The sequence below is a fragment of the Cupressus sempervirens genome, chromosome 2, assembly GCF_028749045.1.
Source record: "Cupressus sempervirens isolate cs-2001-9-10 chromosome 2, ASM2874904v1, whole genome shotgun sequence".
In the NCBI taxonomy this organism is placed as follows: Eukaryota; Viridiplantae; Streptophyta; class Pinopsida; order Cupressales; family Cupressaceae; genus Cupressus; species Cupressus sempervirens.
Genome location: NC_143119.1, coordinates 644,771,311 through 644,915,489, shown reverse-complemented (window position 1 = coordinate 644,915,489; position 144,179 = coordinate 644,771,311). Strand labels below are relative to the sequence as shown.

The window sequence follows — 144,179 nt, the reverse complement described above, 5'->3', positions numbered from 1 at the left end:
AAATGTGTGTGCTAGAAAATGTGACCTATTAAGAGCATGGGTTTAAAAACAAACATTAGCTAAAAACCTTGAAAGTGCATTAAAGATTCATCAACATGAAAAGAACAAACATTAACTAATGCCTGCTTGGGTTTTGCAACCCTAAGCAACTAACAAACCCAATCTTCCATCCACCTCTACAACTCAACAAAGGCACCCATAAGAGGCCTTTTCGGTGCGTTAAGATGGGGGTATGTTTGGTGTGCTCTCTCAAACACAAAAATAAATGAACCTCTTGAGTATGTGAGTGCAAGTATGAATGCAAATGTGAATGAAAATGCACTTAGATCTTAAGCTATGTGGGATGGAGAACACTTCAAGAAATGGCTATGGAAAAAGCCATTCTTGAAAGTATTCAATATTGAAGCTGATATGCAATAAAGGAAAGTAACTAAGAATGTAAGCTATGGAATGGAAATGCAAATGCATGAAGAAACCTAAATGAACAATGCAAGATGCAAACTAAATCAGCTACTAAATGATTAGTGTGAACCTACAAAATCACTATGAGAACTCAAAACTCAAAATGGCATGGTAACAATGCAAAAATGAGAGATGCAAATGCTTGAGACAAGGTCTCTATTTATAGGCTTGAGGGAGGGCTTGGTGAGGTGGCATCTATGTAGGTGCCACATAAGGTGACATGCAAGCCATGCAAATGGTCAAGAATTCAAAGTTTTCTCACAAATGTGTGAGCAAACTTGAGAAGAAGAGTGGGAGATAAGAGTGTGAAGGCATGCCATCTCACACATGTGTGAGAACACTCTTAGGTTAATGAGGGGGATTAGGGAGATGATTAGGAATGATTAAGTGGGATTAGAGAAAAAGTAGGCTTAAAAGAATGACAATGATGGTTATAGGCTAGGCTCTAGGTTAGGCTTAAGATTAAATTAAATGAAATTTAATTTAATCATGGGTTTAGAGGAATTAATAGGATGTGAGAGTTTCAATAAATTAAATTTATTTAAAAAGGGGGAGACCTGGAGGATCATGTGTTAAATTAATTTAACACATTAAGGCTAGAAGTATTTAAATTAGATTTAAATACTTAAGAGAATGAACTCATTTAATTAATTAATTTAATTAAATAAGTAGAAGAATGTGAGCAATATAATTAATTAATTGCAATGTCACGAGCAATATTAAAATTAATTAATATAGTGTTTAGGGACAATTTTAAGTGTCTACAAAATCTTGCCACATTTCTATGAATCATTATATCCAAGATTACTCAAGAATGAGGTCTCAAATGGTGACTCGTAGCTCTCTATTCATGGAGTGTAGGGGTTTATAATGGAAGCCCTCGGTTTAGACCTAGTTTGCGGTCATGCAAGTACATCATAAAATGAGAGATTCAAAGAGGAAAAGCAAGAGTGCTAGTCTCCATGATCATCAAATATGCATGCAAATGAAAATGGAAGCTATTATATATCATAACAATGCATGAAAGCAAACTATTCTATGAAAGGAAATATAAATCTAATCTAAAATGCAAGTGCAAGAGTAATCTAAATGGATTTCCATGGATGCATGAGAGAAGAAGACAAGAAAAGAGAAGTTGTAATGTCCAAGCTCAAGTGCTCAAGCTCTCCAAAATCACTCTCTAAACCTGTAGCATAACAATAAAATCTCGATCTATCAAAATGAGAAGGAGAGGGTTCCTTATAAAGGAAAGTGTAGAGAGGAATGCATTCTCAAGAGCAATGTGGGATAAATCCCTAAAAAGGAAAGTGAGAGGAAAAATCCCACCTCTTAGAAATATGTGTAAAAATAAAATCTTTATAAGATATTATTTGATTTATTTCCTTTTTTCATCAAAAAGAGAGCTTTAACTGGGGATCTATTTATTTAATTAAAAGGAGATTTTCTTTTAATTAAATAAGATAAGATTATTTAATTAAAATAGATATTTTAATTAAAAAAGATAAAATTATTTAATTAAAAGAGAGATTTTAATTAAATAAGATAAAATTATTTAATTAAAAGAAGATATTTTAATTAAATAAGATAAAATTATTTAATTAAAAGAGAGATTTTAATTAAATAAGATAAAATTATTTGATTAAAAGAGATATTTTCTTTTAATTAAATAAGATGATTTTATTTATTAAAAGAGACATTTTCTTTTTATTTAAATAAGATTATTGATGAAATGATCAAAACTTAGGAAATAATTGAATTAACTACGATTTGTTCAAGAAATTTAATTTGAATTGAAAATATTCTAAGGCATTGATTCAAGAAATTGATAAATTGATATAGTTATTTGATAAATTGAAGAATGGGGGCCCATAGTCTAGGGGACCATTTTAGGGTGCATATACATAGTATTGGACTCAGTGTGAATTCTTTGCACCCAAAAAATTATGGAAATCAAAATTAATGGCCAAGATTCCTTTGATTGTAGAGATGTTTGGGGCGTTTCTACTGAAAAATGTGAATTTTTTTCTTTTTTAAGAATGTACGAGTAATCTAGTCCTATGTAATATCCTTTCAATCTTTAAATGTTTGTCAAATTCATGTCAAAAGAAGGATAAAAGAACCATTGGCAAGGCTTTTAATGACAAAATTCTTTTGAAACCATTTTTTAATGAAATGTTGATTCAAAAGTATTCGAAAACATCATACTAGATTACAAAATTATATAAAAGAGTTACCTAAATTTCTAAAGTTTTTATGATGGTAATAAAGAATTCAGTATTAAACACCTCTATAAAATAAGGGGTTTGAAGCTTCCAACAAGAAAGTTGTATCATATTATAGGACCTCTTCTCAAATGATTTTAAAAGCTTGGAAAAAATGTTGGATCAAATATTAAAATAAGATGATAATAATGGTGAGTTGGTCATTGTTTTTTCCTCAATGGTACCAACCCTGAGTATAACATATAAGAAATCCAATAAAATAGTTTTATTAAGATAAGATGATTAAACCAACACTATATGCAATAGTGAGTCACGTGGGAAATGAGTTGTGTTAGGGATTCTTGTAGTGTTTGCCCCTAGTTTACATTTTTTTTTATTGCTGAACTCTTTTAGGCCAGTTTATGCTTGGTGATTAGTAGCATTATCTTTCAGATTATCAGATTTTTTTTATACTCAGTTGATTTTATGATGAGACTACTTGGTACTAGTTACTTCATGTATGCACGATTATTCCTTGATGATGATTATTACAGTGATTTTAGTTAGTTGATGATGTTAATTAGATGGATTATTATAAGTGTTTTCTTATGGATACTTATCCCATACTGCATGTGTATGGTGTGCATGTATGTTCTCTTTATGTATGACATTTGTGATGTGGTTAAGGAAGGGAGTCATAAAGGCTATTTTTTCTTGTAGGGTATTGTGGTAGCAGCAGTTGTACTCTATACTAATGCTATAGCTACAAGCCACTACAGCAATAGTCGTCAGGGCAGCTGCACATCAGCCTTGATGGCCGATCAGCAGGCCCTAAATGCTGAAAAGAATTACGATTTCCTTTTTTTTAAGTTTGTTTTATAATTTTATTAAAACTTAATTATTATTTTATTAATAATTTTATTAATAAGATTTTTTTTTTTTTTTTTTTTTTTTAAAATAGTTATTTTTAATTAGATATTAATAATTTTAATAATACTTTTGTTAATTATTATTAATTAATAATTAATAATATATTAGTATAGTTATGTTCATAATTATTAGTTAAAATTTAATTAAATGAAGTTTAATTAAATATTATTAGATTAAGTTTAAATTTATTCATTATGTTATTATTTAATGATTTTTTATTATTAAAATAATCATTATTTATTAAATTATTAAAATAATGAATTATTGATTAGGACGTCTACCAGAGGCTTAGGAGTTTTGTGTTTGTGATATTATGATGATTTGATCTTGATCATTTAAACTCAACCATGATAATGTGTTTGTAAGCTTTATGATGAGTTTGGATCTATTGTTCATTATTGCTTTCAGTGTTCTTGTGTGATAACGTGAGGAATGTTATGATATATTTGTCTTGACCTTTGAGTCTTTGATTAGTTATTTTTGGGATACTTTCCAGTTGCTTGTAAATAACTGAAGGGTTATTGTGAATTATCTTTTGATGCTATCCAGTGACTTGTATAGGACTGAGGTGAAATATTATGATTCTTTGATTTGTACTTTTATGAGCTTAAGGTAGGTTATCTATATGTAAGGTCAAAAGTGGCTTGCAATAGAGGTCAAGGCCCAAATTGGTTGCTAAGGCAACCCATTGTAGGTTGTTTAATAAGAAAAAACACTACACTAAATAAGAGTAAAATGAACCTAATAAGAGTCTTTCTATTTCTTCGCTCATGCCTCGAGTGCTAATATAGAATAGGATGGGAGTAGAGAGGGCACTTGGTTGCGACCATGCATCATTAATATGCCTTGTTAGTATGAAAGGATACTAGTACCGCATAGAGTCACTAGGGGGTCAGGGTCAAGTTAGACTACCAGGGTAACTCTAGAGTTGATCTGTGCGATGACATTTACCTGCTTACATAGTAGATTCCCTATGTGTCTTTTTTTGCCTCTGGGTCTAGATGTTGATTTATCTTGGAACCTTTGAGTTAGATAACTTTTAGGGTTTTCTTGGACATAGATATTACTTTTAATTTTGGGATTGATATCTGTTTGAGACTTGAGACTATCTACTCAATGCGGTGGGAGTGGACCTTTTTGGGTTACCATGACATTGAGTGGTAGTGTTTTTTACTCTTACCATTGAGATTTGTCTGTTGATGATGTGGCTGGAGTTCATTGTCTGCATTTCCTTTCATTCTATCTTTGCGTATTATGATGGATGGTTTATCTTTATGATGGATGATTTCACTTATTTTATTGTACTTTGTTCCATGGATCTGAAAGGGATGATGTAATCTATTTTTATAAATGTATATTCTTTTAGCCTTTCACACCCTATGACATGTACAGTGGATGATTGTGCATTCTGAATTTTATTTCCAAATGGCATTTGGAACAAATGTATATTTTTTAAGTGGAATGGAATTGGAGTTTTACTTTCATGTGGATGTGTTATTTATTTGACTTAATATTATTTAAATTTAAATGTGATTCAATGTCTTGGAATCCTTAAGGAATGTAATCTGTTATGTTTGCTTATGTATGATTGTATGTTATTGCTTCTACTACTTTATGATTGATGTGTATATTATTCTTTTTTTTTTTTAAGATTTGGAAAACTTAGTAAAACTTAGGTTAATTCTTTTGGATCCCTTGGTGGGGCATTACATCTGGTATCAAAGCCTGAGTTCTACATTGGGAGCTCTGGGCATATTGGAATGCCATTAGTTGTTAACTAGTTGAATTGAAATAGAACTTAAACTATTAGTTGTATATTTTCAAACTTGAACATTTAGACTTCAAAATTGAAATATACTTAAACCTAAATTAGGCAAAATTAAAAATTGAACTTATACTATTTCAAAACATGTATCTTTTATGTATGCTTTATAGTAGTATGTTTTATGGTTACTATAGCATCTTGTATCTTGAAAATTATTGTAAGATGGTATTTGGAAAGAGATATTTAGTTAGAGTTCGTAGCCTAGGGTGTGGTAGAGGTCATGGATGAGGCAGAAATGTTAGTGCACATGAGTCTGTCCATGAAGGCCCTAATTAAGAAGAGGATAGGGAAGAGCATGTTAGTGAGTATCAGGAAGAGAACCATAGAGAGCAACAAGCCGATCAGAGGAAGTTGAATTGAGGCAAATGATGAAGACCATCATTGATCGCCTACCTCCTCTTCAGGGTGTTGGTTAGGATAGGGCACACTAGGCAAGATATGAGCATAGACCTAGATCTAGAAACCCTCAGAGGGACTATCAGAGATCAATTATAGCTACTCAAATGAAGGACCTTCAGAGGTCCAAGGTCAAACCCTTTAATGGGATGGGTTCAGGTTATGTAGCCAAGCAGTGGCTTATTGCTCTTGATAGGGTTTTTGTTATTCAAGACTTTGACACTAATCTCAAAGAAAGGTTTACTATTACAAACCTGGAACTCTTTAGATTCTCTTTGTGGACTATCAAAGAGAAGAAACTAGGTATAAACATGAACAATGTCACATGGGAGTTATTCATAGAAAACTTTCATGAGCAATTCCTACCAGAGGAATGGAACCAGTAGAGATTAGATGAATTCCACAACCTGAGACAATTCACGATGACTATAGCAGAGTATGAACACAAATTCTATGAGCTCATGACCTATGTGGGAATTGGCGATAACCCAACACAGTTGGCACAGCATTTCATCAAAGGCTTAAACAACTGTCTAGTTGGGGGTGTTAAGGTATTTGAACCTAAAACCCCCAAAGATGTGGTACATCAAGCCATTCTTGTAGAGTAGAGTGTTAACCTAGGACATGGGGGTTTTGTGGGAGCACCTATAGTACCAGGATCGAAGAGTAACCACAACTCAAGTGGGAAAAAGAAACCTCCTTTTCCTAAGGGGAATAAGAACCAACAACAACCTCAGCAAAAATAGCAACAAAAGTGATCATACCCTCAAGCATAGAGTGGTGGTGGTGGTTCTAAATCTAAGAACTATCATAGTGCATAGCACAATAGGTGAAATCAGAGCACTCAGCCTACACAAAGCAACCAATCTTTTGCTAGTAGGGATAGCCACCAGTAGTCGAGTGCACCTCTAGCAAGGAGGGAATCTGGCAGAGGCACAGGATGTTATTCTTGTGGACAATTTGGATACATTGCAGCCCACTACCCACAATGTGCATCTCGATATTCAAGTTCTAGGATAGCAGCATTTGAGCCCATAATTAGAGATGCAAGTAGAGCTCACAGGGTATTTGTGGTGGTGGACCACCATCGGGTAGACCATCAAGAGACATGGTTGAGAGTAAAGGAGCTATCCAAAGTACACCTCTCTCTGTACTATTTGATTCAAGTGCCACAGACTCTTTTATTTCACCATCATTAGTTGCTAAGTGTAAGATAGATGCAGGTAAGAAAGATTTGGGTTGGCAAGAGGAACTAGCCTCAAGTGCTAAGGTTTCCGTAGATTCTCTAGTTCAAAAGTGTGAACTAAGCTTAGGAGGGCTTGTGATGTCAGTTGACCTTTAGATTATTCCTCTTAGCTCTTATGATGTGGTCTTAGGTATGGATTGGCTTGGCTCTCATAGAGCTAGTATAGACTACAAAAAGAAGACCATTGTGTGTCAGAATGATCAAGGGAAGGATGTAGAGATTTTGGGGATACATAGACCTATATCTCTATGGATGATATCTGTTATGAAATTAAAGAAAATCTCTCATAAGGGATGTTAGGTATTTGCTATTATGGTAAGCGAGCTAGAAGAAGAAGACCCTACAGGAAAGACTATAGACCACCCTATTCTACAGGAATATGCAGATTTCTTTCCTAGTGAGATTCTGAGCATGCCCTCGAAGAGAGATATTGATTTTGGCATTGATCTCATTCCAGGAGCAGAGCCTATTTCTAGAGCTCCTTATTGTATGACCACTCAAGAATTGAGTGAGTTATGCCTACAGCTTGAGGACCTTCTAACCAAGGGTAGTATATGACTGAGTGTATCACCATGGGGAGCTTGAGTGCTCTTTGTGAAGAAGAAGAAGGATAGTTCATTGTGTTTATGTATTAGTTATAGATAGCTAAACAAGGTGACAATAAAGAACAAGTATCCTTTACCAAGGATCAATAATTTATTTGATCAGATTAAGGGATCTATAGTGTTCTCCAAAATTGATCTTAAGTCAGGATACCATTAGCTTCACATCTGGCATGTTGATATTCATAAGACTGCCTTCTAAACTCGCTATGGGCACTATGAGTTCACAATAGTCCTATATGGGCTGACGAATGCTCCATCAATTTTCATATGTCTGATTAATGGAGTGTTTCATTCCTATCTTGATAGATTCATATGCGTGTTTCTAGATGACATACTAATATATTCTAGATCTCAGAAGGAGCGTGAGGTACATCTTTGTTTGGTTTTGCAGTGCTTGAGAGATAATTAGCTTTATGCCAACTCAGTGAAGCGTGATTTCTTTCAATCAAAGATATAGTACTTAGGGCACATTATATCAGGTGAAGGTATCTCTGTAGACCCTGCAAAGATTCAAGCCATGGTAGATTGGCCCACACCCACTACCGTGTTAGAAATTTGTAGCTTCATGGGTCTAGCTAGTTATTATTGTAGATTCATCCAAAACTTCTCCAGAATAGCACATCCTATCACTTCCCTTCAGAGGAAAGGAAAGAAGTTTTTATGGAAAAAGAAATGCGAGGAAGTATTTTGAAAGCTCAAGGAGCTTTGACCAGTGCACCTATCTTATCAGTACCTAATCCAGCAGGTGACTTCATGGTGTGTACAGATGCTTCCCTAGAGGGGAATGGAGTAGTATTGATGCAAGATGGACGAGTGATTGCCTATGAATCGTGCAAACTCAAGGATCACAAGCTAAATTATCCTACGCACAATCTTGAGTTAGCCACGGTAGTTTATGCCTTATGAGATGGAGACACTTCTTGCTGAAACATGGATTTGAACTTCATAGTGATCATCACAGTCTATAGTACATATTCACGCAGCCTAATATGAATGCTACGAAAAGGTGTTGGATAGAGTTTCTTTGTGAGTATGACTTCAAGGTGAGGTATATTCAAGGAAAGGAGAATGTGGTAGCTAAAACTTTGAGCCATAGGAGACATGTGACACTATCTATGACTCTTAGTGTGGATTTGAGGAGCTGTATACTTCAGGCACTTCCTACATATATTTGGTATTAGGAGGTGAGCAGAGAGATAGATTCAGGGAGACCATTGGAGGGCAGGTTTTCAGATTATGTTTTAGAGTCAGATGGCCTTTTGCGACATTTAGGAAGGATATATGTACCACTACTTGATGAGATTCGTACATTGATCCTATAAGAGGCTCATCATGCACCTTACTCGACACATCCAGGTCTCAAAAAGATGCATGCAGACTTGCAATGTTTATTCTATTGGATAGGGATGAAGCATGATATCATTGATTTTGTGGCTAGGTGTCTTGAGTGTTAAAGAGTCAAAGTAGAGCACCAGAATCCAACAGGGATTTTATAGCTTAATATCATTCCTTCATGAAAGTGGGATATTATCTCTTTCAATTTCATAGTAGGATTGCCTATGACTACTCATCGACATGACACTATCATGGTCAACGTTGATCGATTGACTAAGGTGGCACATTTTTAATTGATGAGGTCATCCTACACTATAGCTTCTATAGTTAATGTATTCATGCATGATATCATGAGACTACATGGAATTCCCCAGAAGATCATTTTGAATAGGGATCTTGTATTCACTTCTACATTTTGGACATCACTACAGCATGATCTTGGAGAGCAGTTGAACTTCAGCTCAACTTATCACCCAAAGATAGATGGCTAGACTGAGAGAGTGAATCAGGTCCTGGAGGATATGTTGAGGATGTATGTGATGGACAAATAGACTCTTTGGGAGGATTATCTTTACCTAGTGGAGTTTGCTTATAATAAGAGATATCATAGTTCTATTGGTATGGCACCTTTTTAGGCCTTGTATGGTGGTCCTTGTCATACACCTTTGATTTGGGATAGTCTTAAGGATAACATATTTTTGGGTCTTGAGATGCTTCAAGATATGGAGCAACAGGTAGTGTGCATCTATGAGCACGTCTCTATGGCACAGGATAGACATCAAAAGTATGTTGATGGTCATAGGATGGATAAGTAGTTTGCTATGGAAGCAAAAGTTTTCTTGAGAGTGCATCTGCGAAGAGTCCAATCCACTACAGAAAGGGTTTGGAGCTAGCACCTCACTTTATGGGATTGTTTGATATTCTTGAGAGGATAGGTCTAGTTGCCTACTATCTTGCATTGCCACCCAGCCTAGTTCATGTTCATGATGTTTTCCATGTTTTTGTACTTAGGCAATATATTCTTGATGTGGTACATGTTCTTGATTAGATTGCATTATAGGTAGAGGATGGGCAGCTAGCTTTGGAGCCTTGTTCACATTCTGGAGTAGCGAGAGTTAACTCTCAGGGGTCAAACCACAAAGCAGGTAAGGGTCCAATAGGACCCTACTGATGAGTCATCAACTACATGAGGATGCATCTGGTCATATCCCTACTTGTTTATAGGCTTCCAGCAGTAAGCCCAAGTCTGGGGGGTGGATGTAGTGTCTGACCCTAGTTTACATTTTTTTTTTATTGTCAAGTTCTTTTAGGCCATTTTATGCTTGATGATTAGTAGCATTATCTTTCAGATTATCAGATATTGCTTTCATACTCAGTTGATTTTATGATGAGACTACATGGTACTAGTTACTTCATGTATGCATGATTATACCTTGATGATGATGATTATAGTGATTTCAGTTAGTTGATGATGTTAATTAGATGGATTATTATACGTGCTTTCTTATGGATACTTACCCCATATTGCATGTGTATTGTGTGTGTGTGTGTGTATGTTTTCTTTATGTATAATGTTTTTGATGTGGTTAAGGGAGTTGTAGTCACCTACTAGTCGGGATCTACACGATGCACCCCTTCCTACCATTATCTGTTTAGCTTAGAATATATGTGTTTGTACATGTGTGGATTTTATGTAGATTGTAGGTACCAGGTATCGACTTCCCTGAATTGTCAGGATGAGCACACCCTATCACAATATCTCAATGGTAAGAGAGGGGAGATAAATTTTTTAGTCCAAATCCTAACCTTTAAACTAATTGTCCTAGAAAATTAGGACAAGTATTTGAGATGATTACCCTTCTGAATGTGTCGTATGACGTAAATTCATGATTATAACCCTTAAGTTTGATCTTGTATGTGGTATTTTATGATGGGTTTTTGTATTTTGTCTTGTAGGTCTTTGGTGATTTTTCTATTAATTAAGTCAAATTAAAAGATTAATTAATGATTAAAATTAATGGAAAATTATTATGAGATTTTCAATATTTAATTATATTTAATTAATTACAAAATTAATTAAATAAAAGAATTAGATTTAACAAGAAATTTATAGTATAATTTTAGAGCGTAATAATATTTATTTAATTTAATAATAATATATTTAGGAGATCATTTTTAAATAAATATTAAATATTATTATTACTCAAGTTAATAAATATTTTATCAAAAATGGCTTCGAAAATAAATTAAAGAATGAAAGAGAAATTAAATTATTAAAGATATTTTAATTTGCATAAAGTGTGCATGAAGTTTCAAAAAAGTTAATAAAGAGTTAAAGGGTTCTGATCAAGGAGTTCCTTTGAGTGATCTAACAATCAGTGCCCCGAATTTAGGAGAGAACACCATATCAGCAATTGAGGGTTCATTTTCCAGGGACCAGGAATTTTGGAGAAGGAAATTCTCAGAGAGAAGGTTTTGAGAGAAGAGATTTCTCTCACAATCTTCGGGTGTTTGTGAATTAGCATCAGAACCAGGTAGATCCTTGTGTTTTGTTCACCCAATTAATTATGTAATTTAATATTCTTGTCTTCGTCGTGCTTGTTAAATTATTTGTCCAAATTTCATTGGTAATGAATCTTTCAATATTTGTTTTTGAAATTACTGGTATGCATATTGATTTCTTTTGTATGCATGAGGATTAAAATATCAGTAAAACCCTCATTCTATAGATTTTGAAAAATGGTTAATTAAACTGGGAAGGGTTTTGAAAGAAATGAAAATTTTAGAATATGAATTTTGGTTGGTTGGTCGTATTTTTTCTATCAAAGTATTGATAGAACTTTTGTGTATATATATATATATATATATAAAGATTGAATTGAGAGAGGGATTGTTTTATTTATTAGAAAACAATTTTTATATATATGAAAATTTATATTAAAAAAATATTAAATTATAAAAAAATTAAATTAAATATGGTAGGAGGAGAGGCGAGTTTTACCCCACCTCCCCCCCTTATTCCTACTTTCGGCAGCATAAAGGTCATTGTTGCTCACAAGGTACTATGGTAGCAACAACAGTACCCTGTGCTGCTGCTGCAACCGCAGGGCATTGCGGCAGCAGCTATCAGGGTAGCTGTACAGCATCCTTGATGGTCGGCAGCGGGCCCAAAATGCTAAAAAGAATTGTGATTTCCTTTTTTTTAAGTTTTTTTTATAATTTTATTAAAAGTTAATTATTATTTTATTGATAAGATTTTATTAATTATTAATTTAATTAATTAATGAATTTTTAAATAAAGTTATTTTTATTAGTTATTAATAATTTTATTAACAGTTTTGTTAATTATTATTAATTAATAATTAATAATATATTAGTATAGTTATGTTCATAATTATTAGTTAAAATTTAATTAAATGAAGTTTAATTAAATATTATTGGATTAAGGTTAAATTTATTCATTATGTTATTATTTAATGACTTTTTATTATTAAAATAATCATTATTTATTAAAATAATATTTTTTTTAAAATAAATTATTAAATTATTAAAATAATGAATTATTGATTATCTCATAAGATAAGGGTAATTGTACATTTTATTCAAATACAAGAAATGGGTTAAATAGTAAGGGTTAAAGTGTAAATCTTATGTACTCAGAAACTTACTTTAAAACAAAAACTTGACCTTACTGTTAGCTCAAACTATGTGCTTTTAAAATCAAACCAAACTATGAAACTACACTATTATCTATATGTTGTCTATGTTTTGGATTTGGGTTGACTAGAGTGTTGACCACTTTTAGGACATCTACTAAAGGCTTGGGAGTTTTGTGTTTATGATATTGTGATGATTTGATCTTGATCTTTTAAACTCAACCATGGTAATGTGTCTGTATGCTTTATGATGAGTTTGGATCTATTATTCATTATTGCTTTCAGTGTTCTTGTGTGATAACATGAGGAATGGTATGACATATTTGTCTTGATCTTTGAGTCTTTGATCAGTTATTTTTGGGGTACTTTCCAGTTGCTTGTAAAGAACTAAGGGGTTATTGTGAATTATCTTTTGATGCTTTCTAATCACTTGTATAGGACTGAGGTGAAATACTATAATTCTTTGATTTGTACTTTTATGAGCTTAGGTTAAGTTATCTATATGTAAGGTCATGAAGTGGCTTCTAGTGGAGCCCAGGGCCCAGAGTGGTTGCTAGGGTAACCCATTGTAGGTTGTTTAATAAGTGAAAACACTCCACTAAATGAGAGTAAAATCAACGTAATAAGAGTATTTGTATTTCCTCACTCATGCCTTGAGTGCTAGTATAGACTAGGATGGGAGTAGAGAGGATGCTTGGTTACAACCATGCATTGTTAGTATGCCTTGTTAGTACGAAAGGATACTAGTGTCACATAGAGCCACTAGGGGGTCATGGCCAAGTTAGACTACTAGGGTAAATCTAGAGTCAATTAGTATGATGAAACTTACCCACTTACATAGTAGATTCCTTATGTATCTTTGTTTGCCTCTGGGTCTAGAGGTTGATTTATCTTGGAACCTTTGAGTTAGATTACTTTTAGGGTTTTCCTAGACAAAGATATCACTTTTGATTTTGGGATTGATATCTTGTTTGGGACTTGAGACTTTCTCCTCAATGCGGTGGGACTGGACCTTTTTGGGTTACCACGAGGTCAAGTGGTAGTGCTTTTTACTCTTACCATTGAGATTCGTCCGTTGATGTCGTGGCTGGAGTTCCTTATCTACATTTCCTTTCATTCTATGTTTGTGTATTATGATGGATGGTTATATCTTTATGATGGATGATTTCACTTATTGTATTGTACTTTGTTCCATGGATCTGAAAGGGATGATGTATTCTATTTTTATAAATGTATATTCTTTCATCCTTTCATACCTTGTGACATGTATAGTGGATGATTGCGCATTCTAAACTTTATTGTCAAGTGGCATTCAAAAAAAATGTATATTATTTAAGTGGAATGGACTTGGAGTTGTACTTTCATGTGGATTTGTTATTTATTTGACTTAGTATTATTTAAATTTAAATGTGATTCTACGTCTTGGGATCCTTAAGGAATGTAATATGTTATGTTTGCTTATGTATGATTGTATGTTATTGCTTCCACTACTTTACGATTGATGTAGATGTTATTCTTTTAAAATAAAAAAGTTTGGCAAACTTAGTAAAACTTAGGTTAATTCTTTTGGATCCCTTGGCAGGGTGTTACAATTCCTAAGTCTATCTTGTCCTATTGCCAAAGTCTTTTTGTATTTGCCTTTGCCATACCAAATTTGCTACAAGATTTTTTAAGTTATTTAATGGCTCCAACCAACTTTAACCTAGTTGTTGATACTAATGCTAGAGTTTTTGCGACTCAAGCTCATGGTGTCACCATTGAACAAGCATCCTCACAAGTTTGTGCTCAAGGTTTCTCATGAGATATGTTCTCACCTGATGTTGTGCTTCTTATTCGTAATTTTAACAATGCTTGTGATTGACTTGATAAATTTACTTTGATAAGATATTTTGTGGGTCGAATCCCTCCTGAAATCATGTTGTCGGAATGGGTTGCCAAGGCTTGGTCTCCTCAAGACATTCATTTGAGGCTTTTCAAAGCAAAACCAAAGGCTTCTTTTTATTTTGGTTTTCAAACCCCTATCATGTAGAGGCTATTTTGAGAAATGAGTCATGGTTTGTCCACTCTCCCTTATTGGTTTTCTAACATTGGTCTCAAAACTTTATTGTTTTAGATGAAAAAAATTTAAGTGTTCATATGTGCATTGAGTTCCCTAGTCTCCATTTACCTTGTTGAACCTTCATGCAAACCATTGCACAATATCTAGGCAAGGTGATTTCTCTTGAACCCGATCATTTTTTTAACGCCCCCCCTCAAAGAAGGGTTTGAGTTGAGGTTGAATTTTCATGTGACCTCAAAGAAACTATTTATATCTAGGTGGTTAACAACACCTTTTCCCAAAAGGTGTTATATTTAAATCCTCTCAACACCTGTTATCGATGTCAATATGGGAAGCACAAGATTAAAGATTATTTTTTGGTTGTCCCACAAATGGAATCTCCTATGAAGGAACCTAGTTCTCAGCCCATAGTGGCAACTACAAAATATGAATGGACCATTGTGGCTTGCAAAGGAAAGAAAACCTCATCTTCAACTCCAAAGTAGCCTTTTGGGCCACAACACTTGCTCCTCAAACCACCTCTTCTTAGCCAACAGCTAGTTCAAACCCTAGTCAGTAGGGGAAGGTGTCATCTATTTCAAACCCTGGCCAATAAGGGAAAGATAGTTCACTAAATGGCTCAAGACCTCCTTGGGTGCATACTCCACAAGAGGCCTTAGCCATTGGTACCTCCTCTTCTTTGTGTTTCTCTTACAATCCTTTTAGGCATGCTCAGAACATAGATGGTGGAATGCAAGGCCATTGCTCGTGAGGATTGTCTAACCAACTTTAAACTCAACTCATAGTTTTTGTATAATACTATGCCCTTTCTTAGGGATAAGGATGATATGCAAGACATTTTATCATGAATTTTCTTTCTTAGAATGTTCAAGGTCTTATTGACCTCCATAGAAAGTATTTTGTTAGATACACTCATCAAAGACTTGGTAATTTGGATATGCTTTTCCTTCAGGAGGTCAAAATCGCAAGGTTTCTGCTAAATGTGGCTTGCTATGTTATCTGGCCAGATAGTGTTGTTTTTTCTTCTTAGCATGAAGCTACTCGAGATAATTTGGTCATTCTTCTCTCATATCATTGGCATTATATTGTGGTTGATCACAATTTTGAACCCATGCAAAGAGTGATTTGGATTATGTTTTCAATTAACAATCATTCTTTTTGGATTGTTAATATTTATGCTCTCGGTGATGCAATTGAAAGGTCACACTTGTGGCATTCGATTGTGGATTGTTTGCCCACTACAACTTGGGTCATCTATGGGAACTTCAACATGGTAGAAGTAGCTTTAGACAAGATGGAATTTTTCTTTTTTAGTGGATAGGTAGAGAGAATCTTGGTACTATATGCATAATAAATTGGGTTTATTTTATCCCAATACTAATGTGGTTTGGCAGACTTAGTCTAATTTTAGAGCTGGTTTGAATAGGATTTTTTTGAGGCTTGATCATGCTATGATCTTGACACAATTTTTTTTCTCTTTTTCTGAAGATAGAGAATTGCTTGTCACTCCCTTGATTGATTTGATCTTGTCAAACCACTTTCCTATTACTTTTCCTATTTTATTGCAGACAACTCATATGCTGCCTCCCAAAACAAAGTTCTACTTCAATACATCTTTACTTCATCACCAAGCTACATTGGCCCCATATCCAATGTGTGTAGAATTTAAAGCCCCAACCCCATCACTGTTGTGGGTGAATTCAATGGTGGAATGACACCATAGCCCATACTTCAAGGTGCTTACACATTTATGGTAGATAAATTTCTTTGTATGAAAGGATATCCTACACAGCTTTTGTCAAGGATCTTATTGTTGCTATTGATGCTATGACTTTTACTATGTTTTATACAGACATGTAAGTTTGTCTTTCCCAGCTTCAGGATCAAAAGATAATTGTTGACAATTACATTGCCAAATGTGCTCAATTCAAAGCTTGTCTCCATTAGCTTCGAGTTGATGATCAAGCATCCAAAGAAATTTTGCATGCCTTGAGAGCTAGACATACCTTAGTTGGGATCAAGAGGATCAAGGAGGGTCAATTGTTGGAATATTTAAATATGGAAAGAGTACTTATGAGAGGGAGGGGTGAATCATAAGTATCAAACTTTAGCCAATAAAATTTTAACTAAAAGTAGGTTGCATGCATATCAAATAAACATGTAGCAAAACACATGCATCAATAACTCACAACACAGGAATTTTGGTAACCCAGACACCCTCAAGGAATAAGAAGGTATAACTGGGGTGGGGATGATACCTACAAAAATTACTGCAGCAATATTGTTCAACCACTTTTGATGGTTTTCCCTGTTAAAGGCCTGCCCTATTAAAGGCTTTACACTGTGTTAATAGTGACCTAGTTAGAGGATTTGCAAACACTTAACATGAAGTGTCACCTGGTTAAAGGATTTTAATCACCTAATCAAAAGGTTCTTACAAAATAGCTGTAAAGCTAACCTATCACCATAGGATTTTTATTCTAATACAATTGCTAGAGAGTATTAGATGCAATAAACCTGATAAATTACAATCCTTGATTGTTGTATGCAGGCTCCTTTTCTGCCTTCTCCTGATCTTTATCCTTTGTGATCTGATAACTCTTGCTTCTGAAAATAGATTTGCACCCTTGTATGTCCTTCAATATGTCTCATCTCTCTCTATTACAGTGAAATTTTATCTTCCTTATAAAGACTCCAAAGGCTTAGGGTTTTTTTTGGATCTACGATTCATATTGAATCTCAATTTCTCGCTCAATACTTATCTTTTGCTGATTGGTTGCATGCCTTTTGCATTTTTCTTATTGGCTGCATGCAAATTGCATAGGAAAATAAAAGGATTTGATCTTATCATTCAATCCTTCGAGATTTACCTTCTGTCGGCTGCAAAAACTGTTTGTATCATAATTTGTGCAATTCCAAACTTTTATGTTGTTCTACTGAGTTACTCGGCTCCTGAAGTATTTCTGATACTTGGCACATACTATTTCTTGGATAGCTCAGCACTTGAACAAAGAACTGTATCACTCGGCACTTATTATCACTCGGCACCTGTTGTCACTCGGCACTTGTTATATCACTCAGTACATGTTGCACTCAGCACTTGTTATATCACTCGACACCTGTTGTCACTCGGCACTTGTTCTTGATCTTGGTTAAGTGTATTGACACTCAGTTGTCAAATTTATTCTTTAAGCTAAAAATCTCCCCCTTTGACATGAGTGGCAAAAAAACTTAATTAAGATCCATGTGACTCAGTAATTTATCCTTTATTCAAACTTTGCTCCCAAAATTTGCTATCTCCCCCAAAATTTCACAAAATCTGCTGTCTCTGCTATCTCCCCCTATTATTATACTTATCATTTCATTCCTGTACTCAATGCTATCTCCCCCTTTTTGACACTTATGTCAATGGTCTTTACAGTGAAATGCCATACTTGGCCAAAAATGAGTTGTTTACTTCAAGAAGTACCTTCAGAATTGCATCCCAATTTGCTAATGCAACATCCAATGTCTTATGCTGGATGGCAATCTCTGCTGCTAGGTGTACAAGTCCATTAGATGAAGAAAGGTTGGGATCTTTCCTGAGGACTGTCTCTGCATTTATCTGCTCCTTGTGAAGTAACTCCAAATGAGGAGTAATTGATGATTGAATTTGTATCAATTTGGCTTTTGTGGTTGCCTCCTCTGCTGCTAAAATAGCTAGCTCTCTTTGTGTGTGAAGCGATTGGACAAAATGCTTCTCACTCTGAGCTGGATCTGTGGGGAGTTGCATGCTAGAAGTTTTCAGATTGTTTTCCAATCTCAGTATTTTCTGGCTAGTGTCTTGTGTGAATGTGGAAAAATCACACAACTTGTTGTACAGGGAAAAAAGGTTTCCTAGTACAATTTTAACTGTTATAACTTTCTTTGCCAGTTCTTGTGACAGTGCTATATCACTGGATATTTTACTATTTACTTTACCTTGGAACTTCTTTTCTGACCATTCAAGCAATCTGGCATTTGTTTCCTGGTCTTCATTAGTCACCTGGTCAACTATATCAGATAGTTGTTCCATGATTGGTCTTGACTCATCTGGAGATTGTAAGCAAAAAGCTTCTGTGAATATGTCTTTAATTTCATTTAATGTAAGCTTATGCTTGTATTCCTTTCTTAGTGCTTCTTGTCTCCTTCTTTTGTCTAATGCACTCTGAATTTCATTAATCTTTTCTTCAGTAAGAGTGCTAGATTCATAATATGGGATCTTTATTTCTTCGTCAAGCTCAGGAACTCCATAGTGAAGTCTCCTGACTGCCTTTGATGAGCTCAAGCCTGGTGTCCTGATTTGCAACTGTAGTCCATCTGTGCTCGGCTGCTGAAGAGTTTGTGTAGGAGTACCAGATTTTGGTAATGCAACCAATGTTTGTATTGCAGTCTCCTCTTTTTTTTGTGTCTCTTTTTCTTCAGCTTGAATATCCCTTTTATGAATGCTAGGTGGGATTGAACTTGTTGATTGTTCAGATGTTTCTTTTATTTCCCCTGCTGCTATACTCGGCACTTGGAGTATATCAGTGATTATACTTGGTGGAGTTGGTGGTGGAAGGAATAGAATACCAGTAGTTTGTGTGGTCAAAGGTGGCACTTGTACTTTTACCTTGACTTCTGGATTCTGTAATTCATCAACACTGACCAATATAGGATTTGAACTTAATTTTGCTACAAGTGATGATTGGTCAAGGATTTCCAAATCCTCTGCAGTTAATGGATTGATGTTTAGATTTGAAGTATCTATAACATCCTTTATTTTTATGAAATCTGCAGGTGTGATGGTGGCATGAGGAGGACTAGGAGGAGATGCCTGTATGTCTTACATACTTTGATCTTGTGGCTCAACTGTATCTTTATCTTCCTCTTTCTCCTCATTGTGTGCCTCTTCTTCCTTTTCTTCTTTACTCTCCTTCTCCACTAGTTTCTTCTCTTTTGTTTCTGATGCTTTCTTTTCTTTTGTCTTGGCTATTGCTTCTGCCTTATATTCTTCATTATATACATCTTCAATTTTCTTGTAAACTATTTTCCACAATCTTGTGGATTTGGTAACTACCTCTTCAATTTTATTCTGCAATGTACTAAATGCTCTATACTTGGGAGTGAATTTGTTATTATTCCTTTTTATGGCATTTATTATTTGATCTTTAGTCAGATCAGGCAACAATCTTGCTAATGTAGACTCCCTTATTTCTTTTTCCATTTGTAGACAAAAATGCCATTTATCCTCTACAATTTTATACAATTCTCTCAGCATAGATTCATCTAATTCTAGAGGTGTGTGCTTATACTCAGCCATCATAGCATACACAGATTCCTCTAGTTTATTTTGCTCTTCTTTGGTGAGCTTAAAAAAATTCAGGTTCTTTAGACCTTTTAAATCATTATTTCTAATTTTTGAACATAATTTATCAACAGCAGTCTGAGTTTTGTGTCTTACCACTTGAAATTGACTATTGTCTTCTGACTCTGTTTTCTCCTCATCTATTTCAGGTTGGGGAATAAACTTCCTTTTCTTTGTCTTAGCAGCAGTCTTCTTTGAGTCTTTCTTCCTTCCTTTTGCCTCTTCTTGGGCTTTTTGTGTTGTAGCCCTTGTGGTAGGTCTCTTTGATGCAAGGGCAGCCACTTTCCTTCCTTTGGATTTAGGAGCAGAGGGAGTTGTGGTCTTTCTCTTAACTGGTGCTTCCTTGGCTTCTTCTACCTCAGCACTTTCCTCTTTGTCTTCTCCTGACCCTTGAGTCTGACTTTGAAGTTTATCTCCTTCTTCTTCAATGTCTTCTCCTTCTTCTTCTGTTGTTCCTTCTTCTTTTTCCACTCCAAACTTTCTTTTGATTTGTCTCACCATTTTCTCTTTCTTCTTTACTGCTGAAGCAGTCTTCAAATCTGTTATTACCTTTGATTTGACAACATCATAGGTTCCAAAAATTTGTGCATTTTTATCAGCTTCTTCTACAAGTAGAGCTGTTATTGCTGAAGAGGCTTGATCAACATCAATTTCATAACCTAGTAGCCTAAGCCATCTTATTCTAGGTATAACTGTTTGTATGTAAGTATAATCTATATCTACAAGAAAACAAATGTCTTTTTCATATTTTTCAATCAGTGAGACTGGAATTCTCATTCTTTGTTTCATGGATTTTTTGAAGTCCTCAAAATAACCTGTCATTTGGGCATCAAAATTTTCACCCATTTGTTCAATGTATCCATTAATTTGTTCAACAATTGTTTTATCTGGATTCCATTTTACTTTCCCTATAGAAGGAAATTCTTTCATCAGATAGAAGAACATACACATCAAAACTGATCCAAATTTGCATTGAGCTCCCTTGCTTTTCCTTATAGCTCCCAGATTTTCATTAATCTGTTGAAACATGAGCTCTGCCAGATCATAAGTGTGATCTCTTTTGATTATCTTGTATGCAACATCAACTGCTATACAAGGTACACTGTTCAACCTGCTTGATTGATAGAATTTGTGTGAAATAATTCTCACAGCAAAATCTAGTAGGGGATCTGTGACTGTGTCGATAGTCATTCCTCTGTTGTTCCATTTTGCACTGGTATTTTTCTCTATTATTTCCCTTTTGTCACTTTGCAGGGTCTTTGGCCGATCTAGGGTTGGAATACCAGTAACCCTATGAACAGTTTTCTTGGTAAATTTTACTGGCCCTGACTCTAACCAAAAATCTCCGTCATGTATTTGGCTCAAAATTATCCGTACCCATTCTGTTTTGAAAACAGTCAGAAATGCTAGGGTTTTGGTCAATCCTTTTCTTTCTACTATTGAAAACTCATTTTTTAGTACTTTTTTTTCACACAGTTTATCATATGCATTATGAATTTCTAAGTCTCCTATGGCACCAATTTTGCAATTGTAACATCTGCAAACATCTTGTACCATAACAACCTTATCAGGAATAACTGATAATGCTCCTACAGGATCATTCTTGTATGCTACTTCTGGAATGGGCTTAAATTCAGGTTGTTTTACTTTGTTACTGACCAACTGAACTTCATGACTTTCTAAACCCTTGGTGGTTCTTGACCCAAATGCCATTGTTTGGCAAACTAAGGTTTATAATTCAAACAAGTTTATAAGTCCTACGTAGCTCGGCACTTAAGTAAAATACCTTAAATTGACAAAATTTGTCTTGAATCACTATTGAAATCTTTTACGAATGGCTTCTGAGCTGTTCTTGATCTTCTCCGCTCCTTTTTTGGCTTTGCTTCTTGTTCGAATGGTGAGAAAATGATCGAAAATCAGATTTATGTACCCTTCAAAACAGAGTAATAAATGCTTAGTATGTTGCCAACTATCTACTCGACTCTTGAAAGGTTTCGTCATAACTCGGCTCCCATTATGTTTTACTTTACTCGGCTCCTATTGATTTTTCATAGCTCGGCATCAACTATTAACTCGGTCGTTGTTAGCAACTCGGCTCCTGAAGACAATTTTGACATATTTTCACAAAATTCTCAATTTTGACTTAGCATCTTTATTTATGCTGATTTCCTCTCTTTTTTGCAGCTCTTATATGTCTTGGGACTGATTTATGATGTTACTCGATTTATCAATCCCTCACACTTATTCTTTACTTAATTGGATGAAGTGTGATCACTTGACCTATTAGGTGAAGTGATCTCTGTATTTGATGTGCTAGACTCATCTTTCTTCCTCCATGTCTTATTCATTTCACTTCTGATATGTCCAACCTCTATCTTTGCCTTTCCATTGCTGAACTCAGAACTTGATGCCTTTGACCTTGTTGGGCAATTCCTGCTGACATGACCAGTTTTTAAGCAACTGAAACATGTGGTTTGACTCAACCATCTTTTGTAGTTCCCTCTAAAATGTGCTCTTATGCAATTCTGTGGGATATGTCCATATTCTTGACAATAGTGACAATTGTTTCTGGTGTTGTAATCCCAAAATTCATGGTTTGATGTCTTTGCTGGTTGATTTACTGTTCACATAGGTTTTGATCTGCATTCAAATGCCCTATGTCCATATTTTTTGCAATTATAACAATGTCCATCAAATCTTTGAGTCCTTGTAACATTGGATTTGCAATTTTGAGTCATATGTCCTTGCATGTTGCACTTGTGACAAAAACTTTTGGGTATTTTTGATTGATTGAATCTTCTACTCCTGCACACATTAGCTATATATCCCTTCTTATTACAAAAATGACAAGTGGGTTTTGAATTCTTACCTTTATCACTTCTTTGTTCAGCACTCTTTGATGATTCTCCAACTTCAGTGCTATTGTATCCTAGTCCTGATGTATCATGGGTAGATTTTGGTGATTTCAGCAATTGTTCAAAATATTTGATTGCTTCACTTGATTTGTTGAGATTCTCTGCTACCTCTTTTTCCCTGTTCAATTCATTCTGCATTTGTTCATTTTGCATCTTCAAGGTAGAAATCTCAATATCCTTTACATTAAGTTCATGATGAAGGTTCATCATTTGTGCAAGTGTATCCATCTGCATGTTTGAGATCCTTGTCAGTTCTGTACATTTTTCTTCAAGTCTGTTTGCAAGATTCCTTTTGTCATTTTCCATCATGACCTTATCATCAACTGCTCTTTTCTTTTGTTCAGTAATTTCACATATCATTATAGCCTGTGATTCATGTTCCATCTTGAGAGTTCTTATTTCTTCTGCTTGAATTTTATTTTTCTCCATCAATTCTGCTATTACTGCATCAAACTCTTTAGTGTCTCCACTGGAAAATATGTTGGTGGTGTCAATCTCCTTGTAGTGTATATCATTTTCAGCTATGGCTAGATCCTTCCTCTTTTTTAATGAGTTTCTCAATTTGTTTCTGAATTCCTCCAAGCTATGCAGAGCAAGTTGCACATCTATCACCTAATTTTCAATGATCTTTCCAAGTTTGAAAGCTCCCATCTTTAGATCTTTTCCCTCCAAGCTATTAGGCTATTTCTTGTGAGAACCTAGCAGGCTCTGATACCAATTGTTGGAATATTCAAATATGGAAAGAGTACTTATGAGAGGGGGGGGTGAATCATAAGTATCAAACTTTAGCCAATAAAATTTTAACTAAAAGTAGGTTGCATGCATATCAAATAAACATGTAACAAAACACATGCATCAATAACTCACAACACAGGAATTTTGGTAACCCAGAAACCCTCCAGGAATAAGAAGGTAAAACTGGGGTGGGGATGATACCCATAAAAATTACTGCAGCAATATTGTTCAACCACTTCTGATGGTTTGCCCTATTAAAGGCCTGCCCTATTAAAGGCTTTACACTGTGTTAATAGTGACCTGGTTAGAGGATTTGCAAACACTTAACATGAAGTGTCACCTGGTTAAAGGATTTTAATCACCTAATCAAAAGGTTCTTACAAAATAGCTGTAAAGCTAACCTATCACCATAGGATTTTTATTCTAATACAATTGCTAGAGAGTATTAGATGCAATAAACCTGATAAATTACAATCCTTGATTGCTATATGCAGGCTCCTTTTTCGCCTTCTCCTGATCTTGATCCTTTGTGATCTGATAACTCTTGCTTCTGAAAATAGATTTGCGCCCTTGTATGTCCTTCAATATGTCTCATCTCTCTCTATTACAGTAAAATTTCATCTTCCTTATAAAGACTCCAAAGGCTTAGGGTTTTTTTTGGATCTACGATTCATATTGAATCTCAATTTCTCGCTCAATACTTATCTTTTGCTGATTGGTTGCATACCTTTTGCATTTTTCTTATTGGCCGCATGCAAATTGCATAGGAAAATAAAAGGATTCGATCTTATCATTCAATCCTTCGAGATTTACCTTCTGTCAGCTGCAAAAACCGTTTGTATCATAATTTGTGCAATTCCAAACTTTTATGTTGTTCTACTGAGTTACTCGGTTCCTGAAGTATTTCTGATACTCGGCACATACTGTTTCCTGGATAACTCGGCACTTGAACAAAAAACTGTATCACTCGGCACATGTTGCACTCGGAACTTATTATCACTCAGCACCTGTTGTCACTTGGCACTTGTTATATCACTCGGCACATGTTGCACTCGGCACTTGTTATATCACTCGGCACCTATTGTCACTCGGCACTTGTTCTTGATCTTGGTTAAGTGTATTGACACTCAGTTGTCAAATTTATTCTTTAAGCTAACATCAATTTATCCTTATTGAACTTCCTATAGTTCTCCAAGATTTTTCTAGCATTATGAGCAGTTGTTCTGCGTATAGAAATTAACCTACCCTAAAACAAGCCATGAAATATTGCCTTGTTGTTGTCCTTTCTCAGCTTTCTCTTGAACATAGGGTTTTATGTGATCAAGACCTCACTCTTCAAGACCTCAAGGAGGTTTTTTTTCCATGGAAAATGATAAAGCTTCTAGATGTGATGGTTTCCCATGTAAATTTTATAAATTTTTATGGGACTTTGTTGGTCCTGACCTCTACAAGGTCTACCTTGAGGCCTTTCAATCCCAATCTCTAGGAGATATTATCAACAAAGGCAATGTTAAATTTATACCTAAGGCAAGAGATCTTGATGATATTTTCAATTGGAGACCTATAACCTTGTTGAATATCTCTAATAAGATCATTGCAAAGGGTCTTGCTCTCAAGACGTCAAACCGTACATGTGTTGGTTCACCCTGAGAAAATTGATTTTATCGAGCCTTGCATTCTTGATAGTATAAATGTTGCTTGGGAAGGCACGAAATGGACAAAGAAATCAAAGCAATCTATTGTCATTCTTAAGATAGATTTTTCTAAGATCTATGATTGCATATAGTGGCCTTTCATTTTACCCATGATTCAAGCTCTCATCTTTGGTCTCAAATGTATCCAATTAGTTCTTATGTTTTTTAAGGATGCATCTACTTGTATTACAATCAATGGTCACCAATACCAAGATTTCATTCTTTTCAAGTACATGTGCCATGTCATTTGGGTCCCATCTCGTATGTTCTTACAACCAAAGGGTTTAGATACTTACCTACAAACATCATCTCTCTCGAAAATATCAAAGGAATTTTCCTCCTTAAGTCACTTGCTCAACTTGTCAATGGGCATTTTCCAAAAGACTCGTTCCTCACACTCATTGAAGATGAAGATGATGTTAAATTTTCTCTTTAGTGTTTGGACACTTTTTTCCTTGCTTTCAGGTCTATTGTTCAATGGCACAAAACCCTTTTCTATTGATAGTCTTCCCTCCTAGCTCCTCCTTGGTTTCTACAATTTTGATGTAAATGGATCTAGCATGGAGAAATTTTTCACTTCTTAGTCATTCCCTTTCCCTTCCAAGCTAATCTAGTGGACATTTAGAATGCAGTCCTCACAAGAGTTGAAAGAAAATTTGGTTACTGGATTACCAAACCTCTTTCTCTTGCTGGTAAATTTTAGATTTTTTTCGAAGTTCTTTTTGGTACTCCTATGTATAATTCTTCATAATGGATTCCCACCAAAGTATCTTATATGAAGTTGGAATGCCTCCTCAAATATTTCTCTGGGCTTCTAGAGATGATCATGGGTTTCACATAGTTTCCTAGCACTTATGTTGCCTCCCCAAGGACTTTGGAGGTCTTGGCCTCTTGTCTATCTAGAATCAAGGACTGCCTTTATGTGCCAAACGAGTCATACAAGCCTTAATTGGTAATGAGGCTTGAAAAAGAAATTTGTCATTGTATTTATTTAGGCTTTCTAATCAACAGACTTACCTAGAAGAGGATTAATTTTCAAACCCTTCTTCTTATGAAAGAGACAGTTCAGATCCAAAGTAATTTAGTAATCAAAAGTATTTAAAGAACCTGGAAGGTGATCAAGCCTTAAATTTAGTGGGATGGTGATGGCATCCAAGATGGGCTTTACATGAATCAGTAGAACATCTAGTGATCGCCTCTTTTTTATGTTCAAAGCTTTCTTCTTGCTAAGCTTCAAGGGGTCAGTGCTCTTCATTTTCACAAATGAGGCTTTCAAACTCCTAAAGTTTTATTTTCTAGTGTCACTATGAGAGTTCATTCTTGGGACTTTCTAGTCTTTGTCTCATCACCACAATTAATTCACAAATTGGGTATATCTTATGTTAAGAACTAGTGGAAGGACTAAAAATGGGTTACCGTTGCTTGCTTTCCTACTTTCCAATGGTCACAATTCTCAACCAGTATTGGCTTTTCTAGTCTTCTCAAAAGACATGGCGACATGGGTTTGTTGTTGTGTGGTCTGCTACAATGAAACCTAAAATTCCTTATTTTGCATCTTGTGTGCTCTACTAGGGCTTTCCCTTACAATCACAGCTCATACACTTGGGGATTCCTAATCTCAAATGCCTTTTTTGGGGCCAAGCCTAGATATTTATGCATCTCTTCTAGTTTTTTTACAAAGCTCAACATTTCTAGAGTTAGATAAATGGCTTATTTAAGCCTTTCAAACCATAGTCATTTTCTCAACACATGGCTTTGCTGGGGGATTCTCCTTAGTATCCTCACAAGTTTTCCCATATTAAGCATGCTTTCAAGATGGAGATCAATAGAAATGTTGTTATTTTCACTCACAACTACTCTGATATCAATCTTTCAATGTACACTAGAGCATGTATTTGTAATAACGTTATAATGCATATTCAAGTGTAAGAAAATAAAGTGGATCTCAAGATGGCCCACCTTCAAGAGCTTTTACAACATTGGGGAAATGTCTCATGTATAGTGGCTCGAGTGCCACTAGCCTGTTCCTCTTTTGAATGCACTACGTGTTAGAGTAAAGCATTAATTTTATTTTATTTATTAAATTACCTTTACTCCCTTCTTAAGATTTCACTTTATGCACTTTGTATTTTCATTTAATAATTAATTAGTAATTATTAAATATGATTACCTCTTAGGGTTTTCATTTTAGGTTTTTGATCTCCTTCTATAAGGATTTGATCTTTTGTAAATATCCCATATTCTTTTCAATCTGATAATATAATTTGCATATTCTCAAAGCAAAATCATTCCCTCTTCTTTGCTTTTTCTTCTCTATGATAGGTTCTTGCATGTAGGCATTCTTTGGGCTTTGTAGATTTTTATTTCTCAAATCCTTCATGGTATTAGAGTCGGATATGTTGTAGCTTGTTCAGTATTTGGAGAAAAAGAAGAACGAGGGTTTGACAAAATAGATCTAGTGTCTTTCGAGTATTTTCTATGAAAATAGGGGGTCTCTAATTTTCAGAGCACTTTGAAGCCAAACAGACCTCACTGTTGGATTTAGAAGTCGTCAAAACCCATATTTTCATATAAACTTTTTCAATTTTGGGCAACATTGACCTAGGAAGCAAAAAAAAATTGCATACCAGGGTTGTACAGCCTCTAGCACGCATTTTGATATGATTTTGCAAAAAAAAAAAAAAAACACATTAAAATAATGTGTGTGGTAAAAAAACACCACACCACCACTTTGGGTAGAGTGGTCACCGCTCCACTGCCAAGAGCATCCCACACTCCATTGTCCCTACACTTGTGCCTGACCTCTACCCACTACACCGCTGCTCCTGAGCCTCAACTCAATCACCGCCCAACACTCGCTCGATCACCATTCATGGATCGCCTTCGATGGGTTTCACCACTGCATGGCCACCTCTACCTTATTCCACTATCATTAAGCCACCTCGGCTCCTCCCAGCCCTAGCCGCAATCACGTGGGGGTTGAGGTTTCTTAACTTAAGCCCCTGTTCAATTTTTAAAGGGTTTTGCATTTTTTTTGCTATACAGGGGCCCTATCGATTTTTTGCTTCTAACTTGAACATATAGGGGTCTTTTTTCGATCCGAAAGAAGCGTTGAAAAGATGATTCAGAGATGGAGACAATGGTGTATGAATTTTTTGGAATTTCTTCTAGTTTGGTACCTTTTTATGCTTGAAGTCCAATGAAGTCTTCCATCTTTCGAGGGGCGTAACTTGTTCATTATAGCTCCATTTTTTATCCAGAAAAAGCGTTGAAAATCTCTTCTTGAGAACTTTCCAGATTCTCTATCATTTCACAAATATTTTATACCAGGTATTTTTTATACACATCTGAAACTTTTTTGCTCTTTTCTTGAAAACGCATTCCATCTGCAAGCTAGGGTTCAATTTTTTTCATTGTGAAGGGTATTTTTATATTACTTTCTTTTATAATATTACCATATTAGAAAACTTCAAAACCCCTTCTTAAAACAATTCCCAAGACCTCTTCTTGTCTAGTACTTCTAAACCCACACAACTATCATACATGGAAATCCCATATGTAGTGGCTTCTCCATTCAAAGGGTTTGTGGTCTTGTCCAAATACAATGTAGCCAATTTTTCAAAGTTAATACTAGACTTTGCAGCATAGGAATAAGATGGATAAAGCCATGGGTATGATTTCTTTGAGTGTTCTAAACAACTAAAGTTTCATCTTGATGAGTGTTTCACTCCTCAAGAAATGTGGGCCAAGTTTAATGACTTGTTTGGTACCATCAACGAGTTCAAGGAACTTCAGATTGAGGCAAAGCTTACTTCTCTTATACTCAATGCTTTCCCCTCTATTGAGGACTTTCTTATGAGGTTCAAATAGTAGAGGACTTTTTTACAAGGATGAAGGAAAGAGAAGACAAAAAAGGAGTGCACATATCTAATTCTCTCAAAGCTTCAAGGAAACTTTCAGATTTTCTCTTCTACCTTCCATTCCACTATGGATGCCTTGGGTCCTAGATTTGTCATGCCCACTTTTGAGGTCTTTTGTGATCACTTGACTAGAGAGTAGTCCAAGCTTAAGCAGTTGGATACTATCACCAGGTCAAAGACACAAGCATTGGTTGCTTAGACATCTACATGTAAGTTGAAGCAGAAATCAAAGCACAAGATAGATTCAGCAGACAGTGAGATTTCCTCTAAGCCTACTCCTAAATCTGATGCTTAGGAACCCTCTCTTAAGGGTAAATCTTCTAAGTCTAGTGAGTCTTACACTGAGACTAAGAAGTACACAGGTGATCCTTGAAATTTTTGTGGCAGGGAAGGACATCCAGTTTCCAAGTGTTGGAAAAATCTTTAGGCTTTAGAGGAGACCATGCAGCATCACAGTATTGCTTCTCTGAAGCCACCACCTCCTCCTTCAAGGAAAGGACATGCTCTTTATGCATGAGCTTTGTCTTCTACAACTACTTGGATACTTAATTCAGGGGCTTCACACCATATGACACACTCACCTAATTTGGTTACCTCACTTTTCTCAGTATTACTACATAGATTGCAATGGTGATTCTACATAGCTTCCAGTCACAAGTTTAGCAACTATTTCTTTAGAAGGTGATTCACTATAGGATGTTCTCTTGGTTTTTTCCATTTGTACAAACCTCATGTTTGTCTTTCAGATTTTTCATTCTGGCTCTAGAAAGACAAATGAGTTCTCCCCACATGATGTGGTTATTCGAGACCTCCATGATCCTGACTTGATTTTTTCTACTAGGAGTTTTGATCTTCATTCTCACTTATATCATTTTGATAGCTTTGAGAGCTCTAATTCTACAGGTGTTTCTCTTATTGATCATGTAGGCACAGTGAGAAAACTTTGGCATGAGCGTGTTGGTCATGTCAACTACAGATATCTACAATAGATTAGTAAACAGGAGCTAGTGATTAGGCTACTTCAGATCTCTTGTACTGATGGTGTGTGTCAAGCTAGTTGTGCACTTGGCAAACATCACAGAGATCCTTTTTCGGCAAGTAGATCCACATGTACTAAGACACCATTGGAATTGAACCACAATGATCTTATGTAATTTCCCACTCCATCTTTTTTAGGTGCTTGATATGTGCTCACCTTCATATGTGCTTGATATGTGTTCACTTTAATTAATTCTTTGAATGCCCAATACTCCTGAACAATAATTTATTACAACAGTTGGGGAATCATAGTTAAACGACTAATTTCCCTCTAAATTTTATAGGTACAACTCCCTTATGGTTATGATTTGCAATGAATTTTTTTGTTCCTAATTCTAAAAGGGGTTTGCTCTTGACCAGAGAACGGGAGAAGTAAACCAAATTATGTCTCAAAAGGAACCAACTCAAGCAAGGATTCAGGTCTTAATACTAATCAAATTTGTGAACTCATACATCTTATGAACCCGCAGAATTTGATGATACATTAATGAAATCTATCTATGAATTAGCTACTTAACATAATGTTCCTAACTATAACATGCAAGGGACTAACTTAAAAAATAATGCAGGACAAGGTTTCTTTTAACCTTCAATAACACTATTATTATCTTCAGTTTGCTACATTGAACAGGGGAACAAAACTTTGTTTATTTCATAACTCAATTCAATTGAAAGAGATATCTTCAACTATCATAAACAATGGAATATTAAATAACTAATATAAAACACATTCAACTTGTCTCTACAACATGAAGTATTTTACACCAAAAATTAGTTGACCCATTCATTAATTTCCAAATGTGTACATATAGGATTTTGAGATGAACCATTACAAAAGAATGATTTGGTTCATCTTTTGGTTCATCTCCTTTCTCAAAATTGACAAATGGAAAGAATGAAATTATCAGTTACAAATACATAGCCAAAATACAAGAGAACAGGAACAAAATCATTTCTCCCTCTTTTTCTTCTCCAATTCTACTTGTAGGCTTTTGTAGCAATGATAATCGGAATGAGCTCTTTGCGTCGGACGATATGGACGTTAGTGTATCGAATCAGCCACTTGGAGTGTTCTCTTGCCAATTCATTAATTTCATCCAATCGTTCTTGTATCTCTTATGTTGCCACATGTATGCATCGACTGAGTTGTTGAAGATCAAACACTTTGTTTTGATGAATGGAGGATTTATCCGTTAACTTATCTAAGTAGTTAGAAAAATCCTTTTGCATAATGGTGACTCCCACTACTCCTTTTCCTTGTTGACTCATTTGAGAGTTAGTGTGTAGGCCCTTTAGCACCTCATTGTTCTTGTCATGTTCCCCTTTGACTTTGCTTTCTATCTCCTTTAGTCCGTCTTCTGTTGAAGAAATCATATCTACATTGAATTGTAAGCTTTGTTGCCACTCAAACAAAGGCTTGTCTCCCTTTGGCAAAATTTTGGCTTCAACTGCTACCTTAGCCTTCATTTGGATGATCATTTGTAAAAGAGAGATGCATTCTTCACATTTGGCCTTTTCTGCGGACAAAGTTGCCCTATTCGCTATGATATTGTCCTTTTTCGTCTCAAGCCTTAGTACTACATTTCCTACCTGCTCTATTACTTAAAGCCTAAAAGGCTTTAGTTTTCCAATCTAATCTCTACCAATTTGCCTCAAATAATTGTCTTCCTGCAGCTAAGAGATGATAGCCTTCATATTTTTGGTTGTAAGGTCAATGGTAGGTGGCACTCATGAGATATTTGCTGGTGGGGCAATTAGTTTCCTGATGAAGCAGTTGAGTTCATGGATCTTTGCCTTCATCCTGACTTTGGCAAGCTTGAGACCTTCAAGTTGTCCCTCTATCACTTCATTTGTTGATTTCCACAGACCCACTTTGGTGTCGTGCCTAACTTCTCAAAGGTCTAGAGACTACAATGTGAAGTCATCTATAGTTAGGTCTTCAATTCTCCCCTCCTTGTTGGACTTAGCAATCTCCATAGTTAAGTGTCCTATTTCAGGGTCTTGGTCGAGAATTTACAAAGTCTTCTGCTTCTTAACTTTACTCAATGCTGAACCAAAACAGATAGCTAGAGATAAAGTCTCTTTGTTTGGGGCTCCCTCTTCTTTCTTTTTCCTCTTTTTGTCTAAGGTGTTCTCGACCCATGACTCAGTGTCAATTACCTTAGATGCAATCCCTAATGTATCTACACTGAACATCTTCCTCTTCATAGGAGTCAATGTCTTTGAAACTAAAGTGAAAGGATTCTTTGAAGCTAGGGAAATGAGCTTTGGAGCTTTCGAGACTTTCTTCACTTCAGATGTTTTCTTTGATGCTTCATTTGACTCAATAGATTCACTTTCACTACTCCCACCATCTCCAAGATCAACCACTTGTATTTGGGGTCTACTTGGTAGGAGTAATGTGGCACTTTTGGATGGGATTGGACTATTGTGGGGTGAGAGAACCAACGTGACTACACTGTCCTTCAATTCTTCTACCTTCTTCTTCTCAGTCTCTATCTCCGTTCTGATCACTGGCACTAAACCTTCCTGACAAGTTTTATCAAGTGGGATGTTCTTATCAGGAGGTTGATTACATCCTCTGGTTGGTTGAGTGGGTCCTTGAGTGAGAGGTAGGATTGAGCCTAAAGCACCACTTTGAGAAGATGAAGGTGTTGCTACATTTGGGGAGGACTAGGCGGGTGTGCCTTTGCTCTTGCTTCATTGTGTTGTGGTCCACTCAACCCACTTACTAGTTCTCTTGTAGATTCTAGCCATCATCATATCTAGATCCTCCACAACATCTTTAAAAGGCTCAAAACTCATGGGAGTATTCCTCAGCTAGTCAAATAAGTATTGCTATACATATTTCGACCGTCATCTTCAATTCCATCTATATCTATATTCACCTTATACATTTTCACTTGATCAACTATCAATCTGGTGAAGGCTCGATCATGACTCTTGAACTCATCTTTGCAATCTACCCAATAATCTTTGATTGTGGTGATATGCTTTATCACGCTCCCAATTTGCAGAACATCTTTCGCATACCCGTTTGGGTCGAACATAAGCGTCAAGACTTCATACATGTCAAGCTTATATTTCTTCTTGAACACCTTCATCATGTTCTTGGCATTGGACTGGGTGTCGCAACTGAAGACTCCAACCTTCATAGGGAATTTGTATTCTTTCTTCTTCAGGCTTCCACTCAGGATGTTCACTTGCAAAGCTTGTCGTATAATCTCGATCAACAATATCATGTCACTTGGATACCTCGGTAGCTTCAAAGGGAACCTATCAAATGCTGCAAGACACAAATAAGAAAATGATGAGAACTGAATAAAGTAACATCCAAACTTACTGATGGCGGCCATGTCTTTTGGGTTGAATCTTCTCTCCGAGCATCCCTGTAGTTCCCTACAAATCATCATGCTAAACGTGTCAATCACCTTACATAATCTACATAACTATCCTGCAATTGGAGACATGGGTAAAACTCATAAGCCTTAGCATCATCATGGAAATCCTCTAATCTTTGAAGGGCTGCCCATAATTGCAATGAAGCCAGCATGTAAATCAAGAAGGAAGACATGTAGAATGTATTGTAAAACTTGGCCACCTGGAGAACATTGGACAGAATCTCACTTACCTCTTGCATTTAATCAATGTACTAGGTATTTGAGCATATAACTTGAACCAAAAAGAAATATTTCTCAACATAATTTAGGGCTTCTACTTCACCTCTCAATCTACGCAAAAGAACTAAAATGTCAATTATTTTTGGCTTAAGATTGGTTCTAAACAAAGTTTTAGGAACTTTTCTCTTATCCATATGTGGCTTATGGAACCAAGTTCTCATGATCTTCTTCCTCCAGATCATTTTCTTTGCTGAGAATTCTGAGGCAAACCCACTAGCAATCAAGTCAGAGAACTCTTGCTTTGGCACATGACAATTTACCACTGTCTGCCTATTAATTGAAATTAATACTATATCATCAGGCAAAATAATTTGCCTAGTTTTCGGATTGTAGTGATGAATGCATTCGTAAATAAGCTCCATGGCTTGGACTGCAACCAGAAAACCAACAACCTCAACTAAACCACATCCTCGAAGCTTCTCCATGATAAGATGAATTCATTCAGATTTGACTCTCCTTTGGAAATCTGCCATGTCATAGAAGCAAAGGGAAGTGTCTGTGAAACTTTGTAGTTGGGACTTGATCCCAGCCAAACCATCAAAACCCGTGAACTTGATCACCATAAGCTTATGAATAAGATTTTGAACCAAAAAGGTAAATAAAACTACAAATGCAAGTCACAGGCTTTCAAAAAGCTATGTGTATTGATAGAATGAGGAATCAAAGAAATGAGGTAACTCTTTCAACTGCTTGTGTGCTTTTATATGAGCGTCTCGATTCATCTGTTATTCTTTAGAATTCACGCCACACAGATGAAATTTAAGGAAATAACCGTAGGATAGTAAATGCTAAAACTCAACGGACATTTAGGGGTCTTTTCACTGTTTCGTTGGGCGGAATGGTAACTTTCTATAAGCCTATTACTTACTTTTTTGTTTTCCTTTAAGTTTTAGAAAGTTGCCATTAAAGTACTTCGTTGATGAAAATTCGCCATGTGAGATTCTAACTACATCTTCTTTCTATAATGGTTCGATCCGTTCTAATATCATTCTGACATACTCCAAATTCAATGCAGGGAACAAATTCACTTGTTAGCTTGATGTTTCTTGTATACGCGGAAAATCGCCTGCATGGGTTGGGAACTCGCCCAAGAGAAGGCAACTTCCATTTTTCCGCTAACACTTCCTTATAGGTTGAATCTTCGACAACTGCATTCATGGCTATCAAGGATGCTTAATTAAGGTGTACAGATCTGTTTGGGTAACATTTAACATCCTATTTTTCGCCTTTAGCTGCTTTACAGAAAATCGTCTTCATGGGTTGGAAACTCACTGTAGAGAAGACATATTTAGGTTTTCCGCCAAGGTTTAATGTTTGAGTGATGAAGAATCTAAATCATGTTTAGGAGGTTTGTCTTGGGTTCAATCATCAATTTTCTGTAGAATTTTGTGTCCTCTGCATGTCTTTAAGCTATATATGTCTCCAAATGGTCTTTTGCGGGAAATCGCCTTCGTGGGTTGGAAACCTGTCGAGGAGAAGGCAATTTCCAAATTTTTGCTTAACGCTTGTTTATCAAGAGATGGTGTGCTGCAAGCAAATATAGAACATGTTTGATCTGCGATGAGTAGATGTGATATCTATCGAATTAGGTACTTACTCGACCAGTCACAAACAAACGCCCACTCGACTATAAAGAGAGAAGGCAAAGTGGGAAAATCCAATAGAGATCACCTAGCCTTCAGGGATCTAGACCTAGACTCAAACAATTCGAAGAAAAGACTGAGCTCATCTAAAACACAAAAGTCACTTTTGCTAATAGACTAGAAAACAAAAGTGGGGCAACAGACCTAATATTTCCTTTACGGTTGGACTTGTCTCCTGATTCTCACATGATTCACATGAGAGTCATTGGCAAGCTTATAAGTGTATCTTAAGGTACATTATGTTACAAGCTAGAGTTGTCGTTGCACCAAAAGATTGACATGTTAATGCTCGATACAACCACTAGTTTTATAGAACACTGGAGGCAGTTAAGCCATGTCATGAATCCCAAAGGGGAAGGCTGGCGGTTAGTCCAACAATTCCCCCCTCAGCATTATCCGAGGGGATTCGAACCTGTGACCAAGCTCTGATACCACTTGTTAGAGTGGGGTTGTCGTTGCACCAAAAGATCGACCTATTAATGCCCAATACAACCACTAGACTTATAGAACATAGGAGGCAATTAAGCCATGTCACGAAACCCAAAGGGGAAAACTGGCGATTAGTCCAACACATTAGAGGTACTACATGTTATGGCATTCACTGCACATTAGGTGAACCTCACATTGCTAGTTACACAAACTCAAATTGGGCTAGTGATATTGATGATCGCAAGTCTACTTCTGGATTTGTCTTTTGTCTTGGTTTCGGTCCTATCACATGGTCTTGCAAGAAGCAGCATGCTCGCACATTATCATCTACTGAGGCAGTTGTGCTAGCTAGTCAGGAGGTTTTGTGACTTCGACAATTGATGACTGGGTTTGGATTTCCTTCTAATATTTTTACCTTTCTATGGCGTGTTAATCAGAGTGTTATACACATTTCCCGCAACCTAGTTGAGCATCAATGAACCAAGCACGTTGAGCTTCACATGCACTTCATCAAGCATTTCATTCAAGATGGCGCTCTAAGCTTGGAGTAGTTTCATTTATTAAATTACCTTACTCTCTTTTTAAGATTTCAATTTATGCACTTTGCATTTTCATTTGATAATTAATTAGTAATTATTAAATGCCATTTACCTCTTAGGGTTTCCCTTTGAGGTTTTCGATCCCCTTCTATGAGGATTGATCTTTTGTAAATATCTCATATTCTTTTCAATATGATAATATAATTTGCATATTCTCAAAGGAAAACCCTTGCCTCTTATTTGCTTTTTCTTCTCTATGACAAGTTCTTGCATGCAAATATTCTTCGGGCTTTGTGGATTTGTATAGCTCAAATCCTTCACTATGTCTCATGGACGTCATCGTGATCGCAACTCCTCTGCCCACCGCTCGTAGACCCCGAGGTCCCTCGTCGATCCTCTGATGGAGAATGGGATGGGTGGCAGCACTGCTCTGAATCGGCATTGCTCTGGATGGTCCCCTGTTGCTCCTACTACTTCTGCTAGTTTGGCATTAGCTATTTCACATCCCAAGAGGGAGTAAGAAGATGATGGTTGGTCCCTTCTTGACCCGCTACCAAACCTCACTGATATATGAGGTTCAAATGATCGTCAAAATCCACCTCCCTCAATTGGCACTAATCTTGTAGCTTGAGGATTTATACTTTTTTTTAATGAATAGTTAGTTGTTTCCAGCCTGGGTGCCAAGTGAGCTCCTATGCAATAATCCTCTATCCTCTGATCTTTTTTTTTTGTGAATATGTAACTTTATGTTTGAAATTAATAGAAAGAAACTACCCATCTTTTAAAAAATTAAAATTAAAATAAGATGAGTAAACATATGAAGAGAATTAGCAAAGACTATGCGCAAGAACCTTCAAGTTGTTTAAAAGCAAACTAAAAATAGCAAATTGTCTTTGTAAAAAGACAAGCAAATACAAAAGTAAAGTACAATATGACACTAATCTACATCTTCCTCTTCTCCTGCCCAGTACCTCAAATCCACGTATATCCATCTACAAGGCTGCCAAAGACCCTCTCCTCCAAACACTAAAATACAAAATAAACAATCACTAGGCAAGTCGCTTGGCGTCCACGTTTTACTGGTGGCGCCCAAAAGTACTAGTTAAGCTATCGCAAGAGTTCACAGTTTATCACATAGATTTGACCATCCTCTCACCGAGAATTTAAGGTCTTCATGACAACAATTTCTCGAGAGAAAACCTTATGTTTTCTCGTTTTGCAGTTCTCGCAAGAATCAGAGATACCTGCCACTTCTGAGAGATTTTAAGCTATGATATAGGCTTTTAATCATTGTTCTCAACTTGGATAGTCATATAAGCTTTTAATCATTGTTCCCCATCAAAACAAATTAGCATCAACTCTTGCAATTTGCAATGGCTTTGGATGCCCCTATTTCCTTGTTGATTTGCATTACTGCTGCCTCTATACTCGTTTTTCAGTATCTTCCCTTCTGAGTTTCCATGACCTATCGAGATGGCTTCGGCGAGTTGAGTTGACATAAGCTTTGCCTGTCATATTTACCCTTCTAGGTCTTCTCTTTGATTGGCATTATTTGCCACCAAAATTTGGCACTTTAATCTCCATGGTCACTTTCAGATGTCTAAATTGAACAGGAGAAAAGAAAAGGACTCTGTTAAAGTTTTGATCAATCGGATTAGCGTTCTAAGCATATTGAATTATAGAACTTGACAGAATTGATTTTAGTAGCTTTTGTTGCCACCTAGTATACACGAAATCTATTCGAACCTAGAGAGCATGAAATTGATATAAATCAAGTTACACTTTTCGATGCAAATCCCCTTGGTACATAAGTAACAGGAATAAAAGCTTGAAATACAACGGAAATAGAGTTTGACTTTGAGTCCGCAGAACAACTTGTATAAACTGGCAAGTGGCAAATATAACAGATAGTGGTACCAGCTCACTTCAAAACTCAGAAAGAAGCTTAAACAGTTTACGTGCAGTTTATCCAGAAAAAACTATGGCAGGAGTTACCACTTAGAGTGCAGCCCCAAATAAGTTGTTACCACTAACACAATCAAACATTATTATTATTATTTGTATTGAAACGCTGAAAAAGCTTGCATTTAATTGGAACATTAGAATCTAAGCATTTGTAATTATCTTTTTAAGCATAACAATGTTACATACAATTAATTAAAGTTTATGTATGTTAGTCTCAACAAATTTTGATTTACTGTGATTTGATTTCCTTTTACAACATTAACTTTTCGCCAACATGAATATTGCAAATCCCTTTGGTGGTGCATGTCGAATGACCATTGAGAACAGTTCATTACATGTGATTTTCATGAGTTAAAGTGACCAAGAAAATGTTAAGTAGAATAAAATGGTTAGTGATTTATTATGCAAATAAGTCTCACTCGAACCTTTCAAGCACCATGTTTGAAAACTCTTAAATAATTCAAATATATATTGAACATTGGATTGACGCTGTATAAGGCAAACATGTTTAGCGAATGATATACAATAGCATAACAGCAAGGCCAAAAGGGCCTTGTGTTTGTGTTTTTCCTCTTTCTTGCTGTTCTGTTCTTTCTCAGTTTGCACTTTCAGCGAACTTCATATAGTGTTCTCAACAATTTTATGATACAAAAAATTGTTTTAGAGTATCATCATCTGACATATCAATCATCCATGAGAAATGGATAAAGAACAAATACACAAAAGGAAAACGAAACCTTCACTACATTTCAATTCGGTTTAACTACAGCTTGCACTAACAGCAAAGCTTCTTGGATCAATAGTCACACTTTTTGTGCAGTTGTCAGTCTTATATATACCAATTAGTCTATCTGCCAATTCGAACATATTATTCCTCAAACTGCACAGGCAACAACCATCAGTCAAGATCTGACAAGATACAATCTATCACTCAAAAAGATAAAAATGCATTTACACGTGTGCAACACAAATTCCAAAGAAACTACACTACCAGTTACCCATTTGGGACAAAAAGAACAGAAAAAATTACCTTATAATTATGAACTGAGCATCCTTAGTTCTGTCTTTGATGTAGTGGCCCACGATTGATACATTTTTAAAATCTGAACAATTTATCATTCCAAAGAGTAAACCATCCATCCATAGACCTATTTATTGTTGAATGAAATCAAATGCGATCTCCCTAAGCTACAAAAGCCCACTCCATATGATCCAAGCTACTTACACTTGGATCAAGTGAACATAAAGACAATGCCTTTGGAAAAGTAATCAAAGGTATGAATGTCTGGCAAAACAAGCTTTCCCGCAAATAATTTATTTATTGATGACTATTGCAATTTCAATTGGTTTTTTCTCAAACGAGGACACTTCTCACTTTTTAATATATATATGTGTGTGTGTGTCTGTGTCTGTGTGTGTATTAATAGCTTGATGAATCCACACTATCAACATCATAGCAAATTTTTAAAAGTGAAAGACTGTAACTTACCTAAAGCAGCATCAATTTCATCCATGACATAAAGTGGGGTAGGTTTGTAATGGTGAAGTGCAAAAACCAAAGCTAATGAACTTAATGTCTGCAAAAATGATAGAGCCGGGTTATAAGAATCTGGCAAAAGAGCTTACAAAATCATCAAACAGATCTAGGAGTACTTTATCTTTTTCCTAAAGCATGGAAGTTATTTTATTCAAATTTTCATTAGAACCAGCTATACATAGCAGATATTGATCAATGGTTGACTAAATAGTAAATTGTATGCATTTCTTGGAGTTCTTGAAAACCAAGTAAAATGGTCTTTTCTAGCAACTATATTAATCAATAATCAGCATTGGCTGCTGTTCATTAACACTTAGCTCAAACGTATGACTCAATGTGACACTTGATATATACCTTTTCACCACCAGATAGGTTAGCAATATTTTTCCAACTCTTTTTGGGAGGCCGTACACTAAAAACAACACCTTCAGCAAAAGGGTCCAATGAGTCAACCAGCTCCAACTCAGCATCACCACCCAAAGTTATCATCTGCATATATTTTTTGTTCCTTAACATTTTGTTATGTAAAGTATTCATAAATTTGACTTATTGATGATAAAACTGAAGTATTAACAGTTTCTGACCTGATACATTTCCTTCAACTTTAAAGAAATAGTATTGAATCCAAGCATGAACTCGTCCAACCTAAACATTAGGCAATCTAAAAATTACAAAAATATAAAGTTGTTGCTGACCTGGTTATACATGAACACAAATTGAAGAGAATTTCTAGCCCAAGAATAATGACAATTAGAGTTTAGTGTGTAAAATATCAATACTGATTGTATGACCAAAGTTCATCCTTGAAGTATCATGCATGTCCATGGTTGAATTTTACAAGCCTTCAAGCACTCACCTTTTTTTCCGTAGTTCATCATATTGTCTCTTTCGATCATCACGTTCCAAAGTTATGTTATTGAGTTCTTCAACCCGTTCACTATATAAAGCAGCCTTCCTCCGATACCTGAGAGATTATAGAACTTAATAACATTTATGAACATCAAAATCTTTGAGCATCATAAGTAAATCAAAACTTAAGATTTCTTTATTTATATTTTTTTAAAGTAAAAATTAGGTAAGACTTTTACTCTTGTACTGAGGGTGGACTTGGAATTTTCATCCTTGAGTTTCCAACTACCTTTCAAATTGTTCACAAAATAAAATTTCTGAACCAATAAACTGCATATGGAATAATAGATGGTACAAGAATTTACTCTTGTATGGAGTCCAAGCTTGGCTTTAACTCCTTTAATTGAGCCTGCAATAAAGCTACTTTCTCGAGTACTCTTTCAAGGGTACTCAATTCAAGCAATTGTTCGTTTCCTAGTGTTGTTTGAAGCAAATTAGGATCAATGCCTTCAATTCGAATTCTGCGAGGACGATAGCACCACAAAAATTTATCAGCATATCAGTGTCTATTAAGAGAGTGCTTCAAGTTCCAGTCTCCACATCAGAATAAAGCATACCACAGTTTGACAGCCATTCTAATCCCCACATTGGAAGAGTGCAACTCACAATTTGGCAGGCATGCATTTGTAATAACATGCCCAAAACTAGGGCTTTTGCATGCCTAGAACTGGTCAGGGTCCAATAATGTTCCCATTTACCCGTAAATCAATGAAAAAGGTAGATAAATGACTTTAGATCTATACACAGGATTTGACCAGGTAAGAAGAAAGGAAACCCACTGCTCAATATGCTGCTCAAGTGCTTTGCTTAGTTCTTCTAACTTTTTAGAATACCCCCGGCCCTTTGCTTCCCATTCTTTAGACATCTTCTTTACATCTTCTAATTTGTATTGCACATCAACCTGTAAACGAAGCATATTTTTTATTCAGTTAACAGAAAAACTATTTGATCATGCATGAATTGTCTATTTCACTAAAATCGTGTATTTTGCCCATCCAGGGTTTTCAAACACTTTATGTGAGTTTGTCATTTAAACTGAGGCGAAGAACACTTGCCTCTCCTGATCGCAGCTCATCCACAACCTTTTTAAGTTCATTGTATTCATTTTTGGCTTTCTCTACCTCTTCATTATGTGCATCTAATAGCTACAGAGTCAAATAGTCAAGCCTCATAACAAGATGCGAAAGAAACTCATTTATGTAAATACAAGACTCAAGACTATCCTAAATAAGACAAGTCACAACATAAAAATGTTAAAACCATATCAGAAAATATCCATCTATATAAGCATGTATATCAAACTGGGAAAGACATAAACAGAACTCGTAGAAAAGTAAAACCTCTTGTGTCTTTTTATAGTTTTCTTGCATCAGAAGTGCTTTTTGTTCAATCTCTTTAAAAGCAGCTGTTTTTTCCTCTTTCTCAGCGGCAACTCTTTCTTTTTCTTTTGTTGACTCCTCGATAGCTTTCTGTAATTTCTGTATAGTTTTCTTGCCTGTGGTAATCTGAACCTTACGACGATTTATTTCTGTGCTTGACTTGTCAATATCCTGCTCAAATTGATGTAGAAAATACAAAATTTGGCAAATCAAACAAATAAATGTAGTAAATTTAGCATAGCCGAAAAACACACAAATAGTACTTACACTCTGCAATTTTGCAACTTTAGATTTTTGCTTCTGTAACTTTTCTCCTCCTGCATTCTCCATCTTGGTTTGAAGCTCAGAAGCCTAAAAGAGAACAGTAGTGTTAATTAGAAAGTATGGCTTACAGAATTTCAATATGAATGGCTCCAAACCTATCTTTCCAACCTTCTCCTTGAGCTTTTTAGAGCCTTTTACAAGATGTGCAAGCTCTTTTTCTTCATTTGTAATGACTTGGTCAAGTTCTTTCAGCCTGTCTTGTTCACTCTTTGATGCCTGTGCTGCAGATTTCAAAGAATCAAGTTGCTTCTCAATGTCAGCATGCTGACCGTTGAGTCCTTCTATCTGTAATCAGAACAATGGTAAGATAAGGTAAACCATTTCCATGGCTAAAAAGGTGGCAATGATGTCTACAAATAACAGATTGAAAATATTGTTGTTCAGTTTCTAGACCTGCAAGCGTGTCTTGGCTAATTCCAGTTCCAAATGTGACATGGCCTTCTCTGCTCCTTGATACTGCTTAACAGCAGCACTTATCCTTTGCTGTATGTTTCTAAGCTGTTCAACTAAGTTTTCAAGTTCCTTTTCAGCACTTGCTATAGCTTCCCCAGAAACACTAGAAGCTTTTATGGATGTTCCCATTCTACCGCCCTGTGGTTTTCCGCCGCCACCACTCATTGTACCAGACTTCTCAAAAACCGCACCATCCAATGTGACCACACGTCTGAACTCTTTGTCTGGACCATAAGCAATTCGAGTGGCCTAACAGAACACAATAAATAAAATTAAAAAGATTAAACAGACAAGTTTATGGAAATATACAAAATATTTAAGAAAGAGGTGCTGAAAACAGCATTTATTACTGTCATCAATAGATATATGAAATCAGAATATGCATAATTTGGTAGTGGCATCCAAATGCATGGACCTTGAAAAACTGTTTCTATAATAAATGTAAAACTAACCTCAATTTTATAACTAGTTGATCTTTTCTTACAAGTCCAACCAATAAAATGAATGCTACTATAGAATAAGGGGCAAAGAAGGAGACAATTAAAAAATAAGTAAAGAATGCAATATACCTGGTCCAGATCTTTTGCTACAACAGTGTTTCCTAGTGCAGCGTAAAATGCCAATTTAATGCGCTCATCCTGAACAGTTATTAAGTCAAATAAGCGTGGCACACCTTCTGGTGTTCTAACTTTCTCCTTTATTCTTTGAAGATGGTTCTCTTGCTTCTCCTGAATAGCACAGCAAAACAAAATGATAGGTTATTAAACTTTCTTCAGTTTTTCTCTGAGTTTGAGGGACAGTAGGGACAGAACAAAAGATCTCAAGGAAAGCCAGGAGCATTATTAATAAAATATATACCTATTATTTTTCAAAAATTTAAAATTTAAAAAGCAACAATTTAACTTTTGGTAAACAATATGATTTAAAGAAGCTAAAATTACATTGACAATCAATTGATGCAATGATCAACAACATATATCTGCAGTATAATATTTACATTATTCATCAAAAGATACAAAATATAATCTTACAAATGTCCACTGCAAATACCTTGACATACCCACTGCTCAAACCCCTAGACCCACCTAGCTCCTACAAGGGAATCTCAACTAACCCTGCATGTGCAGCCCACCCCTCAACATCCCATCATTCTACTGTACTGCAGTGGTCTTCAATCATCCTGCAATGCACAATATACACATCTCTATTCTCCTAGAAGTAAGCCTTTATATTATTCATTTATGCAGTCTGGAGGCCCATAAGCGTGCAACTTTAGGTTCATGGTATTTTAGATCTTTTTACATCCCTTTGAATGCTAATTTTTTTGGTTTGTGTAGCTCACAGTCCACAGGTACATCTTGCCATCTCAGCACAGCTAAAAAGGTTCAACATTTTCCAAGTTGTCCAAGAACAGAAAGGCTTAGTTACCGATACGTGAAACGAATCTGATTCGGGTATGTGAATCGGATCCATGGATTCGTTATTTATTTTTCCAATTATGACTCGTGGAGGATTTGTGTGTGTGTGCGCGTGTGCGTGTGCATGTGTGTGCGCTTGTGCGTATGCGTGTGCATGTGCATGTGTGTGTGTGTATCTGCATCTGCATTATATATACTAAAGAAGGAGAGAAATATACATAATTCTAAAACTAAATCATTTCAAATTATGAATCTATGATTATAAATCATTTCATAGTATGAATCAATGATTCTGGTATGAATCTATAGATCAAATCCATCATGCAGAAATACCTGCATGTACTTTCATTAATTTTTCATTTTGATTTTGATCCTCTATTAAGTATAAACCGACATATAGGTGCATTATTGATTATCAAACATAGAGTAAGCCTCAAAAATAAATAAATAAAAGAAATAACAGATCATGATCTTGCAACAGATGAACTGAAGAAACAGCTCTGCAATAATGGAAGAAACTACCAAAGAAAAAAAATTAAAACACACACTATACATGTTTCTTATTAAATATTCAAGGTTTTTGAAAAAAAATAGAAAATAAAAAGAGTCAATTTAGTAGCATAGGTGTCCTAAAACTGCAAGCTTTTAAGAAGCATTCAGCACGCCAGAAAACAGTATCTCTACAGAACCCATTAACATATTCAATAGCAAACTGAAAGATAGAAGTTAAAACATATTTCAATAGCAATGAGATCAAACAAGTAAATACGATGCCACTACATCTACAATGTTGACTTTCCAATGGTTTTCTTTTTTCTTTGCAAGTAATTCCTTGGTTCCTGAAAACTATATTCAAAAATTTTAAATTTTAAAAACATAAGAAGATAGTTCACAAAAAAAACAGATGAGCATCTCCATATAAGACTCACTCAAAGCTCATTTCAGCAAAAAACATACCAGTATCATAAATGTTGCAATACCAAGGCTTTTACTCCGCAATAATTCTACACATGCCTGTGCAGCAGATGTTGTTTCCACCACAATAAAGTCAAGCCCTCCACAAGCAGTGGATACAGCAACATCATATTTCGCTGCAAACCAGACGAGATATTTGTTAATCTGGTATTCCTTTAATGCCGTACAAACAATAATTATTGAACCAAATTTAGACAACATAGAAACAAAAGATCAACAGCATTTTTTTTAAACAGACCAAAAATTGTCAACCATTGCAATAGAAACAGAAACATCATATTTTGCTGCAAACAAACACTCAGTTTTTCAATCTAGAATTCATGTAGCTGTCAAACAAGAAAGGATTCAAGAGCCAGCAATTACATGGAAGGAAATGGGGATCTGACAATATTGATACCATATAAATACTGCAAACAGATCTGTGGCCTGCTGCTAAAGAGGAAACGCACCATCAGACCAAAGAGAGCGGATTCCATGTGGAATCATCCACGGCGAACTAGGCGGATTCCCTAAAGCATCTAAGTGCATTCAGGAAATGTGCAACAAGGATGCCTCTTTAGGTATCACTACAATAAAATGCAGTGGACTTATACTGTTGGAATTTCAAGATAATGTGCAACCAGGATGCCTCCTTAATTATCATCAAGATTGCGCATTCAGGAAATGTGCAGCCACTTCTTCATGCACTACCAGGGTTTAGGTGTTTGTGAGATTGATTACAAAGTTATCCATATTGTAAGTGTTTTTGGCTATGCCAGTGAAGGGTCCAATGTTACAGACCTGCAACCACTTGTTAGAACCAACATATGTAGTTATGAAATTTATCAAACACTTATGCACTATCGCTAAGGTATGGAGACAAACAAAAAGAAATTTAAAGAAATGTTTTTTAGAGCATTTGAGTCTTTTTTTTAAACAAATGTGCTGGGGAAAAAGGGAGATGGTTGGCTGTCCCCAGGACAGTTAAAGGACGCCACATACATCCACAACCAACTTGGGAACTGGGGGGCGTCACCACTAAGAATTGCTGCTGTCCCCAGAACATCCCCTATCCCTGGGCCATCTTGGAAATGGGGATGTGTCAAAAGGGCTGGGTACACATTCCCACGTTTCCTTGAACAAGACATACAACCCCATCCACCATTACACTCACTCAAGTTGTACATAACATACTTGGCAGAACATTCAGGCATCTAGAGGACATGTAATGCAGATGAGTAAAGACGCTGTTAAAAACAAAGAGCATTTACAACATACAAAAACTTTTCTGAACTGGTATCAGTGGAAAACACTAATATGCATTAGCATTTTTCTTTGACAAAATTGTATAAGCAGTAGAAAATTATTCCAAATTATTTTCAAAGCTCCATCCTTACGATATGACTTCATAGACTAAAACAATTTACATGTTCAACTTGGAATGCCCCAACCTATCATAGTCCACATGCATTGAATGAAAATGATTCAACAGCTTCAAAAAAAAGAAATGAGACTGATTTATCCCAAGGCAATACCCAAACGAAAAGCTTTAACTACTTAACATCAAACTGCTTGGTGATATCAAACTACACTGAATTACGGTGTTTATTTGATACATTCTTGTTATACAGTACACTAAAATTTAGGGGAGAGATTCACCATCAATTGCACCAAGGTCTCCCAACCGACCATATATTCCCTGTATTTTGTTTGAATCCTTTGCCTGCAATATAGCCCTTAAAACAGATCCCTGGCTTTTCTCGGATTCCAAAATTGCACGAAGCTCTGAAACCTTCTGTCTTGCTGTTTGTTCAAGCAAGGCAATTGATTCTTCCTCTTTCTTGCAAGCCTAAGGAACTCAATACAGCATAAAGCATTAGATTTGGGGAAATAGATAGTGTGTATTGATATTTCATCAAAAACTAGCACTACGAGAAATAGTGCTACCACATAGACACTTACATGTTCCTCATTCTGAGCTTCAGCTGCTATGATCTTATTTTTCTCAATTGCAGTTTGCATGTTTTGAAGCTCAACTTCTTTGTCCTTGATTTTTCTTTTAATTTCGGTCATCTGACTCTTTGCTTCCTCGTAGGCTTTTCGTCCAGCCTCATGCTGAAAGCAAAGTATGATCAAGAACATGATGGTAGTTACACTGAATGACACAAGCTGCATAAAATAACTCTATTCTAGTAGGAAATGTGGAAGTATATGTTTTAACCCTAAACAAATTAGCTATTACACTCAAGAATGAAATAAAATTGAACATTCAAATGAAGGTATGTAAAAATCAAAACCCAATGTGTACATTAAATACTAGTTAGACTACTTCATTTACAAAAGCATTATATTCATAGTCCCTTCCACACTAAACTGTCATCATAAATTATTTTAAATCTTACCTTCTCTTTCAATAACTTGCTTTCTGAGCTTGCTACATCAAGTTTTCCCTTACATTCAATCTGCTGCTTTTCCCAGGGTTCCAACTCCGCACGGACATTAGCAAGTTCAGTACGGTACTTTTCTGTTTCCTCTGTGGAAGATATAATGAAAATGCCACACATCAGTAAAAGGTACAACTGTTCTAAGTACTGTAAGCAATGTTGGAGAGTAGATGGATGATCTAGATAATTATTCAAGGCATGGGAGTACAAAACAAAAACAAATAGCTGTTATACATATTTAAAAACACAAAATTCACAAAAATTGTTTAGCGTACTGATTTTCTAGCAAAATAAAATAGGCATCTTGTGTGTGTGTGCATGTGCGTGTGCAAAGATGTCTATTTTATTTTGCTAGAGAATCAGTATACTGATCAACTTTTGTGAATTGTGTGTGTGTGTGTGTGTCTGTGGACACACACTAAAGATGTTCATTTTATTTTGCTAGAGAATCAGTATACTAATCAACTTTTGTGAATTTTGTGTTTTTTATATGTGTCAATCTTAAGGATTTCATCTAAACTATGTGACAAATCTAATATAGAGTATAGACATTTCGAGACTGGTAGCTCTTGGTGTTTTTTACACTGTTGATCCTATTTCCTTGTTATTATAAAAATCATAATTGAAATGAAATGTTATCATAATGACTATCAATAAAACTAACACAAAATTATAAATTCTGATAAGAAAATGTCTCAATTGCTTCTACCAACATTTTCCACAGTATAGTTTTATGGAAAAACCCGTAGTATGGTTCTATGGAAAATAATAATAATTCAATCATTAAAGATTGTTGATAATAATAACATAATTTGAGAGCTAGTCCATTATTTCTTTGCATGCATAAACCAATAAATGTTAATCCCTCCAAAACCATAGAATAACAATTTTCAAAAGATTGGCTAAATGGTTTTTCAAGAATGTTTTCTTTAATATTTACGACCCTCTCAGGAATCTACATGTTATACCATGTTTGAGACTGGGCAACAGGGGACAAGGTATGCATTTCCAAGACAATTTTTAGGAAAGTATTCCTTCGGGGACAGCTATTAATAAAGAGGAAAAAAATACTGGAAATTTTAAATATTCATATGATAACAATAATAAGGCATTCATCATAAACATATGAAGCCTCAATACATAAGTTTAAAATTCAATTGAGACTTCAGATTTCAAATGGGTCAACACAAAAATTATCAAATTCCAGTACTCTCATTGTCAATTTGCAAATATATCAGCCTATATATCTGAACCAATAGGTAGATGGTTGAAGTTGAATATGCTTGCCATTTTGAAACACTCAAATGCTCAGTTTTTCGTATTCTATTCATATTTGTGTGAGTGTTAAAGTTGAATATGGTTGACATTTGGAAAAGGGAAATGCTCGTTTGTTCGTATCGAAATAGTAGCCTTATAATATTATATAAAAACCTCAGGGTTTAGCAGTACTCTTGTATGTGTGCACAAGTGATATGAAGGTTGGACTGGATGCCTTTGTAATCATCTCATCTGGCCAAATGTGCCACATTTTTTCATATGGAACAAAATTGATGCAGAGGCACAAGGATTCACCACTCAACTACTTGACACAAGGTCACTCTTTACCTTTGTTTTGTAACAACACCCACTTCAACGGGTTTCAAGAGGAAACTACCCTTGCATTTAGGTCTATTAAGGACACACAAATACTACAAAAATGTCTTCTTAACTTAGGTTTTACTATCTGATCCAAATGGAATTAGGACTCATGAATCAAGCCTTTATCAATTTAAAAGTTCACTTGTCTTGGCATTGCCTAGACTGCCCACTACTATCCTTAAGACTGATCACAGTTCAATAGCCATAAGCTTCATAGACTCTCTGCTTTCACCAACCTTACCAATTTACCAAAGTACATCTTACCTTCCCTTCTATCATACTGTCTTACTCTCATTATTAGACCACCTAGTACTATCCACTTGTGGGACTGTCAAATTAACAGTGGAACTACTTTGGTCCTAGGGTAAAAGACTCAACCCCCCCATTGGTATACATTGTAACTATGAGAGTACACCTTCATTACTGTTAACATCAATTACAAACTCTCTATTCCACTGCATGGAAACAATTAAAATGAAGATGTTTGTTGAGATAACATTCTTCACTGTCATCAGCAGTTTGGAGAGTGTTCTTCCGAAACAAGCACTTATACCAAAAAAGGACTCTTAACTCACCTTCCAAACAGGTGCCTAAAAAGCATTCCCCTGTCCACACACATTTCCTGCAATGATTAGTGGTTTCAATTTGATCAATACATTAATATGAATACATATTTCTATGTCACTGTCCTATGACAGTCGGCCCTTACTTATTCGAACAGAGATAACAAATCCCTTAATTCCCTTTTCTACTTAATCTTAGAAGGTTCCCCAATATTCCCTAGGCTTTGGACTGACTTGATCCTGCAGTAGAATGGGTGCAAACATTGATGCAAATGAACATTGCTGTGACTGCAGCAATCAATGTCAGAGTGCTTGTAAGGTTTCAACCTAAGGTGTAAACTTGTGCTTCACTTTCAGATTCTTTTCCATGCAACAAAAGATTCTTTAGGGTTTCCTACAACTTCAGTCAATCATTTAAAACCTTCACTATTCACTATCATTTAAAACCTTCACTATTCACTGTTACCAACAAAACAATGCAGTAACTGTCAAAATACTGAAAACTTACCAAAGTAACTCTACTAGGACATCGTTTATCTCCTAGCAGGTAGATACTATTTCATCTGAGACTGAGCCCATTTCAAAGGGCGCTCAAGGCACTAGTTAATCCACACCTTGCAGTTTTTTTCATTGGTGGAACTGTAAGTTATAAGTCCAACTTTAACAGACCCTTATAAAGGAGGGTTTTAACATCTGTTTTGACAAAATGGCTTTGATCTCCCACTAAACACAACGGCCAACCATAATAATGGACTCAAAAGCAAGCAGATTCATCGTATTTCACCTCTCAACAGGTATTAGATTGAATCCAATCCATTGCAAAGATAAATAAACCACTGATCAGCAAAAACTCACAGAAAATGCATTGAGAATCATCATTATATTGAATTTTCAATTTCCATCTCAGTGACTCTAATTTTCCCGCGACCAAAGGAGGGTATATAAACCTATTTTAACCACCTCCAATGGACTCAAACAACCTCCTAAGGTGGTGGGGTGGTTGAACACTTATTTGACAACTTTCTATGCAAAAGTAGCAAAAGTTGTACAGCAATTTTTGCAACTTTTGCCATCTTATTGATCTGACTACCCAATGAGTCCCATCTCATTAGAAATGTGCCAAAATGGCTTTAAATGACCCAAAACATCATTCCTATGCTTTCCCTCTACACTTGACTCCTTTGACCAAATTTGACCTATTGGTCATTCCAATACAATTTTGGCTTATTAGTCTTACAAATTAATTTTAAATGATTACTAATATCAACCAAATGGTCCAAAAGACCTTATTACATCTTTAATTGATATACTAGACTCAAAACATTACATTGGTCTCCTTTGACCAATGGGTGCTCTGCACCAAAAATTCTAGCCACAAAGAGTGTAAACCAGAAAAAGCTTGGCTAGAATTAATGTAAACAAAAGTTAGTAGTACATTAAAAAGCAATAGTTGTAGTCAATCAAACTTCCATGGCAAAAAGAACCCCTAAAGTTTTGTTTAATTTTAAATGTAAAGCTATCCGAATACATCAATGGTTGGAAAAAACATATGATGTCCTCACATGGAATAAATTCTGTGAACACCTACTCAACCAATGTGGTCCATGAGTTTAAGGATTTCGTAGGGTCATTAACTTACATGTTACACAAGAAAGACTCCCCTCTCAAAAGCCCATGTCCCCATTGCCACAATTAATTCAAAAAAAATTAAGCAAGAAGGCTCGTCCCTGAGACATCCCCAATTTCTACAAAGAATTTAGAAAACCCATGAGATGCCATTTGAAACCCGAAGTGTTGTAAGACTTTTGGCAATCCCCAAGATGGATAAGGATGTTTGAGACATCATTTGATTGTCTTGTAGGTGTCCATGAGTCCCTCCCAGGAGATGAATGATTAATGAGGATACATATTTTCCATAAAAAATTAAAATGTGCCTTAGTATGACTATGAAATGTACTGCTAGCAATAGGCTTTGAGAGTAGTTTATTTGTAATTCTATCCACATTTGATAATAGCATTGTAAGTTTTGTAAATTTAAGTGCAATAATGTTTATAATTTTTAATCAGCATACAACTTTATTGATATTAATTTTATTTTGATCTTTCTTATGATAAATTCATTTAATTAATATTGATAACATGTACAAGTACTATCATTTTTCAATACGTACTAAATTTACTTATAAGCTTTAGTTTAGCTTTTTTATTTTTTAAAATTTTATATAAATATAAATATGTAATATTATGTATAGTTAAGCTTGTAAAATTTTGAATTTTCATATCTATGGCTCCAAGAAATCACAACAAAAAATTGTGAAAGAGCGAGCATTTCAAGCAACTTATTCTTCCCATTAGCTTTCTTTTGCACCTACTTGAATCGCTATAGTGGAATTTAAAAAATAGGACTTAGTATAAGCGACTATATTATGGTAAAATAATGAATATTTTATTAAACAAAGATAATAAATGATCTATATAGAAGTATACATAAGAATGTTTCTATAACGAACAAGGAGAGAGAAATAGAAACATTTTGCAGAAAGAAAGAAAAAGTTTCCATATTGAATAGAGAGAAAATGGGAACATAGAAGAAGTGTGACCATTAGATATAGAAGTAAATCTACAGAAGAGAGCAACAAAAATAGAGAGATTTAACTCTAATACCCTCCCGTAATGGTCAATCTAATTTAAAAACAAAAAAATTGCAAGAGAATCCTCAAAAGGTCAATATTGGTCCATGGTAGCATTGACTGTGATAGGACGAGTTTGAGTACCTAGAACAAGCACCTCAAGTCGATGATACTCAAAGATCATCATCATTCTCTACTTCCAAGTGTTGTAGTTCTTTCTGTTAAATCGTTGACTGCCTTCCAAGAGAAAATTGGTGAGAGATGCCATGGCATGTTTTTTATCCAAAAAACATGAATAACTGAAAAATGCACAAACTTCAAGGCAGATTGACGAAAGACAAAAAAAAATGAAAGGACAACCGGAAGAGAGCATGAAAAACCTAAAAAGAATCTTAAATTAGATTCTAAAAATTGAGGCACTAAAAACAATGCACCCAAAAAAAATGGAAACTGACCTAGTTCAGATGTAGAAAAACCCAGTTTGAATCTACAACTAAAATATAATTTCAGCATGATCTAAAGGGTAGAAACCCTAGCCAAAAGTGGAGGAACCAGAGGCCGTCATGAAAGCTCAAATATTTGCAAAAAAACAAGCTCACAAAAAAATTGTCAAATGCAAGCCCAAAAATGCCAAAGAGTCAATCATCTTTTCAGAGAATGTTGGTTGTGCAAGCAGGGGAAAGGCAGATGACACAAGAGTTGTAGGAGAAAAGTCATCCAAAGAAAAAATATATACAAAAACCCTAGACGGATTTTAGAAAATATCCCTACAAATAGATTTTTGAACACACCCAAGCAAAGGATGTTGAAAATCTCAAGTTTAAAATTTCATGAAGAAATTAAAGGTTTTCAAAACCTATTTCAAAAAATAAGTCTGAAATTTCAATAAAAAAATTATTATTTGCCGGAAAAAATAGCTCTAATACCATATTATGCTAAAATAATGAATATGTTATTAAACAAAGATCACAAATGATCTATATATACAAGTATACATAAGAATGTTTCCCATATTGAACAGAGAGAAACATGGAAACATACAAGAAGAGTGGCTATTAGAAATAGAAGCAAATCTACGGAAGAGAGAAAAAAATAGAGAGATTTAACCCTAATATTCTAAGTATGGAGAGTAACACATATCTCAAAAGGGGGTAATACAAAAAGGTAGAGCATTTTTTCTTTCCTACAAAAATGTAGCTACCACTACACTCACAAGGGGACTTTGCCAAAAAATCACTTCCATAAGACAATACTTACTATTTCACTCCTCTCATTTAAATACTAGTGATTCCTCTTTTGCTTGATCTTGTTTCTTCTATGTATGTCAAGAAATCCTTCACACCTCCTATAGTTCATCCTTCTAGGGATTTCAAACTTCATTTAAATCTTTTGCTCTTTCTTCCTCTTGATATCCTCAATTCTCCCATTCTTTCCTCACTAGAACTATGCTTTTCAAAACAACAAATTGCACCTCCAATTGAGAACTTGGACTCTCGTTCTATTATTTGTTGATATTAGTGTAGGAAGCCATCTTTAACAAAGATTTATTGTTAGATTAGAGCTGCTTGAACCTCTTTTACATAACTCTTTGTTTCATACTCTCTAATAGTCTTTTTTGTTATAAAATTTTTATTTTAGAAAGGAGAATACATTTGAGAAAATGACCTTGGTTTTATGAGATGAACGAGACATTCATGTGTCCTTGGGAACTATTTTTAACCTTGTAGATGTGATTTCTCTACATCTTGTTGGGTTCAATCCTACCATCTCCCTCTTTTTTCATGAAATCCAAGTTTGTTGAAGTTGTCGGTAGAACAAGTTGGGGAATTTATTAAAATTGGCTCCTCCAAAGCTTTCTACAATCCTTTCTTTTAATGAGTGAATTAATTGGACTTCCTAAAACCTCTCTTACATTTTCCAAATTAGATATTCAAGTGGTCCCTAAACACAACTAACAAACTATAATGGGTCCCTAATTGGAAATTTTATTAAAATTGGTCCATCCGAAGATTTCTAGATTCATTTCTTTTAGAATGAAAATTAATAGGTCTTTCAAAATCTCTCTTATGTTCTGTCCAAACTCGATATTACCATAGACCTTAAACAAAACTAATAACCTATGATAAGTCCATTTAATGATCTTCCAAATGCAATCAAATGGGATGTTTCAAGGCACAATGCTTCCCCACCAAGATCTCGCCCTCTAATTTCATTCTTCTTGAAAAGTAGATTCCTCAATTACGATAAGCAAATCCATATTTAATATGAACAAAACATGTCAATTTGAAAAGAATAACTTTGAATATGCTTCACCTCCTCTTTGAGGGGATGCAATTGTAGAGGACCTTGTATTGTCCCCTTCTTCGCGCTAGCATTAATGGTGCCTAGTTGGTCTATCTTCCCATCCCGATAGGCTAATGACATGTGATTTAGGATGCCAGCCAGTCACAAGTGTTTGGTTTCAGTTGAAGAGAATTTTAAATGGGAAATCCAAAGGTTAAAGTTACTTTATTTTATTAAGTTGAGGTGTACAATACTTTATTATTTAAAGTCACCTCAGTACAAAATGACGAAGTGACTAAAAGACGAAATAAGTCTTTATCCCCCATTGCTAAGAGATTTGTTCTCCACTCACTTCAAGGTGATAAAAGAAAGCTTTTCATTGGGATTGAGACACAACAAATATTTGATATCTTCTACAAAATTTGAAAGGTTGCTTAAATGTGATTGGAATTTTCCAAAGGACGAAAAACCTTTAGGAAATGTGTGAAAGCTAGATGAAAACCTAGTGTTCACATTTTATATTTCAGATACAATAGTTGAGTTAAGGTGTGATATTTAGCATTTTGGAACTCCACAGCAAACAACAGGTTTATATCAAGCACTTACAAGATATTGCTAGCGTTGAGAACTTACAACTGATAAGGTGATCAACAGCTCCATAGTAGACAAGTAGCAAAGGTGGAGTATGTCATCAGTAAATATTGTGTAGCCGACAGGGTGTGCGTCAAGATGTATCTCGTCTGTATATGCTCCTTCAGGAAGGTTCTTGTTATGTAGCGACATGTTGTATATGAAAGACGGACCCCTTCGAGAAGGTTCTTCGGGATGTATATATACCCCCTCCGAGTAATCATTGTAATCATCTTATGGAAGCATTCTGTAATATCTTTGGCATACGCGAATAATATAAGGAGTTCTGTTGTTCTGATCTATTGTCTGTGTGCATTGATTCATTTACCCAGTACAGTAAACATTTGACGCCGTTGTCAGAAGAAGAGAGCAATGAGGAAAGACACAAAAAGGTAGTCAAACACAAGCCATTGCCAGAAAGAGTGAGGGATTGGAAGAAAATCACGAAAATGGTGTTTTTTGTGGCTTCGAAAGAGCTAATTTGGTCTTGGCAACGAGGGGTGTTGCCCCTCGACCCCGCCCTATATCGCAACAAGGAGCGCACCTGGGGCAGGACCCCGTGGGGGTGCTGCCCCTCGACCTCGCTAGGGGTGTTGGCCCCTAGACCCCCAGTCGTTGCAATTATCAGTCATGGGAAGTCTGACTAGTTGATGAGACCTGGACTTGCTGCAAACATACAATGTTTGTGTACCGGGGGTGGAGGATCAGAGTGCAACAGCAGCAGAGAAAGTAGTTGGAGGGGTACAGGTGACAGACCCTCTACCACTATCGAAGGAGAAGGATAAGGATGTTAGTTCATGCCTTGCTGACATCACAGAGCGAAGCAAGTCCCTGGCGGAGTTGGTTCTTATAGAGAGAAGGCAAGCAGAGGCTGGGCAAGAAGCTCGGGAGATGGCCGAGATGGCTCAGGAGGAGATGGCCAACCAACTTGCCACCCAACAAATTGCTTGGGATGCAAAGCGGACAGCCCTGTTAGCACAACTCAAGGAAAGTGCACAAGGGAAGCAACAGGCAGAACAACAACTAGCAGCAGCGGAACAACAGTTGGCAGCAGCACTACAGGAGAAGGACTCAGCGAAGAAGGCTCATGATCAAAAAGAAGTTGAGTGCCAGGAGGTCAATTTGATGCTAAAATAAGTAGTGGAAGAAAACTCTCAAATCAGAGCTGATTTGAAAGTCCGGACAGATCAAGTGTATCCACTTCGACGCAATCGGTCTTCACAGTCTGAGACACAACCTTCTAGTACATGATGTCTATGTTTATGTTGTTTTTATGAATAAATGTAGTTAGTTGTTGAGTTTTGTTGTGTGGTCGTCCGAAGACGACTTTACTTTTGGGGGGGGGGGATGCTGTCATCGATAAATATTGTGTAGCCGACAGGGTGTGCGTCAGGATGTATCCCGTCTATATATGCTCCTTCGAGAAGGTTCTTGTTATGTAGCGACATGTTGTATATGGCCAACGGACCCCTTCGATAAGGTTCTTTGGGATGTATATATACCCCCTCCAGGTAATCATTGTAATCATCTTATGGAAGCATTCTGTAATATCTTTGGCATATGCGAATAATATAAGGAGTTATGTTGTTCTGATCTATTGTTTGTGTGCGTTGATTCATTTACCCAGTATGGTAAACAGAGTATCCTTGCAGTCGGGCGGAATATAGACATCAAAAGGAAACAATGCAATGTTAGCGTGTTTGGTAAAACATCTAAGATCAAGAAAGAGTTTTCACGGGACTGCATACAGCATAAAAGAAGACCATTTTTCCTAATCCTAGGTCACGGGAGTGATAGGCAGCCAATTAACTTGGCATTGGATGTTGATGATTGTACGAGTCTCATTACATACTAGTGTGCCTCACCAACTTTGATTCACGGGTCTATTAACTCCCCACCTATTTCGCATTTTGGTACTACAAATTGTTTCAATTCTATTAGGCAGTGTCTCATTGTTAACGCCAGTCTGAATGTTATGTTTCCACATACTTCTTAATGTCAAAATTGGTTGCCTATGAGGTTCCAAGCATATTAAATTTGGCTGTATCTTGGTTTTTAATAAAGTTTGTGCATGATTAGCTTGCTGTTGCTTATCATGGGATTTGATGTACTTCACATAACAATATTTCGAACCTTACATTAAACTAAATATGCCAGATAGTGATGACCTGATTGGATTATGATTATTTTAAGAAGGAAACCAACTACAGTGGGTCTTTAATAAACAGTAGTCTCATGCATGCCAACTGTTTGGTAAAATACCTTGGTCAGAAATTTCATTTCTTTCTTTAATATTCAAGGTGGAATATTACAGACTTAGATGTTACCATGTTGAATATTATGTTTCTAGACAAAAATTTCTTTCAAGCACGTTAGAATTGGTGGGCAATGGAGACAATTCATAAGCCTTTTATGACTTCAAAGATGAGCTATTGCCTAATGAGAATTTCACCATATATCAATTAAGGTGCAACTTGTTAAAAGCTAATTGTGTCCCAGAAGGTAAGTCTGTAATGAAACCCAATTTGTCAAGAAACAAGAAAGAGGAAACAACATTAAACAGAGTTATATGGAAAGATTACTTCCAAACAAAACAGCCAAGCTTATATTATGGAAGAAAAATTAGGGTATGAGGAGATGCCCCAATTTCTTCTCTCTTCCCTTAAAAGGCTTCTTCTTCGGCCATGATAAGAGTATGGTCTACCCTCCTTTCTTGGGAAACTCTTTTTGCTTCAACCAAAAGGTAGAGGGATAGAAAAACAAAAGTTGATTTCCTTTAAATGCCATGGAATTTGTTAGAAAGGATTTCCAAAGGATTATGGATATTCTTCTTTCCAATAAAAGTAAAGAGGAAACCATTGACCAATACTTCATGGGCTCAGTGATATAAACAAGGAATGATTCTAGAATTTACAATTACCCTTGCCACTAAAGATGGCAATTATTGTTGTAGAAATCAAGGACATTGATAAAGAAGATATGTTGATGAAGATGACAACAATCGTTGCAACTAGTCACCAAGGTTGCTACAAAAGTCCCAAAAGATGCTAACAAAGTAAAGAGCATTTCAAAAATCATTGATGAGGCCAATTGAAGTAAATATTAATGGGCATAGGGATTAAGTTGCTTGTTGTTTTGAAGATGTATCAATCTTCCATTGATTTTGTTCCCCCTAGATGTATCAATTGTGACAAAGGAAGAGTAGAAACTCCTCCACCTACCTTATTGTAAGACCACAAGAAAGAGCTCCCTAAAGAACAACACTCATCTCCAAGCACGTTTGATTGTCCCCTATTATCCTTACCCCAAAAAAAATGTCATGGAATATAAGGACTAAGTTTCAATGGTCACATATAACAATTTGAAATTTTGACAAACAAGAGAAGACACCTCAATGATAACTTCTTCAATGATTTTTGAATTAATGGCATCCAAGAAGACAATTGTGTAAAGAATAAAATGTTTAAACTTTATATCTCTTACATCAATGGAAGTTATCGTTTTGGTTGAATTAGCTAAAGAGAAATAAGTTGCCTAGCAACAATCCCACAAGTTAAAACACATCAACACTCCAAAGCAATTCCAACAAACCCCAAATCAAAGGATCCTCATATCTCCCATCAATTAGCTAAGTCATGTGCTCTCCAATCAAAATGATTATTCTCCACTTGTGAATAGAAATATGATTTACAACATAAATCTTCAATATGAAAACGAAGCCTACTGTATGTGGGGGCACATTCCACATGTGACACATTCAAAGCACTAATAGAAAATTAGGTGGAGGAACAAACTATCAAAACTAGGCCAAGCAATGACTATTTTCACAAAATTTATGGACATGCAATAGCAAGGAATTGCCAAGGATCATCACACCCTCCAAAAGAACCACTTCGTATTGTGTCCAAATGTTAACATAAATCACAACTACCAAACCTAGTACTTCTCATTGGGCAATGATAAAAGGGAAGATCCTTATTAGGAAAGACTTAAAAGTTAGAGTATTAGCCCCTTCTAGATGTATTATGTTCTTTAGTGAAGAAGAGTCAACTTCTCATCTTCTTATTCATTGTGATATTGCTATCAGGATTTAATTGTGTAGTTTTTGATTCAAACTCATTGACCCATGTTTCATAAGTAGTGATTCACATGAATCCATCTCTCATGAGATTAAATGGAACACTTAGCACTCATTGGATCTAGGTGATGCTCACAAAGGTGAACCATCGGGACTTCGGGAGATCACCCATCCCAATACTACTCCAGCTTGAGCGCACTTAACTACGGAGTTTCCTCCATGGTTAAACCCACTCTACTTGCAATCCCATTTGCAAAACCATCACCAAGTGTCGTGCCTTATGAATCATTCATTGGAAAGCACCTTAAGCTCATCAATTGATAAGTAGGAGATATTTCCACAAGTCAAACCTATCGTCGTGAAGTTTAGGGGTTCAACTTCAATGGATTTCTTCTAGGAGCTTGATAGGAAATTGGAAGTTTTGGCTGTTCAAATTAAGAGGCGACATACATTTGTTGTGTGTGACCAAGTGCTGGAATAATTCATTCATTTTGATTCATCCTCCTTGAGGCATCCTCTCTTTGTTCCCTTATCTCATTTGAAACAATTTAGCCATTGTTGTAGGAAATAAAAGTGGTGGAGGGTGTTGTAGGTGGTGAAGATATTGACAATGATGTTGCAACGTCTCCTATTGCAACCTTAATTTATCCTAAATTTCTCATATGGGGTTTGGATCGCAATGTCCCCTAATAGGATTAGTCGTGCATTTTAATAGAAATAAGTTATTTGTACATTTTATTATCGTCCACTCCTACCTTATTACTATTCCAATTCAATAACAGGAGTAGGTATTATCCAAGTTGCTTAGATACCAACTGCAATGGGCTCGCTCAAAGTTTACAAATCCAAGCCATTCAGCCTTTCTTGGGACTATGCCCTATCCTATCTTGGGACACATAGCTATTACTTGTATATATAGAAGTCCCTCCTTGGAAACATTACCACCTTCCCTACTTAAGACAAATAGTAAAAGGGGTCTTGAGCATATATAAATATATATATGCATGTATAATATAATTGATATGTAATTCTAATTATTATCGTACACACACATAGATGTGTGTGTGTGTAAAGAATTAATAAACTACTCTTACTTAGGTTTGTAGGGTAAATATATTTATTAATCTGATCTTGTTCATAACATTCAATCAGATCAACCCCTGATTTGTATATCTGTGTTTATTAATTTATGCTTTGGTGGGTAAAAATATATCTTTTACTATCAGACCCTCCAAGTGGATGATCCAACACTGTAGTGTTCTTTTCTATTTGTCTCAATGCCTTGGTCTCCATAATGGTTGTCTCTCTACTCTTGCAATCACATATTCTTTGTCTCTATGATGCATCAATTGCCTTCAATCAGCAATAACATCAATATGATATTTATAATTTCACCTCCCTGTTATATATGATATGGAGACTCTTGTATTCCTGATCACATTGTTACTGATGATTCTACTAAGGTATACCATATAGTTTGAAGATGTATCTTTCCTCCACATACCGCTTCTCTCTTCGTGACACTCTTAAGACTGCATCATGAACAAATAGTATTGGCTTCTATTATATAACTCAGCAGCTTAAGGCGATTGGATTCCTAACATGGCAGCATCCCACCATTCTTCTCTGCTTACACTATCTTTGCTTATTGTACTTTGGTTTGTACGTCAGTCCCACCAATGAATCACTGTTCTATGGCTTTCTTGAGCCCTCCAAATTCCATCTGCGAATTTATGAGATACTCCCTTTCAGTAATAGGAATTGCACTTTATATTCTGTTGTTTAGTTATGACCAAAACAGTGTTGTTAATATCTATGCAGGTTTATTACTACTGCCACTTATTAGTTAGTATTCTTGGACTTATGGCTATCATCAACTATTTTCAAGTTGATGAATGATGGATTATACTATTTAAAACAGTAGTTTGTAATTATTAATTATATTGATTAATTAATATGGATTGTAACTTTTAATTATATATTGGCTAATAAATTATAAAGATTGATTATTAATACAATTATATTTATTATTCAATCGCATTAATATTAATATAAATATGGTTCAATATTTATACTAGTTAATAATATTGACTATCAATTGATTAATTGTTATTTCTAATAATTCTATTAATTGTGCATCAATTAATACTGATGGCATTCACAATTGATCAAGTACCTACCTCATTTTTTAGGTAAGGTTTAGATTTAGTTATTGTATCAATTTGAGGTATTTTAGCCTCCTTTTTTGGCATTGAGCTAGTCTTTTCCTCTTGTTAGCCTTAGTCTTGATCAAATTTGGTTTCAATTTGTAGGACAATGTTTTCTCTGAGTAAGCTGTTCAGAAAGATACATTAGCTGAGATCCGTGTTTTGAAAAATATTTAAATAAAGCGTTAAGGGCCCAAATTCCCACTTTACACTATAAAATATATTATTAAAGCCTCTAGAATGGAAAAATTGTATACCTTTTGAGCTCTCCTTTATCTTTTCTAATTCTTTTTCCTCCTCCGAAAGTGACTCTGATAGCTTCACAATCTCATCTTCAAGCTTTGGTATTTTTAGGGTTGATTCTTCTGACTCTTTTTCAATCTCTCCAATTTTTGAAGAATCCTACGAAAAACATAAATAAGAAAATAATCAGAACACAAGCTTTCTTTAGCAGAAAGAAAAAGAAAAAATAAGAAGGTACCTTTTCAAGTTTTTCCTCTAATTTCTTCCCTTTTTGTTTTAGGTGCTTCAAATCTTCTCGATATTTGACATCCTGCCTTTCAAATTCTTTAAACTCATCCTTACATGCTTTTAATGTTGTCTCCAGTTCCTGATCATTCAATCAGCAAACAAAAGAAAAGTATAAAAATGTGTATATGCTCAGCAACCAAAGAATAATCTAAAACAAGATGGCAAAACATGTATCTGGCGTGAGAGACAATAATTTGATTAGATCTCTCAAGAAGGATTGAAAGTAAGCCTCATGTATAAAAATGAGAATTTTAAAGGGTATTGAGAAGGCAATATAACCCAATACGTCTATGCTATTTCTCAGAAAAATGTACTTAAACCACTACTGCTAGAACCCAATTCAACCTTCAAAACAGCAATGAAAAGAAAAATAGAATGCAAACAATTTTGGGCAGTTTTAATTGTATGTGCACGCGTTAGTGTGTGTCTGTATAACTTTCCCAGAAATGAATGTAATAAATAGTCAAAAAATAGGTAGGCTACAGAAATTTAAGCTAGATGATGTGAAATGACAGTAAAGAAATTAGAAGTGTGTATATACTTGTTAGTCCTTCCATGTACATTTTGATGCTTTTTTGTGTCTCTGCAAAACCTGTGACATTTAATCAACCTTCCAAGTTTACCATACCTTAATTAATCCAATAACCCTTTCATATTTATATAAACTACCAATCTGTTTCTGCACCTAATTTGGGTGCAATGGATTTCAAGCTAAAGTGGCAGGAATTACCCAGTGCTTTGGATAGCAATATCCAAATTAATTATAATCATCAATTAAACTAGAACCCTGGATAATGCTGCAACCAAATTGCACCTCTAATTGAACCGAAAGCAGATTGTACCCAGATTCAAATGGAATTTGTGAAGAACAGATGAGTGATAACATAAATAAATTGCCATGCTAATCTTTGAATCTCTTTAAGGAGGCTTTCCCTCATTAGTCACTAATAGGATATTCAATCATATCAGAGTACTTTAGATATTTACAATGGATTATATTAACTATCTAAAATCATGTATTCAAGGAAGATTTCTTTTCCAATGGCAAGCCTTCTCCTACTACTAACTAGATTGTGTCAAAATGTGATTATTATGAGAATACATAACATTGACGCAAAATAAAAAGATATAAAATGTTAGGCTTGGGGTCATCTAATGCCTAGATCTATGGTTGAAGAGGACTAATGAATGTACGTGGACATAAATTACTAGGACAGAAAAATAGGCAAAATCTTATAATGAATAAGTTCAAAGAGACCTAATAGATTAAGAATTGCCCTAACCATTATCATGGTTATCTTAATTGTCCAAATAAATTATTCAGATCTACATTGCCTAATTTCCTCAAACCGAATTTACTGTTAGTTTTTTCTCTTTTTTTATTCTCTTCTTTTCTTTTCTTTTCTTATTCCTCTATAGTTATTGCTGGCAGAGGGAATGAGAGTGGGGGAGGGGGTTTAACATGGGAAGGGTGTCAAGAGGGATGCAAGGTGTCTCAGAATGGTAAGGAATGTCCATAGAAATAGATGTTTTTAATGTTGTTTTAGTTTACTTTTTAATATTTATTGACTGTTCTAATTTGATCAGCACTATGTCTTAATATGTCTTTATTGTGATAGTCAAGTACCCAAAATAAAAATAAAAACCTAGGGATACCCACACAAGAACCATATCAATACACTATCAAGACAAGTAAGGGATTTCTAAGGCTGTACCTGGCAACAAAGGTCCTCTTTTCAACCCACCACAAATCAATGAGACACTTGTCCACTTTTTCAGTTACCACAGTCTCATCCCTACAACCCCATTCGCATTCTAGACAATATATTTGCCGCATTAAGGTTCTTACCCTTGTCCAAACCCATTGCCTAGCACACATTACTAATATTTTGTCTCCACCAAATGATCTTTAATGTCCCCATTTTTAGCGGGTTCCTGCATTTGGCTACGTCAGTTCACCATCACGACCCACGTGAACAGACAATAGAATTTGAAGGTCTCAGTTGTGTGGTTATAGGCTTTCCAACAACCTATGGTGTGTTTTGACTCTGTTTGAGGGACTTACTATTTATAGTAAGTCAATCTGTTGGTTCCGATGAACTCAATTGGGTCAAAGGAGTTGGAGGATACTCTATTTTTATTTCAGGCTTCCGATTTGGACTCCAAGAATCTTGGAGGGAGCAACTATTTATAGTAAGTCACCCCGTCAAGTTCATTCATCGTCTTTCATCATCAAGATCACTTTGGTGTTGTTAGATTTCGATTCTAATACTTCTTCGATGGTTTTCGCAAGACGGGTGAATTATTATTATTAGTCATCTAAATACGCTGAGGTTGTTATTTTTGTTGGTGTTGTTGATTGGTCACCACAATATCATAGCTCGTTGGAACAGGGACAAAAAGTTTTAAATCATGGGAACAAGAAAAAGTGGCCTTACGTGTCAAAATTTGAAGTTATGGTGGAAAAGGTCATTTTCGGAGCCAAAAGCAATTAATAAATTAATTTATAATGGCACTTTATTATATTTTAATGTTGTGTGCGGAAAGCTTCTTAAGTGAAGTTCATTTGGGAAACTTTGTGCCATTTGGAGATTATAAATATGAGCCCAATTGATGAGTAAAGCATCCACTTATTTGTTTATCTTATTTTCTTTTTGTCTTGTGACATTCCTGAAGGTCTGATTTTTCATTCCCTTGCTGAGGTATAAGAGTCCGATTTCTGAGTGGTGTCTTTGCAAGTTTGCTGCTGAAGTATAACAAAACTGCCATTACTTCTCTACTGTATCTACTGTGGCTGAGAAGGAAATTTATTAGTGTCATCCAATTCTGTGATATCTGTGGTTAGGAGGACATTGTATCCTGTTGAAATCATTATTCAAATGCACTTGAAACTGGAGCAGGTTATTATATGTTTGGTGTCCAAGAAATCTGGTCTAAGCATGGGTTTTTCTCTCTACAATTGGTGCTGATATATCTGCATTCTGAGCACTCCATATATCTCGTTTTTAGGCCCTAGGGCATTGTGCTACTTGGGCATTATTTCCTGCAATCCAGGCATTGGAAATTACAGTCGTTGGAGGTCTAATAATAACTATTACTGGGCGATTTCATTCTGCTATTCTGATTACAACATGACCTGCTGTTAAATCCCATGAATTCAAGTTTGGCTTTGCTCTTGCTGGTTGCACACAGGGCATCATTATTGGACAAATGTTGTCTATGTATATGTTTGAGGACATCTGCTGTTGGGCGCTACATTAATCTGCTACCAAATGCCTTTTTCCTCATGTCCCTGGCATTAGGCTTTTGGGCTTTGAAGGCTGTCTGTGGGTATTGATTGTTTCCAGAACTGGACACCAATCTGCTTCACATTTGGGGATGACCAGAGCTGTGATTTTAGCTGTGATTTGGGTGGGCGAAATTGCTACACCAGAACAGTGTATTTGCATTATTATTGGGCGCTGAATCTTAATTGGAATCAATCACTGTCAGGTTCCTTATTTTAATTGTAAATTTCCCTGAATATTAAATGAATAAGTTGCAGATTTGAAGTGTGAGTTAACTATTATTCTTTGCATAGATATTTAGCATGACATTTAAACACTTTCTTGCCATTGTAAGTGTGAGTTAACTATTTATCTATCATCGATATTTTGCTGATTCAGTTGAGAGCCAGCTTGGGCTCTTTACATGATCATCGACATTAAATGTAGGCAAGGTCTCAAACAATGCACTATCATTTTCTAGTATAGCCCCATCGACCTCAATTTCCCCCCCGAGCAATCCTAATTAAGCAATGTCCACTATATGCTAATAGATGACATTTTCATTGATTGTTCCAGCCTAAAGCATTCTGAAGGCACATGAGGACACTAGCTTCCTGCCCTAAGAATTTTTCTCAAAGCATTCCCAAAATATGTCTTTTGACTGATTATTGTCATCATTGGGTCCTTTAGCCTAATCCTTAGAAAAGATGTGACACTATTGATCTCTTGCACTAGCCTCCCAAATTCATTTCCAGCTTAAACGTTCTTCAATTCAAGTAGGATATGGTTTAACTGAATCAATGACCCTTAAGAATGAAAAACTTATAGCACAAGTCAAACCCTGACTGTTTCACCTCCAAATGGTTTCTGCAATTAAAATTCTTGCATTCTAAATTTTGAAATTTTCACATAAAAGTTAAAAGAATTCATATTTAAACAAGATGTGCACCACAAACAACAAATGGAAGAAATGTAGAAAGATACAAGGACTCACATCCTGCCTCTTCAAATGTTTATTATGAGTTGCCTCAAGTTCCTTCATTGCTTTGGAGTTTTGCTTGAACTTATCCCTGAAACAATTAATAAAATCAAATAGTTAAGTACATCAAGGTCAACTATGAAGATGGCGATATAAATTTTCATTAAGATACCTACTTTTCCTCTTTGAGGCTTTCTTCCAATTTTGTGATATTTTCTTGCAACTCAGAAATGTGGTCATTAGCATCCTTTAAAGCCAATTCTGTAGCCTTTTCCTGCCACTTGAAAAGTTCTGCTTCCTTCAGCATGAATGTCTCGGCTTCATTTTTAGCACTCTGTTCATGATGTATTTCTACCTCAGTGTTCATTGTGATAATTTTAGTGTTGCAATAATCATTCGTGGAAGCAAAAATAAGGTTCAGAATTATAACCTCTAAACTATCTTTTTCTTTTTCTGCTAGCTTCACTCTTTGAACAATGCCTGATCTGTTTTCATTGAGAACTTCAAGCCTAGAAGATGGAAAAAATAATCAATATCTGTCTCATAGCATAAGATACACTACCACAGGCTTTGAAGATTTAGAAAAATATATTAGTTCATTAATCCAATCTCCTTAAAGCACCTCAAGAATTTCTAAATTAAACATAAACCTTACAATAATGGGCCAAGATAGAAAATATAATTAAGCACTACCAGCACAAAGCATCATTTCAAAATCAAAGATTAACATTCTCATTTAGATGCAGATGTTGAGCATCTTACTTTACTTAAGGTGATTTATATGGCACACTAAAATGAAAAAATATATTAAGCATAATCATGTGTCAGGACTCCATCATGCGAAAGATGAATAGATTTGAAATAATAAGAACAATTTGTTCATTAAACAAAGCTTTCTCAGCAATCAGTAAGGCAGTTGAATTTTTTACATGATATTTTAGTGGTATAAGGAATTGCTAATGAACGTAAAATAAAACGAAAAGTAAAAGACTTGCATTCTTAGTCCTGAGTTTTGGAAGAGTGAGTGTGATGTCCCATCATCTGAAATAGAATGTAATACTAATAACTAAAAATAATGATAATAAAACATAATTATAAAATACAGTATAACTATGCAATATTAATATATAGTCACTTCTAAAGTTCAGTTGATTATAGGATGCTATTGTGAGAATATAATTCATTTCAGATATGTATCCTAGTCCCTGTAATTTAACATTGATATATATGTGTGTGTGTGTGTGTGTGTGTGTGTGTGTAGAGATACATATATATGTATATATATACATATATATACATATATATGTATATATATACATATATATACATATATATATATATACATATATATATATATACATATATATATATATATATATATATATATATATATATATATATATATATATATATATATATATATATATACATATGTGTGTGTGTGTTGTGTGTGTGTATATATATATATATATATATATATATATATATATATATATATTAGAGTTCTAAGGATCGCCATGTAATCGCTTGAATCGCCGGTTTGGCAATTCGATTCAACCTAGGCAATTTTTCATGAATCGCAAATTGGATCAGCCGAATTTTTTCTCATGAATTGCTGATTCATGCAATTCATGGAAAAAATCACCTGAATCGGCAAGGCAAGGCATAAAGTAATTAAAGAAACATACAAAGGATTAAAGAATCGTCATTCATGGTATGTTTGAGTAGACTTGCAGGAGATTCATGAAAAAATAGACGGAACAAAAATAACATCCATGGCATTGTGTATATTACTATATATACTTCACTTACCAGATCCAAAATAGGAACTTCATCACTGGAGACTCATAACTAATAAATGCAACACTAAAGATATATGTATTACATTCTTTTTGTAAGCATACGAGTGATGGAATATTGCCCAGTATTAAAGAAGTGTTGAAGGATATAATGTACACGATAAAAATATTGTGGCAAGGCAAATATTCCAGTCAGCATATCATGAAGTATTAGTGGAAAAACGTAATAATAGATACACATCATGCCATGTACAACAACTAGTTTTGCACTATTAATATGGAATGGAATAAGTATTTATCGTACAGGGTAAAAGGTTACTTATTGCATGTAGTATAGCAAGATATAACACAAAACAAATACTTTATTCATATACGCAATATGCACTCCAATGCTTACAATATGATTCAGATGATTACAATGATGATGATTCAAAGTCCCTTCCGAACGATGTACATATACTTTCCTAAAGGGGTGACTTAACCGTCACGCGCCCGTTCGGATACTATTTTACCCATCGGCTACAATATAGAATTTACCGACAGCAATAAGAGGATCAAATCAGTAAGATACTCAACGATTAGTATGAACAATTCAATATATAAGCAGAGACATACACATGGAACCTTATTAATCTAAGTATGTGACAATAAAAGTTAAGAAGTAATCAATGAAAACAATAAAATCTCCCAAGTTTGACCAACAACAATAAAAAGACTCGAGCTGTTGTGTGTATATGTCTATGTAGCGATAAAAGTCAAACCTGCTACGTCAACAAAGTAATAAGAATCTCGAGTAATTTATTGTGTATCTAATATTTCAAAAGTGTCATTTATGGAACCATTCAAAGAAGGAATTTTTGTGTGTTTCACCTTTGAATCATTATGATCGTATGATTTCTATTTACTTAAGCTACAGCCTACAATTTACATTTACGTGTAACATAGTTACATATGTGATGGATTTATCATTTATGTTCCATCTTTATGTAAACTTCTATTTGATGATGTTATAGTGTGTTTAAGTTATATTCAATAAAGGGTGCATGAAATAAGTTTTAAATTGTTAAAATCTCTAAATTTAAATGGTTTTTTAAAATTTGCCGATTCATAGCCGATTCACGATTCGATTTGGCCTTGCCAATTCCAATTCTCATTACTTTGATACATACATACATACATACATATATATATATTAGCAGCCATACAGTTCTACAAAAAAACCCCAAATTAGGGGGGGCCAAGTTCTGACATAATTTCTGGTGCAAATATGTTTGTCTAACCTTTCCTCTAGTTGTCGTACATGTTCTGAAAGAAAACATGTTATGCCTTGTTAGTCATAGCTTTACCTGATCCATAAAGGCATAGCTTATTTGGGTAGTTAAGGACATTGAATTAAGTCACTCAAAGTTGGCGATTATAATTAAAAGCAATATCTAAAACTACTATCTGTAGTACCTAGCAAAGAAGTAATTGAGGCAGCCAGCGATTACATATATATTGTTTGCCATCAATAAAATAGTGATTATCGCCCAGCAGTGAGTAATTCTGATGATTCATTCAAAAGTAATAAAGAAAGTAATTTAGGAGAGGGGCAATTAAGAAGGGATGCTGCTGGGAAGGTCATGAGTTTCCTATTCCAAGATATAAACATTATCCAAGTCAGCAAGCAGAAGAGGCATAAGAAATCATTCCATCAAATATCACGCTCTATCAATCCAGTTTTGGATATCACTGGAAATTCAACCATACAGATTGAATCAGTATTAAGGGAGGAATCAGAGAGAAAATAAGAAAGCAATAAGGATCAGAAAATAGATTAAATATTATAATAAATATATTTTTTAATTCATGTAGAGATATATACGTATATATTTGAAGAAGGTGACCAATTATATGTGTTAATAATGCAATCATTATATATATATATATATATATATATATATGTTTCATAAGTGAACACATAAGATATATATAAAAGCACATATAACTCATAACTGATCCATGGAAGTCCTCAACTAAAACCAAACTTATTATTCAAATGAAATGGTTTTGTTAAAAAATAAGGCAAAATCTTCTTAGTGGATGATTTAGGGTGAACAAACTAAATATAACACATACATTCCATTTTACATTTCATCATTTCTTTCTCCTTTTCTATTCACTGCCATGACTGAAATATGGTTTCTTTGTGTGGAAGAATCTATGTAGATTGTGATTCAGAGGTATGTTCTCAATGTTGGATGTGAAGTCCAACTGTTCATTTCTTCTACCCTTATTCTTCATTTCATCTTCCCATCTTTATCTCTGTCTTCTCTTGAAAACTATGTATAAATATGAGGGCAAAACCTTATGTAATCAAATTGGAAGCTGCAATGACTAAATAAATATTTGCTCCTCTTCAATCTGGACATTGCCACATTTGTGATGAACCACAATAAAACTTGTCTCTTTTCTTTGTTTGGTGGTTTTGATTTGACTTCTAATTTTAACAAATTGATATCAGACAATATAAGATTCTGAAGAGTGGAGCAGATGATAAGTTGAGCCCCATGAAGAAAAGAAGCCTGCTAAAAGAAGACTGAAGCAGAACAAAAGTATAATACAAAAAAAAAAGGAAGAATAGTTGTAATTTTTGTGAAAATTGGAAGAGATGTTGCATGGAGGATAATGGAGCAGTAAAGAGCTGAATTTGTCACTATCATTGCACATTGGCAGATACATGACTATTGCTCTTGGTGTGGTCTTCTTGTGGAAGAAGATGAAGAGTCTCGGAGGTGGACGGTAATCCATTGGATCGAACTGTTGCATATTAATAAATTGGTAGCTGACAAGGCTAAAGAAGGAAACTGTACACGAAAAGACAGTCACTGCTATTTTGATTATAGCTGGATATATTTGTTGCAGTGACATACATTTGACCGTATGTGACTGCAACACCGAAGGCAAGGGCGCATACAATTGGCCCAACCCACTGTTTCTGGGGGCATGTAGAGAGCAATTTCAAAGAAGATTTTTCAAATTAAAAATGACAAGGCTGATAAAGCAGTAGCCCTAGAGGCAACTTCCTCAGCGAAAAGATGAAGGCAAAACACAGGATTGTCGGGCCTTAGAAGAGGCTCGAGTAGATGGGAAATAGTGCACCATTGATCAAAAGTTGGAATGAACTTGAGTGATGCTCCAGACTTGCTGCCTCTGATGATGATCGCCCATTACTCTTACTCAGAACAGAGTGGGAGTGGGATTTACTGTGAGAATAGCAAAGCCCTATTCAAGGTCCATTGCAGGTGCTTTCAAATGAAGAGGTCTGAGACAACAAAGAGATTGTGCCTATGCATGGCATATAAGAGAGGATTATTTTGTTCTTTGTCTGTTGGAGCTTAGCAGGTCTTTAAAGAAACCAAGGGTGTGGTCTCAGGTTCGAAGCCCATATAGAGAACTTCAAAGATGTCAAGAAATGTCTGCCAGTTTTGTTGAAGTGAAATGGCAGGCCCCACATTGGTGTTGTTTGATTTGGTTCATTGTGGAGAACTCGCAGCTTCAGGTATAATTGTTAAGTGTGATGTTTGGTATCATGTTTCAGATTTTGTTTTTGATACCATAAATAGTTTGGTGTCACACTGCACTGGGAGTTTGATGTCATGAGATGATTCTCTTCATATCATTGGAGATTGTACCATGATGAGCTCTTGATTCTAGATTAGTGTAATAACCCCAACAGGTTATAACTTCTTCCAACACCAAAAATCTTTATACTTTAGTTGTTTGACATTTCGTCAAACACTTTTCAAGCAAGGGTCCTTTGACTGATATAACTTTTCAGATTGCTGCAGTGATTCTTGTTTGGATTTGCCTCAAAGAGAATGCTTACAAAAGACTCCAAATTGTCTAAACAATGACCTAACATAAATATGCAACTAATTTTGGCAATAGTGAATGCATATATGAGTTCTAATCATGAAAATGATCACCTACAGCCAACTGGTATTTTAACAAACAGTTGGTATGCAAGCTAACTGGCTGATAAGAAATGATATATTAACACTCAAAGACAACTATTAATGACCAGCAATTGTATCTCCTTAATTGAGAATGAGTGTCCAATACAATATTCATACTAAGTTAGCCAAGACTCTTGGCATTTACAAAGATATCAAAATATGATGATTACTGGTAAAGTAATATGCACCTACAGCTGCCAATGAAAACTAATGCAACACTAAATATCTAACTTCAATACTCCCCTACAGCAGTATGCTAATCACATGCATGATTAAATACAACTAAAGCCATGGATTGCTAATACCATTGTGAGGAATGTAAAAATGAATGATATATCTATTAATGAATGATAGGTCTGATACAAAATGACAATTACAACAGCACTCTATAGTGAAAGGCAACTATGAAAATACACATCAGACCTGGCATATGAAGTCACCTTAGAGAATAGATGTATTGCAATACCACTGAACAGAAAATAACCTCCTCAAGTGCCCAAGTCGTGCCTCTCTAACTGCCGCCCCTGATTTGTAGATGGCTGTAATAATTTTCTTTGCTTTTTCGAATTTGCTTCTTCTTTTTTTTTTTTAATCTATTTTTCTGGACCTGCTTTTTCGGCCTGCTTTTTTGGTTCTGCTTTTTCGGCCTGCTTTTTTTCGAATTGCTTTTTCGGCCCGCTTTTTCGGCCTACTTTTTTCGGATTGCTTTTTCGGCCTGCTTTTTTCGAATTGCTTTTTCGGCCCGCTTTTTCGAACTGCTTTTTCGGCCTGCTTTTTGTACTCAAATATTTTTCCTCAATGTAGCACAAATACAAGACTGAAATATCTTCCTCCCAGCTGCAATAATTCAAGTGATATTTCACACTCTCAAAATTGCATACCAATTGAGAGTTTTCGTTCTCAATGGCCAGTTGTGACTATTGCAAAAACCTTAGACTCCACAATGCACATCAACAAACATCAATATGAACAACAACAAATCTGGATGATTAGAATCAAGCCCGGGGTGCCTATTTATTCTTTTTTCTCCACTTTCTCCAGAGGCTTCTAGAACATTATTTTGTTTTATCTATTAAGTGACTTTATAAAATATTTTATAATTCAAGTTACTTTATTAAATTAATTAAATATAAAGTTACCTTTTAATATTTATTTATTTGATAACTTAATAAATAATTAACTTAATAACACTTATTTATTTAATTAAAATAATTAATTAGTCATCCTCATAAAATATTCATTATTTTGGACAACCTAATTAATTAAATTAATTAAATCAAATTGCCTCCAAAATGGGGACATGACAATTAGAGTGTTGACATGATATAGGTTCTCTTGACAAGTTATGTTCTTTGGAGCATGAGGTCTTATTTTACTTGTGTAGATCAAGTTGTCATGTTGGGTTCCCAGGAATGCAAAAGTGCAGTGGGAGTATTTGACAATTGATCTTGGTTAGTGCTCTTGCTGTCGAGTACATTGGCAGATTAACCAAAGAGGTGCTCTAGAAAACTAAGAGTCTTGGGTGATGCTATAGCTCTCTTGGTTTAGAGAATATTTGTTGAGACGGTTTCTCTTTGGAGGTTTCAGCATGAAGACCAAGGAGCCTACACCTATAGACAAATGCGAGATCATTATGGACCTAGTGGAGATTGTTCTTGGAGAAGAATCACTGAGACTTGTGTATTCTAAAGGAACATTCTCACTCCCCGCGCTCAGTCTACTCAGGAAATTAATCCCCTTCTGCATTTCAGTTTAGGAGATGGTTTAAGATGGTTACTAGTTTTGGAATGTTTGGAATTTGATCTTCTTGTTTATAGGGGCTTTCATGGTGTTTGGGTGTTGTAAATGCTCTCATATGAGGAGGTAAAGGAGATCATACTTGACACAGCTGAGCACTTAGTGGTGTTGGTAGAAGGATGAGCTATGGTTTGCATGGATGTCATGTGAGATTTTGCAGCAATTTGGTTGCAATTTGCAAATCATCTCAAGTTAATGCCACACCTTCTATGCGTTATTGCTCATGCAATTTTGATTTCTCTATAATGGTCTTCAAATTTTTTGCACATAAATGGTTTTTTGGTGTGTTTTGTTGGAAGATGACCCCTATTTTGGTGAGTTATTGTATGGGCTGGTTATGCGGTTATAAATCTATTGATGTTTTATGGTTAGTTCGATGTGATTAGCAACTAGCTTTGGTTGCTATTCCAGCTATGAAGATTGTCTTTTGGCAATTTATTATTATGGGATTGGTAAGGGAAAGCAAAGCTTAAGTGGGAGGTTCTCTAGATTTCAGGTTGCAACATGAGTTGAACTTCAAGTGGAGATTGTTGGATGTGAAGTCCAACTATTCATTTCTTCTTCCCTAACTCTTCATTTCATTTTCCCATCTTTGTTTGTTCATCTTCTCTTGAATACTATTTATAAATATGAGGACAAAGCCCTATGTAATCAAGTTATAAGCTGCGATGACTGAATGAATATTTGCTCAGCTCTCCAGTGTGGGCGTAGCCACATTTGTGGTGAACCACAATAAATCTCATCTCTTTTCTTTGTTTTGTGGTTTCAATTTGACTACTAATTTTAACACTCATTTTGCAGAAAAACATGTTCTTGAGCCATTTTCTCTACACTTTTCAACTTGTTCGAGCTCAATTTGGAGCCCATGTTTTCCCTATAATTATCACACACATACATATTGTATAAGGGAAGTATTTGCCAATATTATATATCTGGTATTGTAAGGAAGACATTAGAGAGGAAATAGAGATTATATAAAAATATTTTTGGAACCCTTCATAAGGAAGAGATTATAAATGAGTACTCAAAGATATGCCTAAAATCATATTTAGTCATATTACTATTTTTGCATGAGAAGGAAGGGGTTATAATGTTTTCAAAGAGAGGTTTGTCTAAATCTAATAGCATTAGTCTTATTATCTTGCATTATGTCATCACAAAATGTAGGTAACAATACAAAACTTTTTCAACTTAGTTTTGCATTTCTCTAAGATAAGTTCATTATTTAATTGGCTAACATTGATCAATCAATCACCCCCAATTGGTATAATGAATCATTTTATTGAAAGCTTTCGTCAACTTCTTTTCATTTTTTATTTTAATAAACCTATGCTTGATTTTTGAAGCCTTCAACGCCCTTTTTTGAGTTTTTGAGTGTGTTTGTTTGCTTTTGGTTTTGTTCAAATCCATGCCTTTGGTTTCCCTTCGATTCGGTATATCTTAGAGCTTAATCAAACTTGGCAGTCAAAAAATATGATCATTTAAGTGCCCAAAAGTGGACTCTCCAAATGCAATTGCATATTTAATATATCATGTTATATTTTAATGTTGACATTCACTTTTTGAAAAATATAACATAAAGTCACTTCATGTTATATTTTTAAGTTACTTTATCAAAAATATTTATCAGTTAAATGAATATAAAGCACTTTATGTTATGTTTTCATGTTGAGTTGCTTTTTGATTTTTCACTTAAGTAACTTTATTAACTATATAGTTGATTTATTTTTGAGTTACTTTATGTTTTATTTCAAAACATCTAAATTAAATATTATTTTTTAAATTATATTTTCACTATATATTAATTATATAGTGTAAATATTATTTTTGACTCAATTAGCTGATATTTCCTCAAAAATTAAGTAAACATGTGTTTAATTAATCACTTAAGTTGTGCCAAAATCAGCTTTCAAACCATTTACATGTTTACATGTAATTGTCTTGAGAGAGTGTGATTTGCATTAGAAAGGCAATTTTAGAACACTTTAAACAAGTAAAAGCCAAGTTTTTAAAACTTGTAATAAACCTCCAAGAGTGTGATTTGCATGAAAATGGTCTTTTACGGTTAAGTGTCACATGTAATGCCGAGAACAAGATTTGCATCAAAAGGCTTTAGAACATGTAAACGGTTAGATTTCAAGACATGTAAAAGGCTTTGGAGAGTGTGATTTCCTCCTTTCCATTTCCATGCATTTGGGCTTGGAGAGTGTGATTTGCCCTGTCAACCTCCAAAGACACAATTATAAAAAATGTATAGAGCCTAGAGAGTGTGATTTACATGGTTTGTTACTTGTATGCATTTTAAAACATGCAAAACCTCCCATAGAGTGTGATTTGCCTCTTGACTCCATTTGCATGCATTTTAGAATATGCAAACTCTCCAATAGAGTGCAAATTAGCATGTCATTGCACTCATCTGCTATTGGAGATCACATTTTGCCTCCAAGGCCAAAAATGTCCATGTTCTTGCAATCCAAGGGCAGATTTTTTATGAGAATACCCAAATTTCTTCACTCTAAGCCATGAGATCTATCTAGACAAGGGCATTTTTTAATTTCCTTGTACATCCATGCAAAAAAAGTTGACATTCTTGCCAAATCAATTCATTTCAAAAGCAAACTAAGGGCACATTTTTGCCAAAAAAAAAGCCTAGAAATGGCATTTCCAGCTCACATTTTTTTATCAATATGAGGCATTTTTTAGTTTAATGCTTGCTATTGTCTTTGGGAATCACGTTTTTGCCCTTCCTTGCAAAAAATGATTCATGCCTTTTCTTTTGGAGACCACTTTTTCTTCCAAACACGTTCCCAATGCATGTGTTCTTCAAAAACATTGACATGTCGAAGGTTTGAGATCAAGTTTTTGGGCATGTGCATAAAAAAATGCTTCATGCATTGATCATTCAAAGCCATTACTTGCAACCATTGAAAAGGTCAAGTTGTTGTTTGAAAATTCAAATTTGGAGGAAAGTCAATCATTCAAACCTATTAATCTTCCCAATTTGGCTCTTTGATCTCCAAGTAAGTTGAAGTTTTCAACCTTTACTATTTTGTTGCACATTATGGCTTATCATTGTACACTTGTCCAAAGAAATGAAATGTATTTTGCAAATTTCCTTTAAATAAGATGAAAACTTCTATTTTCAAATGCTTGGAATTTTCCCAAATTCCAATTTTGAAATTGAGAGCAAATTGATATTTTGTCATGTTTGAGTCAAAAACCAAAGGTACTTTTTTGTTGTGTATAGTTTTGTCTGTTGTTTGCTTGTTGTTTTGATTTCCTTCTTTCAAAAGGGTTAAGATTCTTTCCCAAGAATGTGAGATCATTTCACTCCATTTCACATTCCACTTCTTCATGCAAGTACATCACATCTTTTCATCAACACATGTCAAAGCATATTGCATCCACTTCCCAAATATGTAATTCCATCCTTCATCCACATTTACATGGAATTACACCTCCATACCCACTTACATGTAATTCCATTCTCCAAACCTAATTACATGTTTTCATCAAACACAATTACATGTAAATCGCTTACGTGTAATTACATCTAGAGACCCTGATTTTGGTAAAAGGTCACTCTTCAAATACGAAAGTCATCATTTGCACGTATCCTCATGCACCTGGCTTATATTCCTGAAGTGTTTACATAAAACTCATCCAAACCCATATGCATTAACATGCAATCCATCTTCCTAAGTCCCATTTCAGCCCTTTGCATGTATTTTCCATATCTCATTCAATTCATTGCATATGTTCCATGAGTATTTAAACAATACTCTGAGCACACTGTTCTTTAGTGATCCATCTTTGCCAATATCCTCATGGAGTCTATATCTTTCGATGATGTATTCACCTTTGGAATTTTCATGTTGCAGCTCAAGACATGCCCGCATCTACGAAGTCCAAAGGAAAGATGAAGTACTAGTATGAAAATGAGTTAGTTCATGCATCTACATCTCATGTCTCATCTCCTCCGGATCAAGTATTTGACACAAAGATTGGACATGTTGACATGGCTGATTTCTTACAAAGGGTTAAAGGTCCTTTAAACAGAGAGATGAGACACATCAAGAAGTAACATTCATTTGGTGTCTACTTTCCCTATGGCTGCCCTAGAACTAGAATTCCTCTTAGGATGCACTCAGCATTTCAGTCCTAAGATCAAAACAATCAGGGACACAGATGGTAAGGTCATCATCAGCCTAGATCCAGAGGCTATTGAACAAATATTTTGAGTTCCTCAAAGTGAAGAGTGTATAGATCTGTCAAAAGAGACGTCTCTGGAGTTATAGAATGAGAAATCAGATTATTAAAGGTATATGAATGCATATTGGTCGGAAGTCGGAAGAAGTAACTTTTTGAGATCGCTCAAGACAATTCAAATAAATTATTTCAAGCCAGAATGTAAGGACTTGATTACTCTCCTTGGTAGAGTATGTGGCGTCAAAGAGTGTAGTGACTTTGAACCATTGATGTACAAGTTCATAATTCAAATCTTTGATAATGACGAACCCATCTTCTAGTGAGAGCTTATCAGTACCATTTTACATGAACTCATACCTAGTTTACATTATTGCATCTATGGGATCCTTCTCAAGACTTTCAACTAAGGGAGATTGACTTGAAGATTCAATTTGGAACTATTATGATCAATTAACATTGACACAGAGCAAATATCACTATAGGAGAGTCCAACATGCATTTTTTGGACATTTCAATTGTCAGTTTGATAAATAGTTAGTAATCAAGAAACTATCTAATGCAGCTTGGAATAGGGTAAATCAATATGATTTCATCTTTTGCAGTTTCCAACTTTTGCTTATTAGAAAGTTGGTTATTTCAAAGGAGAACCATATATTGACAAAATCATTTTGATGGAGTTAGCTAGACAGATCATGGAGATGCAAACATATCAAAATACTCAACACAAGTCATGATTTGGTATCACTATAGCCAAGCTCTTGGTAATTGATCAATATATGATCAATTCAATCTACAAGGCAAAACTATCACATTGAAGAAATTCAAAACTAGCTTTCATTTCGATTACCAAGGAATGTATTCAAGGATCAAAAGAGCGTTCGCCCATGTTCATCATATAGAGGACATATGGATTGACTTACGCACAGAGTTGGATATCATGAAGATGGATTATTGTAGGCTCACATTGCAACAAATCATTGATCTTAACATGATTGAGATCCCTCCCGAGTTTTAGATTAAAGATGATAGCAACATTCTTGATCCAAAATATCATCAAGCTAGTTCTTGCAAGCAGTGTCCCTTGCCCATAAAGCGGCAACAGAAAGAAAGTTCTTCTATCTTTAATAGATTTCAATCCATCTTGTATTATACTAACAAGTGGCTGAAAATCAATCGCCTCAAAAGAGTACATCCTAAGCTTGGGGTAGACTATGATCATTTTGGACCAATTAGAAGGACATGTCAGGTGGAGATTACAAGCAAAGATGGTGCATCTTCCTCATTTCCGCCTAAATCTCTCAAGTTTAAGCTTAAAGGCGGAAAGGGATCAAAATCAGCTCAAGAATCTTCTCAAGCCCATGTGCAGGCTCAAGAATCTGAGGAGGAATCTGAAGAAGAGTCTGATGAGGAAGATGAAGAGAAAGGAGAAATTATGATCATATCTCCTCCGCAACTGACAAACACTCAAGGTCCATCCATTCAGGAAAGACCCTTTTGGGATGATATAGACAATGATGTGGATTCATTCTCCACGGTTGTTACATCTACCATCCCTGCTTTAGAGGTGAACATGTCGATATTCCCCATCTCTTCGACTTCCCCTCCTATTCTCACAGTCGAGCAGTATGAGAATTTGGGAAATGTGTTTGAAGATTCCCTAACTCTCACGAAAGGTGAGGTTTCCCAACTTGATACCTTAATGGCTAGCTTCGAATTCTTCATGACAGAATCCTCTCATCAGGCACTCATGAATTCAACTATGCAAATTGAAGCATGTACGGTCACAACAGAAATACAATCAGGATCGATGTCTATGGTAGCCATTGTCCCTATTTCTACAGATGAGGGTTTTAGTTTTCTTGTATGGTTGGGTAAATCACTATGAAGAGAAAAAAGGTTGTCGTACCTCCGAATAACCTTCCTATTAAGAGAAATAAGCCTAAATCTTTGAAAGACAAGATTGTTTCAAGGATTGTGGTGGATTCTAAAAAGACTAAGTATGCAGAAATTGTTGAACCTTTGGTAGACAACCAACTAAAAAACTTAACCATTCAAATTACAAGTTCACCAAAATTGAACTTGGTAAACAATCACAGCTGAGTTATCTACAGGATGCTCAAGATGCACTTGCCAATGTGTCAAAAAGCAATCATGAGTTGTGCGAGAAGAAGAATCAGCTTAAGAAAGAAGTTACTAGTCTAAATGAGGTCATTCGCCAGCAATCTTCACAACATGCAGCCACCACATCTTAGACTCCTTGAGAAAAACAAATAATTAAAGTAGCAAAGACTTGGTCAGGAGAAGTTGTCTCTAAAGGAGTTTGGGTCATCAAAGATGTTGTCAAAGCTCTTGAATGTATCTGAGGCATTTAAGAAATGTTACATGACCTGATTGCTTATTTATATCAAGAAGTTGATACCTTACAAGAAATCCTAGGTGATTGGAATCAAATGGCTAATGCTAATTTAGATGGCATGATTACATGTGAAGTTGTTCCATCTTCATAAATGTTCTACAAATGTCAAGGACTCATGGGTCACAAAGAAGAGACACTGGGAAAACTTTTGATAAAGTTGCAAGCAGCCTTAGAAGACTTCCAATCAATTGAAACGGAGATCATGTTCAATGTAGAACAAATGGGATGTGATGTCCTTACAGAGGAAGAAACAACCTTAGAGTATATAGTCAAAGTTGATGCTGATCTTGATTATGAAGAATTTGGATCACACACGATGATCAGGTCTGGTGCATACAAATCAGTATGCAAAGTGCCTATGCGATTCTCTTTTAGCAAATTACAAGGTTGTGAAATCAGCATATGCCGATGCAATTAGAGTTGAAGTTATATCAAAGACAATGAACCTCTCAAATCTTCCTACAATGCATGACTGCATCACCAAGTACAAGGCCTTTCGGAACAATCCCTAGGATTGTTTCAATTTTCTTTCGTCTTCTTCCTTCTTTAGTTTTCATGTCTATAGTTGGAGACAATGAATTGCATGAGATGTAATTACATGTAATTCGATTGCATGTCCTTATGACATGTAATCCAATAATTTCTTTCACCTAGTTTGACTAGGTAGAAGCTGATTGAGTTGCTCCCACTTTCTCCTCCTTTTTCTCACTTCTTTTCCTATAAAAGGAATGTCTCTCATTATAAAGAGTATCTTTATTTTGTATGCAAGAAAGCTATGAAGAGATTGTGCAAGCATAGCTTTAATTGTGTAGTACTACTTTGGATGAAAAGGGAATAAAAAGAAACAATTGGAGCTGAACTTTGAGTGAGTGCAATTGTGATAAGTGCAAATTGGAAGCTTTGACTATAATTTGTGTTTGTCTTCTTTGATTCATGCTATTGTTGTTTGGTTTAAATAATTGAGCATAAAGCGTCAAGAAACAGTCAAATTCGAAGCTTTCACTGGAAGCTATTGTGGTAATACAGAGGCTAGGAGCTCTAACTGTAGCTTGTAATACCTTCTTAATTCACAAAAAAAGCTAGAATTATTTACTTCTAGAAGTCTTTGAGCCTAAATAGTAAAGGTTATTCTTATATAATAGATTAAAATCGTACTTAGAGCCAAACCGGTACGCTTTCAACCAACCTTTGAGTTAGTGTTGGTTTATTGGTATCACTGTTTCCAGCTTTAGATATCTTCTTCTGATATTCCATTGGGCTTCTCATGTGATAATGAGGAGAAATCTTTTGAATTTCTAAAAGTTTCTAAGGCACTACAAATTGATGAGTATGATGAGGAATGCAACTCCTCAAAATCCTCAGATTCATAAATTTCTTTTGTAGAATGATATCTTCAACACCATACTATCGGTCTAGGTTCAATGTCTCAACCGATATCATTGAGGAAATTAAAGTGATAAAAAGGGAGCAAAAAGCAATGATGGTCTTGCAAGGCACATAGAAACACAATAAACAATGGTTTGCTAATCTCTACTTCCAAATGAAAAGTTTAAGAGATGATATTGAATCTACAACAACATCACTCATCAACTTCCAACATCTCTTTACCTCAAATTTGGTATGCGTTGTGAGGTTTTCACATCATCGCCCCAAAATTTTGGGGACCCCCCTTTTCTTTTATCGCCTCAGCATTTTGATTTTTCGAGAAATTTGAGCTTTGGACATCTTCCGAACAAATGTGGGGAGGCTTAGCTTATTTTCACCCGGCTTCGCTTGATTTTCCAGAGCCACCAATTTCATCCTTAGGCGGGACAAAATTTTATAGAGCAATATTTAGCAGGATAAAATTGTAAATTTGTACTTAGACGTTTTCTTTTGAAAATCCAGATATAACTGTGTAAATTTGAATAATCTTTCAAAAGGAAAATTTTGTTAGACTTAAGTTTTTGAAAATCTCGAATTTTTCTTTGGTGAAAATTAATTTTTGTGATGGTGAAGTCAAATTGCAAAATCGATTTTTAGGCTCTAGAGAAATAATTTTATTTGTATTAAAATGCTAAAATTGCTTAGCAAAATCAATTGGGATTTAAATTGCAAAATTTGGCTTTAAATGGATTAAATTGCCTTGAAAACCTTTTTTGCCTTTAATGAAATTAGTAATTTAATATTGAAAAATGGCTTTTGGCTAGCCAAAATCTAATTTTAATGACGTATTAATTACTAAATCTTCATTAAATGGAAATATTTAACACCTCTAAGGCATTATTTATTTTCTTTTTGCAATTTTGGTCCAAATGGCAATTTAAAAAGTTAATTTTCATCATGGCAAAATTAATTTTAGCTAAGTATTTAATTGTGGGCCATAATTTTGCATTAATTATTTTTCTTTCTTTCTCCCAGGGTCCAAGTCAGCTAGCTTGGGGAGGGTAAGAAAGTTGGGTATAAGAGGAGGCCTCTCTTCCATTTCCTCCTCACTTCTCCTTCTCAGGGTGTTGGGGTTTTTGCAAGAGCAAATCTACACTCTTCTTGCTTGGCGAATTTTGTGGGAGCCGAATTTTGTGGAAGGCTGAAATTTGTGGGGGCCGAAATTTGTGGGAGCCGAATTTTGTGGGAGATAAAATTCTGATTTTTGCAAGAAGCTGTGATTTTTGCCCTAGGTTGGGCAATTTTATTTGGAAGTGAATTACATGATAAATTTCTGATTTGCAAGTGGATTTGAAGTTCTTGAGGTCTAGTCCTAATTTTGAAAAGTCGCTATACAATTATTGGTTAAGGTGAATTTTCATCATCTAGAGTTGCAATGGGTCCTTAAGCTGACATCCTTCTTTCGTTCTAGTCTAAAGATTGCTTCCCTTGGTCCTACTTGCCTTCTGGTCCACCACTCTACCATCCCGTAATAGGGCGACAAGTACGGAGGATGTTAGTGCAAGTAAAAATCGCAAGCGGACAAACACTAAGAAAGACAAAGAGGATATGATGCCCAAAACACCCTTCTTCTCAAAAATGAAGAGAATAACCGACACCAATATCGATGCAGTGGACATGATACGGATGAAGGACAGACTAAAAGAAGGACAATTCCCCTTGGCTATTAGTTAAAGTGAATTTTGATCATTTAGAATTGAAAGGGGTCCTTAAGCTGACATACTTCTTTCGTTCTAGTTTAAGGATTGCTTCCCTTGATTCTACTTGCCTTCTAGTCCACCACTCTACCATCCCATAATAGGGCGACGAGCATGGAGGATGTTAGTGCAAGTAAGAATCCCAAGCGGACAAACACTAAAAAAGACAAAGAGGATATGATGCCCAAAACACCCTTCTTCTTGAAAATGAGGCGAATAACCGATAACAATGGCGGTACAATAAAAGGATATACAAAAGGCAGTTGCACATCACAGCCCAAGCATCGACACTTCCATTGCGACCATGATGAGCGACAATAAAGCTACCTTTGATTTTGAAGATATCAGAGAAGAGGATATCAATGAAACAGATTTTGGATCAAGGTTGGATGAGTTGGGAAAGGCTGCTATCAAAAAGAAGCATTTGGGCACCCTTTCCTCTCTCAGTGCTTTTATCGAATTTGCGAAGGAATATGAGAAGGATCATGAAAGGATACTACAAGCAGCAAGCAACATGGCAAAGTCAACGGAACTCAAAGCGAAGCACACACCTTGTCCTCCTATGGAAGAAGTTAACAAAAAGCTAGCTAAGTTCATTGCCTTAGCTAAGAAAATGAAAGAAAAAAAAAGATTTATATTAGAAGATCATTTGATGTAAGCCCAAGTGGCAAATTTCTCTTTCTTCTAGAATAGGACTAGTGTCTATTTCTGATTGACCACCATTTTGGTGCCTTCTCATTGGTTGCTACTTTTTGCACTTTTTTCATTGGTCCATTGACAAGGTGGTAGTTTCTCATTGGCTAATGGGGTGGCAACCCTAATTAGGGTTTTGAGGATCAAATCTGGATCGTTGATCTTGTTTTGATCTCCACCGTCCGTTGTATTTTTGGCCCCTATATAAGGCCATTTGCTCTCATTTGTGAAATGTTGGAGAAATTGTTGCGAAAATAATACCAAAATTGCTCTCTTTTTCATTGTTGCGATTTGCATGTTGATTAAGGACATTGAGTATTATTGCATGTTTTCTACTTCCACTTAGTTTGATTTCCTTTCAAGTTGTTGAAGCAAATTTTATTTGAAGTTGTTTAAGTAGGAGTGAAGTAGATGGATAGTTGTATGGTAGCATTGGTAAATGTTTGATAGGGATCAATACTAGACCACTAGCATCCTAGCGGCTCGTTGGGAAGCTTTGTGTGGTAAACTAGTTTATTATTCTTTTGAATCATTGCACCTATGGAAGTGAGGCCGCTGGTCAGCTCTCATTAGGTTCGATCCCCGTCCATTTGCTAACCTTCCATTCATAAGAGTAGGAGTAGAATAGTGAGTAGCTGGGTAGTCGAAGTTTAGAGAGGGAGTTAGAAGGAGTAAGTCAAGCATTAGAATACATCCATTCACCTTCCACCACCATCGCTTTCCCATCAACATCATCCTTGGCAGACATTCTCCATCATCACCACCATCAACATTATTTGCCTCCGCACATTTCACAAACCCATCACCATCACCTTCATCCCACCAAAGTCCAAGTCATCCTTGAATGAATAGCGTAAGGCCACCTATGTGATTACCAGCAAATCACATCGATAAAACTGAGCAAGTATCCACAGGAGTAAAGAACATTGGAGTTATTCTCATACCCCATGAGCAATAACTTTTCAAGAGAGGAATTGTATGTTTGATACTCCGTATCAAATGTTCAATTGCTAATATGTTATGTAAGTGATACAAAACTTGCATCAACATCATGATTAGGAAAATAACATTCATCTATGAAAACAACAATCTCTCTTTTCAAAGGAATCAAATTCTTATATATGAAGATTTTCCATAACATTGGTCTTTTGTTTCTATAAATTTATCCTTTCCTAGATTAAGTGTACTCTTAATTAGTTTTACACCAGCATTGACATACTCTTTTTCTTCTTTAGTTAAAGAAGCATAACTTAAAGGATATTCTTCTTCAATATCCTCAATATCTTCAATATCTTCTATATAAGTTTTAGAGATTTCATCTTGCCCATTACTCACTCTACGGGTAAGTGGTTTCTTTCCTGAAAATTAAGAGGAAAGAATATCGGTAACACCCTTTCAAAATCTCTGAACTTCTTGCTTACCTTGAGTTGATCCAAGGAATAGTGAGAAGGAGGAGCCTTCCCTTTAAGGTGGGAGAGACTTTGTCTCATACGATGTGGTTGGTCATCCTATTTTGCCACTGGATCTAAACAAAACTGTCAGTTGCAAAATATCCACCCAAAAAGTCCCAAGACAAGGTAGGGGTTAGCAGCCCATAAGCCTTGAAGGCAAGTTCCAAGATAAGATGTGGGCTTGGACCTGTAAACTTTAAGAGAGTCCATTGTAATTGGTCTCTAAGCACCTTGATTACATGCCTAATCACTCCTTCATTGAATTAAAGTAGTAATAAACTAAGTTGCACGGGTACCTCCCCCCACCCCTCCGCACCAAGAAACGTTCAAACTAGTTCGCAAATTTGGTCTGGTTTGGACTTGGTTTGACCAAGGTATTGTTTTTGTCCTACGAATTCGATCGGGTTCGAACTGGGATTAAACCCGGGCAAACCAGCACCAAAAAGTTTGAACCCACAACAAATCGAGGGCCCCAAAGACGACCGGTAAGTGTTTTATTAAGCAAAAAATAAATGTTTTTTGGCATTCACAGCCCTAAAAGTTGTTATGAATTGCTTTTGGTGGCCTCTCATTGTCAATTTATGTTTCCAAACAGGCTATTTTGTCTTAATGAAGAGCACATAAGTTTTTGAGCAAGCATCACTATGATTACAAATTCAACTGTTTATAGTGTTTTAAAAGTTTTTGTTGTTTAAATGTGTTTATGCTACTATGCTACATTCTAATTTTAACTCATGCTTCATATAAATGTGTGTACACACACACACACACACACACACACACACACACACACACACACACATATTTTTTACATGTTTTTGTACTAAAAAACCCAAACCCCTTTCCAAAATTTTGACGCACTTGCAAACCGATTCTCGAACTTCGAACTTGGAACCGGACACAAACCGGCAACTTAGGTAATAAGTTGGTATGGATGTTAACAATATATAAAAATAACTAAACCTAATAAGATGAAAGAATAAATCTCTTTAATTTAGATGTCTTAGACTGAATCATTATATCTTTATTCATTTGACTTCAGACATAAATATTAAATTTGAATTAAAATAAGCATGAGCCAAAACAGGGCACATTACAGTTAGGCTCGAGCTTGTTTTAGAATCATGTCCCTAACAAGGGACAATGGACAGGAGCTCATGATTCTAAAGTATCAATATTGGCTTAATATATCAATATCGGTAGAAGCTTATGATTCTAAAATATCAATATTGGCTCGTATTCATTTGCATGGGAACAATCAAAATCAACACCCCCTAAGGATTATATTAAATATGCTAACAAATGCAGTAGTAGCCAACAGTATTAAATGCAAAGACATGCTAGGCAGAAACAATAAAAATTAGCATTTGGTAGTAATGAAGATGAATTGGAACCAAAGTCAAAAACAAAAAGCATTGCTAAAAAAACTTCCTCGATGAAAAAACTTTCGGTGATAAAGTTTGTGCAAATATAGCACAGGCACAAGAGGATTCAAAATTTGATTTTAATTTTTAACCTCATCTTTGCTTTGAATTCATAATATGCATTAATACTACTAAAATACAAGTGTGGTAAGTTTTCATATCCTTCTAATTATTGTCTTGCTTTCTAAATTGATTGAGGTAGCACAAGAAGTCAAGAAGAGAGTCAAGAAACCATAATGAATAAATTCATTTTATGCTGAAAGGGTTGATTCAATTGGATGTGAAAATTATATGAATTTTTTGACATTTTGTTCATATTATATTTATATAATAATAAATTATGAAAAATATATATATATATAATAATACTATTTATGTATGTACATATACATATATGTATATTATTATTAATTATATTGTTATTATTGTATTAAACATTAATATTGATATAGCATACATGTATACATATATAATAATATATATGTATTTACATGTCATACCTACATATATGTATGTGTTGTAAATATGCATATGTTTTGTTAATAGTATAATATATATATATATATATATATATATATATAGTATTATTGTATTGCTCATTTTGATATGTCTAGATATATGTATCTTTTGATTAAAGTTTTTTATCACCAATAGCACAATTTCAGGGAGAACACATTTTTACTTACTCTTTGCTGGCCTCTTCAATCCTTTCAACATATTTATTTGACCCAATGATATCCTCCAAGTACTCCAAAAATCCTTCATCATGAGGCCCTTGTGATTTGGGCTTCATCAGTGAAATTTGTTCCACTTCGCCCTACATGAACAGACAAAAATATACAATCCAGTCTCTGATGAAGCAAATCATCCTCAGTATTAATTTGTACAAAAATAAAACCAAACCTGTAGAATGAGAAAACGATTGTTATCCAAATCTACTCCTTTGGCTCTCAATTTTTTTGTTACTTCTGTAAAATTACTCCCACGGTTGTTTATGTAATATTTGGATGAATTGTCACGAAATGCAACACGGGTGACCACAAAATTGCTTCCTTTAACAGGCTCATAGTTTTCACCATCCTACAGAAGAATAAGCGAACAATATTAAAATAATATAAAGATTAAAAAAGTCTGATCCACAACTACAAAGAGAATGCTGAACATGAAATCAATGGAACTTGCAGAATATCAAATACAAAACATTGCATGTCAAAAATGGTTAACGTAAAATACCAGATCAATTATTTCTTGAAAATGCACTGATACACTTGCTTTGTCAAGATTCTGATGATTAGTAGAGTTATGAATAAGTTCTGATACCTTGTTCAAGCGCATCTGTCACAACAAAAGTCAAAGACTCAAAAACATTGTTCCACGTGACATGAAGAATATGAAAAAATCAGAAATGAATGTAGCAACAGCATATTACATTAGAAGCTTTGAAATTAAGCAAAGGATCAAATAAAAGCTTGCATATCTTCACCTGCTTGGCACGCTTGCCAAAAACAAAGAGCATCGCATCAATAACATTGCTCTTACCACTCCCATTTGGGCCAACCACTGCCGAGAAACTCTGTCACAATATTATCTATTTCAGTGTTCAATACATACTCGTTGTAAGGGCATCAACCAAAAGTTTGGGTGTGTAACCTATTAAGAATGTGGAACAGTAATAAAAAAAACATGAACTTGACCAAAGATAGTGAGAAAAAGACTAGTTTGAACAAATAATTATAGAACAGGGTATCAACTAGCTCAAACTTCAACACCCCTTTATTGCAAACGAAATACCACATGAAGCCTTGTGCTTTACTCTTAATCATTGTCACACTTGTCACAAATATAAACCTTTTCTATGTTTAGCACAAAACTACATGGACTTTGAACAAACAATTGTAGAACAGTGTATCAACTAGCTCCTACTTCAGTGCTCCTTTATTCCAAACAAAATACCATATGAGATCGTATTTGTGTCTTATTCTTATATGCAAACACACTTGTCACAAATATAAACCTTTGTGGAGTTTAGCACAAAACTACATGTAGAATAGGTTGGAAACAGTATTAGTGGCGAGCTTAGGGCAAAGTTTGTAATTTGTCTAGATAGCTGAATTAGGCAAAAGCCACTAAAAAGAGAATAACATGGATGCCCCAATGACAAAAGAAACTTTTACAATATATAGGCATCAAACATCAACAACTTCTGTCTAAAAGGGAAAATCATCAATGGACAACAGGTGAATTGCAATTACAAAATTAACATTGAAGAGAAGCATGTCGCTATTTAGAAAGCAATGTACAACCCATGTTCCCACAAACCCCAGCAACTGTCAAGCAAAGAGATGAATTTGCAGGAACAATGTGTATTTGAGAAAAGCTGCACGTAAAAGTGAGTTTAAGAACAATATGGTGAGAAAGGACTTTAAGTTTGGAATGAAAGTATACAATCTTAAAAAATATATTTGACCAACAATCACAGCAACCTATAGAACAAAATAAGAAAAGTATGTTGATTTGAAAACAATTAAGTAGATTGATGGACTCAATGTTACAGCCAGATTAAGTTAAACTAAGGAGTGCACAAACAAGTCTAGCAACCTGAAATGAAAATATAAAACTACAACTATCTGATACAGAGTGAGAAGATAAGCGCTTTCAAAAACCAGTATATATATATATATATATATATATATATATATAAGTGATTAAATGCAAAACAATCCAATCTAAAGAAAGATAGTTCCTGTGCTGTAATGAAAAATCCATTTGAAAAAACAAAAGAACAGAGGATGGGAGATGAAGAACAAGAAGTTAAACTATAGAGTGAAAGCAAGAGGGTGACAAGCATTCCCATCAAACATCGCAACAGAACCAATGTGAAGCCTGATGATATAATTAGGATAATGACCTACGCTACAAGGACCCTGGTGGAAGCAATGTATTCCTTCAAATAACTTTCCTAACATTCACAACTGACAGTCTTCCCTGAAGATTTAGAGAGAATATATCTCATTATGATTGATGTTCATAGTTTCAGATTAAGAATTACAGTCAAACCCGAGGAATCATTTATCCAGATTTTCAGCTCATCGGGGTAAATCCCAATTGTCTCTGAGGCAGCTCAAGAACAGGAGGCCTTCACTCAGTTCAATCAATATGACTGTATGTTACTATAGAAGATCCAGATAAACAATATAGGATACAGGATTCCAGGCTTAGAAGCAGTGTCTCTATAATCCACAGCACAAGCCCTTGAATCAGGTCTTTGTAATGTTCCAAATCTTAAAAAACACAATGATGATCCCCTATATAATGTCAAACATTTGATTTTCCAACAATAACCACCAGCCTTCCAAATTTTAGCAGTTCAAATGAGCACTGTAATTGCTCATGCATAACATCAGATTAAAAGCTGGGGCAGATGAATGAATTTGATGCTTCTTAGAGGAAGAGAAAAAGAAGAATCTGACTCTTGTTAAAGAGAAGCTACAAGAAGCTGCTTCAGAAAAAATTTAAAGAACGTGAAATAAGAACGCAACCCAACTGCCAATGGAAACACCAATGTAACTGATATCCAAGCCACTAAAAGCCATTGAAATTTATGGAAAATCACCTTCATATGAAGGCCAATTATGCTTATTTTGAATTGGTTTCCCTGTGCCCTTTCTACTTGATTCTTTGAAATGTCAATGTTAAAAGCTACAACACAGCTTTATCTAAAATCCTTTACAAATACAAGCTCTGACATGTCATCCCTCCTAACATCACCATAGGGGAAGAGATCCAGTAGCCACCGTGATAAAAGAGATGTCATAGATACCCTCCAATACCCGATCACACCTGTATTAATATGTGATGAGCCCTGCTGGCTCTCAACTCATACTCCAGTAAACTCTAAGTCTTATTGTGTTATTTTAGTTTTTTAGAGAAAAGTTCATAGACAGAAGAGAAGGGGCGCAGCATATAAAAGTTTATAAACTGAAATACAAAGCAATTTCCTACAGAATGGAAATGCAAAAGACGTTATTTTATTGAAACAATGAGATCATGAATGATAAACATACCAGAATGTTTCCAGTTTTTTTATTTAAAACAGTAAATCAGCTCACCTGCCAAGAATGCTGAAAACTGACAATAAAGGATGCCTCGCCTCCAAATTTAGGTTATCTTGCCTCGAACCTGGATACAAGTCTTTGAAAATACTAGATGCTAAGGATGGAAGTCAAAAGGCAACCAAAAGGAAGGCGTTTCAACCAAACCCTTCACATGCCTCTGTAGAACGCACAATTCCCACTGCAAGTCGTACGGCCAACAAGAAGAATGAGTAATAACCTTGCTAGAAGCCACTGATCTTAAGAACAAGGCGCCGCAAGGAAGAAACCCCTTTCTTATTTCAATCAAAAATAAATCTTTATATAATACTCTATTTAAATCATGTAGAACCTCTAAATGAAGCTCCCAACTGCACTGATTCAATTGATCTTTCACAATCTCAAGAGTGCTCAACATTGAAGAGGTGTCGTTCTCCAAAGGAGCAAAAAAATGCTTAAAACCTTATCACAGGAGAAGCATAGGAAGAAGCCAAAGGCAAAGTCAAAATATTCAAAGATGAATTTCCCATTGCCCAAAATGCCCATATATACTCAAAAGGCACAACTTCCAAGAAAAATACGCCACTTTTGATATTTAAATCTTTTAATTAATAATTTAAGTCACTTTCAATAGTTTTTGACTTAAATAAAGTGGGCGCACTTTATTAACTTAAGTGATTAAATACTAAATCACTTTTAGAGAATATTTACGTGATTTAAAAAGTATAAAGTCAATTTGACTTTATAATAAAATATTAAGTTAATAAATAACTTAAATCACTCAAATAGGCATAACTTCCACAAATCTTCATAGAATCTAGTGCCGTTAGAAGCTTTCGACTCCTGAACTACTAATGCCTATTGTAAACCAACACAGGGCTCTAAACACAAGAACAATCTAACTCTCCAAAAAGTACAACTAACCCTCTAACCAATCCAGCTAGCCCACAAGGGTCTAATAAAAGGGCTTACACACTGTTCCCGAGAACTGACTAGAGCGAGGACATCACAGTCCGCCCTCCCTGAATTTGCTTGTCCACAAGCAAACTCAAAGTCGGATGCTGAAGAATATTCACTCTCCCAAGTAGCATCCTGTGCCAGTAGATCTTCCCACTTTACCAAGTATTCCCTAATAACCCACCTCTGAAGATGTCGCTCTCTGGAATCCAAAATGGCCTCAAGTATCAGAATCAATTTTCCCTCATCATCCAAGGGTGGTAAATCAATAGAAGGAGTCACCTGTGGTCCCAATGCCTTTCTGAGGTGCGACACATGGAACACATTGTGAACCTTACTGTCCACTAGAAGATCTAACTCATAAGCCACTTCATCGACACGTCTGACAACCCTAAATGGTCCATAGTATTGTGGCTTAAGTTTTTCGGCGCCCTTCTTACAAAGAGTGGACTACCTATAAGGCTATAGCATCAAATACACCAAATCATCAATCTCAAAAGATCTCTCCACTCACCTCTGATCAGCATATTGTTTTTGTTGATTTTGAGCTTTCTAAATATTCTCCCTAAGTACTCCCATAATGTCCTGATTCTCCTGCAACAGATCACTAGCACTAGGTACCCTACTGTCACTCAGCAATAAATCTAGAAAGCTCAGAGCATCATATCAATATAGTGCTCGGTATGGTGTCATTTGAATACTCATGTGATGAGTGGTATTATAGCAATACTCACAAAGGTATAACCACTTCACCCATGCCTTTTGTTGTCCTGAACTGTAATTTCTCAAGTATTCCTCCACCCATTTGTTGACTATCTCTGTCTGCCCATCTGTCTATGGGTGGTAGCTGGTGCTCGGAGTGAGTTCTTTCCCACAAAGTTTGAATAACTCCTGCCAAAAGTTACTCAAAAACCTGCTATCCCTATCACTAACTATACTTTGAGGCAATCCATGCAATCTGAATACCTCACACAAAAACAAGTCCGCCACCTGAGTAGTTGTGTGTGTAGTAGTGATTGAGAAGAAATGTGCGTACTTCATCAACCTATCTACTACCACATAAATGTTGTCTTTCCCTTGAGCTTTCGACAAGCCCATGATGAAGTCCATAGACAAGCATTCCCACTTCCTCTCAAGAATAGGAAGCGGCTGAAGTAAACCTACAGGGTATGTATGTTCTTGCTTGTTTTGCTGACAAACAAGGCATTTCCTGACATACTAAAGACCAAACGATTTGAGACCCTTCCAAGAGAATCTCTCCTGTACCTACCTATAGGTCTTAAAGTAACCAGGATGTCCTACCATCGATGAATCATGGAATGATCTCAATACTGTGCCCCTCATCTCAGAACCTGGGACAAGAAATATCCTCCCTTTGTAAATGATAAGATCATCCACAAGTGAGTATTTGTCGTCCTATACTATCTCATCCACTATATTAGAAGCCCACGGATTCTTAGCATATTCTGCTACTATCATGTGTCTCCAGTCCTCTGTAATCAATGAAAAAGAGCTCAAGTGAGGACGGCGAGATAAAGCATCAGCAACCACATTTTGAGTGCCCTTGACATAGGCAATGTCAAAATCATAGGACTAAAGTTTGTTGACTCATTTCTGTTGTCTTTCGTTCAAATCTCGCTGTCCAAGAAAATGTTTCAGACTATTGCGATCGGTTTTAACACTGAGTTTACTACCAATCAAGTATTGCCTGAATTTGGCCATGGCATGCATGATGGCCAACATTTCCTTATCATAGATACTAAAACTCCATTCAGGACCTCTGAACTTCCAGCTTTCAAAAGCTATAGGGTGTCGATCCTGCATGATAACTGCACCAATACCCTCACCATTGGCATCACAATGTAACTCAAATGGCCTACCGAAATCCAACAAAGCCAATACTGGACAAGTAGTCATAAGAAGTTTAAACTTCTCAAAGCATGCCTGAGCAAGAGGTGTCCACACAAAGGATCCCTTCTTAGTCAAATCAATTAGTGACGCAGCATGTCGCCAGAATCCACTAACGAACTGACGATAGAATGCAGACAATCCTACAAACCCCTTAAGTTGTGTCAACGTCTCAGGTGTAGGCCAATCGATGATAGCTCGAATTTTTCTGGATCCATGTTGACTCCCTCTTTACTAATAATGTGACCCAGATACAAAAGCTTAACGATGCCCAAAGCACACTTGGACTCCTTGGCGTACAAGGACTCCCTGTCAAGTATACTCAATACCTCGTCTAAGTGAACAATGTGTTCCTCCCATGATTTGTTGTAAACCAGGATGTCGTCGAAGAACACCAAAACAAATTTCCTCAAGAGAGGATGGAAAACCTCATTCATAGTAGACTGAAATGTAGCTAGAGCATTGGTTAAGCCGAATGGCATAACCAAGAAATCATAGTGTCCACAGTGACATCTGAATGCGATTTTCTCAATATCCTCCTCTCTAACCCTGATCTGATGGTAACTAGTCCTCAAATCAATCTTCAAGAAATAGCAAGCTCCATGGAGCTCGTCTATCAACTCATCTATCTGTGGAATGGGATACTTGTTCTTAATAGTCTTCCTATTAAGCATCTTGTAGTTAATACACATCCTAAGTGTACCATCCTTTTTCTTCACCAAAACAACTGATGAAGCAAAGGGTGACTTACTCGGCCTAATATGCCCCATAGCTAAAAGTTCCTTAATGGTTTTCTCAATCTCATCTTTTAAACGTTTGGGGTGCCAGTAAGGGGTGATCATAATAGGTTTTGTGAACTCATCCATCTCAATGATGTGCTCAATACCTCTATCAAGAGGTCTACCTGGTGGAATAGCACTTAAAACCTTTCATGTTTGATTTGGAGTTCCTGTACATCCGGATGGTAGGGAGAAGCTTGCTACTCTAACTGTGAAGGCATTAACTTGCACTCAGCAACCCATTCTACCATATCATGTCGGATCAAACATTCCATTCTTCGGAGTGAAATCTCTTTTAGGTTGTTGGCCTTGATGGCTTTAAAAACATGATTTGTGCCATCAATTTTGAATTTCATCTCCATATCACGCAAATTAAGTGTGAACTCTCCTATAGCATGAAGCCACTTCATGCCGAGAACTATATTCATTCCTCCCATGTTCACAACATAAAAATCTGCCTTAAACTCAAAATTGTTGAGTTTCAATGGTAAATCAGGAATCATCCTCTCACAGGTGATGAGAGTGTGACCATCGGCAACCTTCACTCGAATGCCTTCAAACTGCTGAGTTTGAATTCCCCTTTTCTCCAATAACCGTGAATCAATAAAGTTGTGGGTTGCACTTGTGTCCAAAAGAGATATGACTCTTTGACTTGCTAGAATCCCACAGAATCTGAAAGAACCTTCTCTCTACATGCTGGACATATGAGCTTCCTGTAGCTCACTTTCTACTTCAATTTCTACCTCATTTTTTTGACTCTTCTTCATCTGTGTCATCTATAGCAGCTCGCTGATCAGAAAAATGAGTCAACCTTTATCCCTCATAAAACCATTCCATGTGCTTGTTTTACCCTTTAGGCTTAGGGGGGTAGTCATGATTGAAGTCGTATGGACCTTTACAGTAAAGGCAGAGCTTCCTTCTACGTAGATCATTTATTGTGTCCCGATCTAATGGAACTACAAATCTTTTCTTTTGATCAGCATTATCGGCCTTCTTTGAATCAGATTTGTTCTCAATGTAGGAGGAAGAAGGTTTGGTGCCAAATTGCTTACAAGGTGTAGTGAGCTCCATACTGCGAGCTTTCCTCATGGTCTCCTATAAGATAGGTGGATCAAATGCTTTTATCCAACCTTTCATGGGCTCAAAAGGACCCTCAATAAACAATATGATCAGCCTTCTCTCTGAAATGCTTGTCACCATTACAAATAGTCTTTGGAACTCTCCAATGTACGATTCCAAGCTACCCATTTGTTTTAATTGTGCTAGATCCCTGAAGAATAGTTCAAGATCACGTTTATCAAACCTCTCTACCAATCTATCAGTAAACTCCTAGTATGAGGTAATCCGGTCATGGTGAAGAGTAGCCATGCCATGAATCCGCCAGTCATGTGCCACGCCATCAAGGTGTAGGGCTGCAAATCTAATAGCATCTTCCTCTAGCATAGGACATAGTGTTAGGAATGTATCCAATTTACTCACCTAGGTAGGTGTTGTAATTCTGCCACTACCATCATAGTTCATTAAGGTAAGCTTATTGGTAGCCTATCATAGATCATTATGTTTGTATCTAGGCCCCCTGTCATTCCTGTTCCTGGTGTGTTCCCTTTTCTGACTCATAAAACGATCAAAGTTAAGATGATCCTTAACTCGTGGAGGCATTGCATCCCATTCATCATGCATAGCTAGGATGTTGTCAGCAAAGTTTCCTCTTCGCCACCTTCTTCCACCTCCTCTTCCTCCTTAGTGTCATTTCTGACAAAAGTAGGGCGTGCGGCTCTCTCAAAAGGTGTGTGTTGGAGCAATATACCTATGATGCTCTCCATGTATGCTACCTTCCTCATCTTGATCAATATTCGGCCTCCTCAAAATTGTAAGTTTTGCACATTGGTGCTAAGTTGTTGAAGGATGTTTGCCACCTATTTTTGACCGGCCACCATTCCCCTCAGTACTTCTCTAGCATCCATGTCTTCATCATTAAGACGAGCATCATCATTCCTTTCAACCATATTATCAAAATCAAAATCCTCTTCTTGTTCGTACAATGGAGGTGCCTGAAAAGGTGCAAAAGTATTTCACTGATTTTTGGGACCCCTGCGTGTGTAGTGCCTGTCAAACATGTTCTGGTGTGGCCACATAGAAATGTTTTTCCCATAAGCTGGCAAGATAAATAGGCTCTAATACCACTATGATGAGCCCTGTTGGCTCTCAACTCAAACTCCAGTAAAATCTAGAGTCTTATTGTGTTATTTTAGCTTTTTAGAGAAAAGTTCATAGACAGAAGAGAAGGGGCGCAACATATAAAAGCTTATAAACTGAAATACAAAGCAATTTCCTATAGAATGGAAATGTAAAAGATGTTATTTTATTGAAACAATGAGATCATGAATGATAAACATACCAAAATGTTTCCAATTTTTTAATTTAAAACAGTAAGCCAGATCCCCTGCCAAGAATGCTGAAAACTGACAGTAAAGGACGCCTCACCTCCAGATTTAGGTTCTCCTGCCTTGAAACTGGATACAAGTCTCTAATAATACTAGACGCCAAAGATGGAAGTCAAAAGGCAACCAAAAGGAAAGTGTTTCAACCATCCCTTCACAAGCCTCTGTAGAATGCACAATTCCCACTGCAAGTTGTACGGCCAAGAAGAAGAATGAGTAATAACCTTGTTGGAAGCCACTAATCTGAAGAAGGTGCCACAAGGAAGAAACCCCTTTCTTATTGCAATCAACAGTAAATATTTATATAATACTCTGTCTGAATTAAGTAGAACCTCTAAATGAAGCTCTCAACTGCACTGATTCAATTGATCTTTCACAATCTCAAGAGTGATCAACACTGAAGAGGTATTGTGCTCCAATCGACAAAAAATTGCTCAAAACCCTATCACAGGAGAAGCACAGGAAGAAGCCAAAGGCAAAGTCAAAATATTCAAAGATGAATTTCCCATTGCCCAAAATGCCCATATATGCTCAAAAGGCACGACTTCCAAGAAAAATACGCCACTTTTGATATTTAAATCTTTTAAATTATAATTTAAGTCACTTTTAATAGTTTTTGATTTGAATAAAGTGGGCGCACTTTATTAATTTAAGTAATTAAATATTAAAACACTTTTAGAGAATATTTAAGTGATTTAAAAAGTATAAAGTTAATAAATAACTTAAATCATTCAAATAGGCGTAACTTCCACAAATCTTCATAAAATCCCATGCCGTCAGAAGCTATCGACTCCTGAATTGCTAATGCCTATTGTGAACCAACACAAGGCTCTGAACACAAGAACGATCCAACTCTCCAAAAAGTACCACTGACCCTCTAACCAATCTAGCTAGCCCACAAGGGTCCAATAAAAGGGCTAACACACTATTCCCGAGAACTAACTAGAGCGAGTACATCACATAATAGTCAATAATTTTTTAGCTTTTTTCATTGGTGATTGAATTATTTGTGCACCACTATTGGGACATTTCACAACAGCATTGGGACATTTTACCACAAGTACTGGTGTTTTTGGTGAGCAACTATTGAGGGGTGAGCATAACACGTATCAGACAAGTGTTTTACAACGGCACTTTTCAACAGCTTCGCACTCCACGACATCTATAGAGAGATTGTAAACAACCAAACACCAAAACCTTAGCTTTAAACTCTTGAGTCATCTATGGAGGCACACCAAAAAAATTAGCATAATTTGACTTACGGTTGAGGAGATCTAGGTGGTTGAGGAGATCTAGGTGCCCGAAGTTAGCCTAGGAGGCTACTGAGTCTCTTATCCTACAATGGATCCAAATGTCATTGTAGGTTGAAGAATAAATAATGAAATGTTTATAATTTTCTATTGTTCCTGCAATACACCAAACACAATTCTCTCTTCACTTTCTTCTTTGATGGCATCCATGATGATGTTGTCTTACACTAGAGTCTGTATGAGTAATGTGAACTACCCCCTCCACACATTATTGTGTTGTAAGTATCTCCTACCTTAGCTTTTAAGTTTTACCACTAAAAATGCCTTCTCATGATGCTCACTGATGGGAGAATTCATAACAAAAGCCCTAGACCATGGATTTGTGATGCAAATGACATACTAAAGTCGCAATTTAACATCCAATAAAGCTAAAAAATTATATGTTTTGATGACAATAAAAAAATAATATGCCACAAAAAGAAGGTTCCTTCCCAAACCATTGAATTTTACACTGCTACTTAGCTTATAGGATTTCTCACAAACCATATAGCCTTGCCTTCTAAAATACATCTTTAGTGCCATGTATTGAATGAAGACGACAAGCACTTGAATTCTCAAGTACTGCTTAGCTCAAATCACAGATCATGACACTTCCATCTAAAATGTACAGTTTAGTTCGTATCACAAATTATATGACTGGTCCTTTCAAAAAGGCATCTATTGTAAAACCACAATGAGCATACATACATCTCAAGTTCTACTCACATACCACAATCTTCACAATGTTGCTAAATATAAACGCTCATCTTAAGAGAGGAAGTATAACAGTAAATGTATACATAGAACACACAATACACACTGGTCTAAAGCTATGCAAACCTAAACACAACTTCGTGGAGGGACGAAAATGTTTTTTAATACTAACAATACCACTGAGCTGTCCCACTAGTTTCCCTGGTGAGCAAAGACGGGGTAGCTCATTGGAGACATACGCATAAGAGGAACAACAACAACAAAAGTGCAAAGTTAAGTAATAGTTTTAGATAACACACAAGGATGAACCAACTGTAAATTATAAAATGAGCACAGAAATGAAGCAAATGTAAACGAAGAAGATAAAACACAAGAACACAAGATTTATCATGGTTTGGCAAAACTTGCCTACGTCCACAATCCAGCAGGGAATTACTTGTATTAAACAACCAATACACAGCTATTATATAGTCATGTGACCGATGGAATTCATAACCCAACACCAACAGATTTAAGTTTCATATACCGCCCTCATCCTGTGACAACCTTCAGATAGATTGAATTCGTGTGTTTCAAATGATTTATCGGTATCCTATGAATTAAAACGTTCATGGAGTGATCTTCCGGTGACGTGGGTTTTTTTCGCACACTAGAAACGAGGCAATCACCCAGCGAAATTCGACGAAATTTATTCATTCAAAAATAAAAATAAAAAATCGAAGATTTCATACCTTGTGAAAGGGGCCAACCCTCTGTTCTCCGGCGTATGACTTGAAGTTCTCCATGACCATTTCTTTGATGAAAAGCCTCTCTCTCGGCTGGTTCGGAGCATCGCTGGTGGCCCCGTTGCAATCCATTTCGGTTGAATTATCAGAAGATCTTACAGCCTTTTATGATTGCTGGTAGTTTGGCCACAAATACTTCTTATGGCTCTCGAACAGACTCCTGTATGCGGATCTGGGACAGTATCCGCTTGAACAGAAGAAGAAATCAGTGGCCTTAAACAACTGGATCAAACCACACAACTAGGCGCTCTGCTACTGCTTAATCCGGACCTTGAACCGTTCATCCACTTTGGTTACGGTACTAAAGAAATTAGAGGGAATGCTGTCGGGCTTGGCCTTTCGAGCGGGAAAATGCAGCGAAGACTTTCAAATCAAACGTAAATAAAGTTCGATTTTATTTTTTTAAGTACTATAGATTATAGATTATAGATTATAGGGGGAAGTGTATTAATAGTTATCATAGTGGAAGTGCGGATGATTGTTTTGGTTGTGTAATATTTTGATATTTAGTATTAACATTTATTTTTTCTTAACTCTAAAGGTCATAAAGTTGTTACCTAGTTAAAGATGATTTAATAATTGTGTTTTCAAAATTGTCATTACTTGTGTAGGAATTTTAACATTAGTAATTAGAGAAGGTAAGTGTGTGTGAAGTGTGTCTTTATTACAAAAGATGTTTATGATGCTCTTCTCCTAGGTACTTGTATTTTGAAAACAAAAAAACGTGTTTACAATATATGTTTGCTTGTTATTTCACTTTAATAAATAAAAAATATTATTTTGTTATATTATTATTAGTATAAATTATTATTAGAATGTAAAAATTATTGAAAACTATTAAAAATTTGTGAGCCTTTTTATTTGGGAGGCATTGGACTTGAGCCTAACAAATAACAATAATTAGTTGATCTCAACTTTAGCTTATTACCCATAAAAAAAAAGATAAAATATTAATAGTGTAGATATTTTAAATAATGGAATGTTTAAGGTATTAATCAAATTATTTGTTTATCTTAAAATAATTCTAACTTGTTTTAAGTTATATTTACTAATACATAGATATTAAATTTTTATTGCATCTATATTACTTTTTCTTACCACAATTCTTTTATTATATTTGTAAAATTTAATTATTTATATTATTGTGCATTAGGTTGTGTCTAGAATATATAAATCATTATATTGATTGAAGGGGCTAGAAGAGCTTCTTGATCAAATGATGTACCTATGGCCTCTATATAATGAGGCAATTGTATACGGGAGAGGGGCCAGTAGTTGTTGTACAAGGTCTAATAGTTTATAGATAAAATTAATTTCAATGTGTATAATTAAAACTATGAAATTTTTATTTAGAGGGGGAGTAGATGACTTGGAATAATAATAATTAAGTAAATAATGTAATGTAGTTAGAGAGCTCTACATTGTTAGGATGGCCCTCAATGGGCATTTTTGAAAAAAATTGTAGTGGAAGTTTCAAGTTAGGTTCTTTCTCAAAATAGGTAGATAGTAGTACTCTAGTAGAGTTCTAAAAGATGGTTATTTTTTGTCTAATACTAAGGGGTTCGGTGGTTCACATCCACCCTTGTCTTTTCCAATCAATAAATTGCTTAGCACACAATATGAGCTTCCCTTCCTTAGGATGTGTTGTATTAGAATTCAACTAATTACAACTTAGTGACACCGAATGTATTCAAGCATTTGAGTTTAATTCTCATGTCTTTCCCTGATAACATACATTTGGGAAAGTCGATGGCATACGTCCCGAATAATATTCCCTATTTAGAGGTCCCTTCAATCTAAATGTTCCTTTGTGTGATCCCTCTAGCGGTAAGACTTGCTTTTCTTGTAAAATCTTACAATTTTTAATGAAGGCTCTTAACGTTTCTAGTTCATAAAGCCTCATGACTTAATGGATTGACATCTCTATTTTTCTAAGGAAATTGAGAGTTTGTTGGTTTTGATGTCTAAAGGGCTCTTTAGGAATCTGAGAGTCCAATGGTACCATGCTCAAGCAATTTTTTAATACCCTATATTTGCATCTCTCTCTCATCTCTCTCTCTCTCTCTCTCTCTCTCTCTCTCTCTCTCTCTCTCTCTCTCTCTCTCTCTCTCTCTCTCTCTCTCTCTCGCACTTTTTTCTGCCATGGAAAGGAAATAATGAAAGGGGCTCTAATAGCTTGTGATGTTCTTCGCGTTGTTACACACAAGCTACAAATTGAAGGTCTCTATTTTGTTGCATAATAAAAACTACAAATTGTGATAGTCAAACTTGACACATTAAAGGCTTATGATAGGGTGAACTTATAGATTATAAAACTCGTCCTCCTAATATTTGAATTCTCTTCAAAGTGATGCAAACTAATTCATTCAAGTATCTCACTGACTAAATGTTTACTCCTCGTCAGGGAAGTTCTAAATGATTTTTCCCCCTCCACTCATAGATTAAGGTAAGGTGGCCCCATATCACTTATTCTCTTCATTACTATTGTGAAGGGGTGAAGTTAAACAATTGCAACTCATCACCAACTTAATCTCTAGCAAGGTATAATTATCCCAAGAACTTCTCTTTCAATCACCTACATTCTATTTGTTGACAATATTATTTTTATTTTTACCAGCCTTCTTTGATAGAAGGTAATATAATCATATTGTGATATTTTGTGACAAAAAGTTAACATTTTCAAAAGAATTTATTTTATTTATTTATTTTTAGAACAAAATAAGGGTGCTTATTGACACAAGATAGATTCATCCATTCAAAATAGGTTTTCTTATTGGTTGTTGTTAGCAAGAGGGCTACTAATGATTAAGACAGTTGTAGCTACAATCCCTAATTATATTAGGCTAGCCCTTTGAATCTCAACGAGTATTCTAGCAAATTTAGAATCCAAACATGGGTACTTATTCTAAAAGGGGATAAGGATGAAAAGAAGAAGAAAAAAATTGGCTTGGGATTCTACTTGCTCTTGAAAATCTTCAAAGAAAGCATGGATTCATTGTCTAGAATCAAGAAACCTTTCTTTAGGGGTGAAGCTAGTTTGGAATTTTTTTGTGAATCACAAATTCAAAGGAGTCTCCTTCGTTACTTCCAAATATGTAGATTCAAATTCAATAGATAGAATCTTTATAGTGTCAAAACCCCTCATTGGTTCCATTTTCCTAATAGGAACGTTGATCATATTATAAATTTAATAGATAGAATATGTATAGTGTCAAATCTCCAAAATATTCAACAGATAATTAAAAACTCCAAGTTAGGCACAACTAACAAGGTATATTTTTTTAAAGTAGTGACCAAAACATAGGATGAGCTACAATTTATCACCTCACTTGAATAATGTGAAAGATCTCAACTTCAATTGCTTAGTTTTATAATTAATGAAAATTGTCCACACTATCATATGTTGAATAATAGGATCGATATTCCTATTACAAAATGGAACTTCCAATCTATATTGTTTTCACCTATGTGTATCTAAACAAGAGACACAATGCATCATAGTTCCTACCTAACACATAATGGTTGTAGAGGTGTAGATGAGTGTGAATAAGGTTAAATAATTCTAAATTAACATTGTGAATGCATTATTTTTTGCCTAGAAATGCACTTGTGATCTGATAGGATGGCTCATATTTTGTTGTTAAATTCATGTCCTAGAAATGCATTTGTGATCTGATAGGATGGCTCATATTTTGTTGTTAAGTTCTCATGTTATATTATTATATCTTTGGGCATTTAAGCCCATGAATAAGAGGCCAAAGTCCCCAATATGGCACTAAGTACTTAATATCATACTACGACCAATACATGTGCTTTAGACAAATTTGCACATTCTACATTGACAACTTAAAATATGTGCAATGAGGAAAGATATCCATACCAATATTTGAATTATAGAACTTGAAGAAGTCACGAAGCATTTGGAGTATCACATCATATGTTTAAGCATGTTATGCATGCTACTAGAGAACCATAAGTAGTTGGAAAAACTCCCCCAACTATATATTATTCTGATCTTGACTATCAAATGGAAGCCACACTATTTTTAATCATTAGATAGAGATAAATAGCAATAAAAAGGGAAAAAAGGATAGATAATATAGAGGAGGAAGAGGAAGAGAGATAAAATAGTAAGATAGAGTGATACCAACATAAGTTGTGTGTGTGTGTGTGTGTGTGTGTGTGTGTGTGTGTGTGTGTGTGTGTGTGTGTGTGTGTGTGTGTGTGTGAGAGAGAGAGAGAGAGAGAAAGAGAGAATTGAATATAATGATTTTTCTTAATAAAACAAATAGTCAAAATAAAATCATGGTTATAATAAATAATTAAAATATATTATATTTTAATTAATGAAACTAAGAATTTAAGTTTTATATTAAAACTCACATTTGTATAAGAAAAAATGAAATGTATTAAAATATAAAAAATATTTTATAAGTAAAACTAATTGTTTAATTTTGCACAATTAGAAAAGGTTTATTGTTTAATGTTTTCTATTTCCAAATTTTTCATAAAATTAAGTAATTTTTAATTATGAAATAATATCTATATAATTTAATATGTACATTTGTAAACAATAAAAAGATGTAATAAATATAAATTTGATGCTGATGAATAAATATGATGTAATAAATAAGAAATAGAATATAACTATTTAATTTTAATACATAGTTTATAAAAACTTAATAATAATTTATACATCTTTTAGAATTGAATTATTTATTGGTTATTTCCTTTAGTATGTTTTTTTATGTAAAATATAATTATTAATTTAATATTAAAATATATATTTAAGTTTTAAATATATTTAAACTAAACGATGAATTATTTATATAAAAAAATTAGAAATAATAAATGATATAATTTATAAATTGTAACACTTATAAATTATACATATTACAAACACTATTATAAAATATAATTAAAAAATAATATTGTTTAATTTCTTTTTATAAAAGTAAAATAATAGTAATAATATAACTATTTTTATTAAAAAATCAAAGTTTTAAAAAAAATTAAAAATTCAAATACAAAGATATAACATATTGAAATTATATTGCTATTGAGAATTAATGTTGATAGAGTGATAAAGATCAATAGAGATAAATAGCAGTAAAAAGGGGGAAAAGGATAGATAATATAGAGGAGGAAGAGGAAGAGAGATAAAATAGTAAGATAGAGTGATACCAACATAAGTTGTGTGTGTGTGTGTGTGTGTGTGTGTGTGTGTGTGTGTGTGAGAGAGAGAGAGAGAGAGAGAGAGAGTTGAATATAATGATTTTTCTTAATAAAACAAATAGTCAAAATAAAATCATGGTTATAATAAAAAATTAAAATATATTATATTTTAATTAATGAAACTAAGAATTTAAGTTTTATATTAAAACTCACATTTGTATAAGAAAAAATGAAATTTATTAAAATATAAAAATATTTTATAAGAGTATTAAAATATTTTAATTGTTTAATTTTGCACAATTAGAGAAGGTTTATTGTTTAATGTTTTCTATTTCCAAATTTTTCATAAAATTAAGTAATTTTTAATTATAAAATAATATCTATATAATTTAATATGTATATTAGTAAATAATAAAAAGATGTAATAAATATAAATTTGATGCTGATGAATAAATATGATGTAATAAATAAGAAATAGAATATAACTATTTAATTTTAATACATAGTTTATAAAAACTTAATAATAATTTATATATCTTTTAGAATTGAATTATTTATTGGTTATTTCCTTTAGTATGTTTTTTTATGTAAAATATAATTATTAATTTAATATTAAAATATATATTTAAGTTTTAAATATATTTAAACTAAACGATGAATTATTTATATAAAAAAATTAGAAATAATAAATGATATAATTTATAAATTGTAGCACTTATAAATTATACATATTACAAACACTATTATAAAATATAATTAAAAAATAATATTGTTTAATTTCTTTTTATAAAAGTAAAATAATAGTAATAATTTAACTACTTTTATTAAAAAGTGAAAGTTTAAAAAAAATTAAAATTAAATTTACAAAGATATAACATATTGAAATTATATTGCTATTGAGAATTAATGTTGATTAGACATATTGTGTGAGGTGGAAGATAAAATGATTAGGAAAAAAAATCTTATCAACTTGTCACAAATGTGGAAAAGATAAAGTCGTAATTAATACATTCGTTAATGCATGATGAAGTTGTTAGAAAATATTTGTATTTTTGTTGAAGAAATTTAATTTTCTCCCCGACTAAAATAGTATGGACCAATAGGTTGAATGAAAAATGTGATTTATAAAATAGTGAGAAATTAGAAAAAGATATAAACATTTGAAGTTTCATATAATCTTTTGAATTCTTTAATTTGATTGATTAGTGTTAATGTCATATTAGCACTAACATGAATGAATAAGTATTCCTACCCATGGTAGGAACTCAAAATATTTGCATTTGGGGCTATTAAAAAGATTTGGGATACCATTGAGGCAATAGTCAGTGCAGAGTTTCTTGTTGCAACTACTTCCCGCAAGCTATATCTATCTCGTGCATGAACATTTTCCTATCAAATTATTTTGACTTTGTATAAAATATGGTTTTTTGTTCATATTTCCATGCAATTTATGTTGGAAGAGCCTATTTCTGGTAAGATTTTGGGCAAAGTTATCAAATGATGTGACTTATTTTAAAGAAGTTCATGGGTGAGAGGGTTAATACCCAGTTGGTACCTGAAGAAGAAGGTAATCTTCTTCAAAATATTTGATGCAATAAAAGAAATCTTGGGCATAAACAATTGTAAGAAATTTGAAGGATGGCTTGCAATGCATACAAACATCCTTAAACCAATTTTGGGTTCTCATTTTTCGTAGATCTTCAATGCACTTCATTGTTTGCTCATACACATACCATGTGTTAAGTTATAATTGGTTTGTTAGCAAAAATAGACTTGTTAGAACATTGGGTAAATCAATCCTATGGCTATAAGACAAGTGAGTGTTATATGTTCTTATGAAATGTATTCTCCTAGGGGAGGAGGAAGTGGTGGAAAATAACCACGATCCCTAAGCGTCTGTTTGGGTGCAAGAATTGTCAAATGTGGCATTCATTTGTGCTAGAATAAGCTCTTTTCGAGTATTTGTGCATTCTTAAAATAAGTTATGGAATATCATTTGGACCTGTCTAGTTGACCTGGAAGAGGAGTCAAAATATGCATATTCTATGTTTGGTTGCAACAATTGAAATAGGAATTATAATAAGTTTTGCTTTAAAATTTTAATAATTAAATTATTATTTTTAGTTTGGTAATTTTTAAATAAATAAGATTTTTTATTTATAAAAACTTATTTGTAATTATTTCTTTTTAAAGCCAAATTATTTTAATTAGCTTTTATTTTATTTTTAAAATTGACTTTATAAGTGAAAGATATACCACAACCTTTCAATTCATCTAAATTGAAAGGACATATTATATTGTATATTATAAATTTAATTCTAAATTAAATCAAATTATTTTAATGAATATAAGATCAAAACTAATATCATTTTATTTTTAAATATATTAAATAAAATAAAAAATACAAATAACTTGAGATCATTAATATGATATTTAAATGATCTTTCAACATAGTCTTAACTATAAGACTAAACACAAGATTTATTTGTAAAGATAAGTTTATGAAAGTTTAGAAAATAAATAAATCTGATATTAGTCTTTTTTGTCATTTAAAAAAAATATATTAAACATTAAATAAAGTTGACCTAGTTTATATCTTATGATGAACACATAAAATAGTCCAAAATGCATTTGAGTGTCAAAATACAATCAAATGGCAAACTCACGGACCCAACAACCCATCAAATTGGGTTTATAAAAATTGGAATAAAAATAAGCTATTCTTATTTCATCTTTTTTTAGGAATTTCACTATGCTCATTTTGGGGTCAAATTAGGATAGGTTGATTGTAATTCTAATTCTGTATTTTGCAAACAAACATGAAACTAGCGAATGCGAGTATTTAGATTTTCCTATTCTCACCCAATTCCTGCAACCAAACAGGGCCTAAGGGAATAGTGGGTTTATTTGAAAATAGTATAGGGTTTCCTTATATGTAAATATATATTAGTTTAAAAAAATTGTGCCAAAGAGCTCTAAAAAAGGAAGGTGGTCATTTTTTTAGCTCATTCAATTTAGTATTTATCTTAAGGTTGTTAGTGTAAACATCTATGGTTCCCATCTTTAAGGTGTCTTTTATATTACACATTTGATCTTCGTTATTCATTGATATTGTGTTATTCTTCCATGTTATCAATGTTGACCCTAAAGATAGTCGTAATATTATCAGTTAGTGTAAAATACTTAGTCATTTATAAGTTAGTGTAAAATACTTAGTCATTTATAAGGCAAAGTTGGTTGGTCAACACTACTACCAAGCTACTCTATGCAGACTGAGCTATGTAAAGAATGAGAGTATACATTTAGTTGTTGTCGAGTAGTAGTGATTGTCGAGCAAACAAAGTGTCATCAAGTATACAGTGGTTGTTGAGTTATATAGGAAGCAACACATGAGCAGAGTGTTATAGGGGCCAAGCAAAATAGTAGAAGTTGAGGATAGTATGAGCCAAGGGACAACATGAAGATCAAGCATAAGCGAGCACTGGGAAGGTATACATGCCAAGTTAGATAGTTTTGTATATATGTGTAGAATGACACAAATTCTAATGTAAATCATTTTTGTCGAGTTAGAGACACATTTTTACTATCAATGAGTTGGTCATGGAGGTAATTATGACTATAATTGTGGATCATTAATCCCTATGCAATGAGATTAACCAATCAAATAATTAAAAGGACTGAGTGACAAAAAGGATGAATCTAGATTGTTGCTTGAGATCTAGAAACTTCTAAGATGGATATTTAAGCATGATTCCAAGCCATAGTTTGGTTGTTGAGAGTTGAAGGATTGCATCTGTGTAAGGCTAAGGTGAATTAGAAAGTTGTGAAGGAAGGCAACCAAGCATTGCAGAGATAAGTTATTTCATATCTATCACAAAGATGTGATTACATATTGGAAAGAGGTGATATGTCATCAGCATTCAAGTGCAAACCGAAGGATCAAGTTATTGTTACATTTTAACCGGTGTATCAGGGTGAATCTCTTAACAGAGTGGTCTTAACAGCCTATATAAATCTCCTAACATAGTGATCACTTAATTGTGTGGCTTAAATCTTTTAATCAAGGTACACTCAACTATCTTGTAAGCTCTTAATAGGGCAAATCATCCAAAGTTATCAAACTTTATATTCCTAATAGGAATATTTTATTGCTGCAGTAGTGAAGATTTTATGGGTGTTATCCTCATCACAGTTTTACCTTCACTTTGGAGGGTTTTTGCACTACCATATTTAGTGTTATGTGTTTTATTCATGTTATTAGATGTTAGATTTGATATTTCATGAAGTTGCATATTTGATAACACACAAGGTTAACGGTAATGAATGGTGAATTGAGTATGAACATGATTTATGTTTAAAGTGGTAAAAAAAATTGAAGATCCTCATTCATCACCCCCCCACCCCTCAACATTTTACTTTTGCACTACGTTTTCAATAATTGGTATTAGAATCGTGTTCACTAAGCAAGAAGTCTAACCAATTGAGAGTCAAAGATCTTGGAGATGGAAGCCTATAAGTTGGGAGAGGTGATTCAGAATCAAAAGCTTGATTTGTAGCTTGCATTTGAGCAAGTCAAGCCTACAAAGGAGGAACTGAAGAAGGCCTTGAAGAAAAGGAAGGAGATGGTTGTCTAGCAAAATGATACACAGTACATAGAAGAAAGCATTGAAGACCTATGTGATGAAGGCACATCTAGTAAAATTGATGCAACAATAATAGATCTATTGGAGAAGAAAAAAATTTGAATGAAGAAATAAGAGCACTGAAAAGAGACAAGATGATGGTTGATGAAGACAAGAGGCAAATGGCTACAAGTCTTGATGAGAGAATCAATGAGGTGCAAAGGTTAACTCACTGTCAATTTGACATGGTCAATCAATTATTAAGTGTCAATCATGAGATCACTAGGAAGGTGGAAGAGATTGCAAATCTAAGATCTAAGAACAATCGTCTAAAACTTGAGTTGAGCATTGATAAGGAAATTATGGAAAGAATGAATAGATTTGGAGAAGTTATGAGACAACTTGATGAATAGTTGAAAGCACAAAGAAGACCTCATGACAATATTGGGCTAGGCTATACCAAGTTCATATCATCTACTAAGCAAGGAGAGTCACCAAAGCATGGAGAATAAAGCAATGCAAAACAAAAGAACAAGACACCTACATGTTATCACCATGGAAAGTTAGGCCATACAACAAATATATGTAGGAGCAAAACTGACAAGTCAAATCCTAAGCCTAATTTAAATGGTAATTGTTTTAGTTACAATAAGCATGAGCGTCAAGCACATAAATGTAGATCAAAGACCATTAAGACACAAGCTCCATCTAGATTTGCATGGTATTGCTACACGTGTCAAAAGCATGGTCACAAGGCACAAGATTGTAGATCTAATGTAAAATACAGTTGGACATCTAAAGGTCAAGGCAATGCAACTAGGCAAGGCAACACCTTAAATTGGGATTAGAATACTTGGGTCAATTGTCAATTTTGTGGAAAGTAAAAACGCAATATAGTGAATTGTGCAAGGATACATCTTAGAGGGAGATCAGGAAACTGTAGAAATTTTGGTTCAATATGTTTAACTATTAGAAGGCTGGTCACCTAAGTAGAGATTATATAAACCAAGCATGATCACCTAATGCTAAAGAGAATAATGGAAAAGAAGAGGTTAATGTTGAAGAAGTGAGGAACCAACTAAATCAAACCTGGAAAAAGAAATATGATGAAAGCAACAATGTAAATGGTGAAGATGTGATCATCCAATACAATGGATTAGGTGATTCCTCCATCTGAAACTACGATAAAGAGGTATGTATGGAACTGTATTTTAATTTATCAAATCTTACATCAGTTCCTGAGATTGAATGCATGAAAGTCCAAATCAACATGATATTAGATGCATAAGGGCAAATTTGAAGTTTGAACCAAGTAATGTGTTTAGCAACCAAGTTGAGAAATTAGTGATGGTCGAGCGTAAGTATCGAAGTCTTGAAAAGTGTTAAGCAACTAAGTATAATTATCAGTATTGACCGAGTTGTGGTATTGGGCGAGTGAAATGAAACGAAGTGAGACTGTCAAGTTTTGTAGTGAAGGTCAGGACAACTGTAATACACCCATGAAAGGTATAGAATATTAATGAGGCCCTAAAATTATATTTTCAAGCTATATTATGGATTTTTTGAATCATTTTATGCACTTTGCATTCGAATTTTCTAAGAGTGAGTTGAGATGGATGGTTTTCTATGCTATTTGAGCTTGTACGTGAAAGATTTGTTACATGCTTTCAATGATAGATAGTGACAATTGTCTTGAGGCCAAGTTACACAGAAGATTGTGATCGAACCCTCAATCAAGGAGTGATAGCAAGCTCATCTACAACAAAGAAGAAAATGGAACTAGAGGTTAGTAATTATTAATTAGCTAAAAATGAAGATTGTCCCCTACCTAATTTTAGAGCATATCCAAAGATTGTGATAAAGAGTGATTCTTTGGGTGCCTTGTCATCATTCCCACCTAGAGTTATTATGATCCATGATGTAAGGTCACGTTACGTGTGTAGAATTGGAGAGATAGATTATTTTGAAATAAGAAATGCTTATGAGAGGTTGTGTGAAAATGGAAGGTTGAAAGATGAGCACAAACATGTTTCTGAGAAAGGGTTAACTCATGCCCTAAACTTTCCAAGGGATTTCAAGGTGGAATAGATCAAGATAGTTTTAAGTCAAATTCATGACATGAAACTCTGGTTGGAAGATGGACCAGTAAAGATTACAAACAAGATCATTCATCGTGTCATGGGTTACCTTATTACAGAAAGGGTAAAAACCATTTGTTTCCAAGGCAAATATGAAATTGAGGCTAACACATTAGTAAAGTGGAACAAAAAAGGAATGACAATATCTACCATCAAGGATGCAAAGATTGTGTTCACTATCAGAGTCATTGCACACAAAATCTACTAGTCTAGCCAACCTAATAGCATGCCATGTGTTGTAGATTTGGCAAGGAAAATTATCAAGAAAGATCATAGTTATGACTTTGCAGATCTCCAACTAACACAAGTAGTCAAGAACTTGGGAAGTGTAAGGAAAGCAAAGAATAAACTATGTAATTTTGGATCTTTGATTGTTTGTATTTTCTTCTATGTACATAATTCATTTCCTATTGTTGGTAATGTTGTTTGGGATAGGAAGAGACTTGTAACCCAACAAATAAATTAGTTTATAAGTCAAATGGGTGATAATTTTGAGATAATTATGGATGATTATTTTGAATAGTTCAAGAGAAAGATGAAGAACAAAACAAGGATTCCCCAAAGATGAAGAACAAAACAAGGATTCCCCAATCCCTTATTGATCAATACTGCAATGATATATGTTTCTTAGTTGACCCAAATTATACATACACACAAGAAGTTATACCTAGGGCTTTATGGTTAAGACCTCTACCATATGAGGTTAACATTGATGGAGTTACTACAACAATTATTGATCTATTAACTGAGGAAGTGGATAAGGATGTCAAGCCATTCAATGGATATGAAACTAAAAAATTGAAAATTACTATACAACTTAATAATACAAAGATAGATAAGAAGAGAAAGAGCATGATTGAAAACTTAGAGAAGGAGCATGTAAGAAAATTCCTCTACTAGAATAATAGAAGGAAAAGATGAAGATATGAATAGTGATGATGAAGAAGAAGATAACAATGAAGGAGTAGAAGCATAAGGAAAGGGCAAAGAGACAGTGGTTGTTGAGACACAAAAAAAGAAAAGAAAAGAAAATGTGATTGATGAGCCTCAAGTGCAGAAGAGCATAAAGATAGTTACTAAGCCTACATTTGTACCACCAAGAGTAACCAAGCAGAGGACTAGATCATCCACCATTATAGCTACAACTGAGCCAAAGAAATAAGTAGCTAAGGATACTAAACCTACTTAGAGGAAGATTTTGACAAAGAGAAAGAGTAATGTTAATGAGGCAGAGTTGAGCAAGCCTACTAATAAGCTTAGGAGAACCATTTTAATTGATAATGATGAAGAGAAGACCAAATCTCAAGATAATAATCCAATTTAGAGTTGTGGTGCACAAGCCCCCACAAACAATTAATTAAATTTGTCACAACCTTGGGGAAAGTGCAGGACTTTTTGGATTTCATTTCATCAAGTATGAGAAGTTGGGTGTTGCTTACAAGAACAAAGTTGATGAAGCCACTTTGTACATGATGGCTAAGTTTAAATACACCCCATTGGAGTTAGGAAACATGTTTCCTAATGAATTGTATCCAAAAGTTGATGAGAGGTGGCAATTTGCACTAAGAAGTGAAAGATAATTTAGAGAAGGTGTGCTTGCTACTGTTATGCCTGAATTAAGTAGGAAGCAAATTGCAAAAGCTATGAAAGAGTATACTAGGAAATTCCTTCCTAAAACTAAAGCTTTCATGATTTTAAAAAGCAACATTGAACATGTAGTGGAAGAAAGAAAAACTACAGGGATTTATGCCTACATATGAGAAGAAAGAAGATGAGAAGGTTGAACTGGATAATCAAGATGATTTTGATGATGACGTGGTTCAAGAAGGTGGAGAGAAAACTCAAACAGTAATCATAGAAGATGAGCCTGAGGAGAATCTAATGAAGGTTGCGACCACCGAACAATTTGAACCATAAAAGACTATGTTGATTGATCAAGAACATAAGGAGAGAGCTCAACATCTCGAGCTATTACAAGAGGTATTGCTAAATCTAAATCCTATGTTAGTTCAAGTAAAAGGATATCCTAAGATAGACACATAAGTATGCACACAATTGGTAGACTCTACACTAGTTATTCCTATTATTCCCATCTTTACACTAAGTTAAAATGTTAACCAAGGTGAAGCTAAAGATGGTGATGCGAAGCAATAGGGTATGCCAACTAATGAAGGAAACAATGCACTTGAACCAGACAAAGAAAATGATGCTAATGAAGGCAATACCAATTTAAATGAAGAAGGTGAGAAAGAAGTTAAGAAAAAAATTGATCAAGATTATCACTTTTCTACAGGTAGTAGACCAAGTGCCTCAGGACCTCAACAAGAGGGAGAAAATGAGACAAGTAAGCTGAGATCAGCTAGTGAACCCCAAATAGTTAATGTCAAGGATAATTAATATGAATTTGTTTAGCAGTTGAGTATAGGAAATGAGAACAAATCAAGTGAAGTGTCAAAAAAGGAAACAAAGACCAAGATGGAGCAATAGAAGCCAAATCTAATAGTAAAAACTCAAGATCTACAATAGACTATGCCAAGTAGCAACACTCCAGACTCAAAAGGGAAAAGAATAAAGAAAAAGAAAGTTAAGTCCCCAATGGGAATTCAAGGTAAATATGTTACCTTAGATGAAGTGATTGTGATCCCTAATTAGGACACAAATAATCTAACATATGAATAGATGGCAATAATGAGTGATTTGTTGGAAAGGAAGGCCAAGAAAGCATAAATGAGGAGAGAGAAACAATAGAGACAAATATTATATGACATCAAGGACATGTTTCTTGATACTGGTGTTGTTGTTGATTTAGATGAAAAAGCTCCTATAGTTGAGCAATTGGTTAAGATAGTAGAGAAATTGAATGACCTTGGCATTAACACGCAAGAAAATCTTATGCAATGGTCAAAAAGAAATTTTGAAAATAGAGTGTTAGAAAAGGTATCCAAAGAGATAGCAACAATAGGTTAAGCTATTACTCTCATTAATGATTTGAAAAAACTAGTTAGAAATTTGAACACATTATTTTCCAAAATATGTAATGATATCCCCTCACACTATAAGACTACGAGGGAGAGAATGGATAAGATTGATGTCGATCTTCAGAGGGACAACAAAACATTGAGCATGGATCCAAGTTTCAGCTCAGTTTATTATACAAAGATCAAATTTTTGCAGGGTAAGTAGTCATGACTATTACATGAAGAATGCCATATTAGAGATGAGGTAACTACCTATTCAAGTCTAGTTATTATTTCATATGGAAGTCATATAAAGGCACCTATAGACTATAAAGGATCTTATTTAGAACCAACACTTATCCATTGTTGATAACATTGTGAATCTAGTGGCTAAGATAGAGATTGAGAAGTAGGTCCTTGAAACTTTGAAGATTAATTAGGACAATACAATGGCCATCATTATCAAATTGTGCCATCCATTTTTGGAAGAGTTTAGTATACTCCATGAGCCCAAATTGAATATTATTTCTAGGCCTAAAAAACAAAAACAAGGGGGAAATAGTGTATGATCAAATTGTATGATCAAGTAAGTATAAGTATGTATGATATTTGGTTATATATATATATATATATACTTGGAAGAAATGGAGTAATAAGGATATTTGATTGATGCTGAAAAAAATTTGGAAAATATTTTAAAAATGTAAGTCATAGTAGAATATGTAGACTTAGCTACATGTATGGTGTACATTCTAAGGAGAAGTACATATTTTATAAGTTTTTGGTACGATGAGTTTTGATCACAACAAGTGTTATTGCCACCAATGCCAAAGGGGGAGATTGTTGACCCTAAAGGAAATCATAGTATTGTAAACACTTAAAATCATCCTAAAGACTATATTAATTTATTAATATTGCCCGTGACATTATAATTAATTATTAATTAATTAATTATATTGGTCACATTCTTCTATTTATTTAATTTAATTAATTAATTAAATAAGTTCATTCTCCTAAGTATTTAAATTTAATTTAAATACTCCTAGCCTTAATGTGTTAAATTAATTTAGCACATGACCCTCCATCATCCCCTTTTTAAAATAAATTTTGTTTATTTAATCCTCATATCCTATTAATTCCTTTAAACCCGGGATTACCTAACCTAGAGCCTAGCCTATAACCATCATTTTCATCCTCTTAAGCCTACTTCTTCTCTAATCCCACTTAATTATTCTTAATCTCCTGCCTAATCCCCCTAATTATCCTAAGAGTGTGCTCACACATGTGTGAGAAGACATGCCTACACACTCCCCTTTGCACTCTTGTCTCCCACTCTTCTTCTCAAGTTTACTCACACGTGTGTGAGAAAACTTTGAATTTTTGACCACTTGCATGGCTTGCATGTCACCTTATGTGGCACCTACATGGATGCCACCTCACCAAGCCCTCCCTCAAGCCTATAAATAGAGGCCTTGTCTCAAGCATTTGCATCTCTCATTATTACATTGTTACCATGCTGGTTTGAGATCTGAGCTTGCATTCATAGTTTGAGCTTTCATTGTAGTTGAGTTTGCATGTTAGTTTAAGCTTTCATAGTAGCTTTCATGGTAGTTTTCATGGTGATTTTTAGGTGCATACTAACCTTTTGGTAGCTACTTTAGCTTTGCATTTTCATTGTTCACCTAGTTTCTTTATGCATGCACATTTCCATTGCATTTACATTTTAGTGTAGTTTGCATACTAGTTAACTTGCTTGGTTACATTTCATATCATCTTCATTGAATACCTTCAAGTATGGCTTTCTCCATAGCCATTTCTTGAAGTGTTCTCCATCTCATATAGCTTAGGTTCATGGTTTTCACAATCATTCACATTTGCACACTCACACTCAAGAGATTCACCACATTGTTGTGTTTGGGAGAGCACACCAAACATAACCCCCATCTTAACACACCAACAAGGCCTCTCATGGGTGCCCTTGTTGAGCTGTAGAGGTGGCTAGAGGATTTGGTTTGTTGGCTACTTAGAGTTGCAAAACTCAAGCAAGCATTAGTTAGTTAATGTTCCTTCATTTTGTTGAGTTGTTGATGCATATTTGAGGTTTTTAACTAATGTTTGTTTGTTGATTTATGCTCCCAACAGGTCACATTTTCTAGCACAGAAGTATTATAAGCTAGTGTAAAACACTTAGTCATTTATAAGGCAAAGTTGGTCAGTCAACACTATGACCGAGCTACTCTATACAGCTTGAGCTATGTAAAGAAGAAGAGTATACATTTAGTTGTTGTTGAGCAGCAGTGAGTGTCGAGAAAACTAAGTGTCGTCGAGTATATAGTGGTTGTTGAGTTATTTAGGAGGCAACACATGAGCTGAGTGCTATAGAGGCCAAGTGAAATAGTAGACTGAGCATAAGGAAGGTATATGTGTTGAGTTAGATAGTTTTGTATATACATTTAGAATGACACAAATTCTTATGTAAACTATTTTGGTCAAGATAGAGACATATTTTTATGATTGAGGAGTTAATCATGGAGTTAATTACATTTACAATTGTGAATCATTAATCCCTATGCAATAAGATTAACCAATTAGAAAATTAAAAGGTCTAAGCCAAAAAATAGAGTAATCTAGATTGTTGCTTGAGATCTAGAAACTTCCAAGATGGTTATTTAAGCACGATTCCAAGCCCAAAAAATTTTGAGAGTTGAAGGATTGCATGTGTGCAAAGCTAAGGTGAATTAACAAGTTGTGAAGGAAGGTGACCAAGTAGTACAAAGAGCGGTTATTGCAAATCTATCACAAATAGGTGATTGCATATTGGAAAAAGGTGATCTTTCATCAACATTAAAGTGTAAATTAAAGGATCAAGGTATTGTTACATTACAACAAGAGTACTAGGGTGAATCTCTTAATGGAGTGGTCCTAATAGGCTTATGTAAATTTCCTAACAGAGTGCTCACTTAATTGTGTAGTTTAAATCCTTCACTTAAGGTAGACTTAACATTATTATAAGCTCTTAATAGGACAAACCCATCACATGGTATATCATCAAAGTGATCAAACTTTCTAACTTTAACAGACACACTTTATTGCTACAGTAGTGAAGATTTTGTGGGTGTCATGCCCACTGTGGTTTTATCTTCACCTTGGAGGGTTTTTGCATTACCATATCTAGTGTTATGTGTTTATGTGTTCTATTCATGTTATTAGATGTTAGATATGATATTTCGTGAAGTTGCATATTTGATAACATACAAGGTCAAGGGCAGTGGATGGTAAATTAAGTATGAACATTGTTTATGCTTGAAGTGGTAAAATTGTTTGAAGATCCTGACTCACCTCCCCACCCTTTAACATCTTACTTTTCCACTAGATTTCCAACAATCAATCGCTCTCATCAATTTGACCTATGACCATGTCTAATTTCATAATCTAATTGATTAGTTCTTTAGGGGTAAATAACCATTAATTTGGTACCTTATCCTAATGTCTCGTGCCTAAGTAAATAAATTGTATTTATTTACCCCTTTGTCCTCTTTTCCTATAATTATTTAAATAAATTTTATTTAACTATTTTTCTTACTATTTCCCAAATATAGGGTCTTAATAATTTTAAATTAGTACAATGTCCTCATTTTTTATTTATGAAACATTCCAACTAGTTTCTCTTCCATCCCTGAATTTTGGCTTTCACCCCACTAATTGAGCCTTCATTCTTTCTCCTTAGGTCTTTTCTTTTTCAATCCCCTTGATTTCTTCTTACAACTTCCCCTAATTTATTCCCACTAATTTACCCTTCCCCCAAATGCATTAATTAAATTGTCATTAATTTTCATAATTTTCCATTTCCGAAATGTACAAATCAATTTGTCATTTTCCACTTTTGAGTTCTCAAATGTGATTGTAACTGTCAATTAAACTTTCATCTTGATCGTCGATTCAAATTCCAAAAAACTATAAATTGATCCTCTTGTCCTTATTCTTGGAACCACATTTTTTGAATATTCCCATTATTGTCATGTCCATACTTGCTTTCAGTTTGTAGGTGCATTTTGTCTACTTGCAAGCAACATTCAAAGAAGAAAGAAAGAGCGTTGAAGCTTATTTATTTATTTCAATATATTTTATGTAATTTATCTTGGTGCCTTGATTAGGACATGGTTTGCATGATACATGAGCTTTGTGGTTGGCTTTATCGTGTTAACTTTGACTTCTTGGTCATTTGTTAGTTATACTTAGTCTTCTAGTTTTGGTGGGCTCGGCTTTGGAGGTTGGATTTGTACTTTTTACCTTTGTGATTTTTTGACAATTGATGTTGTGGTATAGGGATAAGGAGAAAAAGGTGGTAGAAGAAAAAATAGCTGAGATTAATGAACATATTTTACTCCATGTTTTAAATGCTAATATGCATTCAAGACAGAAGAATTTGCAAGAGGAGTGGTCTGAATTATATAAGCAAGAAGAATAGTATTGGAGACAAAAGTCTAGAGAATTGTGGCTTCAACAAGGGGACCAGAATACTAAGTTTTTTCATGCATCTACCAAAGAAAAGAAAGCTAATAACACAATCTTTACAATTCATGCCCATCTAGGAAATTTGATTTCTGATGGTAAGGGCATTCAAACCAAGAGTGTAAGGTTCTTCTCTAATCTTCTTTCCCCTCCACCACAAGATCCCCCCTCTTCCCACCTTGTGGATGAGATCTTGGATTCCATTCCTTCTTTGATTATGCAACGAGACAATTTGATTCTTGTGGCCCCATTTACTCTTTCTGAGATTCGTGGTGTATTATTTTCTATGCCTGATGGGTTCATTGCATTATTTTTTCAAAAATGTTGGGATGTCATTTGTTTTGAATTGCTTGAGGCTCTTAAAGAATCTAGGAAAAATGTTTCCATTTTGAAGAACTTTATACCACCAATATTGCTTTCATCCCAAAGGTTAATGATCCCTATTCTTTTGTTGATTTTTGTCTTATTTCTTTATGTAACATTGTCTATAAGATTATCACAAAGGCTATCTATTTGCAACTTGAGCCCATTATTCCAAAAATTATATTGACAAAACAAGGGGGTTTTGTTCTTGGTTGAGAAACAATCGAGGGAGCTATAATAGCCCATGAGACCCTTCATTCCATCAAAGAACATATTATTTCAGCCTTTTTTGCCAAATTATATATGACGAAGGCTTATGATAAACTGAATTGGTATTTTCTTCTTCTAGTCCTTCATCGGTTTGGCTTTTCTTCTAGGTGGTGTAAATGGATTAAAGCTTGCATTTTAGGTGCACATTTTTCTATTATCATTAATGGTGCACCAGCAAGTAGCTTTACCTCTTCCCAAGGAGTTCATCAAGGTGACCCTCTTTCTCCATTCTTGTTTTGTCATTATGGTAGAGGCCTTCGGTGGACTTATTAACTCTTTTAATCAAAAAGGGTTGTGGAAAGGTATCAATATTGTAGGTACATCTTTTTCCATATCTCATTCTCTTTTTGTTGACGATACTTTACTTTTTGGATCATCTACATATCAAGAAGCACAAAGTACGAAGAAATCCATTGACCTATATAAACAAGTTTTAGGTCAATGTATTAATGCAACTAAATTTAAAATTTATGTTTTGAATACATCTTAATTGGTTTCTCAAAGAATAATCCATCTTCTTGGTTTTTCCCATGATCATTTACCTTCTACTTATCTTGGTGTTCTCTTTTTTATGGGATTAAACAAACCCTCTTATTGGAAATCTGTGATTGATTGTATCAATAGTAGAATTAGTGCTTGAAAGGTTCACTGGTTATCCCTCTCAAGTAAAATTTTACTTATCAAAACTGTTCTTTCTGCCATTCCTAACTATTACTTCTCCATTATACAAGCCCCCAAAGGTATCATCTCTCAAATAGAAACTTTAATCTGCACCTTTCTTTGGTCAAATAATATGAATCGTCAGAATAAAATATTGCTAATTTCTATTCAAGTCATGTCAACCTCTTATAGAACAAGAGGTGTCGGACTTCCCAACATTACCAATAGGAATAGGGCTTTTGGTGCTAAACTTGTTTGGAAAATGTATGAAAAATTCTCTGCCAAATGGTGTCACCTTTTACGAGAGAAATATTTAGATAACTTAGAACCTTCCAGAGTTCTTACTGTGCTAGACCTGCCAAAGGGGTTTGTCATTTGGGATTTCATGATGGCTTCTCGAGAAGTTATTACTTCATTCATATCATGGCAAGTGAACAACGGGGATAGTGTCAATTTTTTCTTTGATTCATGGAATGGGTTCCCACCCCCCCCCCCCCCCCCCCCCCTCCTTGCCACTATTGATTCTCTTAAGGATATTCAAGCTTGGGGGACATCCTTTTCTACTTATGTCTCATCTATTCATAGGTTCACAGGGCTAGTCATTTGGCAAGACCCTTCAACTCTTCCTATATCCCACAATCAAGCTACTTCTTTCAAACAAGTACTAGCTGAAAGGAATGTCTTTGTGTCTAATCATCCAGATTGCCTCTTTTGGGTTCCAGCTAAAGATGGTAAATACTCTATTAAGCTAGGATACTCAGCTTTCCAACACAACTAGTATAATCAAACCACATATTGTGCTTTTGAATTCTACTGGAATAGCTCAGTTCTACCAAAAGTAGGATGCTTTTCATAGCTTGCACTAAAGAACCAAATTTTAACTAGTGATCATCTTCATAAATTAGACATTTATGATCCCTTTAACTGTGTGCTTTGTCTGCAAGTTATATAAACAATAGATCACCTCCTCTTAAACTACCCTTCTGCCCAAGATTGTTGGCATTTTGTCCTTGATAAGCTTAATTTCCATATGCCATTACCTAATTCTCTATGGGATTTATTCCAAGCATGACCAATCCTATACTCTAAATCAATATTTTCATGTCTTTGGAAGTGCATCCCTGCATCTATAATATGGGCAATTTGGTGGGAAAGAAACAAGAGAATTTTTAGACAGATGTCATCTCCAATACCTCAATTTCTGGAAGGATTAGAGAGATCAAATGTTGAGCTTGTTAATGCTTCAGTAAGTAAATATAAGGGTAAACATGTTTTTTCTCCTTGGGATGGCTATGTTATTCAACAATGGAAGGGTTTACTTTTTCCTCATCTTCCTGCTTCATTATGTCCATCCAAGATTCCTCTTGTCCGAGCACAAACCAAGTGGATTCCTCCAAATGAGGATTATTTCAAACTCAATTTTGATAGGGCCTCTATAGGAAATCTAGGCAATTTTGGCTATGGCATAGTCATTAGAGATTTTAAAGGTCATGTGATTGTAGCAAAATCATCTTCTCTCTCTCAGTGTACTAATAACAAAGTTGAGGCCTTGGCCTTGCTTTTTGGTTTGGAACTTGCAAAATCACTTTCTATATCTAAGTTACATGTTGAAGGGGATTCATCCATTATTATTAATGCATGTATTAAATGTCATGTATATAATTGGTCCATATAGTATATATTACATCAAGTATGGTCTTTTCTTGATTCAATCTTTGAATGTTACATAATGCATACTTATAGAGAAGGCAATCTTTTAGCTAATTGTCTGGCTAATTTGGGTATTGACAGGGTTTATATTAACTCTTTACTTTCCCCACTTAACCTCCTTGATCTCCTCAACTTGGTTAATATTATGACAAAAGAATATGTTTAGAATAAGGTTGAGTCCTCATATTTTATTTGGTAGTAAATCATGACTTCTCTATTATTTCACATGTTTTTTTCTTTTATGGATCTCACTTGTTCTTTTGAGATATTGTATGCAGGTCAGGGTCTTGGAGTACACTTACATCAGATGGCTTTCTAATATCATGGTCTTAATTGAAGTTTTGGATGTAGATTAGTGATGGTAATCTTTGTGACAATTTTTGGTTGGGCTCTCGGTCTTGTCTCTGGTACCAATCAATGAATTGTATTCATATGAGTTTTGGGCTCTTTGTAATCACTATATTCTTGATCTAGAAATCTCTAGGACAAGATTCATTAGTGTTGATAGATACTCTCTCTTGATGCAATATTTCTTCTTCTGCATCCATTTTTTTGTATCAGGCAATGACCAGAGTTTTTCTTTTCTAGTTCTTTTCTCTGGGAGCTTTTTTGAACTAGTTGTTATTAATATAAATATAATGTTTCGCCAAAAAAAAAAAATTTAAATATATATAATTTGTTTATTTTGAAAATTAAATATATAATTTTTATTTTTTTTATAAGTGAGTTTTTAATATCAATTACTTTTAAAACTCTTAATGAGATATAACTTATTATATATTTATTAATGTAAGTGGAGTTACAAATTAATAATTATATAATTATGATTTAGTTATATTTTAAGAGAAGCTATAGTGAAGTTCACTTTATAATCATTTAGCTATGAATATTTAATATTGTGAGAGAAATTGTAGATAACTTAATTAAAATTATAATATCAAGTTTGAGTTGTCTCTAGTTGCATCGTGAATTAAAAGAAAAGTAAATGTTAATATTTAACTTAAATAAAAGTCAAATTAATATTTTAGAAATGAAATTGATATTAATATTTAATCTAATAACATACATTTATGTTATTAATTAAATCATTCATGATTTAAGATTATTTAAATTAATAACATGATAATATTGCATGATTGACAACCTTTATCCAATCATGAAACAATTATGAAATGAAATCTTGAATTTGAAACAAATCAATTTTTATGGAATTATATATTTATTTTAAATGACTAAATAACTACACTTGTTTTAAAGGTATGTTGAAACATCATGTTTTATCTTGTGATGGTATTTTTTTTGTGGAAACCTAGTAGTTCATCCAAATAGGATTATTACCAAAGGCATGGGAAGTGATGGTTTTATGATGCTACTATGTGATGTTATTTTATCATAATTATTTGATTCCCAACCAATGTGGTATATTCATGTGTTTTTGTGATGAGATCAAGTTCTTTTTTGTAAGCTCATGTATTGTGATTTTCTTGGTGTAACCTATGAGCTTTTTGATCAGTTATCTATTGGTGCTTTTCAGTTGCTTGTATAGGACTGAGGTGAATATTGAGAATTTTTTTGGTGTAACCTACGAGCTTTTAGTCAATTATCTATTAGTACTTTCTAGATTCTTATAGAGGACTAAGGTGAGTATTGTGATTCATATGGGATATACTTTTAATGAGCTTACGGTAGGTTATCCATGTGTATGCTTGGAAGTGGCTTGCAATGGAGGTCAGAGCCCTAAAGAGGCTTCCTGTGTAACCCATTGTAAGTTGTATTGATAAGTGATAATGTTTCATTAATGGAGTTAAAATGAATTAACAAGAGTCAGTGCATTACCTCACTCATGCCTCGAGTTCTAGTATAGGCTAGGATGGGAGTAGAGAGGATGCCTGGTTGTGACCTTTCATCATTAGTATCTCTTGTTTGTAAGAAAGGATATTGATGCCGCATAGAGTCACTAGGAGGCTGGAGTCTAGAGAGATTGCCAGAGAAAATTTAGAGTTGTCTCATGTGATGACACTTGCCCACATGCATATTAGGTTTCCTACATGTCTTTCTTTCCTCTGGGATTAGATGTTACTTGTGTACTTGGTACTTTTGAGATGGATTGCTATCAAGATTCCTTGACCTAGATTCTTGTTATGACTTTTAGATTGTTATCTATTTGGGACTCGAGATTATCTCCTCAGCATGGTGGGAGTGGGCCATTTAAGCTCCACGAGGTTGGGTGGTAATGTTCTTGTCCCATTGAGACCTAATAGCTGGATGTACCTTGTACAATTCTATTTTTCTTATCTTTTGATTATGTTTTATGGTCATATTTTGATATTTTGTACTTAGGTTACTTGAGATCCTATGGGATGTTGTATCTTATCATGATGTATATCCTTTTAACATTTTATACCCTACAATATTTGTAGAGGATGAGTATGCATTATGGTTATGTCATGTGACATCTTATGTACTTGTATATTCTTTCATGTGATTTCATATTTATGGTTATTCTATGACATGGACTTTGTTTACTTATTAGATTTAATCTTTTTAAAACTAATGTGTGTGATTAAACATTATGGAACCCTTGAGAGATATTATTGTTATTGTATTGCTTATGTATGTATGCAAGTTATTGCTTCTGCTTTGTATCTCTTGATTGTTTTAATCTTTTACAAGAAATGTTTAGAAAACTTAAGCTCGGTGACATTATAGGTTAATTTTTCCTAAGTTCCCTAGCGGGCCATTACATTTGGCATTAGAGCCCAAGTTTCTACATTGGAAACTCTGGGCATATTGTGCGCCATCAGTTAACAAATAGTTAAACTTGCAACAAGATTAAATAACAAGACTTATCAACCAAAAATATAAACATAAAAATTGGAAACAATAGAACTATGAAAATAAAACTTGGATTCATAACACTTGGTGTTTCAAATGTTATTTTGTGACCGTATATTCCATCTTTTTTATCGTGGTAGTGATAGTCAACTTTTAGGAGTAAGCCTAAGTCTAAGGGGGGAGGATGTAGTGCCTACCCCTAGTTTGTTTTTTGTTGTATTGTCGAATTCTTTTAGGCTAGTTTTCATGGTTACGTGATTTGATTTAGTGGTACTTGGTTACCAGTTTTGGTTGATAATATTTACATGTTTGGATTATACATTTGATGAACTGCTTTGTACTTGAATATTTGATGTGTTCATGGTTATTATTTTGATGATGGTGGTTTTCATACTTCATACAATGATTTTAGTTTCTCTCATGATGACAATTATATGGATGATTTATATATTTTTTCATGGTTACTTATCTCATACTTGTATGTGTATGGTGTACATGTATGATTTACTTTATGTTTGACATATCTAATGTGGTTGTGAGAGAGAATTGCAGTCAACTACTAATCGAGATCTACACGATATACCACTCCCCACCATTGCTTATATATATATATATATATATGTATATGTATGTCCATACATACATACATACATACATACATACATACATACATATATATATATATATATATATATAGACATATATATGTATATAGACATACACATATATATGTGTGTATACACACACATATATATGTATACACACATATACATATATATGTATGTGTATATATATATATTTACACACATACATACATATGTATATATGTACATACATATATATATTGTGTATATATATATGTATCTATGTATATATATATATATATATATACATATACATACATATATATACATATACATACATACATATATATTACACATATGTATATGTATATATTATATATATATGTATGCATATGTGTATATATATGTATGTATGTATGTATACATATATATATACATACGTGTGTGTGTGTGTGTGTACATATATATACATATACATATACATATATATCCATGTATACATACATATATATATATATATGTATACACACACACACATATATACATACATACATACATATATATGTTCAAATTTTATGTAAATTGTAAGTATTGAGCATCAAATTTTTTGAATTGCTACAATAAGCGTGCTCTATCGCAGTATCTCAATGGTAAAAGAGGGGAGATAGTTCTCAAGTCCAAATCCTAAACCTGAGCCAATTGTATTAAAATATAGGATTAGTATCTGATTTATTTATATTTTTGAATTCGTCAAAGTGATGTGAATTTAAGATTTTTAACCTTTGGGTTTGCTTCGTACTTTGTCATTTAGATTAGTTTTCTTATTGAGTTTGTGGGTCTACTATGGTTTCTGGGTATAATTAAATCAACCAAAGAGATAATTAAAAGATTTAATGAAACACAAAAAAATTATGAAGAAAAATATTTTTAATATATTTAATTAATTGAGAAATTAATTAAATGAAAGAAATGAATTTAACGATTTAATTAAAAGACTACAGTTGGCGTAATTATATTAATTTAATTTAATAACAATAAATTTAGAAGTTGCATTTAAACAACAACCTTTTAAATATTATTATTAGTTAAATTTATAAATATATTTTCTAAAAAATTTCTTTCTTATTAAAAAAATAAAGTGAGAATAATTTAAATAAACATTTTTCTATTTAAAGGCAAAAAACATGGACAAGGGAATTAAATAAATAATAATAATAATAAAATATTATAAGGAGAGGTCTTTGCATGGTTGAAAATTGGAAACCCTAGGTAGAGTTAAACTTTTTATTAAGAGATTCAAGCTTATTCCTATACACACAGGTTTTGAAGAGCAAAATTTGGACTTGGAGCTAATGAATTGTTGAAAGTTTCAGAGGGTTTGGATTTGCATGCCATTTATAGGTTGTCTCAGATTTTAGCTATTGTTTTGAGGTAGGGTTTGAAAACTCATTGTAGAATTTTATTGAAAGATCTGTCTACTTTGTGTCTTCTTAGGTGCTTGCATAATGCTTATTAATTTATTGAATTAATTTATGGATAAAGAATTATGTTGTATATCTTGAGAAGGAAAATTTATCAATCAAGACAATGTGATTGAGGAAAACTAGAAATTTTTAGAAAATTATCATGATTGTATTCTTTTAAAACGTTTTCTAATATAGAAAAAATTCAATTATAGAAAATTGGAAGAAAATAACAAATTGAAGAACTAGGGTTTGAACTTTAAATTTGTCATGTGATTATCATGATTTTTCTAAATAAAGACAAATATTCTTCTTATATCTGAAAATAATTTAATTGCAAAATGTATTGGAAAAACAAAAGATTAATTGAGAGGAAAGCATGTTATAGCTAAACTTTTTTTTTGGATTGATAATAGATCGAAACCTAGATTTGTTATAATTAATTATTTTCACGTGGTAAGCTTAAGTAGATTCGAACCCAAGACCTCCCACATGAGAGGCTCACAAGTTACCACTATGTTGTAGACTCCTTGCCTATGTTGTAACTAAACTTATACATGTATGTAAAAACAACTATAGTAAATATAGAAAACCATGTATATTATGGTTGCATGATTTGAGAGATCAAAGACATGAGATAATACTAATTGCATGATTATTTTTATTTTATAAAAATATAATATAATTTTTAGATTCATTTATTAAAAAAATACTCTTTTTATGATTAATTATTAATTTCAAAAATTAAAAATATATATTAATTTTTTTATAAAATGTTATTTATTTATTTTAAAAATTAAATACTATTTATTTTCTTATAAGTGAGTTTTTAATATTAATTATTCTTAAAAGCTATGAGTGGGTTATAACTTGTTATATATTTATTAACACAAGTGGAGTTATAAATTAATAAATATATCTCTATGATGTAGCTTTATTTTAAGAAGAGTTATAGTTGAGCAAACTTTATAATCATCTAGTTATGAATATTTAAATATTATGAGAGAAATTGTAAATACTTTAATTATAATTATAATTTCAAGCTTGAGTTATTTCAAGTTGCATTATGAATTAAATGTTAATGAAAAATAAATATTAATATTAGACTTAAATAGAAGTCAAATTAATATTTTAGAAATGAAATTGATATTAAGATTTAATCTAATAATATAAATTTATGTTATTAATTAAATCATTCATGATTTAAGATTATTTAAATTAATAATATGATAATATTGCATGATTGATAACCTTTATCCAACTATGAAATGATTATGAAATGAAAACTTGAATTTGACACAAATCAATTTTTATGGAATTCTATTTTTTTTAAATGACTAAATAACTACACTTGATTTAAATGTATGTCCAAATGTCATGTATTATCTTGTGATGGTTTTTTTTTTGGGAAACCTAGTAGTTCGGCCAAATAGGATTGTTTACCAAAGGCTTGGGAAGTGATGATTTTATGATACTACTATACGATGTTGTTTTCTCATGATTATTTCATTCCCGACCAATGTACTATATTCACATATATTTTGTGATTTGATTGAGTTCTTTTTATAAGCTAGTGTATTGTGATTTTCTTGGTGTAACCTATGGGGTTTTTTGACCAATTATCTATTGGTACTTTCTAGTTACTTGTATAGGACTAAGGTGAATATTGTGATTTTCTTAGTGTAACCTATGAGGTTTTGATCAGTTATCTGTTGGTGCTTTCTAGTTTCTTATATAAGACTAAGGTGAATATTATAATTTTATGAGATATACTTTTTATGAGCTTAGAGTAGGTTATCTATGTGTATGCTGGGGAGTGACTTGCAATGGAGGTTGGATCCCTAAAGTAGTTATTTGGGTAACCCATTGTAAGTTGTATTAATAAGTGATAACATTTATTAATGGGGTTAAAATAAATTAACAAGAGTCAGAGTAATACCTCGCCCATGCCTTGAGTGCTAGTATAGGCTAGGATGGGAGTAGAGAGGATGCTTGGTTGCAACTATGCCTCGTTAGTATGCCATATTTGTAAGAAAGGATATTGATGTCACAGAGAGTCACTAGGGGGCTGAAGTCTAGAGAGGCTGCCAAGGTAACTTTCGAGTTGACTCGTGTGATGATACTTTTCCACATGCATATTAGGTTTCCTACGTGTCTTTGTTCCCTCTGGGATAAGATGTTACTTGTGTACTTGGTTCCTTTGAGATAGATTGCTATCAGGATTCCTTGAACTAGATTCTTGTTATTACTTTTGGATTTTTATTTGTTTGGGACTTGAGATTATCTCCTTAGCATGGTGAGAGTGATCCATTTAGGTTCCAGAAGGTCAGGTGGTAGTGTTCTTATATCATTGAGATTTGACAATTGGATGTCGATGCTGGTTGTACTTTGTGTAGTTGTTCTGTTCTTCTTATCTTGTGATTATTTCTACGGTCATATTATGGTATTTTGTACTTAGGTTATTTGAGATCCTATGTGATGTTATATCTTATCATGATGTATATTCTTTTAGCATTTCATACCTTGCAACATTTGCAGAGGATGAGTATGCATTTTGGTTATGCCATGTGGCATCTTATGTACTTGTATATTCTTTCATGTGATTTCGTACCTATGGCTATTCTATGACATGGATTTTGTTTACTTATCAAATTTAATTTGTTCAAAACTTATGTGTGCGATTTAATGTTATGGAACCCTTGATAGATGTAATGTTATTGTATTGCTTATGAATGCATGTGAGTTATTGCTTTCGCTTTGTATCTCTTGATTGTTTTAATCTTTAAGAAAAATGTTTAGCAAACTTAGTGACATTATAGGTTAATTTATCTTGGGGTCCCTGGCAAGGGTTACATATGGTATCAGAGCCCAAGTTTCTATATTGGGAATTATGGGCATATTGTGTGCCATCAGTTAACAAATAGTTAAACTTGCAACAAGATTAAACAATAAGACTTCTTTTTTTACAGGTAATATTTGTATTATATTGATAAAGAGAGATACATTGTCACGTTATGGCTAGAAACCTTTCAGCCTATTCTACCCTTTCCTTGCCCATACATATGCTATTAGATAAACAAAATTTCAGAGTATCAGCACTCTGATGAAGACAAAACCACCCAACTCAACCACTAAACCAATCAAACAACAAAAAAGGAGCCACCACCATTTCCACTATTTTCTATTCCTTGAACCATCATGCCACTTCCTCACGAGTGAAAGTTGGAGTTGAGTGGTCATCCATCAACAAAATCCCCTATTTCCTAGATTACGCTTTCCATTGCCCCCCCCACCTCTTCGACTATCAAAGAGGCATCAACCCAAATTCCTTGTGTTGTGCCACACCCTCCTTAATGTGGCATTTTTTGCAATCTGGTGGCAAATTTTTTGTCTAGGAGTGAGAATCCTCTTCCTCGGTGTAGCCTTCATAAAGCATGGTTCCTACTCCTTCGACACCCAAATGTGCTCATTTAGGAATTCCACTATCAATTTCCACCCTTGTTTTGCTTTGGGGATATGAACGCCTTGTGAATTTGAGGAAAGCCACACCACCAGTAGTTGAATAGAAGAATCCCCTCCACCAATTAGCCTCCAGTGCTCAATACCCATCTCAATTTCAACACCCAGAAGAACTCTCTCAATTATGTCCTCTAGCTCCAAAAGCCATTGCCTTTCCACACGCGCAACCACCATCCGATGGACCTCTTCTTTTGATTCCCCCACCATCAACGCGAGTGCAACAAACAATGATGCCACATCCAAATTTGATCTCCTCTTCCAGAATGCCTCCAAATATTCTGGCCCTAGCATTTGTTGAACGCCCTTCAGAAAGACCGGGTCATCGAAAACAAAAATATGTTTAGGATGCCACATGGAAATTTGGCCTTCGTAGGTTTGAATATGAGAATTTGAGCCAAGAGAAAAGTTCACCTCTATTTCTATCTCTGTGTAAATAAAAAAGAACTTGCCCTACCTTCAACCTGAATATATCTACCTTGGAACTCTCTGGAATGAAGTACCAAAGTGAACCAACACTCCATTTGACACACAAAAGGGATACATTGGTAGCATGGAAATCTCTGCTTACCGTGGAATGATTAATATCATCACAAGTTGGACTCGTAATGCCTTTCCCTTAAAACCTCTAGTTTTAGTTATCATGAGTGAATTATGTGTCTAAAGGCCGAACAATAGTGTTCTCTTTATTTAAATCCAAGGTGACAAAAGTCCTCAAAGATTTCATATTGTAGACCCAAAGCTGAATTGGTATCTAAATTGGCTAGCAAATCTGCCACTCTATTCACTTCCTGAAATGAATGTGAAACCTTAAAATCATTGAAATACAAAAGCAATTCCTTAATTTGTTGTATACTTTGATCTAGGTGCCATGCCTCCATCTTTCCTCTCTTAATGCCATTTACGATGATCTCTGAGTCACCTTCTAGATGTATTCATTTATAGCCAATTTTTACTCCTAAGCCCAGAGCCTCACTGGCTGCCAAATATTCTGCAGCATTATTTGTTCCATCCTGCAAGTGTTTGGCTGTAAACGTGAGTATGTTTCCCTTATGGTCTCTTGCCATGCGCCCACACCCTCAAACACCTAGGTTTCCCCTGGCCACCTCGTTAAAGTTAATTTTAATCCAACCATCCTCTAGAGGTGTCCATAATGCCTTTGCCCTCTTAGAAATTGGATTAACCCCAACAAGCCCATGAATGGGCCAATACTTAATAGTTGGGAAACTAGATTGTATATAAGCATCATGCCTAGTATAGATTGAGTGTTGGGCACTATGTGCCGATGATACTAAGGATATTAATTTTGCTATCACCCTCTCAAGCCTCTATCCAAACCTCTACCAATCTTCTTCCTTGTCCTAGAAAATCCTTCTATTTCTCTCTTTCCATATCTCCCACAAGGTTGTAGATAGAACGATCCTCCATGCTGACCTAAACACTTGTTTGTTCTTCTTTGTTGGCCAAGCTTCCAGCCAACCTTGTAAAGTGGATGTTAGTAGACTTGCCCATCCAAGTTTACATTTTGCCATATCCCATGCCTTTTGTGCAAAACTGCAATGTAGTAGAAGATGATCTACAGTTTCTTCCTCATTTCTACACAGGGTGCATCTAAAAGGGCCTTGGAAACCCATTTTTTGCAGTCTCTCTCCAAAGAGAATCTTTTCATTGCCAACCAACCATGTAAATTCTCCTACCTTGGGAAGACATGCACCGTCCCAACACAAATTTTATTCCCATGGAATTTTATTATGAATGCCTTTGAGGATCTAATATCCTAATTTGACTGTATATTTACCATTCTTGGGGCCGCTCCAAATCAACTGGTCTCTACTTTTGAAAGAAACTAATATTCTTTCCTTGAAGATCTATTACAAACTTAATTTTTCAGCTGGATTCAGATTTAACTCAAGCAACTCTCTCCACTTACCTTGTGTTACTTTACCATTAATCAGAGTCTTAATGAAATCTCTAACTTTGTGCCCCTAATGTTGTCTAGTAGTTTCAACTAGCTACTTTGAGACTCCCAACTTGTCTAATTGGAGCCCCCCTTCCTAGGAGTCCCTCCAAAAATTCGCTTGCTTCCCATCCCAAATTTTCCATGTTAGGTGGTCTATGATTATAGATTTGTACTCCAAAAGCAAGATCCACATAGTTGAGCCCTGAGATGAATCTGCCATTGTCAAAATGTGATCACCCTCCATGTTGTCAAGATATTTTGCTCAAAGAATCTTTACACATCTTTGGTTAACTACACTAAAGATCTACCAGACTAATTTCGCTCCAAGAGCCAAGTTGAGGAAAGACCAATCCCCGATCCCTACAACCCCCCTCCCCCCACCTCTTGGTTTGAAAACTTTTGACCAAGCCATGAGATGGAACTTCTCACCTTCCTTAGCTCCATTCCAAAGGAATTTTCTCATACTTTGCACAATTGAATCAATAATTTTCTTTGTGATTTTAAAGCAAGCCATAGAGTAGATCGACAAGGCCATTATGATTTTTCTTAGCATAGTAATTCTCTCTGCCAAAGTTAACCATTGTCCCTTCTAGCTCTCCATTCTTTTTCTTGCAATCTTCAATCAATTTGTCCCATATGTGCCCTTTATCTACCCCACCAAAGGGAGGCATGCCTAAAAATATCCATGGAAGTGTGTCAATTCTTACTTCAAAAAACTCTACAATTGCCCTTTAGGACCCCACTTTGGTATTGAAAAAATATATTTCTGATTTCTCCCAGCTAACAGCTTGCCCTAAGGCCTTACTATATTTAATCAGGACCTATTGCATACATTTTGCCTCTGCCATCGAGGCATCCCCAAAGAAACAAGTGTCATCAACAAAATAAGAGTGGGTGGAGGCCTCAATTCCTTGAGTAATCAGAATGCCTTTCCACAATTCTTGGGCCCTCTTTCTAGAAATAGATTTGCCTAGGGCTTTCACCAAGATAATAGACAAGAATGGAGACAATAGATCTCCTCGATGAATTCCTTTGCTGGTACTAAAGAACCCCCGAGGGTTACCATTCACTAACACTGAAGCTCTAAAATACGAGATCATGCTCTTGATCCAAATCAACCAACCTTCATCAAAATCGAACCTCCTTAAGACTTCTAGTAGAAAGTCCTTGTCAACCTTGTCATAAGCTTTCCAAATATCCAATTTGAGCATCTTTTACTTTCCTTGCTTTTCCTAGTAGAATGAATTGCCTCATGGGCAACATTGATGTTGTCCACAATGCTTCTATTCGGGGTGAACCCACTTTGCTTCGGGGAAATGACAAAATCTAACAATAGTTTCAACCTATTTGTAGCCATTTTTGTAATTAATTTTATAATTTGTGTTACAAAGTGAAATAGGCCATAATTCCTCATACTTGGATGGATGAGCTTTCTTTGGGATGAGAGCAATCAACTTATTGTTGAAATCTTTCAAAATAAAACCTGCACTTCTTGACTCTTCCATGACTTCCAGTAATTCATCCTTCAGAAGCTCCCAAAATTTTTGGTAGAAGAAGGTTTGGAAACCATTTGGTCCAAGAGCCTTCTCACCACCAAGCTCAAACACCACAACATTTAATTCATTCATCTTGATTGGTTCCAAAAGCATTCTATTGTCTTCTTCTAAAATAGTGCATAGGATTACACCAAAATCCTCTCCTATGCCATGCTCCTATCCACTTGATCCTCCCTCCATAGATCCTTAAAAAAAAAAAAGCCTCCTTGTTGATGTTTTCCATATCCTCCATAATAACTCCCTGTTGATTTTCTATGGATAGGATAACATTGATACATCTTTTGGTCTTCATTGAACTATAAAAATACTTAGTGTTTCTATCCCCAACTTTAAACCAATTCTCCCTAGACTTTTGCTTGAATAAGATTTCGTCCCTTTTTAACACTTCTTGGTAATTACCTAATAAATCTTGCTTCATTTTAAAGTCAACATCATCCATCCCTGCACTCAAAACTTTGTTATTTAAAGCTGCAAGGTTGGCCTCAATACCTGCCCTCACCTAAAAATTTTTCCAAAATGTGTCTTATTCCATTCCTTGGGCATGACCTTAAGATGTCTAAGCTTGGAGAAGAAATAAAAGGCCATGTTTCCTTCAATAAATGGGGGAGTGGCCCACCAATTAAGCACTTTATCAAAGAAACCTTCCTCTCTGAACCACATAAAGTCAAATTTGAATAGAAACCTGATTGGTATGCCATCATCCTGTACCACCATTGAAACCAGATAATGATCAGAGCCTGACAATTATAGAATTCTTCCTTTAAAGACAATAGGTAACATTTCCCAATCTCCTGATAGGAAGATTTTGTCTAATCTTTATGCAGTATGAGAGAAACCCTTCCTTTTATTTGTCCATGTAAAATGACTACCTTTTGTAGGTACTTCCCAGAGCATGTTATTTTGTACAAAAAGATGAAAGTCTTCCTATATAGAACCTAGAGAGCGAGCTCCTCATTTTTTATCTACTGAAGTCAAAGTGGCATTGAAGTCACCTGCAATCACCCTAGACTCATTTCCTAAAGAAGCACAAAAAGTAGAAATCTCCCCTAGCAAAACCTTTTTCTTCTCCAATTTGGTGGGCCCATATACACTAATCAAAACCCTTGAGAAAGTTGATAGTTAGTGAGGAGAACCTAAAATCTTGCCTTCACCATGAGATCTCCCTTAAGGATTCCTAGATTCTAGAGTATACCCAATCCACGAGAAGCATCAATCATCTCAACAAAAAAACCTGACCATTTCTATCTAACCTCAAAAACCTTTGTTGCCTCTTTTACTTCCATCTTTGTTTCCTATATGTATACAATATCTGCTTTTACTTGATCAAGGGATCGCTTGATCAAGCATCTTTTGTTAGGAGCATTGCAGCCCCTAACATTCCACATCAGGAATTTCATGGTCACCCAGGAGAGACAATGTCCCTCCCAGATCTCAATCAGATTTGACCTTGCATATTATTTTTATCTAGTAATAATTCCAAATTGTTTTTCCTACCTTTTTTCTTCTGCGATCCTCCTGATAGCTTTTTATTCTTAATTGATTTTGTTTGTGAGATGTTGCACAACTCTAAATTCCCCAAGCCTTCCTCTTCACCTCAAGGATTCCTCCAAGATAGGAAACCACCATTTTAGTGGGTGAGGAGAGAGTCTTAACCCCATCATCAACCTCATAAACCTTCAGCTCCTCAGAAAGAACATACAAATAAGTAAGGGCAAACCCCTCCCCTCCTTCCTGTTCACCCAATTTTTCTTGTTCTTCCATCCTATTCTCCATTAGATTTGAAAAATCCTCCTAAGAAGCCTTTGAAATAGACTCCCTATTGACACCCTACCCATCCAAATAGTATTGTTTGTACCTGGACAGTCAGGTTCCACCATATCCCCATTGACAATACCTTCATCAACCATCAAATAAACTAGTTTGAGATCCATGTAAGGGTCCGAGTAGGTATCAGTTGACACATCAGTCTAGATAGGTTCCTCTCTCGCTGTTCCTAAAGGGCCAGGGTCCATGCTTAACTCCAAAGGCCCTCTCTCCACCCTCTCCTTACCTTTCTTGTTGGTGTTACATTCTTCCTTTGAGTGTCCCCAAATCTTGCAATATTTGCATCGGTTGATGACTTCCTCTATCTCTATCTTCTGCTACCAATAACCATCTGTCATTCTGATCTTAATAGCATGAGGGAGCAAAGGATAAGGTTTCCACATAATACAAATCCTAGCATATTGGCTAAAGTCTTTTTATTCGATGGCTTCATCCGCTTTAATGAAAGATCCCAATCTATCCCCTATCAATTTGAAAATATTCATGTTCCCATATTCACATGGGAGATTGTACAACCTGATCCAGATCGACACTTCCTCCACCTTAGCTTGTCTAGGATTGAAATTTGGAACCTGATCTTTAATGAAGAAGCTCGTTCCTTCCATAAGAAATGGTTCGTTAAACATAACCCTAGTTTTCTCATGTTTGGATTCCATAATGATTAAAAAGAATTAGTTAGTCAGGGTTTTGATCATTGTTTGTAGTCCCCAAGTATCTGCGATCCATCCTACCCCCACTTCATAAAGAATGCCCTTTCTCTCAATAGAAGTACTATGGTTTTCCATTCCTCATAATCAATTTGAATGTTGATTGCCTTATTGTTTACTGTCTCTCTGGGGTGTCCTTTGTTAAATAAAATACTTTTGACTGCTTGTTGACATCCCTTCTAATCCATCTTCATCTGTCTCCTGTTGTCCTGGCCTTGGGTGAAAAAACTTCCCTTTAATGTATGGGACCCTCATTTTTGTGCCTTTGATCATCTCTCAGGATCTCCCCATGACCTTCACATTTTCAGACTAAAACCTGGGTGGTCTCCATGGAAACTTGAACCCATTTTGTCGATCTCTATCCTGCTACAACCGATGCCTTCTGCTGACATCTCGGAACCCTAGTTTCTGCTGCCTCTCTGCCATTCTTTTTAGGAGTCTCAAATTATTACTGATTACTTGTTAGTTTGTGGTGACTTATCAGGGAAGTACTGTACATACTTCATAAAGTCTTCAAAAAAAAATTGGCCCATGGCTGACATGTTGTAACCCTAAAGTGGCATAAAAATACTTGTATAAAAGGGCTTAAGTTTAGGGATTGTTTCAGTGTGGTGATGCGATATTGGTTCTTGTGGTGGTATTGAGCTGTAAGGGATTACATATTGTAATTAGGTTGTAATCACTGTATCATAATAATATCTGACTTGCTATTTGGTGGATGTAGCCCTGGGATTGGGTGAACCATGTTAAATCTTGGTGTCTTGTGTTCTTTTCTGTGTGATCTATTATTTTCTAATATTATTTATATTTGCATGTAATTGTTATTTCTGTCTATGGTTTAATCCTAACATTACTCTCTACCATTGTTGATTAAACAACAAGATTTATCAACTAAAAATATAAACAAAAAAATTGGAAACAATAGAACTATGAAAATAAAACTTGGATTCATAGCACTTGGTATTTCAAACATTAATTTGTGACTATATATTCCATCTTTGTTATCTAACTAGTGATGGTTGGCTTCTAGGAGTAAGCCTAAGTGTAAGGGGGGAGGATGTAGTGCCCACCCCTAGTTTACTTTTTGTTATATTGTGGAATTCTTTTAGACCAGTCTTCATGGTTACATTATTTGATTTAGTGGTACTTGGTTACCTAATTTGGTTGATACTATTTACATGTTTGAATTATATATTTTGTAAGTTACTTTATACTTAGATATTTGATGTTTTCATGGTTATTCTTTTGATGATGATCTTTTACATACTTCATATAGTGATTTTAGTTTCTTTCATGATGAGAATTATATGGATGATTTATATAAGGTTTTATGGTTACTTATCCCATACTTTCATGTGTATGGTGTACATGTATGATTTACTTTATGTTTGACTTATCTGATGTGGTCGAGGGAGAGATTCGTAGTCACTTGCTAGTCTGGATCTACACAATGTACCACTCCCCCCATTGTTATTTACACACACACACACACATGTACATGTTCAACTTTTATGTAGATTGTAGGTATTGGGCATCAACTTCCCTGAATTGCCAGGATGAGTGTGCCCTATCACAATATCTCAGTGGTAAAGGAGGGGAAATAGTTCTCAAGTCCAAATCCTAAACCTGAGCCAATTGTCCTAAAATATAGGACAAGTATATGATTTATACCTTTCCAAATTCGTCAAAGTGACATGAATTCAAGATTTTAAACCTTTGGGTTTGATTCATACTTTTTCATTTAGATGAGCTTTCTTATTAAATTTGTGAGTATAATTAAATCAACCAAAGAGATTATTAAATGATTTAATTAAACAAAAAAATTTATAAAGAAAAATCAATTTTATTATACTTAATTAATTGAGAAATTAATTAAACAGAAGAAATAAATTTAAAGATTTAATTAAATACTAAATTCAGGACAATTATATTATATTAATTTATTAATAATAAATTTAGAAGTTGTAGGCTTGTACCTTTTGTGAAATGGAGGGGCTTCTTGCCTGTAGTGCCTAAAACCAAGGTTCAAGTCTCCATAGGGCTGCTCTCTACTATGGTTCTTAATTGAGAGTTGTTTACTTTGACCCTTGGTGAAATAGTGGGGCTTCTTGCCTGTAGTGCTTATAGCCAAAGATTGAAGAACATTACTGACTTCTGCCTATTAGCCCAAAATTTAAAGAAAGGCAAGAGCCCACAACACAATGGTAAATTATGGACCTCTCATCTGGGAGGTCTTCGATTTGAGTCTACTCAAGCTTAACACATAATAATTAATATCAACAAACAATAATAATAAATAATCTAGGCTTCAACCCATTACCTATATAAAAAAATTATTATAAGGGAAGAGCCTACAACACAACAGTAAAATTATGAGCCTCTTATCCGAGAGGTCTTCGGTTTGAATCTATTCGATCTTAAAAAATAATAATTAATAACAACACATAATAATAATTAATCTTAGCTTTGGCCTCTCACCGAACAAAAAATAAATAAAAATAAATTAGAAGTTGCATTTAAAAAATGGACTTTAATTATTATTATTAGTTAAATTAATAAAAAAATTAAAATGTCTTTCTTATTAAAATACAAAGTGGGAATAATTTAAATAAAATTTATTCTAATTAAAGGAAAAAAAGCATGCATACGAAAATTAAATAAATTAAAATAATAAAAGTTTATTTTAAGGAGAGGTCTTTGCATGTTCAAAAATCAGAAACCCTAGGTAGAGTTGAACTCTTTATTAAGAGATTCAAGCTCATTCCTACACACACAAGTTTTGGGGAGCAAAATTTGGAATTGGAGCAAATGAATTATTGAAAGTTTCAGAGGGTTTGGATTTGTATGTATTCACAGGTTTTCTTAGATTTTAACTGTTGTTTTGAGGTAGGGTTTGAAAACCCATTGTAGAATTTTATTGAGAGATCTGTCCATTTCATGTTTTCCTAAGTGCTTGCATAATGCTTATTAATTTATTATATTAATTTTTGGATAAAGAATTATGTTGTAGATTTTGAGAAGGAAAATTAATTAATCAAGAAAACGTGATTGAGGAAAATTGTAGAAAAATTTATAAAATTATTATGACTATATTCTTTTTAAAACCCTTTCTAATATATGAAAATTTTAATTATAGAAAATTGGAAGAAAACAACAAATTGAACAACTAGGGTTTGAACTTTAAATTTGTCATGTGATTATCATGAATTTTTAAAATAAAGATAAATATTCTTCTTCTATCTAAAATAATTTAATTGCAAAAATTATTGGAAAGGCAAAAGATTAATTGAGAGGAAAGCATGTTGTAGCTAAACTTATACATGCATGTAAAAACATATATACTAAATATAGAAAACTATGTATATTATGGCTACACTATTTGAGAGATCAAAGGCATGCCGTAATACTAATTGCATGTTTATTTTAATTTTATAAAAATATAATATAATTTTTAGATTTATTTATTAAAACAAAATTAAAAATTATAATTAATTATTAATGTCAGAAATTAAAATTATATATATTAATTTTATTTTTTTGATTGGTAAACGACCTAAGCCTTGTATAATATAAAGTAATAATAAAATACAAAATTCTCCATTCAAACGAGCACTGGTAGGGAAGAACGAAGTAAGAAAACCTCCAGTCTTGCCAGGGATCAAGGTCCTATATTATATAGATTTAAAAGTGGCATACCCCAGTACAAATTTCTTCAATATATTTCCTTTATAGTTATACACATTTTCATCATTATTCTTTCTTAATTAATCAGGCGTGCTCTGCAGGAATGGAGAGATTGAGAGAAAATTCCCAGTTTCAAGCTTCAAATAATCTGCAAAGGGTTAGATCTAAAAATCTGCATGCTACACTCAACACCACCCTTAGATATTAGTCAGAATAAAATAAGGAAAAAAAAACAACTAGAAAATAGCCTGGTTACCAACTTAGATATCAATTGTAACTAAATTCCTTTAGTGAGCTTCAGATGTTAGTTTTAGGATTCACATCTCTTTGTTCAAATTCCTGTTTCTAAATGTAAATTAGTTATAATTGAGCCATAATTATGCCTAGTTTTTACAAGGATCTTGAGGTTACAATGTATAAATAATTTGGAATTATATTTACTATAATACTTAAATGTTACTCTTAATTATTGTTTGTTAACTTTTGCTCTTTATTATTCATTCCTTGTTTGTTTTTCAATTTTTCCTCGCAATTATAATTTGATCAAAATCATTTGCTGTAGTAAAACATTTGGACTCCCTTAAGTAATAATATCTGGATTGATAATCTTATTAGTCATGACCGATGCTTATAGAGTCCTAATGCCATATTTCATACAAAATGTCAGATTCCAAAGTCTGTGTACTACTAAACTTAACGTCTAATCTTCTAAAGACTAAAAATATCCTTTGTTTATAATACCCAAAAATCTCATGATTAAAAATATGTGAAAGAAAAACACCACGAGATGTCCATAACTAATACCATTTACACCGAAGAAGTAGACAAGGTGGAATTACTAAACATAAAGTTAACGGTTTATATTGTATTCATACCATTTAATATTTACAGTCAAAATTCTCCTTATTTGGAGATCCTCCCACTGTTATGAAGCTTATATCTTAAAGAATTGAAATTAACCTAACTAAAAATATGAAGGAAGATAACCTTAAGAGGGGCCTAAGATATACATAGAGCAAATTTGACCCAAGACAGAAAGAGCAGAGACTAAACATAGAAACCATATCTAGATACAAAACCATGCACTCAAGATCCGCTACAATACTATCTATATACTGTAACCAAAGTACTAAATTCCAACCTTTTTAATGCATACCATAATAATCATTGAGGCTTCTTTACTATTGGTCACTAGGCACCCAGGCGAAAAGATAAAAGCAATCTGCTCTTTGCTAGATTTATACAAATTTGGGAGCATGAATTCATCATTCTCCAAATTTTCCAAATCTACCTCCGGCTCCACATAAGTAGAATATAGGTTAAGGTAGTTTTGGAGGCATACCACATTCAACTCAAACACTAATCCCCTCCATCGAAGAAGGAAGAAAATGTTTGCCTCCATCTTTTGCCAGGCTATGTAAAACTAAACATTGTCCCTAATAGTCATAATGGGACACCTGAAAACCTTACCTAAACCTAAGCTTCCTGGTGGATAACTCATGTATACCTCTACGAGAGGGAACTTCTGATTAACAATGCTTAAAACTGCATGCCCTAAACCTTCCAGCCAAGTAGAATAAAAGATGTCGCGACACAAGTTGATAATCAAGCCATGCTCAATGTTAGCCCTAGCTAGACATGCCATAAAGGATTATATAATAGAATTGTTTGTGTGCTATGTAAAATTGTAATTGAAAGTTTGTTCTCCTAAAACCCTACTGATCACTAGCCTTGAAAGATCATCCATAGGATTCAAAATCCTATTCCACCTTTCTAGTTTGACGTTCCCCTTGAAAGCCATAGTCCTAGCCTCTAAAACATGGAAAATGATAGCTGGAGAGTCCATACATAAACCTACATAGGAAATCTTAGCAAAATGACACTTGAGTAATTGACAGAGAGACACCCCATTTGTAAGGAAAAGGTGTTGAATGCTCGAGAAGGATGATAAAAAAATGATGTCAAATTTCTTCCTTTATTACCGATTAATCATTTTCCCCATCATTACAGAGTAGTGTCTGTAAGTCTATTTGATTGTTTTTAAATAAGTTTTAATTCTATTATAATCTTTAATATTTGAAGACTTTTATTATTTATTAAAGATTAAAAATTCTTCAACATCTACTCCTATATTTGCTAGGTTATTCGCTTTTCAATTTTCTTCTCAAAAAATATGTTGAATTCAAGTTTCTTTGAATCGATCAAATAACACTAGAACTTCTTCTAATTTGGAGTTTACTACCCAATTAGGAGTAGTCCTCTTAATGCGTTGAGCACAATTTGAGAATCCCCTTCTATTATAAGTCTATTAATTCTTGTTTTGATGCATAGTTGGAGACCTTCTTGGAGGGCTTCAATTTTGGCTAAATTGTTTGTCAAAATTCCCATAAACTCTGCTCTTTTGACGATCCATCCCCCAATGTCCTTGTTTATGATACATCCTATCCTCACTTTTCTTAGATTGCCTCTTGATGCCCCATAAAAGTTCAATTTTTTCCATCCATGTGGGGATGGGACCCATTTGCACTTATCCCTTGCCTCTTGGTTACTTTTCTTATAAGTTAGTGGTGGGTTTATCAAGCTATTCTAATTTCTTTTCATTATGCCATCCCATTCTAAGAATGTACCTTCTTCTTTGATTGTTTTCCTTGATGTACATTCATGACTTCGGTAATGCTTGCTTCAATTTTGTTAAATAACATGGTGCTAATTATTTCCTTTTCATTAAAAATCCTTCTATTTCTTTCTAGATTTCGCACATGAGAATGGAAGGGCAAATAGTCCATAGTTTTTCACAGATATCAAGGGATTTACATTTTGACCAACCTTTCAAATTACTCTCTAAATTATCTGGCAAGGGTGAGGTCTAGACAAGCGTTTGCCTGAACCATTCCCAATAATTTTGAGCA

The 144,179-nt window shown here is 34.6% G+C and overlaps 1 protein-coding gene across 1 annotated transcript; it reads right to left on the bottom strand.

The window, feature by feature from the left end:
• Positions 1 to 39,078: 39,078 nt before the first annotated feature.
• SMC3 (structural maintenance of chromosome 3) lies at positions 39,079 to 101,154 on the bottom strand. Its single transcript, XM_089814888.1, has 28 exons — positions 100,681 to 101,154; positions 89,254 to 89,343; positions 89,004 to 89,105; positions 88,674 to 88,850; positions 88,457 to 88,587; positions 67,292 to 67,370; positions 67,038 to 67,195; positions 66,877 to 66,952; positions 62,567 to 62,695; positions 62,343 to 62,487; positions 48,015 to 48,145; positions 47,575 to 47,727; positions 47,272 to 47,461; positions 45,616 to 45,749; positions 43,810 to 43,968; positions 43,181 to 43,489; positions 42,896 to 43,072; positions 42,731 to 42,814; positions 42,425 to 42,634; positions 42,140 to 42,229; positions 41,864 to 41,985; positions 41,390 to 41,545; positions 41,032 to 41,139; positions 40,760 to 40,820; positions 40,530 to 40,664; positions 40,128 to 40,215; positions 39,669 to 39,741; positions 39,079 to 39,518 (listed from the first exon to the last, which is right to left on the bottom strand). The coding sequence occupies exons 1-28, from the start codon at positions 100,804 to 100,806 to the stop codon at positions 39,398 to 39,400; spliced, it is 3,714 nt and encodes a 1,237-aa protein (XP_089671014.1). The 5' UTR covers positions 100,807 to 101,154; the 3' UTR covers positions 39,079 to 39,397.
• Between the last annotated feature and the right edge of the window lie 43,025 nt (positions 101,155 to 144,179).

What these genes read in the sequence shown, in the direction of transcription:
- SMC3 (XM_089814888.1), bottom strand. Translation starts at nt 100,806, where the DNA reads ATGGATTGCAACGGGGCCACCAGCGATGCTCCGAACCAGCCGAGAGAG. An exon ending in TAGAGGAAAAACTTGAAAAG is followed by an intron (nt 62,488 to 62,566) that starts GTACCTTCTTAT and finishes TGTTTTTCGTAG; the next exon opens with GATTCTTCAAAAATTGGAGA. An exon ending in ACCTATCTGGTGGTGAAAAG is followed by an intron (nt 40,216 to 40,529) that starts GTATATATCAAG and finishes TCATTTTTGCAG; the next exon opens with ACATTAAGTTCATTAGCTTT.